We start from the raw sequence: 144179 nt of genomic DNA, 5'->3' as shown, positions 1-144179 counted from the left end.
CATTGCTATTTTAATGGGGCAAAAAATTCCAAGTTGGAAGTCTATTTTCTAATGAAAATGATTTTGATTTTGAGCAGTGAAACAGTCATGTCAGTTGGAAGATCAATCTACCATATTTTCCAAGCAGAAAGGACAGTTTTTCTTAAATATATCCCTTTTGGAATCAGTGGCAAAATTGATGTCTCCCTTTCTTGATTGGTAAGCCAGACTGGTATAGACAAAAGGGCTCCTGCACTGTATGCCTCTTCTCTTTTCCTTTAAATTCTGGGTCAAATTAAAACTTAAAAATGATAGTCAAGAAAATAATTACACACTGCTCATTGTTCTTGCCAGAGGGGGGATTGTAAGCAAACAAGGGAGAGCCCAGTGCTTTGAAGCTATAATAGGATTTCCCTTGTGTGTTTTTTCCTCTTTGTATAGTCATTAGTTGAGGTAAATCCCATTTCACTTAATAACTGCCTGGATTAAGGAAGTTTTTGAAGAGACTAATTTACATAAAATAAGCTGATTTGAATAACTGGTGCTAGTTTTGATACTGAAAACAAAACACAGACCTGCAATTTTATAAAACATTTTGGCTTGATTGGCATTGCCTCAGGTGTTTCTTCTTATATCAATGAGGTTAAAGTTTCCTTACTATGTTTATGCATCAGTGGAGAAGGCTGAAGAAAAATTTCCATACAAATAAATTCTTTGGCAACTAATTGCTAGGCACTTTGCCTAAAAGTCGGTACTGCCTAAAATTAGAGAAATATGAAACCAAAGCACAAATTAATTCTTCTGAAACTGAGGATTTAATGTTTACCTTTTTTAAATCCTAAAGAAGTGCTAACAATATTTAATGATAAAAATGGATACAAATTAAGAATTTCTTTATGTTTGAAAGTTAAATACTTTTTGTAATAATCAAATAAAATTCTACGAAAAGTGTTTCGCTCAATTTTGTGAAAAAACCAAGATGTAATAATAATGTATAGTTTATGTCTAGAGTTTCATATCATTTAGGCAGAGGTTTCTGAACTTCACCTGTAAACAGCACTTTTAGTGTCTGGTAACTTTTTCACTGCATCTTTAGGCCAAAAGACTAACTTAATAGACCTATTTATTGAGTATTTAGGCCCAAATAACTTAAGTATTTATATCCTAGCATCATAGAAGCCAGTTGGAAAAATAATACACATAGAATGGAAAGAAAAATAATATTTTCATTCTTAAATACCCATAGTTATTTACTATTAGTATGTGTATGATTATGACACTGCACAAATTCTCAAACCATGGAGTAAAATGGACCTACTGCTCTCATTTCTTGTTCTGCATTGATTTTTGTTTAGTTCTTGATTTTTATCACAACAATTGCTGAAAATGTTTCACAAAGATATGACATCATTGCAATGTATACATATACCAAATCATTATGTTGTACACCTAAAAATAATACAATGCTATATGTTACTTATATCTCAATAAAACTGGGAAAAAAATGACATCAAAAGGAATGTACATGTTGAAACTGAACTATCTCAGAGCTGTTTTTTTGTGTGGTGTCTGACAGATGTTCCTGTGCTTCCTTTGAAAATTAAAATATCCTGTGGCACCCTTATGAATTTGCTGCAGCTCCCTGGGTGGCTCTGTGAGTTTGAGAAGGGCAGCATTTAGGACAGTATATTTTAGAAAGTTTAATAATACATCTTAATAGTTTAACTACCTAAAGCTAAATTTCTTGTTAGTGTTCTCAGTTCTTGAACTGACCATTAGTCATTAACTGCTAAAGAAGGTATTGGCTATATTCATATACTCAATAAGTATCGATCTGTAATAATGGCTTATATCTATTTCAGGAATAACACAACGTTTTGCATGATAAATATCTGTTGGAAATATTGACTTATTTTAACTTTCCAGAAAAGCAGTATATAAGCAGCCTTCCAGTGGATCAGAGACCAGGATGGACCCAGTTGAAGAATGGAATAAATGACCAGATGAAAGAGGGATACCAGCACTCCCCATTTCCTAGACTATTTACCTGACTCAGTTGTCATAGCATTTCTGTCTTCTGCTTTGTTTGGAATTCCCATCCTTGTAATTGCTTCTTCACGAACACAGGAAACACAGGGCATGGGTTCAAGAGATTAGTGCTAAAATAAACTTATCATCTTGGGGAATAGTGGAGAAGCATACAGTGGATTTGGTGTTCTACCTGTATCGTTACCTGCACTCGAGTATCAGATTAACTGTCTATTACCTAGAGAAGAAGAGAGTTGTGAGGACTGGATGGAGGACAGGTAAAATTTAGAGTGCAGATTTGGAGTCAGAGTGGATCAAACATGAAACAGGCAGAAGGCAACATGAGGGCAAGAATAGGATCTAGGTTAGGGGAGGATGGAAGAGACTAGGATCTGCAGATCAAGTATGCCCATTCGAATGGGGGCAACTGGACTAGTAGGGGATAAGCTATTTCCAGTTGGTTACAAAACAATTCCATTGGATAGTCCTTAGATTCTTGACTCTTAGAACTAATAGTGTGCTAGATAGTCTCATACATAAATCTTTGTGCACATTTGTGATAGTTTCCTTAGGGCAAATTTATAGAAATGCTAGATCATAGAATATAAGTATGTTAAGACTTTTGGTACACTCTGTCAAAGTATTCCTCAGAAAGGTAATAACAATGAAAAGTCCACCATCAGTGTATGAGAATAGATACCAGAAATGGAAAGTTCCATTTCTTTTGGCAAGCTCCACCTAGGACAGTTATACCTGTACATAGCCATGAAGGGATTCTGCTTAAAAGGCCAGAAGTTGATTCACTGAGAAATACTAGATTTACAGTAAAAATTAAAAAAATAAGCAAGGTAGACTAAGAATGTTGATTAATGAATACTGCCAAGCATCTGTGAACACTCTACAGTGAGATTCTGGCTATAAATTCTAATTCCTTCTCAAGAATGGGAATACCAAGCCAGAGTGGTACTAAAGGAGTGGTCTCTCTTGGTTTTGGTCTGGATACTTTTACTTTGCTTAACACAACCTTTAAAAATGACCTCATTATTTTTACTCAAAAATCTCCCCTTCTTTCTAAATTTTCCTGTCTTTCCTAGAACTACCATCCCCACATTTCACCAAGCCAGACCTGGGAATAATATAAAAAAAATACCATTTTAAACCCCACCCAGATCCAGCAGGCAATTGGTTACCAGTTGTTATCATTCTATTCTCTGAATATCTTCCAAACATACCCCTATTCTAGTGCCCTCATTTACACCTTTGTCATTTCTTGTTTCCTAATGTTCTTGCTACCTTCAGCCTTATATTTCTCCAGTCTATCACACTGACACTAGAGTGGAACTTCTAAACGACATGTCAGATCATGTCAGGTTCCTGCTCAGGATTTTAGATAGATTCCTATTGCCTACAGAATAGAAACTAAAACTTCTGTTCAGTCTTATAGGGTCCTATTCACCATAAAGCCCATTGTTATGTCACATAGCTGGTGTTACCCATGTACTGGTCATGGTTTTCATCCTGAACCTCTTGCCTTCATCCATTTGAGGTGCCGCATCCTGACTTGGGCCTTATCCTTCACGCTTTTGGTGTATGATTTATCTTCCTAGGCACAGCTTCTCATTCACCTTCCCACCTCGTACTCAGCACTGTGTCTCTGGTTTTGACCTCTTGTATCCTGCCCTGCCTATTATTGAGAATCTCCTTTTCTCCTGGTTGCTACTGTGGAAAAAATATATCCAGAGTTCTACTAGGCTCAGTGCATCAGTTCAGAGCAAAACTCTGTCCAGAGGTGGCCCACAGCCTGGGGAGGGGCAAAACTTGCCAGAAGGGGTTCATCTGCTTGAGTTTCAGGATTGAGGATCTCTAGCACCAAAACTAAGGCCTGCCATGGTTCTTAGAGGCAAAATTCCATCTCAAAGTTCTGTGTCATTTGTGGTTTTTCCAAGAAAGCTATCATAGGAGTGCTGTAGAGAGAATGAAGCTTTTAACAGAATTCCTTCTACAGGTATAGAAAGAATGGTTTCTATTTGCTAAACTATTTGCAAATGAGAAATGGTTTACGATTTGAAAAAGCAGAAAAGCACTTTATCCTGACTGAATCTTCGTATACCAATAAATAATAAGGTGACAGCTGAATTAAGCTGGTTATCCTTATTTTAATGTTTTCCCTGCTGAAATGTAATTAGTTAATGAAAGGAAACAAAACCTTGCCCATATAAATAACATAGACACATATTTATCTTATTAAAATACTTCTTATTGTTTCTGGTTAAAGAAAATATACAAAATAAATTTATTTTAAGAAAATAAAAATTGACATTACTGTTATTTACCTAAATAATATGACTAAAATATTTATAATTTACCTATTGAGTCTAAATTGCTTTGCTGACAATTACTTTATGTTTGATTACCTTTTGCATGGAAATAATGGCTATTAAATTTATGTGCATGGAAGATGAATATACATATTAAAATAAAGCAGTGCTGAAAATGTATAAATAGGCATTACAAGAATCAAACTTGTATTTATATCTTTGTTACAGTTTTTTAGAATTATGGTATGTAACATTTTTAGGTTGGAAAGGCTTTTATTGGCCTTCAGTCATACAGTGTATGAATAGATGAGGATGAATTAATTGGGAAAGTATCTGAATCCCAGACAGAATCATAGTGCCGATTTTGTCAGGGAGACATGGGAGATCAGAAGGGGGTCTCAGAATGGAAAGAGAAGGCAATAGTCATGCAGATCCGAATCTCATACAGGCCATAAAGAGATGTTCTCAAATATTTGTTTTAAATGTATGATTTACATTTTCATTGAGTATTGAATAAATATTCACCAGATTAACACTTAATAAACCATCAAAGAGTAAGAGATTCCATTTTTTTCATGGAAAAAGAGAGAAAATATTTTAGGCAAATTGCCAAATGTTTAGGCAAATGTTGATTATGAAACACGTTGTGAACTTTTTCCAGATCGAAATAATTGCTTCTCACTAAGAAAAGCTTTCACTGACACCCCATCTTGAGTAGTAACAAACATATTGTAAAACCTATCCAACTGGTTATTAGTTTTTGGCTTTTAGGAGCGTTTTCAATAAGATAAAGAGATTGGAGTGAAGTGGAAGGGAGGCCTTCTGTTTCAGTGTTGAATTTTAATTTTCCGTTATTAATATAACAATTAGCAATTGATAATTATTCCAGATAAAAGCTGTGTTCGTAAATATTTAAAACAAGACAAGTGGGTGGGTTGGTTGGATAGCTTGGAGGGGATCTGGATCAATGAAACCAGAATTTAGTGGTTATATGGTTTGTGTTTCTTGTTAAATTCTGGAATGGTACTGGCATATAGAGCGGCATTAGATTAATTTCTTTTTTCACTCTCGTTTTTCATGCAATTTCCCACATTATACCCTTTGCTATAAAACGTGCCATGTTCAATTAAGGTATGCTAGTATGTTGAAGTATTTTTCAACAACTCTGTTGAAATCTCATGAATGAGGTCAGTTCACAGGGTCAAACTAATACATGCTAAATGCTTGTATGTAATTTTTTAGCTTGAGACAGGCTAAGCGGCATTTATTTGACGAACTCCCAAGAATAATTGGTTCTCCAACAACCTAGACAGAATAGGCTTTTTGAAAATAAAATGGTCCTCTTTCATTCCTTTCCTGTAGCTCATTTGAAGTAGCATCTTATAACAATCCTAATTTTAAAGTTACTTCTATTCACCCAAAGAAAGTAACTTGTTTCTTTTGATCCTTTTGGTTCCTGGGTCTTTAAATTGCTTAGAGCTATTCTCTCAAACTGTCACTGTTAATCATGAACATTTGTTTTGCCTTATGCTATTAGTAGGATCGAATTTACTCACTTCTTTGCATGATCCTGTTATACTGATACACTTAACATCTGCCATAAATGATTTATTAAGATTTAGTGAAAATTATATTTCAACATATTTAAGGAGCAAACTTCACTGAAAACACAAATGGTTTACTCACATGTCAGTACTCTTCAAGTCTTTCTAATTATAATTAAGATATAATTTCATTTCATTATTATTTTGGAGACCGAAGCTCTCACAATTTATCTTTTCCTTTAGGCAGCATTTCCCCCCTAAACACATTCAGAAAACTTTCATTTTATCCAGGTAAGCACAGGCTTTTGGTTGCAATTTCTTTTTCAGATCAAATACATGTTTCAGAGTATGGAAGATTTTATGATTTTCAAATTAATACAAAGGCCAAGGTTAAGAATTTAACCCAATAGATGGAACACACACACACACAAGGAATTTGATGCTCATTTGTTTGTTTTTATATTGCTCACACCAAAATTTATTTCATTCAAATGTGTAAAATCACTTGGGCCACTGAAGCTAATGTAGTAAGTCCAGGCTTTTATGTTAAAGCATTAGCTTAATAGATTAATATGTCTCCTCTGAATAAACAGCCCTCTTGAGACTGTTTCAGCCTGTGAGTTCAATAAATTTACCAACCACACAAAAGCATTAGGCTTAAATAGAGTTCTCCTCTCTTGGGACATCAGCCTCACCAAAACAAAATTAAACTTTTTAAGGGTCACCCATTGCATTTCCTTTCCCATGCTTCCCTTCCTTCCTTGTCCACACTCTTACTTGTTTTGGGAGACTTTGTGACTAAGGAGACAAGTGTAACCTCATTCTGAGTGACCTCATTCTTACAATAAGGGTAGACTTTATATATTTTTGTGGGTAAAATGGTTAAAAGGAACATCTTCAGAACCACTATGGGGAGGTGGGTAATGGGGAAATGCCTTTTCAGCTGAAATTGGGTCAGTTGACCTGAATCCATTAAGTACTCAGTAAATATTAACTAATATTATTATTCTTATTAAAATAAATTTGCAACAATTTTCCATTGCTAGGATATGGAGAGCACAAAACTGCCGTAGCAAGGCAGAACACAGACAACACAAGACAGAAGCACATAAATAGAAAGCAACCCTATTTCAGTGTTAATAAATGAAATATCACAGGTTTAGTCTGAATATTTCTTTTTAAAGAGCACACTAAATCAAACATTCATTAAAAAATCCTTCAATAAATGTTTGCTGCCCAAAGCATACTTTGAAAAATCATTAAAGAGAGACTGAGAATAATCTACAATAGTTTTTTTTTTTGTTTTTTTTTTTTTTTAAGCAGTGTTTCAATCTGGAGGTCCATGAGTGAAATTTTCTCCTCAATTTATTTTGCTTGACTGTCAGGATGGTTTTAAAAATGAGTTTGAAATGAAAATGAACTTATCAAAATGTGTGGGATGCTGTGAAAGCAATGCTTAGAGCAAAATTTATAGCAGTGAATACTTATATTAGAAAAGAAGAAAAATTTAAAATCATTAATCTAAGTTTTCACCTCAGGAAACTGGAAAAAGAAGAGCAAATTGAACCCAAAATAAGCAGAAAAAAAAAATAAAAAGAGTTAGAGCATAAATAAATTTGAAAATGAAAAAATCAATAGAGAAAATCAAACCAAAAGCTGATTCTTAGAAAAGATGAATAAAATTGATAAGCCTCTAGCCAGTCTATGAAAAAAAAGGACATGCATTACTAATACCAGAAATGAAAGAGGGGACATGACTACAGATCCCATGGAAATTAAAATGATAATAAAAAAGATAATAAAAAATACTATGAACAACTCTTTGCTCACAAATTTGATAATCTAGATTAAATGGACCAATTCCTTCCTTAAAAGACACAATCTGCTAAAACTTACACAAGAAGAAATAGATGATCTAAATAGGCCTACATCTATTAAATAAACAAATCAATAATTAATAACCTTCCAAAACAGAAAGCACCAGGCCCAGATGGGTTCACTGGCAAATTCTGCCAAACATTTAAGGAAGAAATTGTACCAATTCTCTATAATCTCTTTCAGAAGACAGAAGCAGAGGGACTACTTCCTAACTCATTATATGAAAGCAGAATAAGCAAACAAACAATCTGCAGAGCAGTATCTCTCATGAACACAGATGCAATAATCCTTAACAAAATATTAGCAACTGAATCTAACAATGTACGCTAAGAATTATACATGATGACAAATTGGGATTTATCCCATATATACAAGCCTGGTTCAATATTCAAAAATCAATGTAATCCATCACCTCAACAGACTAAAAACAAAAAATCACATGATCATATTAATAGGTGCAAGAAAAGCATTTGACAAAATCCAACACCCATTCATGACAAAAAACACTCTGTAAACTATGAGTAGGGAGGAACTTTCTCCACTTGGTAAAGACTATCTACAAAAACCTTCAGCTAACATCATATTTAGTGGTGAGAAACTCAAAGTTTTCCCACTAAGATCAGGTACAAGGTAAGGATGTCCCCTCTCACCACTCCTTTTCAACATCATACTGGAAGTCCTGGCTACAACAATAAAGCAAGAAAGGTATACAGATTGGGAAGGAAGACATTGTTCACAAGTGGTATGATTGTCTATGTAAAATATCCAAAAGAATTTGATATAAACCTAAAATTGATCTAAAAGAAAAAGTTTTCAAAAAGTAAGTACCTCCGTAATATAAATATAATCTATCTTCCATGATAAAAAAAATGAATTTGAACTACTTTACTCCGGTTTGTTACACACTCCACTACTCCCCAGTGTTTAGAAATTGGCAAGGTTTCTATCTTTATATACCTGTATGGGATTTGTAGCTGATTGAGTTATGCTCTCTGAGAATCAAGCATTTATATTAAGGGTACTTTTATCCTGTCACAGAGATGTATGGGAAAAGAATGATGCTAAGTACTAACAGAATGCTCTGCTAAATCAGGAAGAACTTTCCAGACCAAACCAAAGAGAGACCACTCCTTTAGCTATGGCTCAATATTTCTATTTTTGAGGAGGAACTAGAACTTGCTGCTCATTTTTCTCTGTGAAGCATCCACAGATGCTTAGAAGTATTCATAAATTAACATTATTAGTAAACTTACTTAATTCTTACTTTTTCATGTGAATCTAGTAGTTCTCAGTGAATCGATCTCTGGCCTTAAATAGGTGACAGAATCCCACTTGTCATTACTATGAACGCATATAACTGTCCTGAGTGGACCTTGCCTGAGGATTCCAGTGCCATTTCTGGTGTCCATTCTCACACTGATGGTAGACTTTCAATTGTTATTACCTTTCTGAGGAATCCTTTGGAAAGTGTATCAAAAATTAACATACTTTTATTCTAGAATCTAGCAATTGTCCTTCTAGGAATTTGTCATGTGGAAATTATATATCTTGTACATTAAAACATTTTTTTGAGGGTGTCTAGTACCCTATTAGTGAAGACTGAAAAGTCAGAAAAAATCTAAGTGTCCCCAAATGAGTATTTGTTAACTAAATTCTAGTTTGGTAATTTGGAATTCACTGCAGCCATTCAAAATCATTATTAGACTATTTAGTAATATGGAGAAAATATTTACAACTAAGTATTCTGTGAAAAAAGTACATCATAAAATAATGTGTATGTTATGGTCTCATTTATAAAAGGAAAAATAAAGCCACAGAATAAGTTTAGAAAAATGTCCCAAAATGTTAACAGTCGTTCTCTGGGTGGTAGGAGTATGGTTGATTTTTGTTTCTTCTATGTGCTTTTCTATGTTTTCTAAATTTTATTGTTTTGTAATGAGAGCAATGTTAAAAATAACTATTTTAAGAGGTATTCTAGTGCTCTGATGGTTAATTCTAGGAGAGTAGCACCCTTTGAAGACTCCTCAACTAGTCTAGTTTCTGGCTACGCTCCCTACCTGAGCCAGAGGTCTTGGGCATCAGATGTCTGGAGGGCCCTTTCAGTAACATGGCCTAATTCTCTGATTTTAAGATAATCATGATTTGTAGATCTCTTGTCATCTCAAGCAACTTTTCAATTGGAGAGGAATTGGGAGCTTTTCACTGTCAGAGCTAATGGTCCGTACCGGTACTGCCACCCTGTAGAGTAATTATGCTTTTAAGAGGAACATTCTCTGCTACCCTGTGATGGTTAAGCACGGGATTGTTCTCTTCATTTCAAGAGGAGTGGCTCTAATTTAATTCTTCTGAATGATATTGCAGGGAATGGATATTTGTTCTCAGAGGATCTTTTTATTTTATTTTATTTTTTTTAATAATTTTTTTAAATTTATTTATTTATTTTTGGCTGTGTTGGGTCTTCGTTTCTGTGCGAGGGCTTTCTCTAGTTGAGGCAAGCGGGGGCCACTCTTCATCGCGGTGCGCGGGCCTCTCACTATCGCGGCCTCTCTTGTTGCGGAGCATAGGTTCCAGATGCGCAGGCTCAGTAGTTGTGGCTCACGGGCCCAGTTGCTCCGCGGCATGTGGGATCCTCCCAGACCAGGGCTCGAACCCGTGTCCCCTGCATTGGCAGGCGGATTCTCAACCACTGCACCACCAGGGAAGCCCCCTCAGAGGATCTTTTTAATAGGATCATTGCCTTGAAGCAGTGTTCCCTTGGAAACTGCTTGATGTCTGTCTGTGTAGCAGGAGTATTAGATTTTTAGAAGTTGGGTGCATGTGTGTGTATGTGAATTCATATTGAAATGGCTAAAGATAAAATGAATAAAAGAAATGCATTAATATCCTAAAAATTCAAATTAAATTAAAACATATAACCATATTTTTCAGAATAGAGAGATAATGAAAAGAGGGAACATCCAATTATTGTAATTCTTTCAAATGTTTACATGGTGGGAAAAATTCATATCTAAAATACACAACTCCCAAATTCACACTAGTTTTTTTTTCTTTTTAATTAATTAATTAATTTATTTATTTATTTATGGCTGTGTTGGGTCTTCGTTTCTGTGCGAGGGCTTTCTCCAGTTGTGGCAAGCGGGGGGCCACTCTTCATCGCGATGCGCGGGCCTCTCACTATCGCGGCCTCTCTTGTTGCGGGGCACAGGCTCCAGACGCGCAGGCTCAGTAATTGTGGCTCACGGGCCCAGCCGCTCCGCGGCATGTGGGATCCTCCCAGACCAGGGCTCGAACCCATGTCCCCTGCATTGGCAGGCAGATTCTCAACCACTGTGCCACCAGGGAAGCCCTCACACTAGTTTTTAAATTCTTTCTTAGCCTCTATGCTCCGGGTTATATGAAGAAATTAATATATGTCACTGCAAAGTTGATTTCTTGGCTCATGAATTCTTGCATATATGGTGTTTTGGGGGTGTGGGAAGGTAAATTAATATAAAAACTATTAACATCTAGCACTTTTATGGATATTGTGAAAGAAGAATAAGAAAGCTTACATTCATTAGATGGCATAGACAGATTGCATCAGAGACACGAAACATCATTTCAGTTAATGTGTTCAGACCACAGTCTATAGGCGATAAATATACCTATTACATATTTGAGGGGATGTTGGGGAACATCTGCCTCATGGTCTTGAATGATCAGTGTGCATGCGTGTCAAGTGATGGGCAACGAGGCTTGAGAAGATAAGAAACCAATTCTAGAGTATTTTCAGGCTGCCAAAATCCCACTCTACTCTAAAGGGTTGTATCAAAATTGAATGGAAGAGTAGGGGGTCCATTGGTTATCTGAATTTTGAAAAATTGCCAGATTCCTGCTTAAAAACCATGCTGCTTAGCTTTATAAATTTGTGAGTGAAAATATCACAGAAGTTAAGTGGCATTACAAAAAATTGCCAAACTAGTTTTTGAGAAAACTGAGATTGATTACTTATCCAGTGGATGAAGTATCTTGATTTCTTAAATAAAAATTAAAAGGGAGGGATTTTATTTTTAAAAAATAAAAGCCTCAGTAGATTGAACAAATAGCTTCTCAAATCGCTTTACATTCTCTGCCCCATATCAACCCAATTCTTTACTTGTCACTTACCGATGGATTCAGTCCTCATGACTGCTGCTGACCCAACTGCATCGTATCTGCCCCTTTGGTAAAGAAATGAGTAACACTTGAGAAAATGGTCTCTATAATGTCAAGATTGCAGGGGTTACAGCATGTGGGAATGAACAAAAGGAGACAAATACAGATAGACTGTTGCTTCAAGAAGTTATAACTAAAGAAGAAAGAGTGATAGTGTTAGTTGGATACTAAAGAAAGGATAAAACCCTTTATGAGATATGGCAAAAAATAATCATGGATAAAGTGTTGTAGAAATCTTTCTACATGATATTGGTGCTGTATATGAAATTACCTTCAGGTTTTTGCCACAATAATGCTGCATAACAAAAAAATCCCAAAATCTAGTGGCTTTCAACAACAAGCATATATTTCTTTCTAATGGGCTTGTAGGTCAGATTTGACTTGTGGGCTCTGTTGGGCTTGGCTGAGCTTGGGTACTGTAGTGGAGCTGTTCTAGAGCTGTTCTTCTCTCAGAGATATAGGAAGCAAAGCTGAGAGTGAAGGTGAGGAGGTGCTAGAGTTTTGAGGTGAAAGTAGAGGTAACTGAGTGGAGTAGAGATATGTAGTCCATTCATTGGAGTCCATTCACTGGACGGCACCAACGGTCTCTTTGAGATCAGTGATCATGACTTAAGGTTACAGCAGATTGTTTTTCTCCAGCCACATTCAGCTTCATGGGTGCCAGGACAGAGCAGGTGGTGAGTTGGCTTTAAGTATGATTAGAGTTTTGCCAAGTGAGACCTATGAGGTAAGAAGACGACAGGAGAGTTGAGGTTTTATGCAAGAGAGAGATGATGGACTGTGGATTCTAAACTATCAGTACATAAGGAGAATATTAAATATATGAATAGGATGTGGGGAAAAAGTGATAGGTCCTTGTTGGGAATGGGATATTAGAGGAAAGAGCTGGAAGGACAAGAGGTGGTGGTGGGAGAGTGGGATGCTTGATGTTGAACTTATGGGGGAATTGCTGTTACTGGTAATGAGAAGGTGACTGGGTTAGGTGGGAGACAAAATCATTGGAGATGAGCTCAAATGGATTAGAAGGATCATCAGGGGAATATTGAAATCACCAAGAATAATGACAAGTAGAGTACTGGAATTGACAGTGAATTAGAAGCTTAATTTTTCAAGGAGTGGGGAAGGACCCAGGTCTGTGTATAATTGCAACAAGGAGGGGTAGTGGGTTGATACTCTGAGGAGTTGAAGGGTAGCCATAGCTTGGGGGGAGAACCAGGTCAAGTTGAGGATATTAGTGATGCAAGGGATTTTGCTGGTGATTGATTTTTGGATACAAGGGATTTTGCTGGTGATTGATTTTGGGTTCCAGGGGGATTTGGGGATGGGTTGGAGATAAGTTCATAAAAGGGTAAGTACACAGCTATCTAATAAGAAGAGCCCAGGGGTGAAGGCATTTCTAGGTAAGGAGAGGGGCTAGGCTTTTTGAGGTGATCAACAAATCAGGAATAAAGGGATGTCTGAGTCACAAGGCAGATAGATGATGAGAGTTGGTGTAATGAGGGATGATTTTTACTCATAGCACATTAATTTGGAGATCTTCCTCTTCATGTCAAGGATAGTGTAGAAGTGGAGGAAGAGTGGTTTTATCTGATGCTTATAGAGCTCCAGGGCATGGAATTAAGGTGAAGTGGTGTGTGTGGCTGAGATAGTATCTAATGTTAGAATCACCTGGCATAATCAGTTGACTAGGGCTTGGTTTTCAGGGTCTTTAGGTTTAGAACATGGGACTCTTTTTCTCTCATCATAATGAATTTTTTCCTGATTATGTTGTAAAACGCATGGCTCAGTAGCCAGGTGTTTGATAACTGAGTTTAAAAAAAAAACAACTAAAAGCAGGTATTGAGAGCATGCATACAAGACAGAGTTAAAGGACTAGTTTATCTAATTTAACTATCAATCTATCCATTTCTTTATTTACTGTGTGGGAAGATGGTTGGGTGTGACACTGTTTGAACTCAAATTTCATAGAGGATAGAAAATGTGCCCAAACTATTAATATGAAAAGAACAAATTAAGGCCATCTATCACCTTCCTTCTGTTTCTGTAATCTGGTGAGTTGTCCATCTTTATTTTTAAGATACTCTTCATGGGGTTTTTCATAAGATCCTGCAGAATAATAGGCTTGAAGCAGATTAATTTTACATACCTCATGGTGCAAAATCCTCTTTCCCCCAGTGGAAAGCTAGAAAAGATTGATGAGGTCATTTTGGCTGTTTCACAATAAAAATTCCCTTTATTTTGTTTAGCAATTGGGGCATAAATATACCTTATTTTTATAAGGTACGCTTTTACAGCTACTTTACTTTCACTGGGAAATTTTATGATAGAATTTAAACTTTTCACCAACTTTTATTTATGGTGTTAAAGTGTTACATTTGAGTACTTTGCTTAATTGGCTTCCAGAGAATGACGGACGGGCATGGCTTATATTAATCAGCTCTGAATCTCTGTGGCAAATTTTCTTTTACCTTCTTTATTAATTTTATGCTTAGGGGCTGTCAGGAAATAGTATAAATCCCTTCGGGAATCCCACATTTTAGAGAAACAAAGTGTGGAAAGATAATAAACCATAGCTCCTTGGCACTTGTGCCCCTCTATGTTGAGATTCTCGAATAATTATACCTCCACAGGTTGAGAGCACCACTCTACTGTATTTTAAAATGAAATACATTTCAGTTCATCAACAGCATCCTTTAGTTTGGAGTCTTGGGGTAGAGGTTGTAAATACCTCATTCATTTGTTCCTTTGCTTTTCCTGAGGGAAACCACATCACATTTTGATTTATTCTGGATATCAAATGGAGACAAAATGACCACTAGCAAGAGAATAGAACATAATTGTCTTAGTCCCTTTAGGCGGCTATAACAAAATCCTGCAGACTGGGTAGATTATAAACAACACAAATGTATTGCTTACAGTTCTGGAAACTGGAAGTTCAGTGTTAAGGTGCCAGTATCATCAGGCAAGGGCCCTCTTTTGGGTTGCAGACTTCTCATTGTACCTTCATGTGGTGGAAGGGGAGAGGTATCTCTCTGGGGTCACTTTTATAAGAGCATTAATTCCATTCATGAAGGCTCCTCCACCTTCATGACCTAAGCACCTCCCAAAGTTCCCACCTCCCAACACCACCACCATGGGCATTGGGATTTCAACATGGGAGGACACAAAAATTTAGATCACAGCAATAACAAACTGTGTTGTAATGGGCATAGGTTGTTTTGTGTAATTTTATTTTTCAGGTGAAAATATTAGTTCATTATAGTACATAACATAGTTTCTATTAAGTAGTAAAATTTTGTCATAGCTTTATTTGATATAAATTAGGTGCACACATATTTTTAGAACTAGCAAATTTTTCAAATTACCACTGAGAGCGCACACATATTTTTAGAACTAGCAAATTAAAATGTATCTTGTGTGGTAATTCACATAGTTTGTCTTTATATGCTTGATTAAGTGAATGAAGTTACCATCATAAAACCTATAGAATTTTCTAATTTAGTAATGTACATTGTGTTTTCAGTCAAAAGACAACATCTAGTTGAATAAGATAGAAGGGTCAAAGTGCATAGGAAGCTTATCAGTGAGATTATCTAGTTTTGCCTAAAGTTTGTGTATATGTGTGTGTGGTGCGTGTGTGTGTGTGTGTGTGTGTGTGTGTGTGTGTGTGTGAGAGAGAGAGAGAGAGAGAGAGAGAGATTGATTGATTGATTATGAGGAATTTGCTTGCGTATGCAATTATGTAGGCTATGTTTCATTATCTGCTATCTGTAAGTTGGACACCCAGGAAAGCAATAGTGTGATTCCAGTTGTCTGATTTTTGTCCTATTCAGGCCGTCAACCACTGCATCATGTGTACCCACACTGGGGAGGGCAATCCACTTTACTGAGTCCACCACCAATACAAATGCTAATATAATCCAGAAACACCCTCACAAACACACCCAGGAATAATTTTAATCTGGGTACCCTGTGACCCAGTCAAATTGACACATAAAATTAGCCATTATACTATGTAAATACTTTTGGGGTGATTTAAAATAAAATAATATCAAAAATTTTTATTACTTTATTTGTCATTTGTTTTCTAACTCTAAGTTGCTTAAATTGCTTCTCATCCACCATTGGAAATGACCACTGGATTATTTCAAATTGCCAAGAAGACTGTCCACATTAAAAAGTCACATTAAATAATGAAAAGTGATGTATTAGTTTCTTACTGTTGTAACAAATTACCACAAAACTTGGTGGCTTAGAATAACAGAGTTATTATAGTTTGCCCTTGACTCCACTCTCTCCTTTTTCATTCAAGATCTAATTTTGATTTCTTCTTCCTTCTTAATATGTTTCCTGAATTTTACTTCTTCCATGGACCTACTGAATATACAGTGACATAAGGAGCAATTCCCTCTGAGAGAAATCCAGAAACTAGGGGAGTGACTTCTTCATATTGGGTGACTGAGAAAATGCCCACATAGAAATGGGTAGGAAAAGCTGAGACACAGTCTTGCCATAAATCCCACCATTGGGACAGTGCCACACAATCAGGAGTGAATCCCTAACTCTCAGCTTCTCCCCAAGGAGTGAAGGGTTTGGAGCACACATCTAGCACCCCAGCTTTTAAGGCTGCCACCCAAAGAACAGACTGCCAAATCACCACCCAAAGAGCAGACTGCCAAATCACCTAGCTCTGAAAGTCAATGGGTCAAAGAAGAAATCAAAAGAGAAACCAAAAAATATCTTGAGACAAATGAAAATGAAAACATAACATATCAAAACTTACGGGATGCAGGAAAAACATTTCTAAAAGGAAAGTTTATAGGGATAAATGCCTACATAAAGAAAAAGAAAAATCTCAAATAAACAACTGAACTTTAATCCTCAAGAAACTTGAAAAAGAAGAGCAAACTAAGCCCAAAGTTAGTAGTAGGAAGGAAACAACAAATATCAGAGTTGAAATAAATGAAATAGAGACTAGAAAAAATCAATAAAGCTAAGAGCTGGTTCCTTTAAAAGATAAAATGAACAAACCTTTAGGTAGACTTACCAAGAAAAAAAGAGAGAAGCCTCAAATAAATAAAATTAGAAACAAAAGAGGAGACATCACATCTGATACCACACAAATACAAAGGATCATGAGAGACTACTATGAACAATTAATTATATGCTAACAAATTGGACAACCTAGAAGAAATGGATAAATTCTTAGAAATATACAACCTACTAATAACCATGAAGAAAAAGAAAATCTGAACAGACTAATTGCTAGTGAGGAGATTGAATAGTCTAGGACTAGATGTCTTTACCTGTGAATTCTACCAAACACTTAAAGAAGAATTAATATGCCTTTCTCAGACTCTTCCAAAAACTAAGAAGGGACACTTCTAAACTCATTTTACAAGGCCAGCATTACCCTGGTGCAAAAACCAGACAAGGACATTACAAGAAAAGAAAATTACAGACCAATATCCCTGATGAACATAAATACTCGAAAAAAAATTTGCAAACACAATTCAATAGTACATTAAAAGGATCATACACCATGACCAAATGAGCTGTATTCCTGGATTCAAGGATGGTTCAACATCCTCAAATCAATTAATGCAATACACCACATTAACAAAATTAAGTATAAAAATTATATGATCATCTCAGTAGATGCAGAAAAGGTTTTGACAAAATTCAATATTCATTTATGATAAAACTCTCAACAAAATGGGTATAGTGCTAGCATACCTTAACATATTAAAGGACGTATATAAGAAACCCATAGCAAACATCATACTCAATGATGGAAAGCTGAAAGCATTTCCTCTAAGATCAGGTACAAGACAAGAATGCCCACTCTTGCCACTTTTATTCAACATAGCACTGGAAGTCCTAGCCAGAGCAATTAGGCAAGAAAATGAAATAATAGGCGTCCAACTGAGAACAAAAGAAGTAAAATTTTCTGTGTTTGCAGATGACATAATATTATATATAGAAAACCTTAAAGATGCCAACAAAAACTATTAGAACTAATAAACAAATTCAGTAAATTTGCAAGATACAAAATCAACATATAAAAATCAGTTGCTTTTCTATATACTAACAATGAACTATAGGAAAGAGAAATTAAAAAAAACAATCCCATTTACAATAGAATCAAAAAGAATAAAATACTTAGGAATAAATTTAAGCAAGGGGATGAAAGATCTATTCACTAAAACTTATAATATACTGATAAAAGACATTGAAGAAGACACAAATAAATGAACAGACATTCCATGCTCATGGAATGGGAGAATTAATATTGTTAAAATGCCATACTACCCAAAGCAGTCTACAGACGCAATACAATCCCTATTAAAATTCCAATGGATAATCACTCTGAATGATTCTATATATATAATATTCTTGAAATAACAAAGTTATAGAGATGGAGAACAAAAGAAAAATACCAATGGCATTTTTCACAGAAATAGAAAAAACAACCCTAAAATTTATATGAAACCACAAAAGAGCCTGAATAGTCAAGCAATCTTGAGAAAGAAGACAAAGCTGGAGGCATCACACTTCCCACTCTCAAACTATATTACAAAGCTATTGTAATCAAGACAGTATGGTAGTGACATAAAAACAGATACACAGATCAATGAAACAGAATAGAGAACCCAGAATAAACCCACTCATATATAGTCAATTAATTTATGACAAAGGAGCCAAGAATATACCGTTGGTAAAGAATATTCTGTTCATTAAATGGTGTTGGGAAAACTGGATATCCACATGCAAATGAATGAAACTGGACCCCTATCTTACACCATACACAGAAATCAACTCAAAATGGATTAAAGGCTTGAATGTAAGACCTGTAACCATAAAACTCCTAGAAATAACGTAAGGTGTAATCTCCTGGATCTGGGTCTTGCAATGAGTTTTTGGATTTGACACCAAAAGCAAAGGCAGCAAAAGGAAAAATAAACAAGTAGGACTACATGCAACTAAAAACTTCTGTACAGCAAAGGAAACCATCAACAAAATGCAAAGGTAAGCAATGGAATGGGAAAAACATTTGCAAACCACATATACAATAAGTGGTTGGGGGAAAGTAGGGGACATCATGGTAGGATGAACTGGGAGATTGGGATTGACATATATACACTAATATGTATAAAATGGATAACTAATAAGAACCTGCTGTATAAAAAATAAATTAAATTAAATTAAATTTTAAAAAAACCAAAAAAAACAATATGGGGTTAATGTCCAAAATATACAAGGTACTCATACAACTCAATAGCAAAAAATCAAATAACCCAATTTAAAAAAAGGGCAAAGGACCTGAACAGATATTTTCCTAGAGAAGACATACAAATGGCAACAGGTAGATGAAAAGGTAGTCAACATCACTAATCATCAAGGAAATGCAAATCAAAACCATGAGATATCATCTCACATCTGTTAGGATGTCTACTATCAAAAAGATACAAATAACAAATGCTGATGAGGATGTGAAGAAAAGGAAATCCTGGATGGGGAACTGGTGTTGGTGGGAATGTAAACTGGTACAACCACTATGAAAAACAGTATGGAGGTTCTTCAAAAAATTTAAGATAGAATTACCATATGATCCAGCAATCCCACCTCTGGGTATACAGTTGACCCTTGAACAACATAGAGGTTGGTGGCACTGACCCTCTGCCCAGTTGAAAATCCAAGTATAACTTATAGTTGGTCCTTCTGTATCCATTATTCTGCATCCATGGATTCAATCAACTTTGGATCGTGTAGTACTGTGGTATTTACTATTGAGAAAAAATCCTTGTATAAGTGCACCCTAGCAATTCAGACCTGTGATGTTCAAGGGTCAATTGTATATCCAAAGGAAACAAAATCATTATCTTGAAGAGATATCTATACTCCCATGTTCATTGCAGCATTATTCACAATGACCAAGGTGCGGAAACAACGTGGCTGTCGATGAAAGAATGAATAAAGAATATGTAGTATAAATATAGAATGGAGTATTATTCAGCCTTAGAAGAAGGAAATCTTGCCAGTTGCAACAACATGGATGAATCTGGAGGGAATTATGCTAAGTGAAATAGCCAGATAGAGGAAGACATTATTTATATGTGGAATTTTTTTAAAAAAGAAAGTTTAACTCATAGAAACAAAGAGTAGAATGGCAGCTGTCAGGAGACAGGGATGAGGGAAAGAGAAAGAGGTTAGTAAAAGGGTATAAACTTTCAGTTAGAAGAGAAATAAGATCTGAGGATCTAATATATAATGGTGACTATAGTTGATAATACTGTATTGTATGATTGAAATTTGATAAGAGTGGAACTTAAGTGTTCTCACGAAAAAAAAAAGATAAATATGTGAGGTGATAGATTTAACTCATTAGTGGGGATCATTTTACAAGGTATATGTATCAAAGCATCATCATTATACACTTTAAATGTATTACAGTTTTGTCAATTATACCTCAATAAAGCAGAAAAAAAGTGAAAAAATGTATTGATAGTGGTGATGATTGTACCACTATCATTCAACTCTGAATATACTAAAAACCTCATTGTGCACTTTAAAAGGGTGAATTTTATGGCATGCAAATTATATTTCAAGTAAAAAATTTACATACAAAAATGAAAAAAATGTTGATATTTGCTATATATGAGGCGTTGTTGGTGCTGGTGATTCATTAGTGAATGGAGAAATAGAGAGTGGAACTTAATTCTAATGTGAACAATTCTGGTGGACTTCATAGTTCAAAGAAGGATCACCAGGGGGTGGGGGTGGGGCTGGGGGAGATGAAAGAGACCTGAGCAAAATTTTGGGTGGAGGAAAAGGAGCCGGCAGGGGGAGAATGGAGCTGAGAAAAGTGGTAAAAGGGTTTCTCTTGGGAGGAAATGATACTTTCTTTTCTGAAACAGGAAAGAAAGAAAGAAAGAAAAAGAAAAAGAAAGAAAGAAAGAAAGAAAAAGAAAGGAAGGAAGAAAGAAAAAGAAAGAAAGAAAGAAAGAAAGAAAGAAAGAAAGAAAGAAAGAAAGAAAGAAAGAAAGAAAGAAAGAGGGAGAGAAAGAAAGAGAAAGAGAGAAAGAGAGAGAGAAAGAGAGAAAGAAAGAAAGAGAAAGAAAGGAAGGAAGGAAGGAAGGGAAAAGAGAGAGAGGGAGGGAGGGAAGAAGGAAAGAAGGGAAAGAAAGGAAGGAAGAAAGAAAGAGGAAGGAAGGAAGGAAGGGTAGAAAAGGTAGGCTTAGATACTGCAAAATTTTGAGCTAGAAGTATAAGAATTCTGTGGCGTTTCTGTGTGGTGGTGTTATATCTGTAAAGAGGGATGGAATTTAATTCTTATATTGACTTTTTGTGCAGATAGGAGAAAATATGTTTTATAGTCACAGGACTTCAGCACACTTCACCCAGGACAATAGTCTTCTAGAATCTAGGCATTTGGCAGTCCTGGTCACAGGTGGGAATTTCTACCTCAGTAGCTGTCCTAGGACAAGTCTATCAGAGCAACTGACACACAATTTCCAGCCGGCTGTTTGGTCTTATTTTTAGGTTGTAAATTTTTCCAGAAACAAACTCTGCATTTTCAAGTGCCCTGTGTCCATGCTTTTCATAATAGCTTAATAAATATTTGATGCATGATGTTTGTTAACAGCTACTTCATTTCCAGAAGAAGAATGAATGTGAGTTGCCAGGGTATGTATTCTACCTAGTACTTCAGTTAGTAGGGGGATATGGCAGAGTATCCTATCTTTTATTTATGCTTATAGTTATACAATGCAACTTAGTGATTAAGTGAGGGATGTAAGTTGGAAGGGACTCTCCTGGGTGGAAATATCTTAAAAATCCACAAGAGGGAGGTATATTGCTATTGAAGTAGAGTGGTGCTAATGAAATACCAATTCCTAACTTTTCAGAGCAGAATATTTTACTGCATTTCCCCAGTTGAAATAAGAAAAGGATAGGCTTTCTCAAGTTTGACTTTTCAGTTTTCTTTTGGGATGGGAGATTAGATTTAGGAATGCTCAGTTATTTGCAGAGTCTTGGAATATGCATGATATGTCAAGGTTTAGGATGCATCAACAGCTTCAATGAGCACATCTAAAGGCTTTAAGGATTTTTGTTTGTTTTTGATCTGATTGTGACTCTTTCAAGGACGGATTGCAAAGCTGTCTTTTCTCTGCTTCCTCTTTTCATTTCTTTGGCAGTGGCAGTGGGGAGTCGGTGCTGGCTAGATTGGGTTTTGTATTCTTACTGGGAAGTGCCCTCGCTAATCTCACTGTCTCCTTTGGGCAAGATGTCTCAGCAGGACGAATCATCTTGGTTTTCAGTGGCCTTTACCTACTAAGAGGCAGAGATGAACTCTAAGTAACTATAGAAAAGGAACCTTTATTTTAAATAGCATATATTTGTACTTTGAAATTCATACTCCTTGCCTGACCTCCTCATGTTTATGTGGTCAGTAGGGCAGAAACCCTTTATAATTTCAAAAGAAATATTTGCAACATTATTACTAGATTACTTACAAGTTTTATTTGCTTTCTTTTTAGAAAAAAAATTTTTTTTCTCTTCCAATACGAAGAAATGATATGTACTAATGATACCTTTAGTGTTTGCCTTTCCTGAAGACTCCCTAATTCTTAAAACTATTTCTTCTTTGGTCTTCCCATTCCCTTTTATAGTGTCCTATTCTCGGTATTCTTTGAGTGATCATTTCCTTCTTCCCACATCATTGCAGTCCAGGGTGACCTCTGTGGTCAGCCTCTCTTAGGAAGGCTGTGTTGTGTAAAGGCTAAGAGCACAGGCTGGAGACAGTCTGTTCTGGGTTCATATCCCAGCTCCAGCACTGACTAGCTGTGTGTGACCTTGTGCAAGTTGCTTCAGTTATCTAAGCCTTAGTCTTACAAACCACAAAATGGGGATAATGATCTGATTTATGTGAGGATGAGATCAGTTAATATATGTAAAGGGCTTAGAACAGGGTCCGGCAAATAGGAAACACACTTTAAAGGTTGGCCATTACTATTGTTTTCATTATTAATCTCTTCCACCAGAGACTCTCCTTGCAGGAGCTCAGCTACACCATAAGTCTCATGTATTCCCTTTATATCTTTTCTGAGCTCTAGACACATTTCCTAGAGCTTTCTAGACATTTTCACATGGGCTGCCGACAGGGAACCTCAGACTCAACATATTTAGAACTGAACTTATTATCTATCAGTCTCCACTCCTGGTAACCTGCTTCTTTTTCTATTCCCTCTTTTAGCCAATGGCATCATTTCTTGTCTAGGAGCTGAAGCCAGGAAACAAAGAGTTATCCTTGCCTTCAATCCGTTACCTCCAACTCATTTGATTACCAAATTATGTCAATGCACCTATTCCAACTTTATCCACACTCAAGCCCTTTATTACTACAGGGACCTTGAACCCTCTCCTTGCCCTTACTTGTACCTCATTCTTTCCACTTTGTCCAGAACGATATTTTACAAATGAAAATCTGATCCCATACCTCCTCAGATTAAAAAGTTCTATATTTTTCATAGCTTTCAATGTTATATATAGTCTGACACACAAGATCCTTCATGATCTGGACCTTGCTTGCCTCACTGTGCTGACCTATTGCTTCTCTTTGCCACATAGAAAATGTTGTTCTCTTTCCTATTTATTTGCTGCTATTATCTTTCAGTGATACGAACAGTTATACACATGGGATAAAATAATGTTGGGCCATTGTGAATTGAGCTGAAGTAACCATTTCATCTCTTCTCCATGGTCTAGACATTGCTTCCATGTCTAAATGTCCTATGTAAGCAGGATTTAATCGAGGCACTTAGAGTGAATTTCTACGTGGATTTACTAAAGCATTGATTTCAGAATTTCAGTATTTTTTAAGTAGCACTAAGACTCATACCTCTGCCTCAATCATCTTAACGTGGGGCGAATGATTTCATGTGTGACCAGATGGCGCGCTCTTTACATGATGCTCTTTGTGTGGTGAAGAGTTTTGGAGTCAAAATCTGTGATTCCGGGTGGAGGCACTGTAGAAGCAGCCCTTTCCATATACCTTGAAAACTACTCAACCAGCGTGGGCTCCCGGGAACAGCTTGCTATTGTGGAGTTTACAAGATCTCTTCTTGTTATTCCTAATACTCTGGCAGTTAATGCTGCCCAAGACTCCACAGATCTGGTTGCAAAATTAAGAACTTTTCATCATGAGGCTCAGGTTAACCCAGAACACAAAAATCTAAAATGGATTGGTCTTGACCTGGTCAATGGTAAACCCCGAGACAACAAACAGGCAGGGATGTTTGAACCAACCATAGTTAAAGTTAAGAGTTTGAAATTTGCAACTGAAGCTGCAATTACCATTCTTCGAATTGATGATCTTATTAAATTACACCCAGAAAGCAAAGACGATAAGCATGGAGGTTATGAAGATGCTGTTCACTCTGGAGCCCTTGATGACTGATCTGATTTCTTTTATTTACAACAATCTTAGATGCAATTTTCTTGTACCTCGAGTATTACACATTAAAGTGCAAATGTGCAAATTAAGCTGTCAAAAAAACAAAAAGAAAAGAAAATGTTCTTATTTTGAGTTGGGGACACAAAGGAGGAAACCTCATTATACGTGCAGCAGAGAGGGATTAGTATCTAAATACCTGTTTTAGTAGTGATCCTAGCACATAGTAGGTACTAAATACATGTTAATATTTGTATGAATAAAATCTGGGCTCTATATCAATGAGAGTGCTTTGTTGCTCCCGGACTGTAAAACTGTCCTCAATGTGTTGATTGGAATCAGCATGTTGCACAGTATAATTAAAATGTGAGAAATGTTTCTTGCACATCAGTAATATAAACACTTTCAAATAATGTCTGAGGAAATGCAAGCTCAAATTTACAAATAGCCTTTTACATAAACAACACTCAGAGGTGCACTTTCCCCTTAATTCATGTATATAACTTCCATTAATGTTCCTTGCCTCGGTATTTAGCTTTTATTTTTATGTCTGTAGTATAAATCTGAGTCTTGACACTTTAATGGAAAGATCTTGGTTTGTGATGACATCATATCAAATGTAAAATAGAGATGGTTGCATTGTTTGGAAAACTTTCATCTGAGAATGTTTGTCTGTAATCCTGAAGAAAAATTATTTTAAGCCAGTGACACTCTGCTTCTCAAGGGAGCCTCTTCCAGTTCATAGGTTCTACATGCTACCTTCACCCCTCCAAACTATATCTCCGCATGATTTATTGTGGGCAGCTATAGAGAAAATGGCTTGATATGGCCCAGTCCCAGTTAAAAGGCAAAGGGCTCAGGCTGGAGAGAAATGCAATAACTCATTATGGCTTCTGTAGGAAGAGGCTGATATGTTGCAGGGATGGGGATGAGAAGGAACGGGTCATGGGAAGGGACCAGATGTAGCTCATTCTGTTGTTGTTATTATTATTACTATTATTATTATTAGTGTAGTGTTCGGCATATAGTCGGTATTCGAGAAACTACTCTGATGAGACTTTGTTCCACATCCTATAATGTAAACTTTTTCATACCAACTTCGGGGCAAGTTGGAGTTTTGAATGTACCCGAGTTTCCTGGGTTTTCTTATGTTGTTCTGAGATCCTGAAAAATTGGAGGTAGGCATAAATCTTTGATTCTCCTCACAATTCTCTTTTAGGCATTCCTGACAGAGGGAGTGGCCATTGGATCCTGCTTGTTATAAATGGAAGTCTGAAACCCAGCGGTCTCCCTGAGTTATCTTCACTCACTTCCCACCCCACCTACCCATAGTAGAGCAACTGCCCTGATGAATGATGTGTGGCTTTGACCTTCATGCTGAATTGTGACCATGACTTTTTATTCTAGTACTTTGTTCACTGGATCAGACAAAGGCTGAGAGTTTTTATCCCAGGGCAATACCACTTCTCCAAACGTGAATCTCAATGGCTACTTCAAGGATCGTAGAATACTGAGCTGGAATCTAGGTCATTGTCCTTTTATTAGGGAGGAAGAAACAGGCTCACAGACATGAAGTTCCTTGCTCAAGATGGGTTTAGTGACAGAGCGAGGCTGGCAGCTCAGTTACCTGATTTCCAGCACAGACGTTTCCTCCCTCACTCCATTCCCTGTTTCTCTCATTCTCTCTCTTTCTTCCATTCCTTCTTTCCTTCTCCCTTCTATTTTATTTCTATCATATGAGAACACTTTCACAGCATAGAAGACACAATAATTTGATATGTTACACAATTATTTGTTATAATTTTTATATCGTAAAAGTCCTAACAAGCAATTCTTAAATGACCACAAGGTATTATTCAAAGGCATAAAAAGATGGAGTTTACTTTTGGGGGGTTTTATTCACTGTTAACTTTCTCTAAATCAGAGAATTGAGTCCTGACTGTTTTGCTTTCAGACTGCTCAGCCACTGATGTTGGTTTTTCCTCCTTTGTGGCTCATTTTTTGTAGCTGATGCTCTTGTAAGGGCAACTCATTGTCCTGTTCTTAGCTCAGCCCGCTCTTTCGTGTCATTTAATATCACCGTGACACTTCTCTCGGTTGAAAATTATACATTAGCTGCAGTAATTATTTTTCTTTTTATTTTAAAAATATTTCAAGCATACAAGAGTTAATAACAGAAACCCGTATTTTCCACTATCCAGATTTAGTACATATTAACATTTTGCCATAACTTTTTCAGATAGTTTTAATGGAATATAACATTGCAGATACATTGGAAATCCCCTTAACCCCCAAATCTCCCCAGGGATAAGCATTGTTAATGTGTGCCCCCTTCTTTATATTATGTCTCCAAAAACAATGTGTTTTAAATAATTTACATAAATGGAATCATTGTGTATGTTCTTTTTTGCAACTTTCCTTTTTTACTCAAAACTACTTTCTTTAGATATATTCATACTGATACAGTAATTCATTTTCATTGATCCTGGTATGTATGATATTATTTTATGAAAAACATCATAATTTATCTATCTCTTCCACTATTGATAGACATTAAAGTTGCATTTAATTTTTTCTGTTATAAACAATGCTGCAGTGAACATCTTCATCTATATTTTTTAGTGGATTTATGTGAGAGACGCTGTAGGGTACCCACCTAAGAGTGAAATTTGTAACTTATATTTAATTTTGCTAAATGTGCTAATTATTCCCAAAAGTGGCTTTCCAGCTGACACTCTTCCCAGCAGTGCATGAGAGTTCACATTTCCCTATGTCCTCTGTTGCAGTAACTTGAGTACTGTTCACCAGTGACTTCCAGCTCTCTGCCTTCTAGGCATGTGGAGGCCTTGCACTCTCCCATTCCCTTTGAAGTTAGGCATAGCCATGAGATCATTTTAGACAATGAAATGTGAGCAGAGCCTTAAGGGCCAGTGAGGCATTCATCACATTGTCTGGACTTTGCCTCAGTGAACTTTAATGATCCCTATGGTGAATTCTTCATTGTATTGTGTTGCAGTGAGGATAACATGGAGTATAAAGCCTCCAGCTGACTGGACAGTAAACATTAACTATGAGTTATAAATAAATCATTGATGTTTTTTATCAGAGCTTGGAAAACTATCCTGTTGGCCAAATCTGACCCACTGCCTGTTTCCATAAAGCTTTATTGGAACACAGCCATGCCAGTTTTTGTATGTCTTTTCTAGGCAGAGTTGAGTAGTTGAGACAGAAACCAGGTGGTGTACAAAGTTGAAGATATTTACTATTTGGCCCTTTGTAGAAAAAGTTTGCTGACCCCCGTTTTAAGCCACTGATCTTTTGGGATTGTTTGTTACTGTCGTAGATCATAGCACATTTTGACTGATATGCTCACCACCATGTGGTATTATCTGACTATAAGCTTCTTACCAATCTAATAGGTGTCTTGAAATATTTTTTATCAGGTAAGTAAATAATTCCTTTTTAAAAAAAAATAAATTTATTTATTTATTTTTGGCTGCATTGGGTCTTCTTGCTGCATGTGGGCTTTCTCTAGTTGTGGCAAGAGGGGCTACTCTTTGTTGCGGTGCGCGGGCTTCTCCTTGCAGTGGCCTCTCTTCTTGCAGAGCACGGGCTCTAGGCACGCAGGCTTCAGTAGTTGTGGCATGAGGGCTCAGTAGTTGTGGCTTGCGGACTCTAGAATGCAGGCTCAGTAGTTGTGGTGAGCTTAGTTGCTCCACGGTATGTGGGATCTTCCCTGACAAGGGCTCGAACCCGTGTCCCCTGCATTGGCAGGAGGACTCCCAACCACTGAACCACCAGGGAAGTCCCAATAATTCCTTTTTGAAAGCCACAGACATATCTTGCTGACCCTAATCGCTCTTTATTTTTAAAGTTTTTAAAAATCAACTTTATTCAGGTATAATTACATACAATGAAATTCACCCATAAAATTCCATAATTTTTATTAAATGTACAGAGTGTGCAATCATCACTATAATCCAGTTTTAGAGCAATTTCATTATCCAAAAAAGTTCCCTTGGGCCCTTTTGCAGTCAATCCTCACTCCCATCCCTAGCCCCAGACAACCACTAATCTGCCTCCTGTCTGTATGAATTTTTCCTTTCTGGACATTTCATACTTTTGGAATCATGTAAGTCTAAATGGAATCATGTAATCTTTTGCATTTGTCTTCCTTCCCTTAGCATAATGTTTTTGAGATTCATCCTTGTTTTAGCACAAATCAATAGTTTGTTCCTCTTTATTACTGAATAGCATTCCATAGTACATGGAAATCCCACATTTTATTTATCCATCCACAGGCTGATGGAAATTTGTTTTGTTTCTACTTTGGCTATTATCAATGCTGCTATAAACACTTGCATACAAGTCTTTATATAGACATATGTTTTAAATGGGTAAATTTCTGGGAGTGGAACTGCTGCATAAGATGGTTAGGTTTATGTTTCACTCTTAAAAGAAACTGCCAAACTGTTTTCCAAAGTAACTGTACCATTTTACCTTTCCACCAGCAATGTAAGAGAGTTCCAGTTTTTCCACACCCTCACCAACATTTGATGTTGTCTGTCTTTTTGATTATTGCCATCTCGCGGGTGCACATTGTGGTTTTAATTTTCATTTCACTAGATACTAATGATGTTGAGCAATTTTTCATGTGATTATTAAACATTCACATATCTTGTTTATGAAATTATTCAAATATTTTGCCTATTTAAAAATTGGGTTGTGTTTTCTTCTTCTTATTTAATTGAAAGAGTTCTTTATATATATTCTGGATACAAGTCATTTGTTAGATATATGATTTCAAATAATTTCTCCTAGTCTGTGGTATGTCTCTTCATTTTCTTAACAATGTCTTTTGAAATGCAAAAGACTTTAATTTTGATTAAGTCCAGTTTATCATTTTTCTCTTTTATAGATTATGTTTTTGGTGTTGCTTCTAAGAACTCTTGGTCAACTGAAGGTCATGACAAATATCGTCTATGTTTTCTTTTAGAAATTGTAAAGTTTTAGCTTTTCCATTTAGATCTATGATCCATTTTGAGTTGATTTTTGTGTATGGTAACCCTAGTGGCTCTTACTTCATACCTTTTGGGGTGACTGGTGGAGGGGAAGGGAGTATCAGGGCTGAAAAACTGGTGCCTTGGAGTTTGGTTAAAAAAAAAAAAAAAAAAGGCACAGTCAGAAGCCAGAGAACCTATTTTCCAACTTTCCAAATATGAGAATATGAAACTTTTAAAGTATAAAAATATGTTCCTTCTGTGAAAAATACATTTGAAAACGTTATCAATGTTTATATTGCAAGCAAGTAATGAGAGCTTACTCCTCTTATGTGCATAAAGTTGTGGATGTTTGAAAAGAAACTAATTGAAGCTTATGCAACCTTATCTTTATCTTTCCTTCTGGTTTTACAGACTTCAAGAGAGTTGGGCAAATCCAGAGAGACTTAAGTTTTCTTCAAAGATTTCAGGACATAACTGAACTCAGCAAGGAACACTTTCATAATTCTTTCATAAAATGAGGGGAACACGGACGTCTTTGAGTAGGACCAACACGGCTCTCTGTAGAGATTTAGTTGTACACGTGGAGGGAGATAAGCTTATTTTTCTTTCTAGCTGCTGCAACTTGGGAGCAAATTGGGAAGTTACACTGCGCTTACTTAGCTGCAGAATTATGCAGCTATGAATCATTATTTCCCCCGAGGTCCCCCAACCTAAAGGGGCAGGCATCAGAGTAACAGTAACAGTAGCAACATCAAATAAGATCCTCCTAATCTCCACCCACCAGGAAAATGCTCTATCTCCCACTCCCCCCATGTTGCTTCCTTTTTGGGCAGAGTCCCGTGTGCTGGCCCCATCCTCTGTGTTATGGCTCTTGACTGTGTTCGATGTTCCTCTGCTAGCCAGGGCTGGTGGATTTCATGGTCAAGCACTGTCTTGCAGGCTCTTACACCCTCTCTCCACAGGCCTCTCTCCCAATCACCATATACCCACAGGCCTTGGAGTCAAACAGACTTGGTTTGAATCCTGGCTTTGCTAATGGCTCCATGACCATGGACAAATCATTTGCCCTCGTTGAGTTTCAGTTTCCTCTTCTGTAAATATGAGACAGTAACACCCAACTTTCAGGATTTCTATGTGGATTAGAGACAATAGGAAGCACCTAGCACGGTGCCTAGCTTGGTATAACACTTCTCAGCATCACTCATCTTATTGAGTATATACCATAAATGGTAACCCCCAAAAATCCAAAACAAAACAAAAAGACTAGTGGCAGTAGTACAAGTAGGTTTTCTCTTTCTTCCCCTTTTCCCTCTCCTCCTCTTCTTTCTTCCTCCCCCTCCCCCTTACCTGTGACAGATGAGATCAATGTTGCAGACGTTTTGATGAGCACCTATGTGCTCTGAGCCTGAGCCAGAGCCACAGTCATTGTCACAAAAAACCTCTCCTTGCTGGCTAGTCATTACTGTCACCATTTCTACCATCTCCCTGTGACCCTAGACAGGGGCTTTACCCATTGGAACTAGCAATGCCTTTCATTTCAGGGTAGCATGGGCTGAAATGTTGCTAGCGTTGTAAGGGATAAGCCTTTCAGAGCACAGTTTGGGAGCATCCGATGCATCAGCCTCTCAGCGCCTCATTCAAAATATACTCTGACTCCCTTAACATAGCCTCTTTGCTACTGCTGCAAACCCCAATTCAAGCCAACATCATGTCTCTCCTGGACAGGAGTCTTCTTACTGCTGTTTCTGCTACCGCTTTTGAACTCTATAATGTATACTACATTTTGCAGCCAGAGAGATCTTTTTTTAAAATTTATTTTAGTTTTTATTTTTGGCTGCATTGGGTCTTCATTGCTGCACATGGGATTTCTCTAGTTGTGGCAAACGGGGGCTACTCTTCGTTGTGGTGCGTGGTCTTATTGCGGTGGCTTGTCTTGTTGCGGAACACAGGCTCTAGGCATGCAGGCTTCAGTAGTTGTGGCATGTGGGCTCAGTAGTTGTGGCTCGCGGGCTCTAGAGAGCAGGCTCAGTAGTTGTGGTGCATAGGCTTAGTTGCTCTGCGGCATGTGGGATCCTCCCGGGCCAGGACTCGAACCTGTGTCCCCTGCGTTGGCAGGCGAATTCCCACTGCGCCACCAGGGAAGCCCAGCCAGAGAGATCTTAAAACATAAATCACTCCATGCATTATCCTACACAAAACCCTCTAATTGCTTCCCATTTCTCTTAGCATAAAATCCAAATACTGCATCATGCTTTTTCAAAGTCCTATATATATGGGCTCCACTAATGTTTCTGCCATCATCCACTACTTACATTTGCTGTGCTCTAGCCACACTGAATGTCTTTTTGTTCTTTAACCTAACCAAGTTAATACATTCCTCAGGATCTTTACACGTGCCATTTCCTTTGCCTAGAATCCTCTTACCCCATATACTCTCATGACTATCTTTTCTTCCTTCATTTAGATTAAGCTCAAATGCCATGTCTACAGGGAGGCCTTTCCTGAATACCTGTTCTAAAGTGGTGTCTCCACTCCCCTAGTGTTTTGCTATTGCACTATCAGTGTTTTAGTTATGCATTTATGTGTGTATTTATTTTTTATTTGTTTGGTGTCTGTCTCCCCCAACTAGTATGCTAGTTCCAAGAGAAAGAGACATTCCCTGTCTTGTTCACCCCTTTATCCTTAGTATATAGAGCACTGCCTAGCACAGAAAAGACTCAATAAATATCTGTTTGTTAAGCCAAATAAACAGATATCCATCCAGAAACTACTTCTCCCCTTCAGAAAGCACTTCTGACCACTTCCAACTGCTGAGATGTTTTGCTCCATAATTTCTCACACCTGCCTCTGAGGAACATCCCATCACCATCCCCTGGAGAGGAGTTCCTGGTGGCAAGGTGTCTGGCCTCTTGTTCTTTCAGGATTTGAGGTAGGATTCGAGCCTGGGTGCCTCCTGTCCATAGTCTGAGTTCTTGCAAATGGTGACAGTCTGGTGTTTGAAGAGTGTTGGTGTCAAAGACAGGTTTGAAGAGCTGTGGAAATCAGTTGGGTTAGTCAAGAACACATAGCTAAAACATGGAACAAAACTAGGCATTGGGATTTTGGCTGGTGGGAAGCAATGCTCAAGAAACCAGTAGTGTGGAGTGGCCCAGGGAGAGTGGTCTAGATGAATTCTAGATTTGGAGTATGGGTTCCTGAGGCCATTTCTTATGGAGGCAGAGCCTGTATTTAATGTGGCTGATCTAGGTTTGTTTAAGGAATTGTAATGCTGTTTATGGAGTTCAAGACTCCCTTGGGACCTGCCTCAGCCATGTTTTTCATGCTCCTTCTGCATCTTCCTCTCTGAGGAAGACTGCTATACTCCTTTCCACAGTTATACCTTTACATTTCTCTAAAGTATTCTCCCAATTTTCTGTCCCTACATTTCTCTAAAGTATTCTCCAAATTTTCTGTCCCTGGAACAATGGAGAAATGTGACATTTTATAATCAGATATTCAAGAGTAAGCCTTGGACTCAGTTTTCAGGCACACAGTCTTTTGGACTAAACATTGCTTGCTTGTGAGATATCTTTGACTGCCATCTATAGGACATAATTGTTTGTGGCAATACACAGAGATGTCCCTTAAGGAAATCCAGTACATATAAAGCTGAGCTTGCTGAACTCTAATATATACACTAGAGGTGATTATGTTACAGAACAATAAATAGTGGATGCCATTAATGATTCAAAATAATATTTAACTTAAAGCAATAGATCATCATACAAATTTATGACATAAAATAAAGAGCATGTATCCAAAAAGCCATCACCCCTCCTGAAGTAGAGTATTCATAGGCTTTTTTCAACCTCGCCATATATAGAGAGTGTAAATTTTGGTTGGAGTCATTGTTTGGCAAAGCCGTTGTTTGCTCAAGGCAGCCGTAGAGACATAAGTTTCCCTCAATTCTCACATAGAAAAGTATCACCCAGAAGTCACAACTCTCAAAAACTACCTCCTGTGTACCAGGCATTATCATTTGTGCTTGCAATAACCACGGTAGGTGCTATTTTTTCCTGTGTTTTACTGATGGGGAAATGGACAGAACAGCTGACTTCTTACAAATGTGGCTGAAGCTTCATAAATCAAGTCTTGCTTTTTGAATAATGGTCATACCTCTTATTTCAAATCAACAGCCCAGCAGGTTTTTAACTTCACCAACTTTCTAGGTGAGAAGGAAGCTGAACAATAATTTGTCTGTAAAAGTATGAGCAAGAAATGTTACCCTAGAGTTGTGTAGAAGTGGAAAGATGCAAGAACACTGATTTTTTTGTTGTTTTGTTTTTGACATTTTGGGAAAGTCTATAGACAATTTTGGTTGTGAAAGAAGTTGACTAAGAAGTGTAAATTTGCTCTGCTGTTCTGGCCTCAGAAACATGTTGTACTTCATTTTAACATCTCTCTCTGTCTCTCCTATTTTATAATGACTTTGTTTTCTTGATTATAGCATGGCTGGAATTCTCCAGGCATGACTATATTAGAATTAGATTAGTAGGAAAAAAAAGAAAAAACCAACCCACGAAGAAAAAAGACTAAAATAGAATATCATTAGTTATTGTCAATATTCTAATAGTTACTTATATCCATTCAGATGAAAATTCATATAGGATTTGAAGATGACTATGGATGAGAAAGATTGCTTTATAATGAAGGAAATATCCACTTAAACCTCCCAAACTTCCTAAATAATTGATAGAAATTTAACCATCTACTTTCCCTGAAGTAATAGCTTGAGAAAGTGTTTCAATAGATACATCTAATTTTATCTTACACAATTCTTTAAAAAATGTTGACGAATTCTGGAAACCTTCTGGAACCACTAGTGTTTATTATACTGATATGTCGTTAAAAATTTAGAGAAAAAATTGATCTCTTCCTTGGGGAATCCATATAATCTGAGGAGATAGAAATAGCAGGTGTTGGAAAAAGAGCGGGTAGTTTTAAGATTACTTATTTTTTATCTGCTGCCCATTAGAATTACCTGGGAAGTTAAAAAATCTCCATGTCAAGCCCACACCTCAGACCAGTTAAATCAGAACCTAAATTGATGGAAACCAAGGTCATTCCAATGTGCAGCCAAAGTTGAGAACCACTGCTTAGAGAGACTCTGTTAAACAGCCCACTGGAATTCTCCCTTCCTTGAATTCCTTCTGCATTTAACCTATTTTCACATGCCTTTGTATTTTTTGTTTTTCTAATTTGAAAAATATACTGCCTGTAGTCATGAGGTGTGTCTTAAATGAATTTTATGTATAATTAGTTAAACCACCTCTGATATACATAAATACTTTGGATAATTACTGGGCTTGTAGTCTATCATACTTAATAATGAACCACTCTTCTCCTTCTAGATTGCTTAAACATACTTCAAAGTTGTTAGGATACAATCCACATTCCTTATAATTTGGTAACCCTAACCTGTCATCTTTGGCACAGAGTATATGGGAGAATGTGAATCTGTGTGTGTGTGTGTGTGTAAACAAATATACATATAAATAGAATTCTGCTGAAATTCCAAAGCAGCATATTAAATAGTAGAGAGAAAATTGGTTTAATTATCTTGTATTACTGACAGCCACTTTTCACGATCTTATTTTTTTCCCGCTCAGTACAATCAGAGGCTTATGTTTTTATTAAAATTTATTAATATGCATCATCAGTATATCATTTAATTCCTAGGATAATCTTAGACGAGCTAGGCTGGTGATTTAACTATATGATAATATGCTATTATATCCCACATTTGAAAATGAAGATTATGACATTCATAGTTCATATGTGGACCAAATAAAACTGTAGACTTTTAATGAAAATATCTGTCTCTAGATTTCAGCTGAGCTAAAATGAGTTTAAATGGTGATGTGACCTACCTGTGTCTTGATTAGTGTAAAAGGAAAAGTTTGACAAACCTTTTTGGAAGAATTTCCCACTTTCACGTTTTGCTCTGAATACAAAATCAAGCTTTTAAGCGTATGACTACAAGGACATTTAAAAATCTTAACAATTAACCAGGGCATTGAGTGAGTAAATGCAGCTCAACCTAGTGGGTTTTTTTTCCCCTTTTGTTTTCTTTTTTTTAAAATAAATTTATTTTTGTCTGCGTTGGGTCTTCATTGCTGCACGCGGGTTTTCTCTAGTTGCAGAGAGCAGGGGCTACTCTTCGTTGCGGTGGCTTCTCTTGTTGAGGAGCACGGGCTCTAGGCGCACGGGCTTCAGTAGTTGTGGCTCACGGGCTCAGTAGTTGTGGCACACAGGCTTAGTTGCTCTGTGGTGTGTGGGATCTTCCCGGACCAGGGCTCGAACCCGTGTCCCTTGCATTGGCAGGCAGATTCTTAACCACTGAGCCACCAGGGAAGCCCTTCCCCTTTGTTTTCTTTTCTTTTCTTTTCTTTTTTTTTCTTCTTTACCATGATTCATGGTGAATCATAGTTGTTTAAAAAACTACAGGATTAACTATTTATGATTTGTATTATATAAGCTGGAGATATTAATCATTTTTCTGAGATGGGAACCCTAACAAAATATCCAATTAAGACTTTTCAAAATTAATTAACTGGAAGATTCTACTTTTTTTTTTCCTTGTAAACTTTTGTCTGGGAAGCTGGCACTGATTCTCATTCTTCTATCTACTGTGAGCTACTTAGTAGCTGTAAAATAATGTCAGAGCCTGCTTTTAAGGAAAACATCCTTTCAGAATGAAGGGGTTAAAAAACTTTGAATTGCTCACATGTGACTGTGACAAATCGCTTTAACCTTTAGCTGCTCTGTGTTACTTCTGACTCACTAAAGAATAGCCAAACCCAGGTTACTTTCAGAAAGGACTCCATTTTATTCCTGAAAGAAGTGATTATGTGTGAAATGCTTTTAAACTTAACAATTATGAATATTATCATCTGATGTCAGGCAGTACCTACTGCATCTGGATTCCCTTTATGATAAAGTTTGACATTTCATGCTAGAACTGAGTATATACCTTTTCTTAAAATCAAGTCTTCTCAGGAGGCACTTCCCTGGCTCATTCCAAGAGGAGGCACCTTGAGGAACATTGTGTTCTTTCCCATTTGTATACCTCATGCAACAGCACTCTTGTTGATCAGAGGTAATTTGACAAATGGAGTTTAAAAGAGGATTATTAAAACAGCTAGCAAAAATGCAGCACCAGAAGTTCTGGAAACCTACAGAAATGACTTCTTAAATGCATTATTTAGTAATTTATATTTGATATTTTAGATTCTGAGCAGCTCCTGAGTGAGAAGAGAATTGGAATAGAGATAGTATGTTGCCTAAGGTTTCGCTTAGCTAGATGCATCTAGATAGCCCCATTAGAGTCAATTCTAGGGGTTTCATGGCAATGAGGAACTCTGAGCAGTAGAGACACTGTATGCTAATAGTGATTGCATCGTCATCCTTTTCATGTGTTGAGGTCAGTTTAATTTAAAGATATAAGTGGGGTTTTTTTGTTTATTTTTGTTTTTGTTGTTGTTGTTGTTATTTGTCTGGATTATTCTGGTTGCAGTAAAGAAAGACCCTTCTCAATTGTGCTGAAGAAAGGAGACCCTCCTCTAAGAAGAGGAGTCACAAGTGGTCTGAGTTTCACTGGTGTGGTTGTTCTGGATTCAAGGCTGCCCATGAACCTTAGTGGCAGGAGCACATGCATTTTGCCTTTGTGCTCAACCATTTCTGGGACTCAGCTGCACTCTGAATGACTGCATCTTTCTGTCCCCTTGTCCAGTCAGCTGTGGAGCAGGGGGAATCAATGGCCTACTGTCCACTCAGCAGGGTCAACGGGTAAGAAATGGTTCCTTGATAATACGGATGAGATATTATCCCAAAATACATTGTTGCCAAAAATGTTATTGGGAGCAAAGGAGGAATGAATCCAGAGAAGAAGTGTTGTCGGGAGAAGATGTCAAATTCAGGTTTGCCTGTATTGAACAAGAGGTGACTGTAGATACCCAAGTGCATATACATAAAAGTGATTTGGTTGGTTGAATCTGAAGCTCAGGGCAGAGGGCAGAGCTCTAGAACTAGCCTTGGTTGTCATTAGCACATAGGTGAGAGTTCAAATCATTAGCTCAAATGAGGTTACCTGAAAAGAGCATATGGAGAGAAAGGCAGTATGCAGAAAAAATGAGGAGAGGAAAAAACCCTGTGGAACACTGACATTTAAGGAACAAGCAGAGGAGAAGCAAATATACTCATATGGGAGATAGTAACAGAATAAGGTTAAACCTAGGAGAGAATAATATGGAAACCAAAGATATACAATTTTAGAAAAGACTGAGTCTCTACTATTCTCAAATAGGACAGAAAGTACCAAAAAATAAGAATAGAAAATTGACAGATTTGACATGATGGAGATTATTGGTTGCCATTTCCAGAGCAGTTTTTGCAGAGTTGAGGCAAGTGTGTGGTGCATAGGAGGTGAAAATCAGCTTTTCGTGGTTGAGAGAAAACAGGAATGGGAAGCGAGGATGTAGAGGTCGTTGGAATAGAGTATTCTTCAGAAGCAGCCGAACAGGGAAAAATAAAGCGAGCACATAGTTAGAGGTAAGGCCTGGGCCAAGAAGACATACTTTTTCAATATAGAAGAAATTTGAACATGTTTATTAGCTAGGGGTAAGAGACTGGAGGTTGCAATAGGAGTAAAAGGTTGAAAAAATTATGGTGCTAATGAAGCTAGGGGAAAATAATATGGAAGAAGATTTCACCATGATAGGTAGTTGCCAGTAATAGACTGGCAATTCTGTGAGTTGGATACCAGTAAGTAACTATGAAAATATTTGTATATAAGGTATAGTGTCCAATTAACTCTTAAGTTGGTTTATTAAACCTCTGATATCTGTGCCAAGACTTTCTGTCTCAGATCTCTCATTATAGGTGAGAGATCATTTCTTTTTCTTTGCTTTTTTCTTGTTTATAATGGAGTTTGAACAACATCTTTGCTCTTAGTCCAGTGATGGCAGGAACAGTTAAAATCTCCCAATAATTCATTATGAACTATTTTAAAGCTACTTTTAACCATTTGGCTCTGCCTAATATTTTAGTGAAATTCAAAATATAGTGTCATTGACTGACATGTTTTTTCTCCATTTCCTTTCCAACTTACTCCCAGGAAAAAATATTAATAAAAAAAAATTCTAACATTTCCCTCAGCAAAAACGTTTAATAAAATACTGTCCAACTCTTCCCAACTCCAACCAGGTGATTGAAGTGGCCTATGCAACTGGAAAATTCAAGAAAAAGTTTTTGTGATCAGGAGCTTTCTGCCATTTAAAGAATTGTAACCATTTCCTCATGGTATTGGTGATTCCAGACTTGCCTTTCTGCTGCCAATGGAGCTCAGTCACTAATGTCAGCAGGGAAAGAAAACAGAGACAGGGACTCAGACAGACATAGCATGGGACATTTATACAGAATGAATTAAGGAAGTGTAACTATGTGCCATCTGCCACAAAATAATTTACAGTCGCAACACAAATTCCTGATATTGCACCTTGAATTCCTTGATATGTGAAGTCAGATATAACAGTTAATTATTTTTTGAAGTGTTTGTCATTAACAGCCCCACTCAGCTATTCATGTTGTGATCAAAGCTCTAAGGATTTCTGTAGGCTTGTAGCAGCCAACATCCCTTTCTGTTCAAGCAGAGAAAAAGAACTCTGTAGCTCAACCTGACACCCTGGTAAGACCCGGAATGTTTCTCATCTACTTAATTTGGTGCCTCTGACTTGAAAAATTGATGACAAATAACATATGCATTGCTACCACCGGGAAACTTTATAGAGTTCCTCTTTTTTAATACATGGACTACTGAAAATTAAAATTTTAAACTGGGGAAAGATAAAAACCTAAAGTAATATTTGAGAGGGAGCAAAAACTGCTGAGAGTAGGAGAGGCAAATAATAAAGCCATGAAATTATTCTGCAATGTTCTGAAGAGGAAGAGGGATTAAAAATAGATTCTTGAATCAAACAAACAGATTGGAATCAGGCAGTGAGGTTTGAGTCTCGGTTTGGGCACTTACTAGCCCTGTGATGCTGGACGAATTATACGGGTCTATAAGCCCCAGTTTACTCAACTGTAAATGGATTGCTGTGAGTTTTAAATGAAAGGTGAAGTGATAAGCATGATGCCTGGCACATGGGAGATGCTTAATAAATGTCAGTCATCGTAATTAAAAAGGGATACCTAAGGGATGTATGAAATGGAAAATGGGTCTGATGAATATACCCAGAGTGGTTTGTTAGAAACAGGTGGAGAACTGTGGCTAGACTGAAGGGACCGCAGGTGCGCTCTGAGTGGGGGAAGCTAATCACTGGCAACGTTAGTGAGGAGCGAGCGTTCTCACTTCTCTTTAACCTGTTTAGTTTAGTTCAAGGACTAAGGACAGTGGCTACATGGAAAATTAAAAAATATACATACTTCTAGGTGCCCAACATCCTTCTCCCTCCCCAACTTAAATGTAATTGAATAGGGCTGGGGTAGGATCCTGAAATCTGTACATTCAAAGTGATCCTCAGTGGGTCTGATTACTTAGTCCAGGAACCACTGGGTTAGGAAATGAGGCTTAGAAGGATAAGATAGTTTAGAAAATCTCTATATGGCAATGATTTTTAAAAATATTTGGGGGGCTTTGAAGCCCTCTGAAAATCTGACATAAAGATGCTTTAAAAATGCAGCCCATACCAACTCATAAAATTTTGGATACATTTCAAAGTGTTCACTTACCTCTGAAGCTCAGCCACACCAGGCTAAAGAAAACCCACTGTAAGTAATTAGTTATAGAAACAGAACTCTGTGGCACAGATAACAACTAGTCAAATAAAAGAATTCCTTCCACTGGTTCCTAGTGGGCTGTGATAGAGAGAGCTGGCTTTTCATCAAAAACTTGTGTCCTTCCTATTATAGTGTAAAACTGTTGCTGGGAAACGACTACATCTCTCCCAGCCTTCCTCACATCTAGGTGTGGCCATGCCAATGGCCTTGCCAATGAAATATGAGCAGAGGTGACATGTGTCACTTGCAGGAAAAGAGGGTCAAGAATGAGGCACACCCTTTTCATCTCTTCTTTTTCTCACCTGCTGGCTGGATGAACACCCCTGGGGTGACCTTGGATACCACATGTTGACAATAGAAGAGCAGTAAATTGGATGGAGGCTGGGTCTTGAAACACCGCTCAGAGGAGTGCTGGCAGCTGATTAGGAACATCCATTTTTTTCCCTACATGCAAGGAGAGATAAATTTATGTGTTCAGCCACTGAGATTTCAGGCTTTCTTGTTTTTAGAGGTGCTAGTGTTATTTTAACTAACCACTGTCAGTTTTTGGAACTATGTATAGGGTTGAGCCCCAGAGCACTACTTGGGAAATAAGCAGCAAGTGTATAGTCTTCTGGCACAGGTCAAGAGGTTCGATTTCCTCTGTTGTGGGCAGTGAATTTCATAGATGATGTACTAGGAAGCAAAGCAATGAATGAAGCTGATTTTGCTCTCGAAGGCAGTGGTAGAACTGATCAGTTACTTTTTTCCCTGACCCCTCTCTCCTCTAGTACAAGCCATGTTTTCAGCTCAGTGTTTCATCCTGGCAGGATGATTAATACCAACCTCAGGCCTAATGTGTGTGTGTGTGGGGGGGGAGGGCAGCATACTCTCTGCACTTTAGCTTTCCCATTTAGAAAATGACGATCCTCTTTCTTCCTATTTCCTAGGTATATGTTTTGAGGGTTGAAAGAAAGGTTCAATGCCACTGTAGCAGAGACTGCGAGATGTTCCCCCAAGTCCCTCTTCTCCTTTTCTTTATGAACAAACAGCTGGACTCAATTCCTAGCCTCTCTCGCATTCAGTGTAGCTATGTGACTGAGTTCTAGCTCAAAGTGATATATGCCACATTTTTCTGGCTTTGAAAAATCATCCAAGTGTGATCTTCCTTCCTATTTTCCCTTTTTGGCTGGCTGGGAGGGAGATGACCATGATGGCCTTGGAAGCTACAACTGAAGATGGCAAAGCTTCTTTCACTTTGTTGCCCTAAATGACTGTGAGGGCAACCCCATTGATCTGATCAGCTGCCCAGCAAGAAATAAAGTCCTATTGAGTTTGAAGCAAAATACGTTTTGGCAACTAGTATTACTCTAACCAATATAGCTATTAACTAAACTTTGGACCATACGCTCCTCCTAAACTAAACATCCTTACAAAGTTTATAAATAAATAAACATAAATATTTATGTATATATATTTGCAGTATATATTATACACATAAGATCTTTACATACACACACATACACATCTATATGTAAAAGGAAATTACTGATGATGTTTTAATTGGAATGATGAATATAATGCTAAGAACAATGGATACATACTCTGGGGATCTGATTTGAGGTGCAAGATATTTGACACTGGGGCGAGCCCTTACTTAACTTGGATAGGACTCCATTAATTAATGGAAAGTAAAGGGATGGCTTTGAATCAGAAGTGACTTTCATATTTTTCTTTTCTTTTTTTAGCAGTGACTTGTGCCCAAATTATAATTTGGCAGAAATTAACTTCAGAATTGCTTTTTTTGTAATGAGGGTGGTGGGTGAAGGTCTGAATCCCATCAGATTAAGGAATTCTCTGCAGAAGCTTCCTAGAGGCCCTGGGACCACTCAGAGCAGAATCTGGAACATCTTCAATTAGATGAACTTTTAAAGTTTCTTTTGGATATAACATCCTCTTGGGAAAACACAAGTTTTTCCATTTTTTGTTCCTGTGTTTAGTTGACAAATAACACTAAATTCTGCTTCCACTTTCTGTTTTGATTAATAGTAACCTAACTAGACTTAACCGATGGGAATCCAATGATATTTTATCTTCTTTTCCAAGAGATCTGCATTTGAAAACATCAAGTTCCCAGGAGTCTGACCAAATTGCAGTCTAGGATCTGTGTCAAGCACACTTGTAATTACTTTTGTGGAAGAATCTTTGATATCTGCTTTGAATGATAGAACTACTGTTACTGTCCCTTAGAGGTTTGAGTTGAATTTTATTCTTAACTCTGCGTGTGTGCATTTGTGCTCTGTAAGTACATGTGTATGTGTGTGTGTAAAATGACTAATGTCTAAAGAAATGGTCAATAACACATTTAATGAGGGTCTTCTTTCAGCTCTATGATGAAATCTATTTATTTGTTAGCTTATTGTTTTAAGCCTATCTTAAAGTATTATTAAACAAAAATGTTGACTGGTTTTTATCAGTGAGCATCCCAGCAGGAAACAGATGGGTTATTTAAAGGGAGTAATAAATAAAGGCAGGTATGTGGAGCAAGACATGGCCCAATAACTACCTGAGAGCCAGTAACAGTGGGGTGTCATCACTCTCTGTAGGCCTGAGGAACCAAAAGGAGGAAGTAGTTACCAGAACCTAGAGATAGAAAGGCATCTGGAGAAGGCTGCCTGAAAGGAGCTGTGACCTGTGATTGAGGGATATTGCTAACCCACAGCTACCCAGCAGGAAGGGAATAGGGAGAGAAGTAACCCAATTTCTCTCTGCTCCTTCTCTTCCATCTGCAGGGAATTCTGAGTAACCAACCTCAAATGGAAGCCAGAGGGCAAAGGAGTCTATTTACATAATCCATGCCTGTCAGGCTATGGGGTCTAGAATAGTGAGGAGAAAGGTAGAGACTTGATTTGGAAGGGTAAATACAATATCCAGCCCACTGACCATGAGTCTTTGTTGTGAAATTCAAGAGTATTTGTAAATATTAGAGTAATTAGTGCTCATGGTTAAAGAACTAATCATTTATTTAGGGTGATCTATCTTATATAAGAGTATTCTTATAAAAAATAAAAATATAAAGACTATAAAAATATAAAGACTCTGGTTCTCTGTCCAATATGATAGCAAGCAGCCCCATGTGGCTATTTAAATTAAGTTTAGTTGAAATTAAATAAAGTTATAATTTCGGTTCCTCAGTTACACTAGCTTCATTTCATGTGGCTGGCGGCTACTGTACTGGACAGTACAGACAGAGGGCATTTCCACTACTGCTGAAAGTTTGGTTGGATAGCACTGCTCTAGTTAATTCATTCCTCATTGCCCAGTTTCTTTCCTTTGTTCCAACTAAAAATGAAAGTGAAATGACTTTTGGAATTATTCATTTTTCCTAAACTCCTAGACCCCTATAGTAGTATTACTGTCAGATAATAAAATGTCTTACTCTGAGTGAGTTAGAGTTATTTGGGTGCAAAAAAAAAAAAAAAAAAAAAAAAAAATTCAGCTCTGGCCAGCTCAAGGGAAAAAAGAATATATTGAAAAGATCTAGTGGAGTTCCAGAAGGGGAATAGAAGGTGAAGGGAGACTGAAGAACCAAGAAAGCAGAAAATCCAGGAGTTAAGGAAACATGAACTTCTAGACTCTCATTAGATGCTGAATGGAAGCTGAGCCTCTTCTTTTCTTGTTGCTCACAGAGAGGGTCCAATGTATTACCAGATGCCTGTACCTTGACTAGGGGAAAATATGGTACCTTGATATATGGGTCCATTAAGGCTACACACAGTGAAAAGTGTCATTCTCCAAAGGAAATCTGGTTTTCTAGTACCAAGAAAAGGTGGCATGGATGGAAATACTCTCAACCCCCAAAGTTGTTCAAACAGTCCAACCTTTGGCTACTTAATATCCACATATGTCTTTCCTATATATAATGCAAACATTCTCAACAGGGATGATATTCCTCCCAAGGGGGTAAAATTTGTTTTTTGGTGGAAGAAATGTTAGATATTTATGGTAGGCTGAATAACAGTTCCCCAAAGATGTGCACATCCTGGTCCCCAGAACACGTGACTGTTACCTTACATGGTAAAAGAGACTTTGCGGATATGACTAAGTTAAGGATTTTGAGGTGGGGAGATTATCTTGCGTTATCTGAGTGGGCCCGGTGTAATCACAGAGTCCTTATAAGAGGGAAGCAAGAGGATCAGAGTCAGCAGTAGGAGATGTGATGACAGAAGCAAGAGATTTGAAGATATGATGCTGCTGGTTTTGAAGATGGAGGTAGGAGGCCATGAGCCAAGGAATGCAGGCAGCCTTTAGAATCTGGAAAAGACAAGGAAATGGCTTCTCCCCTAGAGTCTTCAGAACAAATGCAGGCCTGCTAACATCTTGACTTTAGTCCAGTGAAACTGATTTCAGTTGACTTCCAGAACTGTAAGAGAAAAAGGTTGTACTATAAGCTGTTAAGTTGTGGTAGTTTATGCATGAATAGGAAACAAATACAATACTTCAATAGTTTGTGGTTCTCCATAGCTCAACCCCACGTAACAAAGTCTTATTCCTTACTATTTAATTTTTCTCATTAAGGAGAATTTAAATTTAATTTTTCTCTTTGGGAGAGGTAATAATAAAAGGTTGAGAAACTCTGATAATAGAGTTTCAAGAATCCTCCTACCTTTACATTATTTGCAGCCTAAACTATATTCATTCCTTTCCCAAAGGAACATAGCCTATAGTTGTGGTCAGCTCCTGTGTCTCACTCCATGTATGAGACCTCTGGATGATGTTTTATTACTTGTGGTTTTCCTATGATCAATCCATGCTGATATTACACACTGTGGACAAAATGGCATGGCTAATCATCATCACTAAACTCCATTTACAATATTGTAAATGTAGGAAGCCACTAGGAAAGCGAAAGGAAATGATTAAAAGAAAAATGACTTAGCAATGAAAGGGATATGAGTGAGGGTAAAAATTTTTATTTCTTACATTTATTATTTCTTCTGTACTACCCATTCTAGTTCCTTTTGCCATGGGTTGTTTGCCCAGTGATATGCTCCAAACATTCATTCTTTAAATATCTGAAACCCTGGTGATCCTTCATTAATTTTTTAAAACAGCTTTATCAAGGTATAATTGAAATATAAAAAATAAATACACATGTTTAATGCATATGAGCTTGGACATATGCACACACCCTTGAAACTATCACCACAATCAAGGTAATAAACATATCCAGCATGACTCCAAAAGGTTCCTTCTGTCTCTATTTTATGTGGTAAGAGAGCGTAACGTGAGATCTACTCTCTGAATAAATTTTTAAGTGCACAATACCCTGTTGTTAACCATAGGTATTAGGTTGTACAGTAGATCTCTAGAAACGTATTCATCTCGCATAACTGAAACTTTATGCCCGTTGAACAACTTCCCATTTCTTCTTCACCTCATCCCCTGGCAACCACCATTCTGTTCTCTGCTGCCACAAGTTTGACTACTTTAAATACCTCTTATAAGTGGGATCATACAGTATTTGTCCTTCTAAAACTGGCTTATTTCACTTAGCATAATGTTCTCCAAGTTCATCTATACCATTGCAAACGATAGGATTTCCTTCTTTTTAAAGGTTGAATAATATTCCACTGTATGTATATATTATCTTTTCTTTATCCATTCATTTGTCTATGGACATTTGGTTTGTTTCTATATTTTGGTTACTGTGAATAATGCTGCATTGAACATGGGGGTGAAGATATCTCTTCAAAATACTAATTTTAATTTACCCAGAAGTGGGATTGCTGGATCATATAGTAGTTCAATCTTTAATTTTTTCAGGAACATCCACATTGTTTTCCATAGTGGCTACACCATGTTACTTTCCCCACAACAGAGTACAGGTGTCCTAATTTCTCCACATCCCCTGTAACATTTATCTTTTTTTTTTTTTTTTTGATAATTGCCATCCTAACAGGTATGAGGTTTTTTGTTTTTTGTTTTTTTTCAGGTATGAGGTTTTATTGTGATTTTTGACTTGCATTTCCCTGATCATTAGTGATGTTGAGCACCTTTTCTATACTTAGTGACCATTTAAGTGTCTTCTTTGGAAAAATGTCTATTCAAGTCCTTTGCCCATTTATTAAATCAAGTTCTTAGTTTTTATCACTAACCATGGTTATAAAAGAACGTGTCCCAGGGAATTACCTGGGTTCCAGGTGTTATCCTTGAATGCATTTAATAGTAGTAGACACTTCAGGATCTTGGTCAACACTGTAACACCCGCTTTTGCCTATTTTCCCAGTGGCATGAGGATCCCTGCATGGTCAAGTAGCAGTCTTAGTTTCCATTGCAGTGAATTGTTGTTGGATGCCTGTTGTAGAAATTCCTTCCTTGTATAGCAATTTGCTCTTTTGTGTGGTGAAAGCCTCTAAACTACTCAGATATGTGGGGCTAGGAACAAAACACATTGTGGATGGGTCATTATGTGTGATTGGGAGAAAGCTTTTTGAAGAGTTTGACTTTTAAAAGGCAATGACATTTTTAGGAACTGGGGTGAGATGATCAGCTTTGCATTTAGAAAGTAGGACTGTATTTAATTTGCTGTATGAATTATTCTCTGTTTAGTTAGTTGATGATCAGTATACCTCAAAATAAGATTTGCATTTACTCTGCCAGTCCCCTGGAGCTGATACCAATCTGGAACCACCATAAGTTAAAATTTTCTCCTGAGGATTTTTTTCAGATCACTGAGATAGAGTGAACTCAGATTGCAAACGTGGTTTAGGAATGGCTTATGGTTGTGAATTACTAGGGTAAATACATATTTTTTCCCTTCCAAGAGGGCTTAGTTGGCACAGATGAGTTTCTTTTCTGCTCCATTCTGTGCAGTGGGGTTTATGTCTCACTCACCCTTACACGGTGGGTGCAGCAGGGACCACTTATCAAATAACCCACCTTGAGGAGCCCTGGGCTTTATGTTACATCCTCTATTTCCTGAGCTGGTGCCAAGTAGAAGCTCAAGGTTTCACAACTTCAATAAAAATCTTCAGGTCAAAAGTCAGCCTTGGCTCTCTTTTATTTCCTAGAGCTCCTGGTTACTGTTGAGGCTTGACATCTTTATACTTTTTTGTTCTCTCAGTGATGCCTTTAAAAAATAATTAAAACATTTTATCTGAAATGTTATCTTATTCAAACAGTTTGTTCAGGGTATCTAGTCTGCCATACTGTCAAATGTAGAAGTCCTTCTACCTTTATTTCAAAGGTAAAGAAACATAGATTCAGAGTTGCCATGACTTTCCTAAGATCATACAGCTCTTTTGAACAACCACATATGCACTGTTAGATACTAATTTTAAGACAAGACCAAAATCAGTCTTTCTGACAATGCCTGGAACCTTGTTTTTACCTCTGTACTTAAAAGATCAATGTCTTAATCAAAGCCGATTTGACTATACAACATAGAACCTATTAAAAATATGCTAAACCAGGGACTTCCCTGGTGGTGCAGTGGTTAAGACTCTGTGCTCCCAATGTAGGGGGCCCGGGTTTGATCCCTGGTCAGGGAACTAGATCCCACATGCATGCCGCAAGTAAGAGTTTGCATGCCACAACTACGGAGCTGGTGAGCTACAACTAAGGAGCTCATGAGCTTCAACTAAGGAGCTCACCTGCTGCAACTAAGGAGCACACGTGCCACAACTAAGAAGCCGGCAAGCCACAACTAAGGAGCACTCCTGCCGCAACTAAGACCCGACACAAGCAAATAAATAGATAAATTAATTTTAAAAAATATGCTAAACCCAAAGGAACATTTGGGTGGTCTTAGAGAACCCAAAGTTAGGGTGTACAGTGTGACCTCAGGAGAGGTTGGCATCGGATGTGAAAAATGATCCAAATTCAAGGCAGTCATTCTCTCTGTCTCTCCCACCTACAGGGTTTCCTGTCTCTACAATTCTCTTGCACCCACTTCATTCTCTCACTTTTTCTGTTGACTGACTTTTTGTACTTCATTAGCATAAGGTGAAAAATAACCATTCTCATCCCTTTTAGGTTATCTCACAAGTAAAATATTCAACAGAGACTGACTGGGGTCTCCCAGTTCTAACTTCAAAATGATGATCAGAATGAGATGATGTAAGTGGTTCAGCTTGGATGTTTTCTTCCAATTAGCTCTGGCCAGAGTGTCATCTTGGGGTATGACAGCAGACTTTATGAGACTGGGGTATGGACATATTATTTAAAGAGAGAGAATAAGGAGGAAATGATTAAAAAGAATATATATCCATCTCTAGTACCACTAGGAAAACAAAGAAACAAATAAATTTTTTACTGTGGAATTTTGGGGCATGCCAATAACTTGGGTGCCTAAAATAACGGGATGGATTGTTTCCCGTTTTTCCAATAAAAATAAGACAAAAAATCTTTGTCTTCATACCTACGCTTTGTTCATGTAATATGCTTGTTAGAGTGACATTTATTTCCTTTCCAAGATCAGTCCGAAAGTCACTAAACATGGTTTAATGCTTTGTTCCAGCCAGTGCGTGCCAAACATAGGACGCAAAAGAATGACCTTTTTGAGCCTGACTCCTTGTAGAGATGGTTGCCAAGAAGTAGTCAGCTTACAGGTAGATTTAATGAATGGGACAATCCATCATGAATAGGACAAGACCTACTTGAAATTGCTACTGATTGTGAGCCTATCTCAGATGCTTTATTTACCTAAGAATCCATAGAATCAGTTCTTTTCTTGGTTTATTTTATTTATTGCAGTCATTCCCAGATGTGAAATACAGAGTCTTTTGAATACTGGGTAGAGAAAAAGAAGATAATTGCAAATAGTTTGTGTGTGTGTGTATGTGTTTGTGTAGGAGGGGGAATTATTTTAAACAATTAAGGGAAATATCTTCTAAGCATTAGAAAACTAGATTCTCAGGAGATGTTTTGAGAATATATATTTTCAAAAAAATTTTTTAATTTAAATTTATTTTTTTTACAGCAGGTACTTATTAGTCATCAGTTTTATACACATCAGTGTATACATGTCAATCCCAATCTCCCAATTCATCACACCCCCACCCCCACCCCCCACCGCTTTCCCCTCTTGGTGTCCATACGTTTGCTCTCTACATCTGTGTCTCAATTTCTGCCTTGCAAACCAGTTCATCTGTACCATTTTTCTAGGTTCCACATATATGCATTAATATACGACATTTGTTTTTCTCTTTCTGACTTACTTCACTCTGTATGACAGTCTCTAGGTCCATCCACGTCTCTACAAATGACCCAATTTTGTTCCTTTTTATGTCTGAGTAATATTCCATTGTATATATGTACCACATCTTCTTTATCCATTCGTCTGTCGATGAGCATTTAGGTTGCTTCCATGACCTGTCTATTGTAAATAGTGCTGCAGTGAACATTGGGGTGCATGTGTCTTTTTGAATTATGGTCTTCTCTGGGTATATATGCCCAGTAGTGGGATTGCTGGATCATATGGTAATTCTATTTTTAGTTTTTTAAGGAACCTCCATACTGTTCTCCATAGTGGCTGTATCAATTTACATTCCCACCAACAGTACAAGAGGGTTCCCTTTTCTCCACACCCTCTCCAGCATTTGCTGTTTGTAGATTTTCTGATGATGCCCATTCTAACTGGTGTGAGGTGATGCCTCATTGTAGTTTTGACTTGCATTTCTCTAATAATTAGTGATGTTGAGCAGCTTTTCATGTGCTTTTTGGCCATCTGTATGTCTTCTTTGGAGAAATGTCTATTTAGGTCTTCTGCCCATTTTTGGATTGGGTTGTTTGTTTTTTTAATATTGACCTGCATGACCTGTTTATATATTTTGGAGATTAATCCTTTGTCCATTGATTCATTTGCAAATATTTTCTCCCATTCTGAGGGTTGCCTTTTCATCTTGTTTATGGTTTCCTTTGCTGTGCAAAAGCTTTTAAATTTCATTAGGTCCCAATTGTTTATTTTAGTTTTTATTTCCATTACTCTAGGAGGTGGATCAAAAAAGATCTTGCTGTGATGTATGTCAAAGAGTGTTCTTCCTATGTTTTCCTCTAAGAGTTTTATAGTGTCTGGTCTTACATTTAGGTCTCGAACCATTTGGAGTTTATTTTTCTATATGGTGTTAGGGAGTGTTCTAATTTCATTCTTTTACATGTAGCTGTCCAGTTTTCCCAGCACCACTTATTGAAGAGACTGTCTTTTCTCCATTGTATATCCTTGCCTCCTTTGTCATAGATTAGTTGACCATAGGTGTGTGGGTTTATCTCTGGGCTTTCTGTCTTGTTCCATTGATCTATGTTTCTGTTTTTGTGCCAGTACCATATTGTCGTGATTACTGTAGCTTTATGGTATACTCTGAAGTCAAGGAGTCTGATTCCTCCAGCTCCGTTTTTTTCCCTCAAGACTGCTTTGGCTATTCGGGGTTTTTTGTGTCTCCATACAAATTTTAAGATTTTTTGTTCTAGTTCCATAAAAAATGCCATTGGTAATTTGATAGGGATTGCATTGAATCTGTAGTATTCTTTGCTTTGGGTAGTATAGTCATTTTCACAATATTGATTCTTCCAATCCAAGAACATGGTATATCTGTCCATCTGTTGGTATCATCTTTAATTTCTTTCATCAGTCTTATAGTTTTCTGCATACAGGTCTTTTGTCTCCCTAGGTAGGTTTATTCCTAGGTATTTTATTCTTTTTCTTGCAATGGTAAATGGGAGTGTTTCCTTAATTTCTCTTCCAGATTTTTCATCATTAGTGTATAGGAATGCAGGAGATGTCTGTGCATTAATTTTGTATCCTGAAACTTTACCAAATTCCTTGATTAGCTCTAGTAGTTTTCTGGTGGCATCTTTAGGATTCTCTGTGTATAGTATCATGTCATCTGCAAACAGTGACACTTCTACTTCTTCTTTTCCAATTTGTGTTCCTTTTATTTCTTTTTCTTCTCTGATTGCCATGGCTAGGACTTCCAAAACTATGTTGAATAATAGTGGTGAGAGTGGACATCCTTGTCTTGTTGCTGATCTTAGAAGAAATGCTTTCAGTTTTTCACCATTGAGAATGATGTTTCTTGTGGGTTTGGCGTATATGGCCTTTATTATGTTGAGGTAGGTTCCCTCTATGCCCACTTTCTGGAGAGTTTTTATCATAAATGGGTGTTGAATTTTGTCAAAAGCTTTTTCTGCATCTATTGAGATGATCATATGCTTTTATTCTTCAGTTTGTTAATATGGTGTATCACATTGATTGATTTGCATATATTGAAGAATCCTTGCATCCCTGGGATAAATCCCACTTGGTCATGGTGTATGATCCTTTTAATGTGTTGTTGGATTCTGTTTGCTAGTATTTTGTTGAGGATTTTTGCATCTATATTCATCAGTGATATTGGTCTGTAATTTTCTTTTTTTGTAGTATCTTTGTCTGGTTTTGGTATCAGAGTGATGGTGGCCTCATAGAATGAGTTTGGGAGTGTTCCTTCCTCTGCAGTTTTTTGGAAGAGTTTGAGAAGGATGGGTGTTAGCTCTTCTCTAAATGTTTGATAGAATTCACCTGTGAAGCCATCTGGTCCTGGACTTTTGTTTGTTGGAAGATTTTTAATCACAGTTTCAATTTAATTGCTTGTGATTGGTCTGTTCATATTTTCTGTTTCTTCCTGGTTCAGTCTTGGAAGGTTATCCCTTTCTAAAATTTTGTCCATTTCTTCCAGGTTGTCCATTTTATTGGCATAGAGTTGCTTGCAGTAGTCTCTTAGGATGCTTTGTATTTCTGCGGTGTCTGTTGTAACTTCTCCTTTTTCATTTCTAATTTTATTGATTTGAGTCCTCTCCCTCTTTTTCTTGATGAGTCTGGCTAATGGCTTATCAATTTTGCTTATCTTCTCAAAGAACCAGCTTTTAGTTTTATTGATCTTTGCTATTGTTTTCTTTGTTTCTATTTCATTTCTTTCTGCTCTGATCTTTATGATTTCTTTCCTTTTGCTAACTTTGGGTTTTGTTTGTTCTTTCTCTAGTTCCTTTAGGTGTAAGGTTAGATTGTTTATTTGAGATTTTTCTTGTTTCTTGAGGTAGGCTTGTATAGCTATAAACATCCATCTTTGAACTGCTTTTGCTGCATCCCATAGGTTTTGGACCATCGTGTTTTCATTGTCATTTGTCTGTAGGTATTTTTTGATTTCCTCTTTGATCTCTTCAGTGATCTCTTGATTATTTAGTAACATATTGTTTAGCCTCCATGTGTTTGTGTTTTTTACATTTTTTTCCCTGTAATTCTTTTCTAATCTCATAGCATTGTGGTCAGAAAAGATGCTTGATATGATTTCAATTTTCTTAAATGTACTGAGGCTTGATTTGTGACCCAAGATATGATCTATCCTGGAGTATGTTCTGTGCACACTTGAGAAGAAAGTGTAATCTGCTGTTTTTGGATGGAATGTCCTATAAATATCAATTAAATCTATCTGGTCTATTGTGTCATTTAAAGCTTCTGTTTCCTTATTTATTTTCATTTTGGATGATCTGTCCATTGGTGTAAGTGAGGTGTTAAAGTCCCCCACTATTATTGTGTTACTGTTGATTTCCTCTTTTATAGCTGTTAGCAGTTGCCTTATGTATTGAGGTGCTCCTATGTTGGGTGCATGTATATTTATAATTGTTATATCTTCTTCTTGGATTGATCCCTTGAGCATTATGTAGTGTCCTTCCTTGTGTCTTGTAACATTCTTTATTTTAAAGTCTATTTTATTTGATATGAATATTTCTACTCCAGCTTTCTTTTGATTTCCATTTGCATGGAATATCTTTTTCCATCCCCTCACTTTCAGTCTGTATGTGTCCCTAGGTCTGAAGTGGGTCTCTTATAGACAGCATATAGATGGGTCTTGTTTTTGTATCCATTCAGCAAGCCTGTGTCTTTTAGTTGGAGCATTTAATCCATTTACGTTTAAGGTAATTATCGATATGTATGTTCCTATGACCATTTTCTTAATTGTTGTGGGTTTGTTTTTGTAGGTCCTTTTCTTCTCTTGTGTTTCCCACTTAGAGAAGTTCCTTTAGCATTTGTTGTAGAGCTGGTTTTTTGGTGCTGAATTCTCTTAGCTTTTGCTTGTCTGTAAAGCTTTTGATTTCTCCATTGAATCTGAATGAGATCCTTGCCTGGTAGAGTAATGTTAGTTGTAGGTTCTTCCCTTTCATCACTTTAAGTATATCATGCCACTCCCTTCTGGCTTGTAGAGTTTCTGCTGAGAAATCAGCTGTTAACCTTATGGGAGTTCCCTTGTGTGTTATTTGTTGTTTTTCCCTTGCTGCTTTCAATAATTTTTCTTTGTCTTTAATTTTTGCCAGTTTGATTACTTTGTGTCTCAGCGTGTTTCTCCTTGGGTTTATCCTGTATGAGACTCTCTGTGCTTCCTGGACTTGGGTGACTATTTCATTTCCCCTGTTAGGGAAATTTTCGACTATAATCTCTTCAAATATTTTGTTGGGTCCTTTCTCTCTCTCTTCTCATTCTGGGACCCCTATGATGCAAATGTTGTTGCGCTTAATGTTGTCCTAGAGGTCTCTTAGGCTGTCTTCATTTCTTTTCATCCTTTTTACTTTATTCTGTTCTGCGCAGTGAATTCTACCATTCTGTGTTCCAGGTCACTTATCCGTTCTTCTGCCTCAGTTATTCTGCTATTGATTCCTTCTAGTGTAGTTTTCATTTCAGTTATTGTATTGTTCATCTCTGTTTGTTTGTTCTTTAATTCTTCTAGGTCTTTGTTAAACATTTCTTGCATCTTCTCAATCTTTGCCTCCATTCCTTTTCCAAGATCCTGGATCATCTTCACTATCATTATTCTGAATTCTTTTTCTGGAAGGTTGCCTATCTCCACTTCATTTAGTTGTTTTTCTGGGGTTTTATCTTGTTCCTTTATCTGGTGCATAGCCCTCTGCCTTTTCATCTTGTCTGTCTTTCTGTGAATGTTGTTTTTGTTCCACAGGCTGCAGAATTGTAGTTCTTCTTGCTTCTGCTGTCTGCCCTCTGGAGAGAATATACATTTTTAATGTAAATGCAATGTAATGTAAAGAACACAAAAATAAGTTGTAAATTTAGAAGCTATTTTGAAAGTCTAAGGTCAATAATACCTCTATACAAGGTTGGAGACGGGAGAAGAAAACCTGGGATGTATCACTTTCTTTCTGTTTCCGAAGGCAATGGTAACAGCATTGTAGAGAATTGGAAAAGAAATAAATGATACAATTTAAATTTGATGCAGTTTTTGTTGGGAAGATACTCTATCTACCCACTAATAGTGCCCAAGCTTCCAGTAGTTGCTGATTTTGTATTTGTCAATCAAATCAATTGTGGATTTTCTAGTCCTTGAACCTTGTTGTGATGACCATCAAAATATACAATAAACCTATTTTGAATTGCTACAGATGAGGTTTTTTGTATAACTTTTTTCGGTTGTTTATGTGGTGTTATGTAATATAACTCTGGTAAAATAAGCTTAGGATAGTTTACATCCTGGGAAATAGCTCTGATTTTCAGGATTTCCCCCCCAGATATCATTTTGGGAGATAATCAACAAGTGTCTTTTTGAGAGCTTACAAACTCTCATAAAGAAATGTGATAGAAATGTACTACATTTCTAAGAAGTCAGGGACTGTATTATTCACCAACGTAGATACCACTCTTAACTAATGCAGCCCCTGGCACAATAGTTGTGCTTAATTACTATTTGCTGGATGAGTGGACAAGGTACATGTTCTATTGGTTCCAAAGGGAATAAATGACATGATATACTGTCTTAGACTTTTCATTTTATTTTGCAGGCTCTAATCAGGTGAATAAAATAAAAATAAGTGTGATATCAAATTGAATTGTAATTCAGGCTTGGAAATCTAGGAGTTTCTGGGTCATAAAATGATGGTTAAGGTTGAATCTACATAATCTACGTTAACTGCTAGTTTGTCCCTGAAAACTTGTCCCGCTCATTGACATTAAAGGGAGAAAGAATTATGAACTGCAGCCTTCCTGTACACATAATTTATCTCTTTTCATATGGCATTTGCCTTGAATAGTGATGAGTATATTAAAAATATCATAAATAATGTCATAGAAGGCTGTTTTATTTTGGAATTTTAAAATCGAAAACTTAGGGAAGAAAGGATGCAATAGTGTAATGAATTCGGCTATGTAACAACATTTTTTAGTAAAATGAAAATAAAATTTTAATTATGAGGGAGACCTCTACATATTTTCTCATATAACTAGAACTGGAGAAAATGTCAGTTGATAATTTGGGATATCTTGCTCTTGATAGTCTGCTAGGTTAAATTGCTAAAGTGTAGGAATAATGTCCTATTCTTCTTTGAATTCCTAAGGCCTAACATAAAGTCTGGCCTCCTTCCCTCAAAAAGGGAAGTGGAGCTGATAATAGTAAATGCTATGCTAATCAGATAATCCTGTGAACTTGGCTGAGAACCCACCCATTAGGACCTTTGTGGACAGCTTATGAGTGAAAGCATCAGACTTCTTCAGAAATCACCTCAGACTTCCTCCTTTTCACTAATGAGATGTTACAGTGCATTGTTGCTTTAAAAACTTTTTGGGCCATTTGAACAGCAAGAATGTCACCAAAATTATCATATAAAAATTCTATTTTCTACAGGGGCAAAAGGACAAAGCATTAAAGACTGAGGCTTAAATTTCAGTTTTGAGTTGAATGTATCTTGAAACATGAGGCAATATCTCTTTGTCTGACTAAGGTAATATGTAAGATGAAATACCTTTCATAGAATCTGGCTTGAAAAGTATAAGCCAATGACAGGCAATCAGTTCTTTTTCAACAAGAGATAAAAACATAGTTAAAAGCCTTAATGTTGATGAGAAGTGGGCTTGCTGGTGCTTTAGGGGACAGAATGGGCTGTTCGTAGGAAAAGAGCTTTCAGTTTTCAGGGAAATTTTAAGTACAATAAGATGTCACCAAAACAAAGTATTATGGAGCGTTAAATCTCTGGTTAGATCAATAGGCTCAAATATTATTTCTCCCTGGCTCCTCTTTACTGTCCCTACAGATTAAGTGATACTCAGTTTTATAATTACTCACTTCTCTCTTGTACATGTGCCATTGACCTCTGTATCCAGTTTTGACCTTTCCAACCACCTTGCGATTCATAGATACACATTCCTGGTGGACATCTTCACTTGGATGTCACACATAGCCTGAAATTAATATCACAGTCTTCTTCCTTTTTCCCAGTGCTACCCAGCAATGGCGCCTCTTCAAGTGTTAATGATATCACCATTCATCCAGTTGCTCAAGACGGAAAACTGGGAGTTACCCTGGACAGGGCTGCTGTTTGAGGTGCTTTTGTGAAAATCAGAAAGTGTTGACATTCCTCTGTGTATATATAGACTCTACTTGATAAGCAAAGCTCAGGTGGGATTCCATTTCCCATTTCGCCCCTCAGTTCAGAACATGGCATGCATAAACATATGCCACAATCTTCATTCTAGATTATTCTACTTTTTAAATTTTAAAAAAATTTTATTATTTTATTTTTGGCTGCATTGGGTCGTCGTTGCTGTGTGTGGGCCCTCTCTAGTGTGCAGCGAGCAGGGGCTACTCCTCATGGTGGTGCGCGCGGTTCTCACTGCGGTGGCTTCTCTTGTTGCGGAGCACGAGCTCTAGGCGCGTGGACCTCAGCAGCTGTGGCACGCGGGCTCACTAGTTGTGGCTTGCAGGCTCTAGAGCGCAGGCTCAGTAGTTGTGGCACACAGGCCTATTTGCTCTGCGGCACGTGGGATCTTCCAGGACCAGGGATTGAACCCATGTCCCCTGCACTGGCAGGCGGACTCCCAACCACTGCACCACCAGGGAAGTCCCTCTTTTACCTCTTAACCTACATATCTGATTAATTTTCAACACCTAAATATCCTGTGATCTAGAGCTCCTTTTTCTTTTCTGCTTCATTGTCTATTAAACTAAATATTTAATACAGAAAACTGTATGTTATGCATGTATGTGTACTATAATAATATAGAGAACACCAGTGAACCTACCACCTTCCCAAGAACCAGAACATTATTGGTATTTTGCCCTGTGCTTTTTGATTCTTACTTATCACTTAAACTTCTTTTATTTTATTGGAGTATAGTTGCTTTACAATGTTGTGTTAGTTTCTGCTTTACAGCAAAGTAAATTAGTTATATGTATACATATATCCACTCTTTTTTAGATTTCCTTCCCATTTAGGTCACCACAGATCACTGAGTAGAGTTCCCTGTGCTATATCGTAGGTTCTCATTAGTTATCTATTTTACAATACATAGTAGTGTATATGTGTCAATCCCAATCTCCCAGTTCATCCCACACCCCCTCTTCCCCCCTTGGTAACCATAAGTTTGTTCTCTACATCTGTGGCTCTATTTCTGCTTTGCCAATAAGGTCATCTCTACCATTTTTCTAGATTCCACATATAAGCGTTATTATATGATATTTGTTTTTCTCTTTTTGACTTACTTTACTCTGTATGACAATCTCTGGGTCCATCCATGTCTCTGAAAATGGCATTATTTCGTTCCTTTTTATGGTTGAGTAATATTCCATTGTATATATGCACCACATCTTCTTTATCCATTCCTCTGTCGATGGACATTTAGGTTGCTTCCATGTACTGGCTATTGTAAATACGGCTGCAATGAACATCAGGGTGCATGCATCCTTTCAAATTATAGTTTTCTCTGGATATATGCCTAGGAGTGGGATTGCTGGGTCATATGGTAGCTCTATTTTTAGTTTTTTAAGGAACCTCCATACTGTTCTCCATAGTCACTGTACCAATTTACATTCCCACCAACAGTGTAGGAGGGTCCCCTTTTCTCCACACCCTCTCCAGCATTTATTATTTGTAGATTTTTTTTTTTTTTCACACACACACACTGTATTTTATTTTTACAAGAGATAAATAGACTGACACCAAGCATTGTACATGGATGACCACAACAAAAGCAACAATGATTGCAATTACCAAACATGAAACACACTCATACTATGTCATAATATTGACATTCAGTCCAGTAATCCTCCACTGTAACAGCTCCTTTACTTTGCAGTGAAAATTGATTTGTATATTCTTTGCCTCTGAGTCCTTGTGGGATTTTTTTTTTTTAATTCAGACAGAAAGTCACAAAAATTATACTCATCCTCATCAGTTCACTCAGTCCCATGTAATTCATTTTTTTTTTCATCTTGATATTTTGTTAGCACTTTTATGAGTTCATCAGTTTTTCATTAGAGTTCTGAAAATGCTTATTCATTCAGTTCAGCAGTACAGTCAGTTACCAGAAACCTGTACTTGTCAGAGTCTTTTCCATGAATTTCTTGAAGATGAAACCCTTTTATAGGAACATATTTGCAAAATCATCAGAGTACACCCAGAACTGTCTGTAAATGACAAAAGATTTAAAAATGACCATGGTTAAAGATTTGATGAAAGTTCATAATAATGCAGTTGACAAGAAAATTAGTTATTTCTGAGATATACATTTTAAAGTAATAACTAGGATTATTACTTATAACATTATACCAGAACATATAAGATTTTTAGAAATTTCATGTAATGTCTGAAACATTTATATTAACATATTTCCATACATATTTCCATACAAATACAAGATTTTTAGAAATTTCATGTAATGTCTGAAACATTTATATTAACATATTTCCATACATATTTCCATACAAATACAAATATAAGATTTTTAGAAATTTCATGTAATGTCTGAAACATTTATATTAACATATTTCCATACAAATAACCCAATGTATTTGTAGATTTTTTGATGATGGTCATTCTGACTGGTATGAGATGATACCTTATTGTAGTTTTGATTTGCATTTCTCTAATGATTAGTGATGTTGAGCATCTTTTCATGTGTTTGCAAGATCTTTTTCAATCCACCACCCAGATTAATGAAAATAAAAACAAAAATAAGCAAATGGGACCTAATTAAACTTAAAAACTTTTGCATAGCAAAGGAAACCATAAACAAAATGAAAAGACAACCCTCAGAATGGAAGAAAATATTTGCAAATGAAGCAACTGACAAGGGATTAATCTCCAAAATATACAAACAGCCCATGTAGCTCAATATCAAAAAAACAAACAACCCAATCAAAAAATGGGAAGAAGACCTAAATAGACATTTCTCCAAAGAAGACATACAGATGGCCAACAAACACTTAAACTATTGCTAAAGCCGCCTAGTTAGATTTCACCTCCCCAGTATGCCCAGATCCATCCATGTACCACACCACCACACATTTAACTTTTTCACTCCCCTGCTTAAAACTCTTCTATAGATTTCCATTCCTTAGAGAAGAACCTCTAAATTGCTCAGCATGGCAGAGAAAGATGTTCAGGTTCTATCCCCTGTGGGGCAAAAGCCCCATCTTTTGCCATTTCATAGTTTAGGCAGAACTAAGGTGGTTCCTCAAATAGCTCATTCCACTGTTTGCTCTGCATGAAGCACTGCTTCCCTCTGCTTTGTCCAGGCAATCCTTTCCAATTGTATTGAAGTTATCTCTCTGAGTCTGTCTCCATTCCTAGACAATATGTTGAAGACAACATATATATCTCATTTATTTTTTATTTCTAATCCAGTTTCTGGGTCATTGCAGGTTTTCAAATATTTGAATCAAAATGATTAAGAAGGAAGTTTATCTTAATATTTTTTTGCGTGACACCAAACCTTTATTCTAAATTTTTGTTTTCAGTTCAACTGGTCATCTAGACATTTGTTATGGATGCCTTTCAATGTACATTTTATAATTCTTTGCCATCATATAAACATAGCCTCTGAATTACCTTAGGGAAATTTCTTAATGTGAATTAGGGACTCTGACAGTTAAGAGTCAGACAGTAGTGTTGATTTTTCCCTCCACTCCAACATAGTTAAATGAGTGAACCCAGAGGATTTGCTTGGTATCATGTAAACGTAGCTTACATGACTGTTGTCCCAGGGCAATCTTGGGTGAGGTTTTAGAAGTTTCCTTAGCAGCCATGTATCTTCCCTTTTGTTTCCTTCTTTGATCTCTGGCACACCCCTCTTCCCATTCCTGATTCCTACCCTGCTGTTCAGGGTCAGCTGAGGCTCCCAGAGCAATTTCATTTGTTACAGTTTTCTCTCCACACTCTCTGTCTTCAAGCCTGCTCTTCTTCCAGGGCCACCGTTTTTAACTGGCTGTCAGGAGGGAGGCAATCTCATTAAATTAATTCAATTAGTATATGAATAACTGTTACTTAACTTCATCTGTGGACTTTCTCAAGTATCTTTACCTTAAGGTAAAGAAGCTTGAATGATGCATTGTATTAAGTGGGTAGTGAGTGCATGTTTGTATTTTTCTAATCATACCAAACAATGCACGTGCCTATTCCTTTTCCCACAAATCAGCCTTGCTTGGATGTAAAAATACTCAAATTGATCCTTTCATAAAAGAAAGCTTTTACATATTATTTAGCGGCAAAGTCAAACAGATGTACAGAGCATTTCAAAATCAACTTGGGTGATTATTATCTGTGGATGTCAGCCATAAGAGCAAAATTTTAGCCTCTTTAGGCATTGTTAAACTTACTAGAAACAGGCTTAGTTTTTGACCTCCCTTTCCATTTCTACAACAATCTCATACTGTGAGAAAGCTTGGTTAGTAATGTAGTTTCTCCTTTCTTCAGTCCTAATGCGTACCATGGTGGTAAGGGATGTTTGTACTTTAGTACATTTTCCAAAGTGACAAAAATTTGTCGGGAATATACTATTTTCAGGGCAGTGTGCAATGAATAAGATGTGATTCCTGTCTTCACAGAGCTCATTAGAGGTTCTCATGCCCAGATAGAAGGCAGGATGTGATAAAAGTTGTACAGGAGGTACAAATAGCCTCCCTAAGTTTACAGGAGGAGATTAATTCTGTTTGGCAAAGACGGAAAATATTTTGCAAACAGATGGCATCTGAAGAATGGCTGTAATCTCAAAATGTAGAGATACTGGACAAGGGTGTTCCAGATAAAGGGAGGAGTATGAGCCAAAATACAAAGGTAGGAAGGCGGGAGGAGGTGGAAGGGTTTGAGTGGCAGAGAGTTAGGGACCTTGTCTACTACTTTAGGTTTTGACTGAGAAGCACTCGGCACATGGCAACTCCTTTGTTATCCTTGGAAAAATAATTCAAGCTTGCTCTTTTTGCTACAGAACATATTTACAGTTCAGTTGTTCATCTTCAATTGGTTTGATTTTAGGGGAAATAAAAACTCCTTTCTTATTGACTAATAGGAAAATTTAGGAAATTGTTTCACATTTTGATATTTAAATACTATGTTTTAAAACCTCATGTTGTCCAATGAGTTTTAAATTTTCTATAGTTCTAGATTGTATCAGACCCTGCTAATGAATTTTAACAAGTAATTATTGAGTATCAACTATATTCCAGATGGCATTTTTGGTGCTGTAAATGAGACAAAGTCTTTGCTCTAATGGAGCTTACATTCTACTCAGGGAGACAGACATTAAACAAGTAAACAAATAGGACTTCCCTGGTGGTCCAGTGGTTAAGACTCCACGCTTCCACTGCAGCAGGTGTGGGTTCGGTCCCTGGTCAGGGAAAGTTCCCACATGCTGTGCGGCGGAAAAACAAAACAGAACAAAACAAGCCCCCCCCCCCAAATAAGTAAAAAAACAAACAAGAAACCTCATAGAGTGATATATTCTCAGAGCTTTTGCTGTGACAACAGAGCAAAGAGCAGTAAATTCTCAGTGGCTTAAAAAAACCCATTTATTTCTCAGATCAGGGGTCAACTGCAGTGACTCTGTTTCCTGCTATGAGTGGGTTCTGGTCTGTCCATGTGTCTTTCATTCTAGGACCCAAGTTGAAGGGGCAGTGGCTGCCTCAGACAAGCTCTGCTCATCATGGGAAAAGGGTCTTAGGAGCATAAGCAGGCTGGTGAGACTTATCATACCTCCTAATGCTCACTGTCACTTCCGACCACATTTCAGTGGCCAAAGCAAGTCTCAGGTCAATGGACTGGGGAAGTACACATCTCTCACAGAGGATACTGTGGGAAAGAGTGACTATTTGCTGAAAATAATCCAATCTACCTCAACAGATAAACAAATAAAGTGAATATGAGTAAGATCTTAGAAAGTAATGTGTATCATAAAGAAAATAAAATCAGGTAATGGGTTATGTTATCTGTGGATACAGCAAGACACTCTTAGATAAAGTGGCCAGAGAAGAGATGACTTTAGATGAAATCTAAATGATGAGCAAGAGCAAGTCATAGAAAGAGTTGGAGAAAAGGGAATCCAGGCATAGGCAATAATAGGTGCAAAGGCCCTGGGGTGTAAATGAGCTTGGCTTGCTCAAAGGTGAAAAGATGGGCAATATAGCTGAGGCGTGGTGACTAATGGTGAGTAGACAGGAGTTTGGCATGGTAGACAGGAGTCAGATCAGACAGGAACTTGTAGCTCAGGTGGGAGTTTGGGGTTCATGCTTAGTGCAATGGGAGAATATTAGACTTTCAAGGCAGAATAGTGACAATCTAATCTATATTTAAAACAATCTCTCTTGCTGCTGTGTGGATTAAGGATTATGGGAGTGAGGGTGGGCAAGGGTGGAAGCAGGCAGATGAATTAGGGGACTTTTGGGGAAGCCCAGGAGAGAGACAGCGGTAATTGGCAATAGGGTAATGGAAAAGAAAGGGGGAGAAATGTAAAACGGAACATATTTTGGAAGTATAATTGAAATAGGGTTCATTAACCTTTCTGTTAAAAGAGACCGTGTGCTTTGAATAGTCCAAGCAAACACACATTGTGGTGGAGGGGAAAGAGCTTGGGACTTGGGGTCAGAAGATCGTTCTTTATCCAGGCTTTGCTTCTTAGGACGTTGACTGAGGGCAACTTCTTAACTATTCTGAACCTTAGTGTCCATAATTCCAATAAACAAATAAACAAATGAATGGCTGAATGATTGAATAACTAAATAGATAGGGAATGACACCAAAGTTGTAATTTTTCAGAAGATTAAATGTGAAAGAAATTCATATAAAATACAAATAGTCTGCATGGGGAAGGCTTAAATTTCTTAAGTATGGTCATTTGTTGGCATTCTCAAAAAAATGTTCAAAATATAGGCAGCCCCATAAGTTGTGTATTCTGGAAGATGATATAGTGGTGGTGGTACTAGTTATAAATTCACCTGCACTCTTACATAAAATGTTAATGTTGTTTCTCCCAATCTCCAAGTGAGTGTGATCACTGGGAAATGCAGGAACTGCCGAAGCTAGAAGTTTTTCTAGGCATGGATTTATGATATACATTCCTGGGAGTCACTCTCTCATGGGCTGACCTATATGCTGCTGCCAGGGATAAGGGATAGTGCACCATAAGCCTTATCAGTTAATAGAGCAGTTTTGCTTGTAATGGAGTGATTAAGCCATTTTTTGGCGAAAACACCTTAACATCGAATTGAGCTGTCAGGGATTTGCTGGTAATGTGGCAATTTTTCAGACAAGGTCCTTGTATTTTCTGATAACATCACTGTGTTATATCTAATTAATACTACTGTTATTTGAGTGGTATTTCTGAGATGTGAACTTCGACTACTTCAGAAGTCCAGGATTGGGGAGAGAGGTGACATTTTCTCAAGTATCTGTGTTTGTTTTTCTCTGTTTTTTCCTCCTTTCCTAAACTGGTCTTCATAGCCCTACTACTGCTGCTCTTTATGATAAAAAGCACAAGCAATACCCCCATGTAAACTTAAAACTATTTCCAGTTGGTGCTTTTAATAAAGAATCAGCTAATTATAGTTATCTATACACCTTTGCAGCTTAGAGGGTGTACAGTTAACTGAATAACCTTAACATAAATATATGTGTTAGTCAAGCTCCAGAACAACAACAAAAAAATGTAAGGCAGTTGGTTCACAGGCCCACTCACAGAGGATGAGCAGTTTTAAGGAAATAAATGAGGGATGTTGAAGCACCCAGAAAATAGCCATTCGAGGCCCTAGGCTTGAAGAAAAATAGTATTATTTGAGCCTAGTGAGAGTAGGAGCTTTGGAGAAGGGATCAATTAATATTAATTGTAGTCCTGTAGGAACGTAACTGGAAGAAATATAGTCCAAAGCATAGAGTATAAGGGGAAAAAAATTGTGACTTCTCTTTCCTCCCAACCTCTGGTTTCCTTCTGATGATGCCCACTGGCCAAGCCCTACTTAAGCTTGGCCACAAAGAAGCTCAGGTGCCCTGGACCATTGGACCAGTGACAGAGCAGGGAGACGAAGAGCTAAGAACAAATTTGTGGGACTAAATGAACAATAACCACATCATTTCTAATTCTCAGCTGTACTACTGTATCCTGAAATGTGCTCCAGTTATCTGAGGGGGTTTAAAAATTTTTCTAAACAATGATTAAAGTCATCTTGTAGGGTCATGTCAAAAAGGCTAAAAATAGCATTGCAACTCTAAGTCTGGAAATCTCTGGGTCATGAAGAATAGTCCATGCATGCAGTTTTGGCTGTGCTGCTGGGTATGATGAAGAGGGGGTTGGGACTTGGGGGCTCTGGCTACACCACCAAATAAGCAACTCTCCGTGACTCTTCCTCATGTAATATTAGGAAGATTCTTTATTGTTCTAACCTGTGAAGATCATTGTAATCACTACTGAATCACAGATAACTTCTGTAATATATACTTAGGAAAGGCAAATCCACAGCCAAAAATTTATGTAATAATGAAAGGCATGTATATGTGATTTTAGTTTTATCATTGCTTGGGATTATCCATACTATCACAGCAAGGTTAGTTGGAAGTTGACATAAACACAGGTGTCTTTTTTACAAACAGTCTACTATAGCTTTGTAATATGAAATTAAATGCAAATATTTGGAACGAATGAAAATCTGAAGCATGAGAGATTGCTGGAATTCCAATACTGCAGAGATGGCTGTATTTTTATGCTTCGCTTATAACACATGCTTGCAAATAAGCTCCGCGGAAGGTCAAAGATACCAACGGTAAAGCCATTGGCTGTTTTCCATGTGGTCTATACTCTCAAACCAGATTTGAGTCTTGTCTCTTGCTTTTCATGGGGCAAGGATTTCTTTTCCTCCTAGATAGCACTTCTCCTCTTTATTTGTTCCTTTCCATATTCAGCTTCCTTCTTCCTCTTTCAAATTCTATGTTTTTGTCTTATTCTCATGCTTTTTTCCTAAAAGCAGCCAGTTTGGCATACAGTAGAGGTTGAGAGGTTCTTAGGAGCTGTCAAAGTACAGTGGAAGAAAGCAAGGGGAATCAAAGTGTTTGCTGATACCGAAAGTTATGGGAGTTGCCTATTAAGAGAGAAGTTGGCTTTAAGGTATAAAGAGGCATGTCTGGTATGTCTCTCTGTTCTCAGAATTATAGGGAATAAAGTATATATTTATTAATCATTAAAAGTCAGGCTTAGATGACCTTCTTTCTACTCCCCCCAAACCACTTCTCCTCCTGTAGCATCTCAATAGGTGGCACCCAAATGCATAATATAGAATTGTAGGAGCCATTCTCCCTAAATCATCACACCCAATCGACCATGACATCTGGCAGAATTCTGTTGATTGCATTTCCCAAATATCTCCTGATGTATTGTTCATTCATAGTCTTGTTCATTCACTCAACAAGTATTTAAGCATCAAGCACTGTGCTAGATTCTGGATCCAGAGATGAATAAGTCCTCATGGTCTTGACCTCACAGTGCTGATAATGTAGTGTGAAAGAAAGATAAATACATACACAAGTGCACATTTACAACTTGCTATATCATAAGGTGTTATGTTAGAGAATAAGGGAGGGAGGATCTAATTTAAAAAGGGTAATTAGTTGAGACCTCCCTGAGAAGGTGATATTCAAGAGGAGGCATGGAAAGTGAGAAAGATCCAGTCATTCAAGAATTGGTGTATAGGAGGGTGGCTAAGGTGGTGGTAGAGAGCTGTGTGAAGGTTATGAAGAGAGAAAAAACATAATTTGAAGAATTGACTAGAGATCAATGGTTAAAGATGAAGTGCTATAGGTTGAATGTTTGTGTTCCACAGAATTCATATGTTGAAATCCTAACCCCCAATGTACTGGTATTTGGAAGTGAGGTTTTGGGGAGATGATTAGTTCTCATGAATGGGATTAGTGCCCTTATAGAAGAAACCTCAGAGAGCTCCCTTGCTGCTTCTGCCCTGTGAGGACACAGTGAAAAGATGACAATCTGTGAACCAGGAAGTGGGGTCTCACTAGACTTAAATCTGCCAGCACCTTGGTTTTTAAACTTCCCATCCTCCAGAACTGTGAGAAATAAATTTCTGTTGTTTATAAGCCATCCAGTCTAGGAGTTCTGTTATAGCAGCCTGAATGGACTACAACAGAAAGGCTCAGGGAGTAGTAGACCCAGGCAGGATTAGGAGTTAGCCTTTTATTTTCATTGCAGTGGGAAGTCGTTGAAAATTGGGGAGTGACATGATCAGCTTCACATTTCAAAAAGATACTTCTGGTTATTTGGTAGAGAGTAGATTTGAAGGCATCAAGAGCGAGGGCAGAGAAATCCAGTTCAGAGCTAACACACTGTCAGGGTGAGAGATGACAGTGACTTGTAGTAATTTTGGAAGCAGTAAAGAAGGAACTAAGTAGCTTTGATATGGTAGACTCTGTGCTGTGCCACCTAGATGCCCCCTTCAGGACTGAGGCACTCATTCTCCCAGTGCTAGGAGTGTTAGCCACTAACAGCTTAGAGCTTAGTCCATCTCCAGGACTTGTCCTTTGCCCAACAGAAGTGCCTCATTCAAGATCATGCCTCTGGGTTAGCCCACACATCCTGTAACTGGTCAGTGAAGGGGGGGTGGGCAGAATAAGGTCCTTGCTTTAAATTGGGACAACTCTGAAAGGCCATTCTAGCTTCAGAGTTTTCTGTGGAATTATCTGAAACCTCTGATGTGGCTGCATTTCAGTTCAACCTTTCCTTTTGCCCATTCTGCTTCCCTATTCTCCTCCAAATTTGTCCTGAGTCATCCCCAGTTGACTTCTTGCATGCAGATCCTCTCTGAGTCTATTTCCAACCTGAACCAAGAAAATCAGAGGTAAATTTTGAAGGCAGAATTAGTGAGATTTATGAACAGAGCAGAGAGGAGTGAATATGGGGGCAAAATAAGAAAAGAATAGAAGAATCTGTTATATCTCCAAGGTTTCTGACCTCCATGTCTAGGAGAATGTGCCTCTTATTGAGCTTGGAAAGACCGAAGATCATTAGCAGGGTTTTGAATATGTTTTGCTTTAGAAGACTCCACGACTTGCCTGCTCAGGCAGGAAATGTCAAGTATGTAGTTAATACATGAGTTGTTTCCTTCCTCAGATCACCACTGCAACCTCCCTTATCCTGGCCATCCTCTCTCACCTGGAGTTCTGTAGTAGCTCCTAACTTGGCTTCCAAGTTATAATCATGTTCCTCTTAAATCCTTTTTACATTCCTTGTTTCAAGAAATATTATAAAACTTAATAATTTAAGTTTCATACGTAAAATGCTTTCATGATTTTCCATTGTCCTGATGTAAAGTCAAGATTCCTTAATCCAGTTTGTAAGATCTGCCACCTGGACCTGTTCCAGATTGTCAGCCTCATCTCTTTTCCCTACCCTCTTTCATATGTATCACTATGAATTTTTTTATGCCTTAATACACTATGTTTTGTCTTATCTCAGGAACTTTGCACATGTGCTCAAACAGTGTGCACTGGTAGAATGTCCTCTGACTGAGACATTCGTATCACTCCCCACTCTCCTTTCAAAGGGCTAACTCCTAATCATTTTTTGGCTTAAATGTTAGCTCCTCAGGGAGGACTCTGTCCTAGAAGACCCCCTGTGACATATTTTCAGAGATCACTATACTGTGCTAATCATAATCCTCATTCTACATTTGTAGAAAGTAATTTATTTCTACATTCAGGGAAAGAAAAGTCTGGCTAAACACATACAATTCTATTTAATTTTTCCATAGAGCCCTGTCCCTTCTCTTGCTCTCCTTTTATCATGAAATAAAAAAGGACTCAAAACTACTGACAACCCCCTAACCTTGGGGTGTAGGTTTCTATTAAAATTGGCTTCTAGGTCAGATAAAACTTAATGAACTTGTCTTTTTACAACTCACTGATCTCTCCTCCAATATCCCACCCTGGCCACAGACATGGTAGAACCAGGAATCCTAATAGCAGATTCTCCTCCTTGCCCAACTAAGGCAGCCTAGGAGGAAGGGGAGTTTCCAGCGTGTGTTTTCTTTGATCTTCTTTGCTCAACTTTGCATGAATACCTCATCCTGCCTACAAGTTTCTCAAAGCTGTCCCTACTTATGTTTTTAAGGCACACCACTTCTTCTGTATAAGGCTCTCTAAGTTATAATGCACTACATCAACTTATTCTTTACCATTAATTAGAAGTTTCTTCATCAGAGGCAACCCTGATCTGACATTTAATCTCTGAAATGCTGAGAGGGTGAAGATGAGGGCAGAGCATCAGTGATTCTGGCTATTGTGGTTTGCACTTGAGCCTGGATTTCAACCTCAGTTCCTTTATGAATTTATTAAAGGTCTCCAGGGCTCTCTCTAGAGGAAACAGATGAGTGACTAAGGGCTTAACATTCACAGTGTTGACTTCAAGCATTGAAAATGCCATGGCTGCATATTGCAATATGGAAACTTGCTCTTGATATCCACCTCCTGGATGGCTGCATTCATTAGAGACATAGTGGACAGAGATCATATCTAGACCCTGTTTCCCAAACACTAGGGTCCAATCAGAATGGGTTTTGTAGATGCTAGACAGCAAGGTAGCCTTTGATATATTCATTCAATGGTGATTTCTGGCTGGCAGCCACCAAATACTCCACTTCACAGGTGATTTTCTGAAGGCTCTCCTTTTGAGATCTGGAGGGCAATATCATCTTGGACTTCTTTGGCTGAGAGGTAGACAGATTAGCCATCCATTCTTGAGTTGAACACATTGATTGCCTGGTCACAAGCAAAGTGGCCAGCCTGGTTAGCCAGATCCACACACAAAGACTTTTTTCTTGACCTCAGATCTCATCCACAGTGATGGATTCTTATAGACTGTGGCCTGCTTAGTGCCTCTTCCTCAAAGGTGACATTGTCAGGAAGCTTGTAGCAAAAGTCTATAAAACTATCAGAAGTTCTTGTCATTAGGGTGCAAAGCATGGAAGAAAATGGACAGAGACATTAAATGGCCAATCTGTAGAATTCACTGGGTTCTCAGGGAACACTCAGGTCAACGGCAACCTGCCCAGATTTTCTTCCCCTGTCCAGGCGAGATCCTGTGGGCAGGGACAACGTCTGAGTTATCACTGCTGTATTAGCAGGGTGTCTGCCTAAAGAAGTCAATAAAAGTTCATGCCACCAATGGATGTCTGACCTGAAGACTTCAATTGGAAGCATTGTCATTAGTGCTTCATTTGGGTCTGCTTTTGAGATTGGGCAATTTGTCTTATCTGTTCTTTCTTGCTCCCTTGAAGTCCTGCCCTTTCTACTCAGCTCTCTGCACCATTAGGGAGTGTCTTGTTCTGGATACCTGTGGCCATGGTGCTTGCTCCCTTTGGGGTCTAGACTGAAGCCTTTGGGAGTGCTGTCCACTCTCTTTCACTACACATTGTTATAGCTGTTGTGTCTGTCAGCTTGGGCTGCCACAACAAAATGCCATCGACTAGGTAGCTTAAACAGCAGCATTTTTTCCCCCTCAGAGTTCTGAAGGCTGGGAAGTCCAAGATCAAGGTTCTGGCAGGATTCAATTTCTGGCAAGCACTCTCTTTCAGGCTTGCAGACTTCTTGCTGTATTCTCACACAGCAGAAAGAGAGAGAGAGAGAGAGAGTGAGAAAGCAAGAGAGAGAGAGAAGAGGTATCCATCTTCTTTTCATAAGGTCCCACCCTTATGACCTCATTTAACCTTAATTGCCCCCTGAAGATTTTATGTCCAGATACATTACATTGGGAGTTAGGGCCTCAACATATGAAATTTGAAGGGACACAATTCAGTCCATAGTAGCTATTTTAAATATTCTACCTTCTGCAAAGATAATCAGCCACATGAAGGCAAGGATACTACCTTTGTATTTGGCAGTATCTTGCAGGGTCCTGACAGACAGTGAGAGCAAAGGAAACCTTGAATCCCTGAAAAGACTGGACATTTCTAGTTGACTAACTGAATTTTCCTTGGGGGAAAATCCTTTACCACTTTAGGTCTAAATTTTTCCATCAGAAAAATGAGAGGTTGAATTCTGATCACTAAGATTTGACCTGAAACTTAGAATCTATAATTTTCCTTGCCTGAGGGAAATCAGTTTAGCTTGCTTAGTAGAGCTTTTTATGCCCTTCTAAGGACTTTATCATTACTCAGCAAGGATCTACTAAATGATGTTTAAGGGGCTGTTTGGGATGCCAAAGAAGAGTTTAGTAAAAGGCATTTAACATCTCACTTCCTACATCTTCCTCGTTTTTGCCTAAGAAGTTCATAGAGAATGCCAGCTCTCTTTGTTTTAGATACTGCTACTAAAGTAACATAATACTATTAATTTTCATCTATTACTGAGTAATGTGAAATTTCTAATCCAGCTATGCTGATAACCATATTTGAAAAGTCACTTTTATTCTTCACATATGTAGAATGTCAGATATGTTTCTCTCCAATAGTTTTTTTTATGGATATTTTCAATATAAATTTCCACTGTGTGTCTTATCATGAGTTTTGTGCTTTTAGGCATTCCTGACTGTTGTAGTTACTTTATTTGGATGATGGTTTTACATGTCGCTATAACTTCTACTCTGAATGGTCTCTGAGTAGGTGAGTCCAAGACACACAGATTCAATATGACCTTCTCTCTCCATCTTTGGATTTAGCATGATCCTATACCTGACAATTAATATGAAAGTGAAATCCTCTTCCAAATTTGATTAGCTGGCTATTATTTTTGGAGAAGTAGAACTTGTTCTGTTTATTCCCCCCCCCCACCCATTAATGACATGATTTTGATAATGAGGACATAACTTCCATCTTCCCAAATCTTGTGCAGTAGACTGGAAACATATAGTAAACCCTAGTACTAGTAATAGAATCTCATTCCCCTCATCTGCTATCTTATATAGAGAGGCACTGGGATGAATAGGATGACTTCTAAAATGACCTGTGAAATCTCTGCTATTCTATGGCTCAAGATAAAGCAAAAAAGGTATATATACAGATTTATTACACTTTTTCTTTTCAAGGTACTACCCTATATTTATGCATTTATTATGGATCCCTTCATGCATCTCTGTTTTTTTTTTTCAGTGACTGCTCAATACTTGATTTTGAAATTATTCTCCTTTCCTTTCCCTACTTCAAAAAATCTCCATTTTGTACATGGAAGTCTTTTTTTTTAAAGGCTATTTCTTTGGTTATCTTAATGATTACATCTGTATATAAATTGTCTCAAGATGAACATTCTGGATCATGTCCTAATAGGAACAGGTTCTTTTCTTCTTGCAAATAGGAACTATAAAAGTTTATGTACTTTTGGATTTATAAAGCAAATTTTCTAACACACTATTACAGTTCAACAGCAGTTATATAGGTATGGAATATGAGGACTATGCTGGGAAGAAGCCAGATGCTATTTAAGAACAGATAGGAAGGATGTAAATAAAACAGAATTAGCAGTGGGATGAGTTTTCCATGTACACCATGAGTGAGCAACAGTGGAACCCAAGAATATTCCTATCACTCAGGTGGTGGTGCTTCTTTGGGTTGAAAAATGCGTTCTGTTGTACGGGCTTCGTTAGCATCACAGTCTTGAGCTCCTGTCATAACACCTACATGAGGCTGAGTACTGCTGTGGGCCTCAGCAACCGCCGTGCATGCATCACTGATCAGAGGCAAGCTTTCATTGCCTTTGAATTCCTACTCATCAGTTCAGCTTGGGAAGGGAGGCATTGTGCACAGAGACAAAGAGAGAAAACAGTGTTTGGAGGAAATGCTGGATCAAAAGTCCTGTCATCCTTTGTCTTCACGGAGCATGAATGACAAGGGCTGGCTCACCGTGGGGCTACCTGAATTTCCCCATCCATGAGTAAGCTGGCATGCTGTCCCAGAGATAAATTGTGCTTCTTCTGCAGAGCCTGACCTATCACTCTGTGCCGTCAGCGATAACACCAATTAGTGTCAATTTTAATGATGGCTCTTGAGACCCAAAGGGGACCTGTATTTTGGCTACTGAAATATGAGTTTGGTTTTCTATTCAAATGATAAGAGAAATGAACATTCTTCTTGAGTCTGCAGATGTGGGTGGAGAATGAGTGAGTTAGCCATTTGACTACCATAAACAGTATTTTTGTCCAAGCATGGTTAATACTTATTCTTTGGGGTAGTGTTATGGGCTTGTAGACTTCTGTGGTCTGTATTTGCATATGAGATAAGAATGACCCCAAGTGCATCCCCTTGCTTTTTGGTGCAAACGATGGCATACACCTTGAATAGGTTTCCAGGAGTGGTACTGGATTGTGCTGAGCAGTTAACTCCTTTTAGACAGATCACTTGCATTTCCAAATTATCTAGACAGAGTCTACATGCAGTCTGTAGCCATTTGAAAGAGGCTTTGCATTTGTGTGCCTCCTTTGAAACTTGATTCTAAATTACATTTAGCTGATGTGTTCTTAATATGGTCTAATCTCTTTGATGAGGAGGTCCTTGCCCTGGACACGTTTCTTTCATGTCTTCCTTCCTTTAATTATCCTTCTGTTTAGGGAAGGAACCGAACTGCCCATGTGGAAAGAAATGGAGAGCATTATCTCTATCGAGCACAAATTTCATGTCAAGGATGATAATCCAGGAGCACAGAAATGGTTACAATTACAGCCTAACACAGAAAAACACTTTTCAGAGCAGAGATTCAATACTGGGGATGAGAACTAGTTCAAGCAATGAAATAAGTCTACCCTTGCAAGTCAAGTTGACATAGAAAACCGACTAGGCATTAAAAAACCCATGAGTTTTTCTTCTAGCATAAAAAAGAATTTAAGGTTGTTATTTTCTGGGGGAAGAGGAGCTACCACTTTTTTATCTGCCAAATTCAGGACGATCATTACCACACATTTCTCTCTCTTTACGGTAATATCATATACTACCGACAGCACGGTCTGCTCTTTCATTGTAGAAACAGAATAGATGGTTGTTTAAAGATTGAGTCCGTTCAGACTTAAAAAGGAGTCAGGTAACATATCCATTTTATCATATGATGTATTAGTCTCCCTTTCCGAACATTGTGGCAGATTCTAAAAGGGCTTATTGGGCTGTCTTGGTATGACAGGCTTCCTCTATTTTACTGCTGTCATTGGTGAGTGTGACATGCTTCTCAGGAATTCTGAGTTCTGAGGAGTGTAATTTGGGTCTTAGGATGGAATTTTAAGTCTCGAACTAAGAAACTTTAAGAAATCTACCCTACCAAAGTTTTCTTTAAATATAAAAATGAAGTTAAGCAATTTGAAGCAAATACCAAAAGCTATGTTGAGGAACCACATACCATTACAGGGAAAAATGGAAAGAATATAATGAATGCTCATTTTCAAGTTAACTTAAAAATAATCTGAGATGATTTCATATGTTTGTTTTATATGTATATTTTTATAAGTTTATATATATAAAACATATATACATATTATTCACAGTTGTGTTTTAAATAATATCTATATAACTCTGGTAATAGTACCATTTAGTTCTTATAGGAGTTAGGAGTTAACTCACATAAGACTCCCATTTAAGTCACATAGGAACCAACAGTATCTATTGGCATCTACTGACATCTAGGAGAACTCTCATGTATGTCAGGGAGAGATGAGGGAGGATTTGTGGGGAGGTAGGGCAGGAAGGAGTGAGAATGATAATGAAGAGGATAGACTGGTATCAACTTCTCGCCTGGTTCCAGGGACTAAAATTTTGAGCTCCCAGAGAGGGGCTGAAGAAGAAGCTGAGAGAACTGTTAGATTTTATGAGGTTCTGGGTACAGGCAGAATTGTTTTGGATTTGAGTATTAAAGAGTGGCATGGTGCTGAGTGAAGAAGACCACCAATATTCTGATACTTTGAGGAGCTGAAGCAGACAACTCCCTGAGCCTCTGAGAGCCTTTGTAGGCAGCACCCAGGGCCAGACCTTGGCATGTACTTGCTGCTGCTACAGAGCACTGGTGAGGCTTCTTGGAGTAGTTCCGGCAGCACACATGAACAAGTGGGGTAGCTCAGGTCAGGAAGACTCTCTGGGTGCAAGAAGATGGCCGTGGCAGGCAGACTGCTGTTGGGAGCAGCTGAGACCTCCTCTTTGGGTTCTCCCAGCAATGAGCAGAGCAGTCAAACCACTGTGTGGGGTGAAAATCATACCATCCAAACTTTGCACACACAAAGGAAATGTGACCTTGTTTTGCGGTCAGAAGCTGATGATAAGCAAGTCCTTATTTTGTGGTTAGAGGCTATATTGGGACGAAATGAAATAATGTACGTGAAATGCTGGTTTTGGCTTCACATTCAAGATGGCTAATTGAGCACATGTATTAATCTCCTTTTCCTTTCAAGACTCAAATAAAATGTTAAAGACTAAGAAACAGAGTTTACTTAGTGCTGAAGAGGGGAGCAACAGCTGAGAGGATATTTCACTCCTTCTCTGGAGGATGAAGTAGATAGGAGCATGCTGGTGCAGCCAGCAGAGTCGGGGTAGAGGCCAGAAGAAGTCAGGCGGAACCCCTCAAAAGACCCCAGGCCTTAGTGGGCTGGTATAGAGGGTGGGAATGGGAAAGTATGCAAATAATAAGCATAAGGGAATGAAAGCTGTGCCCACTGGAACAAAAATACTTTGGTTTCCCAGTTCCCTTTCTTTTGCCCTTTCCTGTTCTCTGGCAGGCAGACTGTGGACGACTCAATATTTAACCCTTGACAAGAAAATCCAGAAGATTCTTTTCCACAGAAATTAAACAAACTGCCTGGGAAGAATTTGGGCTGCTATTCTGGCATTCGGGTTCTCTTCCTATTACAGCCTGGTTCCTTACACTTTACCCTAAAGTGAAGTCTATGGGATGACAAGTCCTCTCTACTACAGAGCTCCTGGTCAAATTTCCTATTCAGAAGAGACCTAGTAAGGGAAAAAAGACATATATATATATATAACATATATATATATAACAGCAGGAAAACATCTCAGAAGAAAAAGATCTAATTCAGAGGACAAAATATAGCTTAAAACAAATACAAACAATAAATTCCAAACTTCCAATTAGTATATTCAGAAAGAATAAGATAAGATAATAAGAGATAAGATAATAAGAATAAGAATAAGATATAAGGACTGATAAAACCAGGTCACACACGAACCTCTGTAAGAAAGCCACAGTTCAAATATGAAGCAAATAAACAAATTGGCAGGTTTTGAGAAATCCATTTGACCTGGGTACTAGGGCAACAAATACTGAATTCTGGCACATTTCTTGGCTTTCAGTAAATGATGTGTAGTCATAATAACGTAAGTTCTGTTGTGGATTTTCAATTTCAATAATCAATTTACAGACAAAGCAAACAGAATAAAATGTAAATATTATCGACCTTAACAATATAAAGGTAAAGATATAGCTAACAGATGAGAAAAGGTGCCAATATCTTTATCCCACAGATTCCAGAAATATTACCAACAACTTTGTGAAAAAAAGACACCCACCGACCCTCCGCTGCAGAAACCAGCTGACTGCTGCTTCCTCCTGGGCTGCTAAGCCTGGCCGCCCCTAAGCGCCCCTCTCCAGCCGCCAGGCCCACCGAGGAGTCCTTGCCCCCCACTCCCCTCCTCGCCCCCCAGTCACCTCCTCCTTTGACCCTCGCGTACTGGCAGCCCGCGGCCCAGGCCTGGGCAGCGGGAGCAGGAGGAGCGGCGTGCTGAGCCGCATCAGCCTCTAGGACCCCAGGACTCCCAACTTGGGTGGCAAAGCCACGGAGCCGACTGCTGATGCCAACGCCAACCCAAGGGCCTCGAGGGCGACAGCAAGAGCTCAGCCGCCAAGGCCAAGGAGGCCCCATGTGCCTGCAAGTCGGACCTGGAACAGCCTGAATTTCGGAGGTCCAGTGCGAAAGGGGGCGAGGCCAAGTTCACAGACAGATGGACGAATTACAACCGGAACTACCCGAGGCCGCTGCGGTCCCCGCCGCCGCCACGGGCGACCCGCCACCAGAGGGCGCCCCGCCCCAGCCCGGGGTGCACAACCTCCCCATGCCGGCTCTCTTCTGAAACAGGCGCCCAAGACCCGCGCCGGAAGCGCATTTGCTGGAAACAGACCGGCCCGCGAAGGTGAGCAAGACGCTGGGTCCCTGAACGATGCTTTTAAAGGCTTTGATTCCATTGCCTACCCCTTTTGCCAGTAGCGTTAAGCCGGAGTCGAGGGCTTCCTGCACCCCACCCTTCCCAGGGCAATATTTAAGGGAAGCACCCAGAGTTGGAAACTTGGGGGGAGGGGCATTGGGTATTTTTTCTTTTCTTTTTTCTTATTCTCTTTTCTTTTCTCTCTCTCTCTCTCTCCTTTTTTTTTTTTTTTTAAGTAGTACTTTCTTTGAAACATATAAATTGTATATAACCATCTTCACTTCTGTTCTGCTGCGGGGCTCCTGGGCTCCTGCCTGAGAAAACCTACTTGTGCATGTGAAAAGCTGTGAGTCCCCTGGGCCTCAGCCCCAGCTGGCACTCCGCCTGAACGGGTCTGATTTTCAGAGACTCCCTAAAGCCTGGGGTCGCAGTCTGGTGGCTGGGGGTCTGGTGGGTTTTCTGGGCAAAGCATGTGCCCTCCTTCTCCTCCTCCTCTGCTGCATCCTCCCCCAGGAAAAAGGGAACAGCAAGCTTCTAGAAGGCACCGAACGCTGCTCACCCCATGTTGCATGAGCAAGATGAAATGGAGCCAAGATGGCGGGCAAGACCCGCACGGAAGCAGGTCCAGGCATTTCTGGAACCCTGTCTCCTCTGCAGTGCGTGGGCCGTGATGGCCCCGCTTCAGGGGCCAGTGGAAGTGAAAAAATATCAAAGAAAGAAAGAAAAGGAAAAGAGCCTGGGATGGGAGAAATGGAGTCCTTTCCCACTGCTTGTCTCGTCTGCATTCACACATGGGCCTTCCTGCCATCCTTCTTCCAGAGTTCATCCTTAAACCCGCACCCTCCAGCCTGCATCAGAAGACTCCAGGGTGAGAGATGGACCTGGAGGTGGCAGGGCTGGTGTGGGGCAGCGCCCCCCCAAGAGCTGCCTCCAGGAAACAGTATTAACGCCTGTCCTGTCCTGGCGTGTCATGGCCGCCCGTGCCTTTCTCCCCTCATGCCGGTGTCTGTCCTGGTCCTCAGAAGCCAGAGCGCCCCGTGTGCCAGCCCCGGCCCCTCTGGGGACAACTAAGGATGGGTGGTGTGGCCGCTCCACCAGGCTCCTGACGGTGGGAACCCTGGGTGTGGTTCTAGGCAGTGTTTCTGCTTTTTCTGCATCTCTTTGCACCATATCTTTAGGGCCCGTGGTTTTGGTGTGTTTGGTGTTCTGTCAAGCTGACAGGTGCATGGGTTCAGAGGTGTGTACGGTGTTGAATTTGTGGATATTTCTGGGAAAGAGGCCTGAGGAAAGGGTGGGAGACTAGTTGGGGCTGCTGGGCCCTCTCCAGGAGAGGGACTGGTGTTCCTGGTGTGAGTGGGGAGCTTGGAACTGGGAAGGGGGCAGAGATACCTGCAGTGGACTCCCCCGGGGCGTGGCTGAGGTCCAGTGCTGTCCACAGAGCCCCAGAGGAAGCCCACCCTGTGGCTGTGGCCTGGGGAGACAAGCCCAAGGGGAGTGGACGAGGCCTGTGAGGCCGGGGGTCCTTCCCACCTGTGTGTCGGTACTTGTCGGCTGTCTCCTGCCTTTTCCTCCTCATCCCACCGCCTCAGCCACCTCGCTAAGGCCCCTGACTCTTCCTTGCTATTTATGAGGAAACCTGGTATGCCAGCCACAGGGTTCCCCCATCCAACTCCTTGGGGTGGCAGGTGAACGAGGCTCCTATACCAAACCCCCTTCCCCCAGAAAAGAAATAGTCATCGAGTTTGTGACCAGAAGCAAGGGCGGGAGGGGCAGCCCCTCAAGGTCAGTGTGCCATGATCAGGTTGGTTTGGTTTGTCTTTGGGTCTTTTTTGGTTTTTTTTTTTTTTTTAACAATGAATAGTGAGATTTTTCTTCAGCCCCGAGTGTTGGCCTTGAAGCAGAGGGTTGTAGCCCTTGGTGTTTGTAAGATAAGAAAGAATACACACTGTGGCTATGGTTGGGTTTTTTTCCCCTCCTTTGGGAATTTTCTTTTGTAAAAGCAAAACTCAATACCTTTTAAAAACAGAAATCTGTGGATGAAGCTGGAACCAGCCTCTTGGAATCTTCAGCCTAAGCACCTCACGGGACTATGAATTCACCTGAGGTTTTCATTTGCTATCAGGCTGAGGTTTTAAAGAAAAATTGTTCTCTAACCAGGATTGTAACAAAAGTGTAAATACTATTTCACAGTTGAAAGTTGATGGTGCAGGTATCTATAGAATGCACTGTATTTTTACAGTGACTGTCACATGACCCTATTCCCCCCCTTTCTGTATTCCATATCTGTCTTCCAGAAATGTCACCTGCCCTTTCTCCTGTGGTCTCTTAATCCAATAATTGTATTACTGCCATCAAAGGATGCAGTTATTTTTAAGAAAAAAAGAAATATTATACATACTAATTATTTAAGATTACATAGGTGTCCAGTAGAAATGTATAGTAAAGTTATAGTAAAAATTGATAATAACTATGAAAAATTAGGAGAGGCTAGAGAGAAGAAATAGAAATAGTATTAATAAGCTGTCTTTATATTTCATACCAGAGAGTCAGATGTGACAGATCAAGAGATTTTAATGTAAGCATATTTTTAAATATTAAAGAACTAAACTACTAGAAGAGCTACAACAAAAAAGTTAAAAGTGATCACTTCTTCAAAGCTAGAGTTCAGATTGGAAAAGGTGGGTTGGGGGATATTACTTTTCATTTAAAACACCTATTATAGAATTTTATTTTATTTTATTTTAATTTTTTTTAAGGAATTCCTTTATTTTTATTATTTATTTATTTATTTATTTTTAGCTGTGTTGGGTCTTCGTTTCTGTGCAAGGGCTTTCTCTAGTTGCGGCAAGCGGGGGCCACTCTTCATTGCGGTGCACTGGCCTCTCACTATCGCGGCCTCTCACTATCGCGACCTCTCTTGTTGCGGAGCACAGGCTCCAGACGCGCAGGCTCAGTAATTGTGGCTCACGGGCCCAGTTGCCCCGCGGCATGTGGGATCTTCCCAGACCAGGGCTCGAACCCGTGTCCCCTGCATTGGCAGGCAGACTCTCAACCACTGTGCCACCAGGGAAGCCCTAGAATTTTATTTTTTTAACAAGTGCATATATTACTTTATTATATTTTTAGGAAATACAATATCCAGAATCTAGGATATGCTTAATAAATATTCCTTTCCACATACATATTCTTTATAGAAGTCTCTGAGCAAGCAGTTTTTCTAAGTTACTCCTTAGATTGACTCCCCTGACTTCTGAGTTTTAGTTCTGTGACTATAAAATTTTAATGTGAATTTAATCTCCTAAGGGATCCTATTAAAATGCAGATTCTGATTCAATAGAGCTGAGGTGGGGACTAAGAATTTCTGCATTTCTAACAAGCTCCCAGGTGACACGGACGCTGCTGGTCTGTGACCCACAGTTTGAATAGGAAGAATATCCCTGGATATGTCCCCACCCCCCATTTATGAGTTATATCTTCCTGCTTCTTTGCATGTATGGTGACTTTTTTTGGGGGGGGGGGTGAGAATTTCCTTTAATTTCCAATTAAGTAAATACTGATTGATATCGAGGCTCATAGGTCTGGATGGTTAACTCAAATTCCTTAGCAAATCCCAGTGGATGCTGATTCAGGTCGGGAAATTCCTTAGCCAAGGCTCTAAGTTCTGCTCAGGTCCAGGTTGTGTAAGTAAGCACCGAGGACAGTTCACCTCTCCCTGTAATAGGTTTCTTCTTAAAGGGAGCTATAATACTTCTGATTTCTTTTTATCTTCCTTTGCTGGGGAAGAGGGAGCAGCAGGAGGCAGAAGGGTTGGAAGAGAAAAAGAACGTCTGGGTGTATGGTGACTTCTGATTGGATGCCAGACATGGTGAATGTTACCTTGTTGCATGCTATATATTTTCATGTTCTTATAAATATTCTTGAACTTTGTTCTGGGATGCAGCTAAGTTACTTGGAAATAGTTTGATCCTTTTGAGGTGTTGGTCGATCCAGAGAAGTCTTAAGTCTGGGGATAATTTTACCCCACTACTGAGGCAATACTCTTCTGAGTTCTCCATCACTTTTTCACTCTGGCTATTGGGAACACAAATGATTCCTTGCCCTGTGTGAGCTCCGGGGGGTTCTTTTCTCTGCCTTTGGTAGTTTCTTCATACATGTGCTCTGATCAGTACTCAGTTGATGACAGGAAGAGAATTCTCTCCACATCTCTGGAGTTCTTTCTCTGTCCAACTCCCTCCTATCTTGTCCTCTGCCTTGCAAATTCTAATTGCCTAGGTTTCTCAACTCTATCTCTTTAACTTAGAGAGACCGATGGGCTCTTCCTGCGTTCTTCTCTTGCAGACTGGAAATTCATGCAGGCACTTTGTTTCCCCTCTCTCAGAGATCACTGTTGTACACTGACTGATGTCCAAACGTCTTAACAGCATTGTTTTCATATATTTTTCTTAGGTTATAGTTATTTTGGTCATGATGATAAATTTGGCTCTCTCTCTTGGCCACATGCAGAAGTCCCTGGATATTAGTTTCTATCCCAATTGGCTTTGCTTATTTAGCTTAGTGTCAAGAACTATGAAGAGTCTGAGATTTTACCCTGCTTGCAAAATAACAAGTTAGTCGGCCACAGTTTTAAAATGCTAGCAGAAGACACGAGACTCCGGGATCAGAGACAAAGGATTTATTATTCAAGGCACAGCAAGAAGCTTGAGCTTCCTGTTCTTATTGGTTCCACTTGTCCCCTAAATCCTGTGGAGTGATGTGGAAGGATCTAGATAAACAGTGTGCACAGAGTGGGTCTGTGTCATAGCTGAGGAATCCTGAGTCTCAGTATTATAAAGAAGATGCTAGCCAATTTGTCAAAATTTGTTCCAGAGGGAGAGATTTTAAAACTTATTCTCATCACTAAAGACATGTTCTCTGCCGAGAGGGAGACACTATCTTTTTCTTCCAAGATTGTTTGCTATACAATCATTCTTGGAAATATAGTCAGATAAAAGTTGTCACAACACATGTTGAAACTGTGGAGAATAGCTCCTGAACATTGAGCTTTGCTAAGTGACTTGGCTGAGTGCTTTTGGTACTGTGGTTATCTCTATTATTTTTTATTAGGTATTGAATGATGCAGAATACCTATGAAGGATGACTTAAATAAGGGCCAGAGTAGTTTGGCAATGAATAGCTCTTAGGACACACACATTGATTATTTAGCATGTATTCAATTTCAACAAATTGGATTCTTTCTAAGCATTAGCACAAAAATTACTCACTTTTTCAAGGAAAATTACCAAGCAAGGTAGGTTTCGGCATTTTTAGAGTTGATATCTGATCTCAACTTTAAGGTGGGCACATATTCACAATGTACATTCAATGCCAACTTGTTGAACTTCTTCAATAAGGTATAATAATATTGTTGAGCATGTAAAAGGATCATTTCCAATTTAAATTTTATATGTCTCATCATCAAGCTGGTTATTTGCCAAACTGGACAGGTGAAGCTGTGAGAGATAAGTCTGCTAGGTGCAGTGAGGATCTTTTTCTTTCTTTGGAGAATTTCTTGGTTTTTTTTTTTTTTTTTTTTTTTTTTTAAACCACATCGATCATTATTATTTATAAAGTCATTATTACATGCCAGGCACCGATCTAATCACTTTTTTTTTTTTTAAGAAATTCACGTTCTTTTATTTATTTATTTATTTATTTATGGCTGTGTTGGGTCTTCGTTTTTTCTGTGCGAGGACTTTCTCTAGTTGCGGCAAGTGGGGACCACTCTTCATCGCGGTGCGCGGGCCTCTCACCATCGCGGCCTCTCTTGTTGCGGAGCACAGGCTCCAGATGCACAGGCTCAGTAATTGTGGCTCACGGGCCCAGTTGCTCCGTGGCATGTGGGATCTTCCCAGACCAGGGCTCGAACCCGTGTCCCCTGCATTGGCAGGCAGATTCTCAACCACTGCGCCACCAGGGAAGCCCCGAATTTCTTGGTTTTTGATAATACTTTTCATGTGATGCTGTCTGAAGGATTCTAATTATGAGAAACAGTAGATATGGCACAATTAGACTTGATTAAAGAAACAGAGCTGATAATACTGACTTTTAAAAAAAAATTATTTTATTTATTTATTTTTGGCTGTGTTGGGTCTTCGTTGCTGCGCGGGCTTTCTCTAGTTGTGGTGAGGGGGCTACTCTTCACTGTGGTGCACAGACTTCTCATTGTGGTGACTTCTCTTGTTGTGGAGCACGGGCTCTAGGTGCGCGGGCCTCAGTAGTTGTGGCACGTGGGCTCAGTAGTTATGGCTCACGGGCTCTAGAGCACAGGCTCAGTAGTTGTGGCACACGGGCTTAGTTGCTCCGCGGTATGTGAGATCTTCCTGGACCAGGGATAGAACCAGTGTCACCTGCATTGGCAGGCAGATTCTTAACCACTGCACCACCAGGGACGTCCCTATATTGACTTTATTATTTGGTAAAATCCCATAGGAAACTAGAACTATTAGGCAAAACTATCTTGACAATGTCACGAGCAAGTCAATAGAAGCCACTCAAAGGCTTAGTTGGCTTATTTAACAATTTAAACACATTGCATTCTCTAAGGAGGCAGGTTTTATCACATATTCAAGGCAAGCTCATGAAAGAGGTAGAGACATTGTGCTCATTGTATGGCTTCATGTTAGAGCAGAATGAGAAAGGCTAATATTTATAAATGACTTCAAGGTTAAGTTTGTGTCTGTCTGACTTGTAAATGGATCTAAAGCTTTTTGTGGGTGGCATTAGAGAAATCTATAACTCCAGACCAGCAGGAGCTCTTGCCTTAGTTTATGTGGACACAAGGAGATGCTTCAGGAAGCCTGTGAGTCTGTGTACAATTTTTTGTGAATGGATGTGTTGCATTTTAGGGGGCAGGGATTCAGTAACTTTCATCAGATTCTTGAAGGATCAGTGAAGATTAAGAACAACCTTTCAACGCCCAGATTAACCAAGGAATAACTCAGAGACATTTAGCTGGGTATTTTTATATTCTCAAAGTTATCTGGAATGAAAATTGTACACTCAAATGTTAGGAAGAGTTAGTAGAATGAGTCAAGAGATAAAGGAAAAATCAGGATTAAAAGAGAGAGAGGGGTGAGGGTAATTTAAAACAACAACAACGACTATGGTTAATCTGAGAACAAAAAATCTTGAGTGTACATTTTTTCGGTAAAATAATTATCTGACAAGTAGTACAGAAGTCAGGCTGGAGGGTTTTTTTTGTTGTTGTTTTGTTTTTGTTTTTGAGACGGCCAACTAGGGTACTGAAGAAAACAATTTTAGTTGCTGATAAATTCTCCTTGAGAGTTCTTGTAAGGTATACACATGACATGTTTCTTTCTTCACATGCCATCCACCAGTGCCTTCACCATAGTTAAGCTAGTTCAGCCTCATTTCCCTCAGAATTTGTCGCTGGTCCAGTTGAAAAAAACCCCAAGAGAAGATCACATGGCAGAAAAACCACACAAAATATTTCCTGAGTGATGAGCCCTGATCTCTAATAGCCAAACTCTTAAATTAGTTCTATTTTTATGCTTCTTCCAGTACGCAGCCACTTTATTACTTCAAAATTATGGACAAAGTTTTTGACACACATTTGAAACTCTGTTAGCTTAGAAATAACTGAATTATCATTTCCTCAAACTGTATGTTTTATGAGAAGCATAATTCAAGAGCACATGTTTTATTATTAGTCACTATGCAAAGCAATTTCATATTACTAGGAAAATTGCCAAGGATGATTAAAGTCTATTTAATAATTAATTGACCTATCAGAATCCTTTTTTCTCAGCATTCAGCAGCTATATATTGGCCTAATTATGGCCAGGAAATTGATCTCAGACTATCATTATTTCTTTACTCAGTTTTAAAACATTGCTGTCAAAACCCAATTAGAGAGAGGAGAGATGTAAAACTATATGGAATTCTATTTTTAATTAGTGTTATCCTGGCTTATACCTTAGGACTCCTTTCTAATATCCTGCTTCAGGATCTTAGGACATATTGTTCTGCCCGCTAGAATGTTCTTTCCCTAGATATTCACATTCAGGGATTTGCTCCAAAATTTTCTCCTTGAAGATGCTTTCTCTAATTACACTGAAAAGTATTAGTCTATATTATCTAAAATTTAGTTATCTAAAATGTTACCTACATTTTTCTCTTCTCCATGCTGCTTTATTTTTCTTCAGAGCGCTTGCCCATTGTATTCCAGATATATTTTTATTTATATCCTTTACTAGAATGGAAGGAAGCTTAGTGAAGGCAGCTTCACTATTGAATCTCTTGCTTCTAGAATAGTGCCCAGAACACCGAAGTTCCTATTTGTTGAAAGCATGAACATGTGGACTTTTATCTAAATATTTTGGAATAGTTTCTTTAGATGGATTGTATAGTTGTCCTTCAACTATACCAAAAATAATGGTAGCTTCTTTGACTATGTTAAATACGGAGTATATTGCCTTGTTCTAGGAGAAGTTTCTAAGAAGTTCGATTTTATGCTTAGCAATTATTAGAAAGAACAGCTGAACATCAATAGCATAATCTTAGTTTTCATATTTACCACAAATGTATAAAATATAATCGGTCACTTTTTAACTTATTCAGTAGTTTAAAATTTCATCTTTTGGTGTTTAAATGGTCTTTTTTTTTTTTTCTATTATCTTGTATGGAGATGTGGTATCCTGACCTGTCACTAGTATGGAAGATTAAAGATCAAAGATCTAACTTATCCATTTATCATTTTATCCCACATAATTCCAAAATCAAGGTAAGATCCATACAAAGAGTAGCTGAAATAATAAAGAAGAAATTAGGATTCATACAAAATGTGAGGGAAAGGATGGTGTGAGTGGCTAAAAGTCAAAGTTGCTGCCATTGTCCATTATTCATATTCTTTGATTCCAGAAACTCAACAGCTAAAGTTAGGATTCAAGAATTTTAATCAACTCAATTCAGGTGCTAAAAAGTCATATTCCACTTGCATCTTTCAGGTAGTCTGTTTCACTTTTATTCTTAAATATTACATTTTACATTCCATGATAATCTTTAAATTACTTCAGGACTTATTTGAAATGCATACGGCACAGAATCAATTAAAAAAAAAGCCATGATCTTCATTTTCAGAAGAGCTGTATATGTAACTCTATTGTATCTTTTAGTATTCATGGTGATAAAGTGTAGACTAACTTATGTTCATCTCAATGTAGAAAATGAACCAATATCCATACAATATAGAGTCAAAATCATTTTACAGCTATTTTTAATCTAAAAATCTCAATTTTGAACAGAGATTTTTTTATCATCAACCTTTATCCTTCTTTTTGATGAAATGGGATAAAAGCTGAAAAAAGATAATTGAAAAAAACAGTTAAAAATGACTTAGTTATACTGATCCAAATGGTCTTAGCCTGCTATCAAGGTTTGCTGCTGAAATTTTTTCTATTACCTGTCATCAAGAAGTGGAGAAGTATGGTCCCTATAAATTATGTTGCAGAGCTATTGCAGTAGAAAAATGGCAGCCATTATTTTATCAAATTACTTTTTATCTACAAGACTGCTCTCCTTGCTGCCATGGTATTGTAAATTAGGTGGCAATGTTTGAAAAAGAGAGTTGTTACTTAGTTTCTAATCTCTACTGCTATCGGTGACAGAATAACTTTGTCTTTTAAGGAAATCCTGTAAGACCCCACTGAGTACTTTGTGGTCTGGGCTACTGTACTTGTTTGGTGCTAATACATTCTCATGATAAAAATAAATTTAAAGGAATATTTTATTTCATTAGTATTATGGGGCTATGAGTTAGCCAAGAGGTATTATGAACTTGAAGAACGGTTAATTTAACATATAGTACTTAAATCTCTTGATATTCCAACTTCCAACTGCAATTTCTTCATTGAGCTAAAATTGTAACCTCCGGCATAGGCTTCTATATGTTGCAGTGTTTTTCATAAATGTTATTTGGCTATGGTTTGGCAGAAAAGGAAAAAGCAAACCCTAATACATGTTTGGCAGAAAAAGAAAAAGCAAACCCTAATACATGTTTAGGGTTGTTGTTTGGCAGAAAAAGAAAAAGCAAACCCTAATACATGTTTAGGGTCTATGACATCTTAGGTGTTTTATATTGACCAATGCTTATGATTCTGTACCTTATAGATATCTGGTAACTATAGGTATTATTACATTTATTTTATTTTATTTTTATTTATTTATTTATTTTTAATTAATTAATTAATTAATTTTTGGCTGCGTTGGGTCTTCGTTGCTGTGCCCAGGCTTTCTCCAGTTGCGGTGCGTGGGGGCTACTCTGCGTTGCGGTGCGCGGGCTTCTCATTGCGGTGGCTTCTCTTGTTGCAGAGCACAGGCTCTAGGCGCGCAGGCTTCAGTAGTTGTGGCATGCGGACTCAGTAGTTGTGGCTCGTGGGCTCTATAGCACAGGCTCAGTAGTTGTGGTGCACGGGCTTAGTTGCTCTGCGGCATGTGGGATCTTCCCGGACCAGGGCTTGAACCCATGTCCCTTGCACGGGCAGGCGGATTCTTAACTGCTGCGCCACCAGGGAAGCCCTACATTTATTTTATAGATAAACTTTCGCCAAATCATATAACTTCAAGAAAGAAGAGTCAAGACTGGTCAGAATCTAAAGCTATGTTTTTGTACTACATCATATTATTCACACACATTTTTTATATTGGGAACTATGAGAAAGGCAAGGATAATTATACCTATTTAGTACGAGGAGAAGAGGATTGAACATGTCTTTAAGAAGGTGTAATGTTTAGGAGGCAAGATGATGTGTGGAAATAGTCCGGAAACTGAAGTTTTGGAACTCAAATCCTTGATTTAGGCACTAAATAACTATATGGGTGAACGAATAATTTAACTAAAAAAAGATCCCATTTCCTTCTATGTAAAATGAAGGAGTTGGTTTCAATATTTTAAGTTCTCTTCTATGCCTTACTTACTTTGATTCTGTGATGTTGAAAGATTACTGCCTTAACTATCTCGATTTTAGGTGAAGAGAGAAGATGCCTTAGAATGAATTTATGAAAGGCACAAAGGGAATTCTTGTTTACTTAAAGGAAAGGTTATAATCAGAGGCCATGGAAACACCATCTTTAGGATTTTTAAGAATTTGAAGGACCACTTTATTGGAGTGCCTTGAGAATGAAAAAAAAATCACTCATTAACAAATACACTTTTGAGTCCTTTCTGTGTGCAAAACACTATGGAAATGTATAAGATATAACTACTACCTTCAAGGAGACTTTGATCTAGTGGGGGAGATAGATGTGTAAACACTAACAGAATATAGTATTTGTACACTACTGTATAATAGGATCTAATCTTACTGAAGTAGTCAAAGAAATGATTTAGAAACCCAACAGTGATTCAGAAGAGCTCTCTCTCTACTTAATATTGCTTCAACCACATGAAAAGCATTACATAACCTAAAGCAATACTTTAAATACTTCTTTTGTCACTCATCCATTTTCCTCACATAATCCCAACTCTGTGCCTCTTTCTTCTCAAAGTTTTGCCAAATTACACCCCTGCACATCTTGTGTCTTTCTCTCTTCTTTCTCCCCATTCTCTCTTATGTACTGATTTTGAAAGACAAAATCCAGAGGAACCAATCTGGCAGGAGAAAACCCATCTCTGAAAGCAGAGAAGGAAAAGACCAAGCCAGCAAGTGGAGAACATGCCTACAAGGGTCTCTGATAGTTACAGCTTGGTTTTTCTAGCTTGCTTTCCTCCCCTTCCCTTCCCTTTCTCTTTGGTACAGAACTTCTTCCTGTGGAAAATGTGTGTCGGGTAGTTTGTGGGGCTAACACCATCACCAACTAGCCACAGAGATAAACGGGCTCCAGGATTGGCCATCAGACTCCCTTGTTCCCCTGACCAAAATGAATGGTTCAGGGACATGCACATGTCCAAAACTGTGTCAGTCAGATGCCCTCCAGGGGATTGGTTGTAGACTCTTTTCTTCCTTTGTGTATCACAAGCTGTAAAGATCATAGTGTGGAATTGCCAGCATTTGTTTCCCCTCCTTTCCTTGGTTGGATTCAATAGGCTGCCCGAAGAATGAAGCTGACTAAGGAGGAGGGCAGAACTGGAAAATGGGAAGAAAAATAAACCACTGGCAGCCTGAGCCTCTAGGTCTAACAGTGTCTGAGGCTGATGCACCCCTGAATTTTCCAGTTACATGAACTAATATGTCCCATCATTTTTTCTTTTCACTTAATTTAAGTTGATTTTTTCCCTCTTGAAATGAAAAGAGCTCTGTATAATGTACATCTATAGCAGTATTTGTGGGAATAGTCACATTAGCAATCGTCCAGTCATACTTCCTGTGGGTTAGTCCTTATAGGGGGTAACAAAATATTAGTCCAGAGCACCTAAATATTTTCATATCTCAAGTTCCCATCCTACTTGCTTAGTTAGTAGGGCTCTGTTTACAGTTCAGTGTCTCCTCTCCCTTTTCCTATGTTGAGATTGTATATAATACCTCTCAGTTTCCTCTGTAGGTGCTATGAAGTAAACCCCACCTTAGTTCATTGCAGTACCTTCTTCAAGACCTTGGGACTAGGGGATGGTTAACTTCTCAAAGAGCAAACTGGCATTCTTGGTATTTAATCGCCTCTCCTCATGACCAGTATTTTAACTCTGGAGATGAAAAAGGAACATGGGAAAGCCCTCTTTGACACAATAAAGCAAGAAACAAAAGCTTCCTTTGGAATATATTCCAATCACACTGGATTTGCAATCCTCTGGGAGAGAATGATGGGGTAACTATATCCTTCCCACTTATGACCTGCTCTAATTTACTAGAACCAAATTAAGAAGCTGCATCTTAACCAAGGTCCCCTGGCTTACTCTAGAGGGATCCCTGACCATGATTAGAGGAACCAGCTTATCTCTACCTGCTGAGATCTCATCTGTTAGGATTCGTCTTCAAGGGAAGGAGATACACCTTCTTTACTTCCAGCTTCCAAGACCACTCAAATGGTGACTTGGCTGAGCTTCATTAGTCTGGCTATCCAAAAATTAGCTAACTGTCTCCTCAGTTCTCATTAGATTCAGTATTCAGAGTTAATGAATGTTTTTAACTTGAGTTTCCAGAAGATCTGTGATGCCATTTGTGTGAAATAGAAAATACAAGAGATAGTGTAACTTGTTTTGGGGGCTGAGACAGGGATAATTTTATCTTGGGGCAAGTGGAGTGTGAGTTATCAGATAGGTGTGCATGTGGGAATGCCTTGCCAGGGGCTGGGAATGCTGGTCTGAAATTCAGTAGAGAGGCTATAAATTGCAGTGAAGAGAGTGAGGGAGACACTGCTGAGGGAGGAAATGATTATAAGAGAAGGAGAGCGTCAGATGAGCATCATTGTGACGCCAGCCAGTGATCCTCAGACCAGGGTACTAAGAGACTTTCCACGGGGTATACTGGTGGTTCATTTTACAGGAACCATCTTCCAGAGAATTACCTTCATGTGTGCTGTTTTCTAAAGCTGATTTACCTGAGCAGTTATCTGAGGTAGATATTCCCTTTGCCACCTGCCCTTCCACAAAACCTCTTTGCCCATGTTGCAGAAGAAAAGCCTACCTTCACCCATTAGGAATCTTATTATGAGACTTGACCTTGGGACTTCAAAGCCTGCAGAGCAGCAGGCAGAGGGACTGTTCAATGATTCCTCTAATCGAGACATGATAAATTTCTTCTTCTCATTAAGATGTATAGACCCAATAAAGTTTTCCTTTTTGTATTTATAATTTTACTTTCTCTATATAAACTTTCTATATTTGTATTCACCTTTTAAATTTATATATGTTATTATATAGATTATTTTTGTTAATTTTATATCAGTACTAATTTTAATGAATTATTCATTCAAAGAAAATGTATAGCCTTGTGTTAATAGAATATTAAAAATAAATTCCTATATTTTGTTGCAGAGGACTATAATAAGGAGATAATGAACAGCTTTCAAGTATAAAAATATATATAAAGATCACATGCTGTGGAGACACAGGAAGAGAAATACAGATTTGAGGAGAAAAAGAAACAGAATTCCCAGGACCTACAGACAAAAATATTTGTACTACTTGAACGTTATTGATGCAAGCGATTGGTATGTCTTTGACATTAATGTGAGCAGTGTCCCAGTGACAAATGTCTTACGGGAAGCTAAGTGTTTAGATTCTTAGACTCCAACTGGCTTCTTAGAATCTAATTTAGAGCCTTAATTTATAAATTTATTCTTTTGTAGCTCCTTTAGGGCTCCCCTTGGGAAAAACTCAGGGGCCTCAATGGTCATCTTGTTCAATCACTTTAGATCCTGAATAATCTTTACAGTCCTCTGAAGAAGTTATTCATCTTTCCTTCTGTTTCTTCATTTGTCCTTTCCTTCACCTCCTTCCTTCTTTGCATGAACACAGTTATAAAATGAAATTTTTTATACTAAGGATTTATGATAAGTGCTGGGGATATTACTGGTGAAGAAAATGACAAGTTCCTGACCTCTCTGAGCCTATAGTCTAGTGGGAAATACAGCCAATGAAATAAGCATTTCTGTAAAGTTCAAGGGCTGTAACCAAGGAAGCACAGGATATTATGGTAAGAACAGATAAGAAACATGTTACTTTATCAGTGAATGTTTCTAAGAATGTGTCATTTAAGTTCACTCACTATTTTGTCATTTTGTTCTTTCTTGCCCAGCCCTGTTCTATTGAGGATCAAGACAGATAAAGTTGCAGGGTTCATAGAACTTACATTCTATTGAAAAGGTAGAGACAGAGAAAACAGACAGTAGAGGAAATGAATAGGATACGTTTCAGATAATGATGAATGCTATGTAGAAAAGCAGGGTGATTCATTCATTCGTTATATTAAAATTTAATGAGTGCCTAGTATTTTCTTGGCACTGCTCTAAGTGCTGAGCATACAGAGAATAAGACAAGACATTGTCTCTTCTCATGGAGTTTACATTTATTTGTATTAGGGGAGAGAAATAATACTCAAGCAAAAATGTGTAGTAGGAGGTCAGATAGTGATAAGGATTATAAACTGAAATGATAAAAGAGAAAGGGAAAGTGTGTGGAGAGGTCTATTTTTTTTTTAACATCTTTATTGGAGTATAATTGCTTTACAATGGTGTGTTAGTTTCTCTGTATAACAAAGTGAATCAGCTATACATATACATATATCCCCATATCTCCTCCCCCTTGCGTCTCCCTCCCACCCTCCCTATCCCACCCCTCTAGGTGGTCACAAAGCACTGAGCTGATTTCCCTGTGCTATGCGGCTGCTTCCTGCTAGCTATCTATTTTACATTTGGTAGTATATGTAAGTCCATGCCACTCTCTCACTTCGTCCCAGCTTACCCTTCCCCCTCCCCGTGTCCTCAAGTCCATTCTCTACATCTGTGTCTTTATTCCTGTCCTGCCCCTATGTTCTTCAGAACCATTTTTTTTTTAAGATTCTGTATATATGTGTTAGCATACGGTATTTATTTTTCTGTTTCTGACTTACTTCACTCTGTATGACAGTCTCTAGGTCCATCCACCTCACTACAAATAACTCAGTTTCTTTTCTTTTTATGGCTGAGTGAGAGGTCTATTTTTGATCGATGCTGGTGAGGGAAATATCCTAAGGCAGTGAGAATTGAGCAGAATTCTGAATGAAGTGAGGGACCAACTCATGTAAATATCTGGGAAAATTTTGTTCCAGGTAGAGGAAGCTGCAAGTGAAAAGATTGTGAGGCCAAGAGCATGCAAAATATGTTCAAGGAACAACAAGGAGTCTGGCATGGCTGGAGCAGAGAGAAGCACTGATAGAGAGCAGCTGAGGACGGAGGGAGCCAGAGGTCAGGCCATGAAGCTTTGCAGATCATGGTGAGGAGGATTTTGTTCTAAATGTGATCAGAAGCCACTGGAGGACTTGAGCAGGGAGTGAGGTGGTCTGGTTTATGTTTTAAAAAGATCGCTGTGATTTTGTTCCTTTTGTTAGTTTATATGAGCTTGAGCGTGACTTTAGCTTGGTTCATCTGAGAATGATATTTGAGCTGGATACCAAAGCTGTGATCTGAAGGACAAGAAGAACTTACCCAGACATTGAGGAGAAGTCATCGTTCTGTATGTAAAGACACTAATGAGAGCTGAAGTCTGAAGGTGAGTGAAGCACGTCCTGTTCAAGGATCTGGGAAATGTTCATTTGGGCTGAAGTCCAGAGTACAAAGGCAGGACTGTGAAAGAGGAGGCTGAAAATGTATAGTGGTGAGGGAGGAGTTTTGATTTTATCCTAAAGATAATGGACTGTTTTGAAGACTTTTAGGTAGGGGAATATCAGAGCAGTTCTGTATTTTGAATGGTTTTCTTAGGCTGTTGGAGAGGAACTGGAGATGGGAGATCAGGTAGGAGGAAGGTGCAGAAGTAACTCAGGTGAAGCGATGGATTATGGTCAGACTTTGTGTGAACATTTCTTGGAGCCGCTATTAATTTTGGAAAACTGTGATTGTTGAATAGGTCTTGCCTATACAGAGTCAATCCACCATCTTGGAACATCCACCAATTTATCTTAGATTTTTCTCTTGTCACACAGGACAAATTTAATTCTGTTTCTACATGGCAGTCCTTCATATTTTTGAAGGCAGCCATTAGTGTCTCCTTTTTCCATATTTCTTTCCATCATGTGGGAGTTTTTTCTTGTGCGTGAATGTCCCAAATTTCTTCAACTCGTGAGAGTTGAGTGTGCCCCACGTGACACAGCTTTTTGTTCCTTCTCAATATTCTGTTCATTTTTATCTTGATCAATTCTTGTTGGTTAGTGGCCCTCTCAGGGTGTGCTACCCTACTTTTACCAGCATAGTAAAGGGGGCAATTATTTCTTCCCTTTTTATGATCATTATATTTTACAAATAATAACTGTTCTCAAAAATAATAAAATAATAAGTTCTCAGAAACTTTTCTAGCGCTTGTACAATATTACTGAGCTTCTCAGTCAACTAAAGTCCTCATTTTCTTTTCAATTATGTTACCATTAAACTTGAGTCTGGCTGTGCGATAAATAGATGCAGGGCACCAGGGTGGACACGGTGTCCAAAAGGTGGCTTTTATACAATAATCAGATGAGAGAAGGTGGAGGCTTTATCTAGGGTATTAACAATAGAAATGGAGAAAAAGTGGTTGAATTCTATATACATTTTGAAGGAAAATCCAGTCCATATTTTGTATCCCCTGGAAACTGTAAGTAATCAATGGCATGAAGTGTCTGTCTTTGCTGTATTGTCTTGGGTGACTGGCTCATATTCAGTCCCTATCACATGGTTCAAGTCGAAACCTTTAATTTTGTGCATATTTTACATGCACTATTATACATGAATACAATTGTCAGAATAATTGACTCCTGTGATAGGCTGCAAGTATGTAACTTTAAAATACCAGGCATATGCTTTAGATTTTATTTCGTTTCACCTTTGTTTTATTGATCTAAAGTATGTCATATTATGAGACTATTACTGTCAACTTCAAGTTTCATTAAATCACTCATATTATAATAGAAGACACTGAGGGGCTGGCTGTGCTTTGTGTCTTTTATAGGATTCATAGGAAATGTCATTACGATTATGTCTTTTTGCTAAATGGGATTTGTAAGAACTGCTTCACATTTATAGAGAAGATGACAGCCCCCTCCCATCTGAGACTTAACCTCTCAGCTCCATTCAAAGTGCCTGTGAATCCTGGCACTTTTGCTCCACAGATACTCATTTCTTTAATGCACTGTGATCTCGGATTTTGGTGTTCTATCTGCAAGTCCTGGTGAGACAATGTCAGCTTGTCTTGTGCCAATTCATCTACACATTGAATGACAGCTTTGCTGTCTCTGAATGGTAGCATGATGAGAGGTCATTCTACCTGGCTGTGCTGCCAACTGAAATGCTTAGTGTGTTTTCAAATTTGGGGTTATTAGAGCCAAAGAAACTTTATAAATTACCTTGTCTGTTCTCTTACCTTATAAATGTGGAAAATGAGAGTAGAATAGCTAAGAAGAAAATGTTCTTTCTTTTTTTCTCTTTTTAACCATTATTACAGACAAGGAGATGTACCTTAAAAAAGCCATTATCTGGGGTTGAAGAGTGAATACTTTAACAAGAAATCTTGTCAAAATATGATAGCAGTCATTCTGGGGTCAAGGTCATGGTGTCCGAAATATGGCATGTGAAATTATCTTCAGAGCAACAGCCTGAGGAGCAGCTAAGGGATGTGTCCCTTGTAGGTGGATACGTCTCCATCTTAACCTGAACAACACTCATATTAAAGAGAGAAGAAAGCAGTTCCTTGTTTCTTCTTGGAGGGCAAATCATTTTAGCTACTCAGAATTATTTTTAAAGGGCTATCCTATTAATAACAGTCAATAAAACTCTGGGGGATAAAAGCAAGATTAGTAACCAGTTAATGCAAGGGGAAGATAGTGTGTAACAACATCTTTCTCCAGTGGGATACTGACACTTAAACTCATATCATGCCTTAAAGCAGTTCATACATGCCTTCTTTTTAGTCACCAGCTGAGCACTGGTTTTATTTTCTCAGATATTTCTAAGCTGTGAGAGGTTGCTGCCTAAAAGGATATCTAGGGGCTGTTCTTAGGATGAGGTGAAAATTGATTCTGAGAGGGAAAACAATAGATATTCTCTATAATAGGGTGAGTGGGTTGGGCAGAGAGATTCTCTGAGGGCTCCTTTATGATTGAACCAAAGCTTATCTACAGACCAAGTTTGCTTTCCAAACCAAGATATTATAGAAAGAGAGGTGGAGCGAAACAACAAATTTTTTCAGTATCTGGGGCTTCAATTCCTGGCTTTTTATTTCTTAAAACCCACATTTCTTGGTCAAGGTTTAAATCTCTTTCTAGGGACTTCCCTGGTGGTCCAGTGGTAAAGAATCCGCCTTCCAATGCAGGGGACGCGGGTTCAATCCCTGGTTGGGGAACTAAGATCCCACATGCCATTAGGCAACTAAGCCCACGTGCCACAACTACTGAGCTCGCGCTCCTCAAGGAGAGAGCCCGCATGCCGCAAACTACAGAGCCCATGCGCCACAACTACAGAGCCCACCCACCTTGGAGCCTGCGCGCCACAACCAGAGAGAGAAAACCCGCACGCCACAACTAGAGAGAAGCCTGCACACCACAATGAAGAGCCCGCACCGCAACAAAAGATCCCGCGTGCCGCAACTAAGACCTGACGCAGCCAGAAAGAAAAAGAAAGAAAGAAAGAAAATAAATAAAACAATCTCTGTCTGGAATAGTCCTTTTCACATTTCTACCTGCATACTGTCCCTGCAGTGTGGACCTCTTGCTGCATGCTTCATGGTGCATGTACAGACTTGCTTAACTTCTAGACAAAGAGAGAGGCTCAGAGAGAGACACTGAAGTGGACGTCTGAGACAGTTTTCACCATTTGTCCTTGAACCTTGTGGACAGTGTTGTATATTCCCGTGGGAGCGTGTGTTTTTGGGGAATATTGCCTACAAGATGGTGTATCACTATACCGTGTACATGGGAGAACATCTTAGAAGAAAATAAAATTCTCTGCTCTTCATGATGATCAGGCTTAAGGGAGAGTGTGAGGGTGTGAGTAGGAGAGAGATGGAATGAAGAGGGATAATAGGAAACAGGGAGACCAAATAGTTCAGTGCTTCCCAAAGTGTGATTAAATGGGTCACCAGAATTTGAAGCATCTGCAAAGGATGAAGTAATTTGTTAATAATGAAGATTCCAGGGCTTCCCTGGTGGCGCAGTGGTTAAGAATCTGCCCGCCAATGCAGGGGACATGGGTTCGAACCCTGGTCTAGGAAGATCCCACATGCCACAGAGCAGCTAAGCCCGTTCGTCACAACTACTGAGCCCACATGCCACAGCTACTGAGCCTGCGTACCACAACTACTGAGCACATGCACCTAGAGCCCGTGCTTCACAACAAGAGAAGCCACCGCAATGAGAAGCCCACACACCACAATTAAGAGTAGCCCCCGTGCAGCAATGAAGACCCAACACAGCCAAAAATAATAAATAAATAAAATAAATAAATTTATTTAAAAAAAAGAAGATTCCGGGCAACCAAACAGTATTTCTGTGTAAGGGGCATAAAAATCTGCATTTTTTTAACATGCATATCAAGTGGTCCTTATATAAAAAAGTTTTAGAATCATTGAGTTTGGAAGTTAATATAATTGTGAAGGTGAGAGTTGAGGCCATAGATCAAGAGAGGATAAAAGAAATATTTGGTTGGTAAAATATACAGAACTTGATAATTGTGTGGCAGCGTGAAGAGAGGTGGATCTAGGATGATTCTCACAGGTGTTTGGTTACCTGGTAGATGATTGTATCGTTACTCTGATTAACTGGAACTTAGAAAAAAGGACTAGGTTTGAGAAGGTGGATGAGAAAATTTGGGCTTTGATTATGAGTTTAAAGTGTTTATGAGGCAACTTAAAAATTTTTTTGCAGTAGAGATAACCATGTAGACCTGTAGTTTGGTGGAGCAATCTGGGTTAGAAAGATAGATTTAGTGGTTATCAGAATACAAGAGGAAGTTGAATCTATTGGCATGACTGAGATTTCCCAAAGAGAAAATGTATCAGGAGAGAAAGTCTGGGGTGGAGTCAAGACCCAGGGACCATTGCTAACTAGGATCATGTGACCAGGAAGCTGGCTGTTGAATTCCTTTCTTCAGAGATAGAAGACTTCTCACAGGTTGATAAAGCTCATTACATGATCTTAAAAGAGGAATAGTGAAGAGGAGTGAAGGTAGAGAGATAGAGAAATGGTGAAGGGAAGGGTGGGGGGCGGTTCTGGGGTATGGACACAGGTGATGAGCATGCAGGAGAGGAAAGATAACCAGAAGGGTGCTAGATAATATTTCTACCTGTGGAGTTAGAGAGACAACACCTTTGTACACCAAGATATTTACACGTTTTTCAAGACCCTATATGGAATTGTGCCAAAGTATTTTGTGTATACAATAAGTAGAGTTCAAAAGAGGACCAGAATGTGCTGAGAAGTGGCAGTGGAAAGATCATTGAATGCAGTGGGGCATGAATCAATTAGGTTAATTTATGTGAAGCACCCTGAAAACTGCAAAGTATAATATAAAACTATGAGGTGGTATAGCCAGGGCAATGATCTAGAAGTTTCCAAAGTCTTTTAATAAACTTGCTGCATCAGGATCTTCTGAGGTGCTTTTGAAATTTTGGATGCCTGGGCCCTACAGTCAATTTACTAGATCAGGCTCCCTGATACTGAGCCCAGGGGATCTCTTTTGTCTTTTTTTACAGCTCTCATTTCTGATATATACTTTAGTATTATACACCTACTTGATTATTGATATTATAGTTCAACTTAGATGACAATAAACATGTATGTGAATGGTAAAAAATTTAAAAGATCACAATGAATGAATAAATCTCATGAATGAAATTAACAAATAGTGAACAATTGGTTGGAAAATCATAGAAGTTGTTTAATTTCAGAATTTTAATTTGAAGGCAATGAAATACCACTAAATTATTTTGAGCAAGTAGTGATACTGTGAATTTTAAGAGAATTATTGGTTTCTGTAAATAACATTTACTAATAAACTTCCAGTGGCTCAGAATTATTCTACTCATGTATTTGAAAATATACTTAGAATAACAAGGGAATTCCTTGGCGGTCCAGTGGTTAGGACTCTGTGCTTCCACTGCAGGGGGCACAGGTTCAATTCCTGGTTGGGGAACTAAGATCCAGCATGCCATGTGGCGCAGCCAAAAAAAAATAAAAATAAACAGAATAACAAGACTTTAAATGAAGTTTAGCCCAAGTTTTGTTAAAAATGAAACATCTAATCTATAATCCTCTAAGCATTATGTTTGTCTGATATTGAGAAATCTGACATTCTTATTTTAATGTACATGGCTATATTTATATGAATAAGAAATTTAAGTGGAAAATCATTAGGCTTTGCTGTATTATTGATTTCTAGTTTCTCTAGTGAATTAAAAGTTACTGATTTTTAAACTCAGAAATAAAACCTCATATATCAGTGTTTTTTATACTAAAAAATGATTATCTTTAGTTTTGCCTTTCAGACTAATGAATTCCTTGTAGTTTGGTAAAAGAATTAAAAATCATAATTTGGTGAATTAAAAATAGTGTATTTTTTCATTTCTCTTGGGCATATAGAGTGACTTATTTTATGATTTGCTAAAGTTGTAGACGTTTTCTGATCTTTTCTAAAGCAAAAATTGTGTGCCACCTTTGCAAACTTTTCCTTATATTTGGAGCTGTCTAAAGCTACTTTTAAGAACTATATAATTCTGATCAAGAATTCTGTTTCTCCCTGAAAAACTTCCTTCTATATCTGATTTGGATGACATGATGGTGATTATCTTTGTTCCTACTTAGATATGTTGAAATTGCCTCAAGGCTTTGAAGTTCTGAGATTTAAAGAAAAGATGAAATACAAATATGTATGTGCTATTTTCATATGGAAATAATATTCTGAATGAGAAGTAACTTCTTTGTTGGCATACACTGGGTCTTACAGAATAAATTAAAAAGCACTTGGAGGACAGGCTCCATGCTTTTTCTTATAACTTCACTAAGATACATTATTAAATTAGTAGAGACCAAAACTTCTAGGATTTTAAAGAGTAATTGATATTTTCATTAAATTTTAGCACTTAAAAATTTGAGGATTTTGTTTATTTCTGTGTTTGAAGTGTGTATATTTCATTCTTGAGTTCCAGTGTTCTTTTTAATAAGTAGCTTTATATTTTATTATTTTTGATTATTATTTCTGATTATTAAAGTTATAAATTTTCATAGTAAAAAAAATCAAGTAATATAGAAAGGTAGAGTGAAAATTACTTAAAACCTCTCCACTCAGACTGAACCACTATTTAACCTTTTAGTATATATCCTTTCATACTTTTTCCTGTCTGTATGAATCTCTTTGGGTGTAACTCAATCTGTATAGCTCAGACCATTCTGTGGGTGTCTTTGGTGGGCATGCTTTTCTCCACTCTGTCTGTAAGGGGTTCCCTACCTGTCTTTTATTTTAGCTTCTGGCCCCTCATCTTTTCTCTATCACACACATTCTCACTGTCTTTCACATTCTCTGTATGTGGATTCATACATATGAAGTGTGTGAGTGAGTCTCTATATGTGGGTAAATGTGAGTATGTGTATATATATGTCAAAATAGGACCATTAGATACATGCTGCCTTGTAATTAAAAAAAAAAAACTTTTCTATAACAATAAATATAGATACAAAGCTCCATTTTTGATGACTGAATGGTATTCTAGAATGTAGTGTGGGCTAGATTTAATTTATTTATCCAATCCTTTCGAACAATTTCTTTTGGACATTTAGGTTGTTTCCAAATTTTTTTTGTTACCATATTTAGTCCTTTTAGTGCACATTTTTACATATTTGTACAATCATTTCTTAGTAACTGAAATGTTACTATTAACTGTTACTAATAACCCTATTGTAAATATCTTTAATTAGATGTTCTAAGTTATGTAAACTTAGAAATTCACTATTAGGCTAAGCTCAATACAGTTTTTATAAGATTTCTTGGGAAAGGTCAGTTTTCTTTAAATAATAAAATATTACAAGATATTGCTAGCAGCTATTGGTGGGTTGTGGCTTTATATTGTTGTTGGACATTTCTAACTGTATTTTCTGATGGGTGTGTCCTGAGCTCTCTTCTCCATGACTGACAGGAAGAGTGTTTTGAGAAAACCAGTTAAGGTTATAGCTGTTGTTTGTGATGCAAAGAGCAGAATCAAGCTACACATTCACAGACTAGGAATGAAAATCACCTCCCTGCCCTAACCACTTGGATCAATTGTATTCTTTTCTCAACAATAGCAGGCCCTCCTTTTGAGTTTTGCCTCCCTGTTCTTTAGTTCTTTGTCTAAATAAACTCTAAGCTGCTTGAGACATGAGCTTTGTTTTCACTGTGTTGTTTTGTAAAATGCCATATGCACATATGACATTTTGTAGATAATAAAACAGCAATGATTATAGGCTGTTGGTAGTCCTCTGCTGATATCTCTGCTGGTAACAATACACTAAGATATCACTTGACATTCTATTGAGTTAACAGAAACTGTTGTGTTGATTTTTACTGCTGTTAAGAGCAGGGAGAATATTGATTTTAATCAGAAAGAGCAGGGAGAAATTGCTTTGACATGTGTTTTTTACTTGATCTTTGAGAATGTCATGAAAAAATAAAAAGAGTAAATAGTAATCTATGTGAGGTTCTTTCAAAAGAGCTGAAAGGTTGTTTGAAAATAGTGACCCAAGGATAGAGATTTAGTTTCAGAAATGAAATGTTTCATCAGCCATCTCAGAGTAATCTCTTACATGACAAAATGAAGCCTTTCTTTGGAATATTAAATAATTGCATTTTTAGTCACACTGCAATTGAAATATAAAGAAACATGGCTTAATTTGTTAACCAATTTAATATTTATATAGTTATTCAACAAATATACAATGATCACCTACACTAAGGTTGTTGTTGTCCTAGGTCCTGGGGTCACACTGGAGAGCAAAGCAAAGTCCTTGCCTTAATGGAGTTTGTTTTCTAGAAGAGGAATAGATAACAATTAAAAATGATGTAGTATGTCAAGTGGTAATAAGTACTATGGAGAAAAAAGCAGAGCAGGATGGGGAGTGTGCATGGTAGTAGCCATTTTACGTATTGCAGTTGGGGAAGGGAAGCCACCCTGGAGACCTAAAGAAGGGGTGAATGAGCCATATCCGCGCTTGTTGAAAGAATGTTTCAGGCAGAAGGAAGAGCAAGGGCAAGTGTCCTGCGGCCAGAGTGTGCTCCAGAGACAGCAAGGAGGCCTATATGGCCAGGAGATTAGCAGATACGAGCAAGGAAGTGGGAAGATGTTGGTCTTACAGGGCCTTGGGGGCCATTATATGCCTTTGGGTTTTACTCTGAGTGGGATGGAAGTCAATAAAAAGTCATAAAAACAAAAGTGACCTGATCTTATTTTCTTGTGAAGGGATTAGTCTGGATGCTATAAGAATAACTGTCAAGGTGCCGAAATGGAGAAACACTGTAGTAATAAGCTAGTTCGTATCCAGGCAATGGCGATGATGGTTTGGATCAGCGTGAGAGCAATAGAGGATGTGGAAAGTGATTCGATTTTTGCCATGTTTTAGAGACAGGGGTGACAGAATATCCTGATGTATTGGATGTTGGGTATGAAATAAAGCAAGTAAAGATGTTTTCAAGGTTTTTGGCCTGAGCAACTCAGAAGGGTAAGGCTGCAGAAAAGAGAGTTTGGTAGGGAACTCGGCAGTTTGTTTTGGGATAAATCCAGTTTGGACATTAGAGATTAGTATTTAGTTCCAAGAAAAAGGTCATAGCTGGACATGTAGATTTGGGAGTTGTCAACATGAAATTGGTATTTAATACCATTAAAGACAGGAAACTGGAAGAGATCATTTAGGGAGTAATTTAGATAGAGAAGTTCTGAGAGCTGAGGCCTGGGGTGTTTCCAGAGTTAGAGGTTGGAGGAATCCAAGGTGAAGGCTGAGGAGGAGTGAGATAGTGAGGTACAGGGAACCTAAAGAGTGGTCTTTCAGGGGCCAAGTGAAGTAACTGCTTCAGGGAGGAGGGAGGGGCGAGTGGAGTCAAAAGCCATTGATAGGTCTTTTAAATAAGGACAGAAGTTGGCAACTGGGCGTCATTGTTGACCATCTTGTGAGTTGTTCAGAAGAATAGAAAAGGCTTTCTGGAGAGGGTTCAAAAGAGAATAAGAAGATAAAAAACAGAAGCAACAGTATGGGTAACTATTGAGGAATTTGCTATGAACAGGAGAATGGTACTGTTGTCCCAGCCATGTTGAACGGATGGCCAGACAGCATATGTGCCAGGCTTGATGGAGCAGTGTTTGTTGGGGGAGAACTCCTAGGGGCAGGACCAGTACCAGGACATGAACCCGCACTGCCCATTGCATTTAGGGCAGTACACAGATATCTAGCAGGGCTGAGTGTCAGACTCCAGGAGAGGAACTTTGACGTTAGGCTGTAGGGCTTTTTTTTTTTTTTAACATGGATTTAATTAATAAATTAATTGATTTATTTTTGGCTGTGTTGGGTCTTCATTTCTGTGCGAGGGCTTTCTCTAGTTGTGGCAAGCGGGGGCCACTCTTCATGGCGGCGCACGGGCCTCTCACTATCGCGGCCTCTCTTGTTGCAGAGCACAGGCTCCAGACACACAGGCTCAGTAGTTGTGGCTCATGGGCCTAGTTGCTCCACGGCATGTGGGATCTTCCCAGACCAGGGCTCGAACCCATGTCCCCTGCATTAGCAGGCAGATTCTCAACCACTGCGCCACCAGGGAAGCTCCAGGCTGTAGGGCTTTAAAGCTGTACCAGCTCCTCTCTTGATGTGAGTAGGGCTGCCGTGATATTTTCATTTCCGCCCAGTTCCTTCAACCCCTGCCTCAACTGCTCACAGGGCTGAGGTTCAAGTTTCTGGTTGACCAGGATTGAATATAATAAGTACTAGCTCCCCAGTTTCCATAGGAGGACAGCGAATTCTTTTCTGGGAGCCCAGCCTAAAGGAGATTTAGTCCTGATAAGGTAAGCCTGACCTCTCAGTAACAAGAGAAGTATGAGAGGGGTATGCAATGGTTTTTCTTTACTTCTCCCTTGTTCCCTTCTCTCGCTTCCCCTCTCCTCCTTCCTTCCCTCATTCCCTTCCTTCCTTCTTTCCTTCCTTTTCTTTGATGTGCAATATTATAGATTTTTATAATCTGGTAGAGAGGAAAAACCATTGAGAATGTAAGGGAAATAGTCATTGGAGTGATTGCTGTTGAGAAGATAAGAGGATGATAAGAGTGGAGGGCTTGGCCCTGTGAGAGGAATGGATACACATCCATATTAGAGAGAAGCCAGCATTGATAAGCACAGATGTGCTTGTGCTGTGGTCAGAGCTTGTGGGCATTCTTTTAGGATTGTTTCTAATTGCTCAGTGAAAGGTGAATTTGCACTGAGAGCAAGGAGAGAGACGCAAGTGTTGGAGAGATTATAGCAGTGTGTGATTAAAAACCTTATTTTCCCAATGAAAACAAATTTTATTAGCTATGTGCTCTAAAAAAAGAAACTACTTTCCCTCTCTTACTGAGGATTGAATTTTGTGTATTTTTGGTGGACAGTCTTGGTTAAATCTGTTTAGCTTTTGGTTAAATGTTTATTTCTACGGGCCACCTTTCATACAAAAAAAAAATCTCATTTTTTATGGTGTTCTGTGATTTGAGTCATGTTAGATGATTCTGTAAACATAACACAGAAATAAGCAAAATGTACTTGGGCTTCTATGGCATGTGTGCAGAAGAATCTGTACTTATTAAGCATACAAATATGTTTAAAATTCACTAACCTTTGTGTGGCTCACTGCAAGCAAAAGCATGACATTTGAAATTGTGTCTTCACTGCCTTCTCAGGGCATGGGATGATTGACACATCCTAACCTACTTAATAACTGTGAGACAGAGCCAGTTATTCACGTGAGTTTTTTCCTCCCGCATTTGGAGCTTTAGATAATTGGATTAAATTACAGCAAAATAAGTCAGGCCTGCTATACTTGCACTCTCTCAACTGGCAGGAGACTGACTATTCTGGCAAAATGAATACATTTTATATATGTCTTTATTTTGTATGACTCTTGAAAAAGCAAGCAAAATTCTCCTATTTTAAAATAAGTAAAATAACAGGTAATGTCTCCGTAATCCTTAATCTCAAGTTTAATATGGAGGTCAAGCTAAGGTTGCACTAAATGATGCTATAGACCCTTCCAACTATAAAATTTTATGATCTCAAAATAGTTTTAGCAAGTGAGCCATTTGTGGCCAAGTTATTAACTAGATGATGCCATATACTAATTTTCCAACATATCTCTGGTTGTTTCCTCTGATACAGCATTTCCTTAGTTCCTTTTGAGATGATCCTGCCATTTTACTTCAATTTGTTGAGGTAGCTCAAAGTGAATTGGGGGACATATTTCAAACCTCATATGTTTCTAAATGGCAGGAGTCTGGAGGCAAAATTTTCCTTAAACTTGTTAAAAATGCAGATTTCCAGGACTTTGAAACTGGGCTTGGAAATCTGCACTTTAGTAAGCACTCAAGTAGCTCTGAGGTGGGTAGCTAATGAAACACACTTTGGAACACAGCCCTGGTTAACATGTAGAATTGAAAATATGGTCCTTGAATCTGTAACATAATCTAACATATATAGTTCTATACATCCATCCTTGAAATCTATCTTGAATCCAGAAAACTGTCATGTTGGAAATTAAGAACCCCATTGAATTACACTGTTAAATTTCCTTTCTTTCTCCCTCCCTCCTTCCCTTTATTCCCTCCCTCCTTTTTTTTTTTTCTCTTTCTCTCTCTCTCTCTCTTTCCTTTTTTTTTTTTTTTTTCCTGGCAGTTTTTTAAAATATCTGAATCTTATATATGTATTGTATAGTCAGGGGAAAGCCTTGTCCATTATTTTGTGTTTAAAAAATTATTTTATCATTTAAAAAAATTATAAGCTCCACAAAGGTAAAGAATTATAACAAATGCTTATTTTAGAAACCCTTAATATTTTCCACTGTAATTGGTAATATTAGAATTGCAACCAGTATTTTATTTATTTATTTATTTATTTTTGGCTGTGTTGGGTCTTTTGTTGCTGTGCGCGGGCTTTCTCTAGCTGCGGTGAGCGGGGGCCACTCTTTGCTGTGGTGTGAGGGCCTCTCACTGCGGTGGCCTCTCCTGTTGCAGAGCACAGGCTCCAGGCGCGCGGGCTTCAGCAGCCGTGGCATGCGGGCTCAGTAGTTGTGGCTCGAAGGCTCTAGAGTGCAGGCTCAGTAGTTGTGGAGCACGGGCCTAGTTGCTCCGCGGCATGTGGGATCCCCCCGGACCAGGGATTGAACCCGTGTCCCCTGCATTGGCAGGCGGACTCTTAACCACTGCGCCACCAGGGAAGTCCCTGCAACCAGTATTTTAATGAGCTTTCTGCTGTTCCTTTGCTTGAAGTGTATTTCTCATTTTCTTCCTGGGGTGAAATCCTAGTAGTTCTTTGAGATTTAATTAAAACCTTGCTTTCTTTGGAAGTGTCCCCTGATCACCATCCTTTAGCCTCCCCATCCCCCAAATTAATTGCTTTTTCATTTGAGTTTTCATAACAGTTTGATCATGCTACTTACCAATTTGTGATCTCCTTAAGCAGGGTGAGTATATGTCTTAAATTTCTTAGGTCAATTTTCCTGCCATAAATATTAAAAGAGCCCCCTTTCACTCTCTGAAGTGTCCCTGTTTGGGTAATAGATGAGATGTCCATCCTATAGTGAAGAACTTTTCATCTCTAGTACTTCGCCTGTTATCTGGTACATGGAGGTTATTCAATCAGAGTTTGTCAATGAGTTTGAATTGAATTAATCATTTAATGGCTGGAAGGACTGTTAGAGGCTTGGCAGAAGCCTTTAGGTATTTTATAGGTATTATTATTTGTATCTATTATTTATAGGTATTAATGTTCAAAGACAGCCAAAGTAGGATCCCCTGAAGCCATTAGTTACTCAGAAGAAGGTAGAGGTAACCTGGACCAAGCTTTTGAGGAATTGGCTGAACCCTAGTTCAGTGGTTTCTAAATGCTGATCCAGAGGAATGTCCACAGGACAGTAAATACCCTTGAAGATCCTCTATTGTTTCATGGCAAAAAAGAGAAAAAATAAGGTCCAGGTAGTGAGTTAAAACTAAATGTATTTATTGGATTGATCTTTCTTTTTAAATTTTTATTGGTGTATAGTTGATTTACAATGTTGTGTTAGTTTCAGGTGTACAGCAAAGTGAATCAGTTATACATATACATATAACCACTTTTTAAAGATTCTTTTCCCATATAGGACATTACAGAATATTGAGTAGAGTTCCCTGTGCTATACAGTAGGTCTTTATTAGTTATCTGTTTTATATATAGTAGTGTGTATATGTCAATCCCAATCTCCCAATTTATCTCTCTCCCCCACCCCCCTTACCCCCTGGTAACCATATGTTTGTTTTCTACATCTGTGACTCTGCTTCTGTTTTGTAAGTTCATTTGTACCCTTTTTTTAGATTCCACATATAAGCAGTATCATATATTTGTCTTTCTGTGTCTGACTTACTTCACTCAGTATGACAATCTCCAGGTCCATCCATGTTGTTGCAAATGGCATTATTTTGTTCTTTTTTATGGCTGAGTAATATTCCATTGTATATATGTACCACCTCTTCTTTATCCATTCCTCTGTTGATGAACATTTAGGTTGCTTCCATGTCCTGGTTATTGTAAATAGTGCTGCAATGAACAATGGGGTGCGTGTATCTTTTCAAATTATGGTTTTCTCCAGGTATATGCCTAGGAGTGGGATTGCTGCATCATATGATAGTTCCATTATTAGTTTTTTAAGGAACCTTCATACTGTTCTCCACAGTGACTGTATCAATTTACATTCCCACCAACAGTGTAGGAGGGTTCCCGTTCTTCCACACTCTCTCCAGCATTTATTGATTGATCTTTATTTTAAGATTATATCTAGCGTTAGGCTATTGTTTGTACCTTAGAATTTTCTTTCTTTTCTGAATTGACGGTAATTGAAAAGAACTTTCCTTATCAAAATAAGAAGGTGGCATGCCCCAAGTCTGGCAAACATTGACTAAGAAAACAGGCTGTGGATGGACGGTGCTATCTGGACTCACAAGGTAAGAATGGTCAAAGGGCTCAAACCTATGAGTTGTAGAAAGACCCATCACCTTTCCCTATCCATTCTGGAAAATGAGACGAACAGCGTCTTTTTTGTTCACTACTTTATCCCTAGGACGTATACAGCCTAGTACACAGTTAGTATTCAATAATTTCTTATTTAAATAAATTCAGAAGTTCCATGAATAAATCATGTGCTGAAAACATCTGAAGTGACCCAACCTGGTGAACGGTTGAGTTAGTTGTGCACTGCTGGTTATCCAGCCCTTTCCATGACTAGGAATCAGTAACTCCATCAGTTATTGCTCCTTGCCCTTTACGCGGTTAAAGTTTTAGCTAAGGATTCAGTGTTTTTTTTTGTGCGGATTATTATAATGGTTTCTTTTTTTTCGTTGTTAAAATACACATAAGTTACCATCTTAACCATTTTTAAGTGTACAGTTCATTGGCATCCAATATATTTACACTGTTGTGCTACCATCACTACCATCCATCCACAGAACACTTTTCATCTTGCAAGACTGAAACTCAGTACCCACTAGACAATAACTTATCCATTTCCTCCTTTCCCAGCCCTGGTGACTGTCATTCTACTTTCTGTCTCTGTGAATTTGACTACTCTATGTACTTGATAAAAGTGGAATCACACAGCATTTGTTCTTTGTGTCTGATGTATTTCACTTAGTGTAATGTTCTCAAGGTTCATCCATATTGTAGCATGTTTCAGAAGTTCCTTTCTTTTTAAGGCTGAATAGTATATATATATATATATATCACATTTTGTTTATCCATTCATCTGTCGATAGATACTTTAATTGCTTCCACCTTTTGGTTATCACAAGTAATGCTGCTATGAACATGACTTTACAAATATCTCATTGAGTACCTACTTTCTCTTCTTTTGGGTATACACCCCAAAGTAGAATTACTGGATTATATGGTAATTTTATTTGTAAAATTTTGAGGAATTACCACACAATTTTCCATAGCAGCTGCACCATTTTACATTCCTACCAATAGTGCCAAAGGGTTACAATTTCTCCACATGCTTGCTAATAATTATTATTTTCTGGATTTTTGGTAGTAGCCATCATATGGGTATGATATCATGGCCTCTGTCTCCAGGATTTTTCTCTAGTGTTTTTTATTTACCTGTAAATCTGACCATGTCAAACATATTGATGACTCTCAATTTCTTTTTTTTAAATTCTAAGGTTCTTAACATGCTAACCACTCAGGTCTAATTTCTATCCACCCTATAATCTAGTCATAATGACATATTTACTCTTCTCTATACTTACTGTTTGCTTTCAAGTCCCTATGACTTTGTGCTAGTGATTTCTTCAGCATGGAGTGCTTTAATTCCATGGTTCCCAAATTTCATTTCTTTTGTTTGTGCCCTTTCCTTCATTAACTTCCCACCTCTACTATTAGTTTCCTATGATTTTTTTCTTTGCATACATATTAAACAGTTCACTGTTTAAAATTTAGCCTCATTCTAAACAACAAAAAAAATCCATGAAGTAATGGGTTTAATAAGTTGATCATATTAATTCTTCACACATCTTAATAAATACATTACCATTAAATTTTTTAAAGGCCTATCTACGTATCACTAAAAATTCATTTGAACACCACCAGTGATGTATATACCACACTTTGTGAAAGACTTTGCTAACCCACCTTCCCAAGTCTATCTGCTCAGCTCCAACTCATCCTTAGGATAAGTTTATGCATTAGTGTAAGTCATGTAGGGAGTCGTGGTGCTGGCTCTGGAGTTAGATGAGTGGGTCCAAATCCTGACCTGCCACTCACTAATTGTGTGACCTTGGCCATGCTATTTAACCTCTTTTGTAAAAAGGGGATAATAATAGTTCCTACCTGAAAACTTGTGAGGTGTTATTAGGATAATGCATGCAGGACTCAATGTTTTCTAACTAGTCTAGCTCTCCTTTTGTGCTCCATATCATGAAAAGATGATCAACATTTGCTTCAGTACACTCATTCAAAGTTATCCCATTATGAAATCGATGAAAACAAAGGTAAAGTGGAATCCATGCAGGGTATGCTTTCATGATTATTCTAATGCAAGTTAAGGAATTGCAATCATTTAACCTTAACTTTTCTGGGTCCCTAAATTATAATATTTTAGAGCCAAATGGGATGCCAAATTGACACTGAGGGTGTTTTTTCTGCTGGTTTCAGTCAACATCTGCGGGATTAGTTAATGTAACTCAAAGTGGAACAGAGGCAGAGGGGTGTGAAGCCAGTTTTCAACAGCTGCCTCTTCCTCTGCAGTCCCAGTGGTGTCAAAGAAAACCACATAAGACCGACCATTTATTTCAGTTTCCAGTATTAGAGAAGACAGTAACAGTTGTAGAAATTGGTTCCATCTCTCAGCTGTGTTCCTTTCTAAGTCTCTTATGTCGAGGTGAGATTTTTCTCTGTTATATTCTCTAGTTCCTGAAGCAGCCCTTTGCACTTGGAACTGTCCATTTCTTTACTCCTTTGTCCTCAAAATGCACGTTTTTCATTTACCCTTTCTGTGAAAATCCCTAGCGAACAGAAACCCAAGGAAGAGGAGAAAAAAAAAGGAAGGTATAGGAGGAAAAAAGGGGAAAAAAACCTAAAAGATGCTTGAAAGCCTGTACCTCTGAAACTGACATTTAACCAAAGACCTGGCTTTCTTATTATATGCAAATGGCTCTGTCTGTATTTCTTAGATAGTAAGTCCCTGGTATTGTACCAAGTACCGTGTGAGCATTCTATAAGCAGTGAGACCATATTTTCATCTTCAAATCTAAGGATTCTCTTTGCAATGTAAGAGATACTCAATAAGAATAATGCCAATTTTTTTTTCTACCAGATCTATTTCAGTCACAATCATGAAATAAAAAAAAGAGATTTACTAAGTAGTTATTATTTCCATATCAATAAAAGAAAGATGGGCATACTTTTCTTTTGAAATCATTCTTTTTTTTTCTTAAGTTATTAAAAATATAAAGATTTTCTTTACTAGCTGCTTAACATATTTATGTATCCAAGACCTTCATCTTACAACTTTATGGACTTCTAGCATTTAACCCATGTGAACCTGACATTTAAGATGGAGCAGGTGGTATGGCAGTGATACTTGAAACTTCAGGGATGGTTACTATTTTTCAGATATCTACTTTCAAGTTCTTATGATCCCTTCAGAGACATTAGACCTTTTAACCTTAATAAAATATTTTATATTTAAAAAAATAATTAAGCTGTTTGTCAATAATGCTCATTGAGTGGAAGATCATATCATTTGGCAGAAAATATGAATAATGGATTATACAAGCATGTTTACTGAAGAACTTAAATTATATTTCTAAAGTTTACAAGTTTAGTTTGGTAAATGAGTTCTTAGTGCTCTTAGCTAAAATTAATTAATTCTGGCAGAAAAAAAAAAAGATTTCTTAAATACAGAAAGAGTCAGATCACAGTCCTTTTTGTACTGACTGATTTCTCCACAATTTCTCCCAAAAGTTGTGGTGTGTCAAAAGAAACTTTGTTTTTATGTTGTCATTGCAAAATGTAGTAACAATTGTTATTTAAAACAATGAACCTCTCTTGAGCAGCAGCAGAGATTTAATTACATGTTTCCATGAGAACCATAATCCAATTTTATAAAATAAAATTAAATAAAACCAATAAGTTGGGACTTCTCTGGTGGTCCAGTGGTTAGGACTCGGCATTTTCACTGCCATAGCCCCGGGTTCAATCCCTGGTCAGGGAATTAACTAAGATCCCGCGAGCCATGCAGTGATGTGGCCAAAAAAAAAAAAAAAGCAAATAAGTTGACTTCTAGAGTAGCTGCAAAAGAACACATCTTCAGCAAAGAATATGTGAATGATGTGATGGGATGTGGGGTACCTTGGGGAATGCAGACTGCCAAAGATTTCTGATTATTGACTTGAATTAAAAAGATTAAAATATAATGTATATATAATTTTTATGGGGAGAAAGGAGTTGCTTTAAATATGATTTTATTCCTTGCTGGCATGTTTCTTCCTCTTTTAAATAATAAATGTGCTGATCTGAATCCCTTATTGTAACACTGGCTTACTGTACAGAGAACTGCAAACTTAGGTTGGGAGGAGTGTGGTTATTCCGAGACACACTCAGGGTCCAGGTCAGTTTTTAACCCAACTCTGGATAAGACCAGGATGTGGGCTGCATGGCAGCTAAGGTTGTTCTAATAGCAGATATAGGCTGTAGCTGAAATTTGGCTGTAGCAGAGCTATAAAAACTTTCTGAGTGTGTATCTGTAAGATTGACAGAGATTATAGATTAGTAGCTACCAACAGTGGCTGAGGAAGAAAGAAATAATCAAACCCGTGGTTAGTGACACAAGGAGTCCTGGGTTAGTGGGCCAGAGAATGGCTCAATTCAGAAGCATTTCATGGTCTTAGATGACTCAGAGTAATTGATTGGGGTCTCCAACTTAATGGCAGAACATTGCTGTACTTAGCAGGTATTTCCCCACAAACATGCAACAAACATCAATATTCCAGGACAATAGAGTTTATTTCAAGTGGATGTCAAAACCAAGTTATACTCTCTTGGGAGGAAAGGCAGGAGAGCAGCTACAAAAGAAATGTTAAGTCACAGCACTTCACAGAACAGAGTGCTAAAGAAACCTTGGACAGTTCACTGTTTCAGTCCTGAGAATTGGTTTGGCCCAAACTTTTTAAATATCATAGAACATTGCAAATATTAATTGTTCAATGTGAAAAATTATTTTCACATTATGCAATGTTTATAAAAGCTAGTGGCTTTAAAATCAGCTATAAATCTAATCTTCCTACCCCTCCAGATATACAGTGGGGAAAAGAAAGTATCAGCTCCATGATATTTTCTGGTGTGATGAGTGATCTGACTGGTGATGATGAGTTATTTTAGATTATCAACTGATTGGTCTTTCCACAAGGAAACCATAAGGGCCACCAATTATATTTCAGCTTTTTCTTCTAAGTCATTTTGTAAGATTAGATTTCTCACAGCTGAAATGACAGAATTAATGAGACTGTATAATAATGTTTTGATATAATAAATGATGCCAAATGGAATTTCTGTCATCCAGTCCAGTAGATCTGAGGCTGAACATTATTCTCTAGTGAAAACTTGGAAAGTACAAATAAAGTCATAATGAAGTACCTTGCTCAGAAGTAATAAAACCTCGGCTAAAATTTACCTTCCACCCCAGAGTCAATAATATGTTAACTGAGTTGGACTATGAAGCAAAACAAAACTGAGTTCTCTCCTGGCTTGGTTACCTGTTTCAGAAGAGCAGCAGGGAAATTAATTGTATTGAGTAACATCCATAGAACTACTATTGCATGGAATGTACAATAGCGGACCCAAAGAGGAATAAGGCATAGTACCTTTGTCAAATGATTTACCATCTTTTGGGAAAGAAAAAAACTAAATACAAATGACTGTTAATAAGGAGGAACTTGATAGATCAAATCTTTTAGAAAAAGACTGGGAGACCTAGAGGTCATTACAATGGTAGAAAGAAGGACATGAAAGAAAATACACTGTTTTCTAAAGATTCAGTGGTTGCTATTCCTTATAAATTATTTACTAAATATATAATGTTGGTGTGGAAACTCTGTAGGTTCCTTGCATCTACCCTTTCTCTTCAATCCACCCCGAAGTATAGGGATGATCATTTAATTGGTTAAGTTTCAGAGATTAATTGGGCAATATTTGCTAGTAGGCAGGGGTGTTACACATTAATAAAATACATACATAGACCTGTCCTGCATTTTCTCCTTCGTGCCTAATACAATTAGAGGCCTCTCCTCCTCCTAATACAATTAAAGTGATGAACTCATCCAGGCTATACTGTCAGAGAAATCCTTACCACATATCATCATATATTCCCTTTTTTCCTTCTGTTTTTGCCAAAGAGCTTTGTTCAGATCTGTAGAGGTAACTCTGCATTCCCATTACTTCTCTGCTCTGACTTTCCAGCCAGGTATGGGCTTAAAGCTTTGGCCATAATCTATCCAGGTGAACTTGGAATTAACCTTGGGATCAAATTCCTTTTGTTCTGTCTATTCCAGCATTTTGGAATGTGTGTTGGATATGGCTTTCTGTATACTGCTCTATACTGCAGTGATAAGATCCTATAGTTGGGTCTGGGGATGGTGGGTAAACAGATAGTGTACCTTTTTTAATAGCTGGTATGGTTTTCTCTGGTTGAGTGGGCATATAGGTATGGAGACTTATGTTTGGAAATAATGTACCTCATAGCAATATAGAGTTTCTGTGTTGGGAGATGGGAGATACATCTAATGTGGGTACCTCAAAATGTAAATAGAGAGCTGTGCTGAGCTAGATGCACTTTGCTAGGCTGTGCAATTTCAAGGGCTGTTATGAAGTTTTTAAAGCATAAAATACTATACAATTGTATGTTATTAAGATATTAATATTACTTAAGAACTTCAAATGGCTTAACAAAGCAATGTGGTATAGTAGGAAAATCAGGCCTTTAGTTGCATATAAAATTTACTGATTGAGTAACTTTAACCTCAGTTCCCTAACCATCAGTTCATTCTGTGAAATGGGAGTAATCAAGTTTACTCCCCAGAGCTATTGTGAAATTTAAATTCAATACAGCACATTAAGCACCTACTGTAGTCCTTGATACACTGTGGGACATCAGCAAATTGTTGTTATTGGTAGAAATTTCTTGGCACTTTGTAGGTTTCTAATAAATATTAGTTCTCCTAAAACTTTTAATCATTTTGTGGATAGTTATATGCCTAGAGCTGGTAACAAATATGCTATATCAGCAGTAAAAACATTTCATCTTAATTTTATTATGATACTTATTGGAAATATTAGTGAGGTTTTGATTGTATAAAGGTGGTTATATAGCATTATTATGCCAAAAGTACTCAGGAATGATCAAATTCTGCGCTAAGTTAGAGCTGACCCTCCCTGTGGTGCTGAGAAAGATATACACACAAGGAACATAACCATGGAAGCAAAGAACACTTTATTACTGGCTGAAATTGTGCCTGAAATTCCAACAGAGTTCTTATGACCTGGACCTTTTCCTTGCCTCCTAGTCCAGACTTGAGGGCTTACTATGCTCCTACAGGGAAAGGTAAAACATGGAAAAAAGAATGTACTAGAATGAAGAAGTGACCACATTTATGGGCCACTTCATTTATTCATTCATTTAAATACTGTGACCCTGTTCACTGGTAAATATGGCTAACCTATGTCCTGGAGTCAGATTAACATTCTTCTTCTTTAAGGGAGTTTATTACTCTTCGGAATTCAGTTAATTTAGTTGCCTGGAGGCTTTGTTCTCTGGTGGCTCACAAAATGTTACAATTTTGTATATTGTCCAGCTTTTTCTTCTGTGGAAACAGAATTCAATGACTGAAATTTTTGGTATTTAGATAATAAGTAAATAAGTAGAAACATATGGAAACTTTGGGTGTTGAACTCCAAAACCCACTTTCCCTCCATTATAGCACATTGAATTATTAAGCTCTTTAAAAGACCCAGGATAGTGTTAGTAAGTTATATTTATATAGGGTTTTTCCAGCTAAGAACACTTCAGTTTTTGCACTTAATAGCTAATTGGATCTTTGTAGTCTTGTTATTTACACATTATTAATTAAGGTCCTTAGTTTATAGGTGAGAAAAATCACAATTTAATAACTTAAGCTGGTAAGTAATAAGACTCAAACCTGCTTCCAAGCACACAGAGCTTTCCACAATTCCATATCAGCATGGATATTTAATATGGATATAGCCATATGGATTCTTTAAATGTTGAGTTTACTCCCTAAATGATAAAAAATGAATTAGTGAGAAGTTTAGTACCTGAAAAGGGAAACTGATTAGTGACAAATGGCACTTAATCCAAAGTTCATTAACTCTTGAGCCTCTTTTAGCCATTGATATCATTCCTTTCTTTAGGTGAAAGTCAAATGGATGATGAGCTTTGAAATGGTGCTCTTATTTTAGAAAAAAAAAGGATAGAAGATTTTGCCGTTCTTGTAATGAGCTAAAACTGCTTCAGAAATAATGTCAACATATCTTTCCCAGCATTTTTCTATCAGTGGGAGACCATTATTAGAGTACAAATTAGTATTTTATTAATATTATCATTTACACATGCCATTTTTAATAACCCATGTACAATTATACTGGAAAACAAAAAAAGGCATACAAAATTCAGCGTAAAGACAAGGCAAACATTACTTGTGAAAGTATAGATATTTTAGACACTAAGATTTATAGGATTTAAAGTTGTGGCAAGTGGATGGTTCCCTCATATCAAACACATGGAATGGCACAAATGTGAATGAATAGGATGTTCTTCCTAGTATATCTTTTAAGTGAAATACATTCTATTCCTAAAAATTGGTCTAAAGTCACATGAAAAGAAATGGTAAAGTATTGAATTTATAACATGGGAAAATTCTACCCCAAATACCTTTATGTTTTAATAGGTTTCAGGTCCAGATCCTAGAAATAATTAAGAACTAGAAACATGTAGTAAGATTTGAAGAAAATCACCAACCACACAAGCCCTATTTGTCTCAAAATATATTCTAGAGTGCCTAAATTCTTGCTATTGAAATAGGTTTATAGGTTTAGTGTATTTCTTCTAGATGGAACCTGGAAGTTTCACCTTTTATCTGGTGGAGGAAAAAAAAAAGTCAAGTTAGCCAGTACTCAGCTTGCAGAAAGGATTGCAATGAAAGAATGGATTGTGGTCAGATGAGTTTGTATAGGAGACAGATCAGAAAGGGTGTAGAGCTCATGACATTCCTCAGAGAGAGTGATGGCAATAAACATGAAGACACTGGGCATATGAGAGAAGAGAATGGTAGTGGAGTAAAGATTTCAACTCTCTGATAGTTTCACTCAGAGACTTGATAGAGAATGTACTTGCTCATATGGGTAGTGTCTAGTCCTTGTCAACACCAAATCAGAGAGTGCACGCTATTTACCAAATATCCACCATGTATGAGGCACTGCTTTGGGAACAATGGGATATAAAAATAAGAATGCTTTCTCCTTTATGGAGTCTCTGATCTATTTGGAGATACAGATATGGAGATACAGAAAAGCAGAGAGGCAATAGAAAAGATAAATATCCACAGAAAGAACTGAGCATGCACATTGAGTTTTATAGCAAAGTGCGATTTACAATTCCTAGAATGAGATAATTGGGACCAAATTCCAGTGAGGAAGTAGGATTTGAAATGGTTCCTGAAGACTGAGAAAGGTTTGGATGAGTGGAATGCAGGGGCCGTCTTTCAAAGGGAGTTAATCAGAAGAAGCACAATACGAGAGAAGGAGATAAATTTGTCTGGAGCAGATGATTCTCAGTGGGGAAAGATGGAAGATTAGTGAGGAGTTTTGGGACAGGAATGCATTGTGGGGTCTACTGCTTATGCCCCTCTTACTCTATTCCTTAAATGTTAATGCTGCCTTCGTCTCCAACCTGAAACCCACTTTCATTCACTTTGCATAATCTCCCTAGGGACTCACATCCTGTCCTAAGACTTCAGTTACGAAGAATATGTGTTGAAAATTTTCAAGCTTATATCTCTAGCCGTTGTGTTTCTATGTTGCTGGACTCCAAGCTAGTATATCTAATTGCTTATCAGACTTCTCTACTTACATATCTCCCAACTGTTAGAGAGACTAATGGATTCCAACCTGATTTTCCTAACCTCACTCAACCCTCTCTCCAAACTCCTTCTCCTCCTATAATCTTATCTTCTCTACTTATTACTCGAATGACTTTGCACAAGTTGCTTAAGCTTTTTGTACCTTGCTAGCTACAGGTGAAAAAATAGGGATAAAGTTATTGTTATTTTCAGAAGTTTCTGGGAGGACAAAAACAGCCAAAATATGTAAAACTGTAAGAACAGTGTTTAGCACATAATAAAGCCCCTACAAATATATATATATATTCAGTTATCTAAGCCAGTATGTTTCATTACTTTTCTCCCAGTATTTAATTGGTCACAAAGTGCCATCAAATATATGCTTCTCCATTTCCTTCTCTCAGTCCTCTCTGACATGGCCTTAGTCCAGATGTACATTACTTCTCAACTGTATTGTTGAGATAATTGTACTAAACTAATAAGTGCTCTTCCTATCTCCAATTTCAATTCTCTCCCCTCTAATTTCCAAAATGCCACTATTGTCACCTTTTGAAACCGCACTGAACAAAGATGCTTCAAGAAAAGTGAATTGAATTCATGAGACCCAAATTCCCTTGAATCACCCCAGGCTCTACATGATCTGGCCCCTGATTGCCTCTTTGGCTGTCTATTCCACCATTTTCTGAACAACTCCAGATGCTTCAGACATATCATATATTCCTTGTTCTTCACATTTTTACAGGTGAAATTTTTTTAAAGTCCATTCTTTAATCCCTTTTCTTCTCTTATCCAATCTTCCCTTCTTTTTCATGACCAGGTGATATACTTTGTCTTCCTAAATATGGTTCTTCCCAACCCAGTCTGGGTTGGGTGATGCATCAAGAAAACAAACAGACAGCATATGTAAAGTAGGTAATTTGAGGAGGGTTTAATATAGGGATTATTTACAAAAGTGTAGATATGATTAAGGGAAACCCACAAAAGATAGTGCAGGATCCCAGGACTAGCAACAGCTGGGGGTCATTATAACTGCTAGGCCTGACAGGGCAAGAGGAGGTAGTGGTATACCCCAGAACGGACCACCTAACAGGAGATGTAGTCTGTTGTACAACCTGCAGCTACCTCTCAAGGAGGAATTGGGAGATAAACACCTGTCCTTAGTGTTCGTGTGCCCTCTGTCCTGCTTTCAGTGTCTCTCATTGTCTGAACCCAACTTGAAGCCAGAAGGTAAGGCTGTTGAAAGAGCCATAAGGTCTGCCTCCTGGCAGCATCACAGAGAAAGGGTGGAAAGGAGATCTGCAAGGACAATTGAAAACCATTCAGCAGAGGTGCTCCCTTCTGCAGTACCTAGTCTCCAGAACATACCTTTATTATAAAACTTAACACACTGTATTGAATACATATCCACTTTTGTCATAAATTGAGAAGTTTTTGATCATACAGACTACCTTTATATTTTCTTAGCATTTAGCCAGGGACCCAGGTGCTTTAACATGTGCTTGGATGAATGAATGAATGAGTGAATGTCAATGTCACAGCAAGGTCTGTGCCCTATAAAACAGGGGAATCATAACTGTTTGAAGCTGTTTATCTACTTCACTTTCTAGAACTCTAGATTTGGGCTGTAATTCAGGTTTTTCTGTTAAGACATGATGCCTATTTTTCTTTTGTGTGATATGTAAATGAATGCTAGTGTGCACATGTGCTGTTTACTTCATAATTTTTAAAAATGATGGTGGGTCAGACAAATACCAGACAATTCACAAGCTTGAGACAAATATGAGAAAACAATTTCTCTAAGAAAATGATCTCCATGTAGTCATTTATTCACTTGATTTAACCCCATGCTGCTATTAGTTATGCAGGGAAATAGCATTTTAATGACTCTTCAGAAAATGTTCACCACAGGAAGAAATACTGTATGACTGGAATAGGCTAAGAGGATATTTATCTCTCTGTGCATTTTGTAGGTCTTAATACTATCACACCTATGTGCTCCAAGAAAGATATTATAGTAGAACAGCTGCTAACAAAGGTGTTTATAACTCAAATGGAAATTAGGACTTCAGAAAGAGCAAAGTCCTTTTGATCTGGTCTAAATATAAAATAGAAATTACATGATCTACTCCTTATGTTAATCACCATGACTACGATTGTAATTAAAGATAATTTAGAAAATAATATAAGGAGTTAATGTAATTCTGTCTCTTGGCTTTTTTAAATGAAGCACTCTCATTGAAAAAGTAGTGTTAGCTTGTTGTGATAATTATGATCACCCCAACTTCTTTTGTAACAAGAAAATCAAGTTTTTAAGAGTTTGAAGGAGGGGCTTCCCTGGTGGCGCAGTGGTTAAGAATCCGCCTGCCAATGCAGGGGACACGGGTTTGAGCCCTGGACTGGGAAAATACCACGTGCCGCGGAGCAACGAAGCCCGTGTGCCACAACTACTGAGCCTGCGCTCTAGAGCCCGGGCGCCTAGAGCAGAAGCCCACACACCGCAATGAAGAGTAGCCGCCACTCACCACAACTAGAGAAAGCCCGTGCGCAGCAACGAAGACCCGATGCAGCCAAAAATAAATAAATAAAACAAATAAATGAAAAAAAAAAAAAGAGTTTGAAGGAGACATAATCTTCCCCCCCCCCATTTTTTTAACAGATGAGGAAACTGATCTTCAAAGAGGTTATAACTTATGGAAATCACTTTGTATTTAGATGCAGAGATAGAACCCTTGTTTGTGGATTTCCAAACCTAAATTTCTTATACCACATCATGCTGTCTCCCTAATGCTAGGCACTAATGGAGTAAGACATCATCTAAAATTAGGCAGTCAACCCCCCATGGCATTTGATGTGGGGGGCTGTGACTCCTGGAGAGTCAAGGACCTTATTACAGAGCACAGGGATTCATTAACATGAGCTTTCATACAGAATATGGAAGCCCAGATCCATTTATAAACTACAGTACTAGAAAATCTCTCTGCTAAGGAGATTTTGTGGGCGAATGGTTGTAAGATGCCCTCACTAATTATTTCCTTTCATCAATGGCTTATCAAAGGAAAGCCGAAGTGGTGTCTGTGTTGTTCTGGGAAAAATAGTTTTACTTATTTTCTATTTTCATAAACAAGGAGAACCATTTTTTTTCCTAAAGTATTTTTTATAATGGTAACTTTTTATGGGAATTCCACTTCTTCTCTTTTGTTGATCACACCGAATCTTACCTCCCTGTGTTTACATGGCTCAGATTTACTGTTAATTTTTTTGCCCTGTTCCTAGCTTCCTCCGTAACATTTGTATTAGCTTGAAAGCTGAATAAAAGGAAAAATGAGCTAAGAAACAACTGTTCACTTGATTAAATGGAACCCATTTATTCTCATATCATGGATGAGAACTTATCACCTAAAATCTCATCACCATTTGTTTCCATCTCCTCTATGTTTCTGGTTGCAAGTGAGAATGTTTAAGGCTTGGAGCTATTTTTTGATGTTAATCCTTAAAAAACCAGTACTAATCTTTGTCATTTATGACAGGTCCTGACATTAGGACTGCTGAGTGCCAATTTGGAGAAAATAGATATATTGTTATCTGAGCCATTTCCCCCATCTGGCAAGCATCAGGGATCCCTGCTGAAATAAGAAAGGGGTTCACTTGCAGCATAGGAAGTGTTACCTCTAACCCTAAATTTTACCGTAAGATTCAGAGTAAGATTATCTGACTCCATCCTGAACCTCACTTGGCCCTTCCTCCCCAAACTTGCTCTTCCAGCAGTTTCCCCCACTTCACTAGCACTGAAAATATGGCCCCAGTTTGGGTGATGGAAGTGACTAAAGATGAAATACAGAGACCTGAACTAAACACCTAGAAGCTCATCTCAGGGTCTCTCAAGAGTACAGTTAGTTATGCAAGATGGGAAAAGAATTTACAAGTCAGCCAGGCCATCCACCTACCTTGAGGCGGTGGCTACACCTAAAATCTCGTTGATGTGAGAACTTATCTGCTTAAGGCATTTAGAAAACATATTCTAGAGTAGATATCATGACTTGCTTGTAAACAGATGCATGGAAGGTTGAACATGAATTTGAGATATGTATATATTAAAAGAAAGACAAAAGAGTTGAAGCCTATTCCAAGAGTGGGGTGATGTAAGTGTCTCTTAGAGGGAAGCTTTGTGCTCTGTGTGAAGGGGAACCTTCAGCTGCCTTCAGAACTTCCTTCTCTCTAAGGTATTCTGTGAAATAATTGGGAACAGAGAGGGGCTCAGCTTCAGTAACATTTGAATCAGTGTTTGGAGAGTTTTCAGAGTTAGCCTTAGATGCCTGTAATGGGTGAAAGTAAACCACTTGTCATAAATCACACCAGTTTATTAGTAGTAGCTGGGATAAATCCTGCAGTAAGTGAAGAGAGACTTAATGAGAGAGTGCTTTATTCCTAAAGCATTTGAGAGAGAGACAGAGAGAGCTGTAAATAAAAGGCCTGGTGAGAAGTAGAGGAGGGAGGGCACTGGAGAGGTGCCCTGCTCTGAAACAGCAAGTATCTGCCACTAAACACCTTGCTTTGGGGACCTAGATTGCTGGGCATTGCAAAAATAGTGGGTTGTGTGTCTGAAGAGATTATAAAAAAATGACTGCCTGAAAAAGGCTAACTATTGTTTTTTTAAAAGTATTTATCCTGGGCTCCTAACATCAGCAAGCTGAGCTTCTTCCTCTGAAAATATTGGGAGACTGGCAAGAGACTAAGCGGAAAATCAGGATATAAAATGAGAGTTCTGTTACCCTTAAGAGGGTAAGGGTAACAGAGTCGACCCACATCGACTCTTCCTAGGAGCTAGTGTTATTTCCTGGCTCTCTCGTATCTTCAGAATTTTCCTCTTCACTGGCCTTAACCAGCTTGTCCTGTATAAAAATGTCCACATACTGAGAATTATTACAGCTTTCCTGGATCTTGAGTCCCTCTGTTGCTCAATATTGTCCCATTCTTTGTCCCCAAATTTGAAAGAAAACTCAATACTCACTTCTTCAGTCTTCCTCAACTTGCAGGGGATTCTTATTCCCATCCATCACTCTACAGAAGCTAGCTTCTCAAAGGTTACTGACAACCTCCTACCTGCCCTATCTAATGGCTTCTTTTCAGCTGTTATCCTCTAGGACTTCTGTGGCATTTACCATGACAAAGCATCCTTTGGCTTCTGAATCACTACATTTTCGCTTTTTCCTCTTGATTTTTTTTTTTTTTTTTACTGTTTTTTTTTTTATCAGTCTCCTTTTAGGTTTCTTTTCCTTTCAGGAGCTTGTAAATATTGTTTTTTCAAAAGAACAGGATAAGTTCTTGGTTTTTTACTTTTCTCATCCTCTTATTTATTGCCATGGCCTCAACTATGCTGATTTCCACAAACCTATATCTCCAGCCCAGACCTCGTCTGAGCTGCCAATTATTGCCTTCATCTAGTTGGCCCTAATGCCTCTCAAACGTCACATAACTAACTACTATTCTCTGGTAAACTTTCTCCCCTCTTCTGCACTTTCACCCTCTTAATAGAATTACTTTGAAGTCATCCTCCTGGAAACTTTGCCATCTTTGACTCCTATTTCTCACAGCCCCAGGAGCCAATCAATAAGTCTAGCTTATAGTATGTCAGAACTAACTTTGAGATTTCTTTCTTCTTCCTCCATTTACTCTGCCATTCCCCTCATTTGACTTTCCTCATTTCTCAACTAGTTTAGTTAGATAGCCTCCTAATAATATCTTGTCTTCAACCATCTCAGTACCTCTCCACACTTCTCCCAAATTTTCTCTGATATCTTTCTCTTATCATGTCTGTTTTCTTCTTAAAACAACAAATGACTCCTCATTGCCAAAAACATTACATAAATTAGTATGGTTTTAAGGCCTTCTGTTTTTTGGTTTTTTTTTGCCATCTGTTTCATGGCAATCCAAGTGTGTTAAGGGTTTGGATGCGCTCCTTGGACCATAAATGGAAGGAACGCTGATTGTGCCTGATTCTGTTTCTTAGAGATTGTTTTATGCAAACCCCAGGCCACAGTAGAACAAAAGAGCTCCTTTGAATAGCATTCCAGAGAGGAGCTATGTGCATGCATGAGTGAATGTGTATAGTCAAGTGCTAAGGAGATGCCATCCTGGAAAGTTAAGTCCCCATTAAGAGGTGAGTATGAAGTAAAGAAAATAAATTTGGAAAGAGGGAATAACGTAGGGGCGTAACTGAGGTAGTTTGTTTATTATTAAAAAAATCTTTTTTTGACAAGAAAAGCAAAGGCAACAAAAGCAAAAATAAACAAATGGGACTATATCAAACCAAAAACTTTTGCACAGTAAGGGAAACCATCAACAAAATTAAAAAGCAGCCTATAGAATGAGAGAAAATATTTGCAAATCATGTATCTGATAAGAGATTAATAAAAAAATATATAAAGACAACTCAGTAGCAGAAAACAAACAAACAAACGATAGCCTGATGGGCAGTTCACTGATGTTCCACAGAAAATGTAGCCTTACTTGAATAAAATTTAATTCCCTCTCTTTTTCACTCCCTCCACCTATCTTTGCTCCTCCTACATTTTCAAGCTTGGTGGATGGCATCGCGACTTAGCCTTCTAAGCCAGAAATGTGGGGATTATCCCAGATTTTTCCATTCCCCTGTATTCCGCATCCAACTGGTCGGCAAGTCTTATTCAGTTTCCTTAGTATTTCTAAACTGGTCACATTTTCCTACTCTATTCCCACTGCCTTTGTTTAGACCCACATCATTTCTTGTCTTGAAAACTGTAGCAGCCTCAGTTATCAGTCATCCTGGTAGCTATTTCCTTGCCTACATATTATGTAGTGGTCCCTCCTTCCCTCCTTTCCTCCTTTGTATACAAAACATATAAGGAATGAAATCAAAATTCTCCTTCTGAAAACCTTTCAGTCGTTGAATCAGCTCTGTACTCATTGCTTTGATTTTGCTCTGTGAGGCTGTTTGGACTGTGCTTCAAGGGAAGGTTAGGGCATCCCAACTCTGAATGGAATCTGGAAGAGAGTAAGGGTTCCAAGAGCTTGTTCTGCCATTTTCCTAAAGCGACAAAACCCACCAGCCCACCCATGGAGAGATTAGACTGCATGTTAGTCTTAAAAACGCTCCCCAAGCTGTGCACTTCCTCTCTTGATCTGCATTTTACTGCTCTTCTTGTACTTCTTAGAGAAGCTAGTTCTAATAGGACTGATGGCCAACCTGTTTGGGAGCGGTGAAGCATCAGGAAAACTTTCAGAAGAACTCTTGCCACTGTCAGTTTTATTATTTTCTTGTTTTCCTTCTTAAGTTTTCTTGTTGTTAGGTAGGAGGAAGTAAGCTTAATAGTTTTCAACATTTGCAAAATGACTGAGTTTCTTGATTGCTAAAAATGGCTAATCTGCTAATTTGTGAGATTCTCCGTCCAAGCTGTATAGATCCTGAGTCTGATTAGCCAACTTTGATTAAATTAGGTGGAATTGAGTTTCCCCACAGAATCCAGTGAACTTTGCTTCCCACACAGTCTTCCACGACTTTAGCAGGTCTCATAGAGCCCCTGAGTCATTCTCTACGGGGAGTGATATTTCTAAAATTCCAATTAAATATTATCACTTTCTTTCTTAAAATCCTTCGAAGGTAACTGATTACCTTTAGTGTAAAATTTATGTTGAATGATTTGCTTTTTAGGTAATGTGCCATGATCTCCCCCGCTTATTTTCTACCTTCCATTCCTTCCACCTAAGTTCTGCCCTCTCTCCACCACCCTGCATTTCTTCATCTATTTCTGCCCTATTAAAAAACTTAGTTACCAGGGGATAAGAGGGGCAGGGATAAATTGGGAGATTGGGATTGACATATACACACTACTAAAGTAGATAACTAATAAGGACCTACTGTATAGCACAGGGAACTCTGCTCAATACTCTGTAATGACCTATATAGGAATAGGATCTAAAAAAGAATGGATATATGTATATGTATAACTGATTCACTTTGCTGTACACCTGAAACCAACACAACATTGTAAATCAACTATACTCCAATAGAAATTAAAAAAAAAAAAAAAAGTCGGCACCAATGCTATCTGGTCAGGGAAGACTTTTCTCATTATTATTACTTCCTGCCCCCCTTCCTGCCCAATCTGGGTTAGGTAACATCTCCCCTTCTCACAGGCCACTCTCATAAAAAGAACCCAGTGGTTACCTTTGCCCTAGCATTGATGTGCTCCCTGATCTCACGATCCACCAGACTGGAGAAGTCCCAAGGTCAAAAGTTCTGACTTATTTGACTTTGCTCACCTAGGTCTAATACAGTGCCTGGGGCTTAGCAGGTATTTAATGTATCTTTGTTGACTGAAATTAAGAACGAAGTACAGCTCAATGGGAATGTTGCTTTTAATGAAATCGCTTTCTCAACCATTCTTCCACGAGTAGCCCAGAACTTTTTAGTTTGTGACACAACCTGTGGAGAAGTCCTTGGGAGTTTAAGTTGGCCTAAATATTTCATGTATTATATACTTTTGAGGAGAGAAATTGTCCATTTAAGCCATGGTGTCTAAAAGGCACCTATGAAGAAAGGATCCTTAACCTGACTGTAAGTTCTCAATAAATGTTTTCAGAGACCCTGATCTGGATTAGCTCTTTAGAGAAGAGAGGAACAATTTATAGGGAACTTGGAGCTGAAGCACCTTGGTTCACTAGGGTAGGGCTGGATCAAGACCAAACTTTTGCCCATCATTTTGTATAAGCAGACATTTTTGTATGTTACCAGAATAGACACTAAACAAGATTTGATTCATTAAATTGTCCTCTTTGAAATGATGGAATTGACTCTAAAACATTTCTGTTCAGGTCCATGTGGAGTATCAACACAGGAATATGAAGGATGGAGAGCAGTACCCTCCCTCTCTCAAAATGCTGTCTTATTCTCATTTTGTCAACCTTGACTATTAAATGAAAGCTCGTCCTTTCAGTGGCAGTAAACTATCTTTCCATCTTTCATGTTGACCCCGAATGCCAGATTTATTTTCCTATTTTGAGAATGTCTTAAAATGGTAGTGGGCCCAAAGTTCTCTTGGTGAGTATAGAGTAGTGATGAGCTGAATCTGCCACTAGGTGTCATTGCATTTTCACACAAATGGCTTTAAAGATCTTTTCAGTAAAAGCTAGCTTCAAATCTCAGAGTTTTGTTCTTTTACGTGGTATCTATGGAGTAAGTAATAAAGCTATCATTCATTTTAACACATTTGCCCTGTTTAGATTTTGGAATTTATTTTGCCTTTTCCAGGCTGTTGCATTGTGAACTGGTGCTTACATTGCGTGAATGGTACTTTTCATAATGCAATACTGATCTTGTCTTCACTTAAGAAGATGTGAAAACTATTCAGAAGCACAAAACAATATATATTTAATAGCCTTTCCATTACAGAAAGCTAATAAAAATCCCAACATGAATAGATTTTGCTTGGGAAATTGCATTTCCATTTCTCTTGGGAAAAATGGGTACTTTATTTTTTATGTTCCTTTGTAAATGACTACTAAATTGCATAACTTCTGTGCATTCTAGAGTTGTACAGCAGTTTTATCAATTTTTTTGTAAAAGTGCTACTAAATTATTGTTATCAATTATACTTTCCAGTATGAACTCTTGATATTGTGCTAGTCATACTTCACCAAAGGGCTGTACGTGCATCTGTGTAAAAGAACAAACAACAAAAAAAAACCCCCCAAAAAACAAAAACAAAGTAAGATTGAATGTAAGACAAGGTAATTAGTGAAGCTTAGCAATCTCACACTTGCATATTTTATAATCTCTGATCACAGCAGGAAAAGTAGTTATCCAGTTGCATATCTAAATAATAGGCTTTCAAAATCTCAAGCCAAATTTGGTGCTATTATAAATTGATGTATGTTCTTTGTTTATGTTTTTTGAAAAGATTATTAATAATTGGAACTTCTTGTAAAGGACTGATGCCTAGAACTAGAAATCTCATTTTCTATCCAGTGCATATATTCCACCTTTCTGCCCATTTCTCTAGTAGAAACTAGAAAATTTCAGATTTAAATATGGAAAAGATCTTCCTTCCTACCATTGACCTATCAGATCTGTCCCATTTATACACCATTGTCAGAGTAGAGGATTTTTTTATTTTATTTTTTTCTGGAACAGCCAATTCATCCTGCTGGTAAAACCTCTATAATACACGGACCAAAGCAAGATGAGGATTATCATGTGTGGATATGGCTCAATAATTCTTCACAACCACTAGTGAAGTTGAATAAACTTCCACTGGGTAAACCCTGCCTAAGCCTATCCTGGAAACTCGTTGCCCTCTGAGGCTGCTTCTGTGATGCTGAAATGAGTAGTACTTCCTCCCTACTGTTGCCAGGTCAGGAGAGGCACTGGAGTTGTTCACTGCTGAGGGAGAAGTATTTAAGGATGAAAATTTTCACCCATAATAAGAGACGAATGGTTGACAGATAAAGGTTTACAAATGAGCAAAGATGATTAAGATTATACTGACAGGGTGATACCGTGTCACTGTCAGCTTAGTGTCACTGGTGCTAAGAACAGAGAGGGGGCTAGATTAACATTTACTGAGTTGAATTATAAAAAGGAATTTTAAAAACACATGGAAGTTTCTTTACTATTCTATGAGGTCTGTGTTCCTGTAGATACAAAATTATGCTGTCTTTTGAATAAAAAATATCATACAATGATATACATACCCTGATGTATAGTCAGGGTGATATGCTTGGGTGTGTGTCTCCCAGGGTAGTTGAATTTTGGTGATGGTTTGTTGGTCATACTCTCATCTTGTCTATCTTGGTCACTTGCATTTATCGCAAAACGGTGATTGGGGGATACATTCTACTTTGTGTGACAGAGAAAGGACCTCAGAAAGAGAAAAGGACCTTACACTTGCAAGGAAGTTCACTCTGATTAAAGAGGCAAGTACTGGCCTAGAAACAGACTAAAGTTGAGTTACCTACCACGTAGAAATGAAAACTATAGCTTTTGCTTCTTTAACACATTTCTCTAACCACCATGGTTGTTGGTCACCTCTTGGATATATAAAGGCTAGAGTTCTATGAGGTCATTACAATCATATGACACCTATTGTAGTTACATGTAGTTGCCCTGACATTTACTGTCATTATGGGGAATCTACTGTCTACTTCTGTACCTCTGCTCTAGATTGGAGACTTCAAAAAATTGATTGTTGTCTCATTCAGACATGACTGTATCTTAGATCTGACTCTGAAAAATCAAATACAAAGGGTTCAAATGTATTTAAAAATATTAAGTTATAAAGGGAGAGACTTCTGTCTTGTAAATCCAAAGACAGCATCACAGGTACTTTTCCAGATATCCATATATGAGATGTTCTGAAGGTAGGTTTCATTTAGACCAGTAGGCAGCCCTTGGGGAGTGGTCCATCATACCCATTCACTTCTAACCAGAACAGCTCTGATACATCTGTTTTTTTTACATATAAAAGCAAAGAGTGTAACTGGGCTCAGGGGCAGACTTGTTCATAGAAACCTGGCTTCTTCCATTACAACTCGGGAGATCTTCACAATTTACTTAACCTCCCTATTACAAACTTTCTTCATCTGGTGCAAACTGGGGATAATATTACCAATATCTGGGTGCTGCTGTGAGGTTTAAATAAATTGACACATATATTTATATCAGCACCTGCCACATAGTAATATTCAGTATTAGTTATTGCTATTTTTACTGTTCTTATATTAGATTTCTGCCTACTAATCCCTTTGAAAAATGGGACAATTTTCTTCCACCAAGAAGTTTTGAAACCTACTAATCCAGACTATTACTATATGAAAATTCTCTTTTCTCCACTCGAAGCATTTTGCCTAGTATATTGAAATGGGCTCCACAGATCAGAGCAATGAAGCGCTCAGGTCAGTGCTGGGTAAACCCTGATGAATTGTTCTTTGATGAGTTGTCATTTTCTATTCTTAAAGAGTGCGTTAAGAATTTATAACAATGTTCTAGTTGCATTACCATTTGGACAGTGTGTTTATGCTAATTTATACTGCCAATCCTAATTACCAGTGGTTAAATTCATTAAAAAATAATTTTTTTCCAGACTTTTTTCTGATTCACCTTGCTTCTTAGACTATCTCAATATCCTTTTGGTTCACTTGCCACAAGTATCAAATGATTTATTCACCAAGCAGTGTAAATCAGAGGTGCTTTTCCTTATTTACCAGTCAGTTACTGAGTGCTTCTGGATGCCTCAGGGGTATCCCAACATTTTTCCATAAAACCTTAGAGGTCACCTAGTCCAACAGGTCACATATTATAGAGTTATTTTCGTATGCTCAGTGACAGGTGGTTCTCTGTCTGTTACATGGAGGCTAGATTCTTGCCTGGGAATAGCTTATACTGTAGTTGCTGACACATAACATAGAACTAAGAGTAAAGTTACAAAGTTTTCACATTTTTCAATCTGGTAAGTCAAGCACACAAATATTACTTACTTGTCCAAGTCACAAACTAAGTAATAGTAGGGTTGAAAACAGAATTCAGATGCCCAGCTCCTAAAATAAAACTTTATCAAGAACACTACTTTGCTCAGAGCCATTTCTCCTTGTGAAAAGTGCTGTGAATAGTGATTCAGTATTTAGTTACATAATAAAACTAAACTTGGTTTAATGAAAAGATTGCTTGTTTTTGTGGTCAGAAGTCATGGACAAGAGACCAGGTTTTGTCATTGAACAGTTGTGTGAACACAGAAACCTCAATCAGCTTCAATTTTCTTCATGTATAAACTCAGGATTATAATGCTTGCCCTGTCCAATTCATAAGCTAGCTAATCAAATGAAATTATTCTTGGGTAACTCTTACTTTGCTCAGACTCTTTTGTAGGAGGCAAGATTTCTAAATTTAGGAATATCTTCTTCCTTAGCTTATCTTCTCCCAACCATGTGGAACTACTTACATCCTGGAGAAGAACAACATTCTTCACCTCACACATCTTGCAAGACCTCAGTATAGGCTGTTGAAAGAGACAAAATAACCTTATGTAGCAGGTGTGAATCTCCATCCACAAATTCAGTCTTTCAATAGATGCCTCTGGTAGAAAGTGCTATTTCCAAATATTTCTCCAATATTTATTCTCCTTTTCTCTCAGAGATGCAACCCTGCACATTTTAGTTCATGGATTCTCAGAATAAAGGTCATATCTCCTTGACTACAGAATGTGTCCCTGTGACTACATTCTGGTGAATGGAACATAAACACAAGTGGTGTGTGAAACTTCTGGGAAGGAGTGTCCTTTCCTCTCAGTTTTCCCTTTCTTGCTGTCTGTCGTATGGATGTCTATACATTTTAACTTAATCATCCCAACAACACTTGAAACATATACTGTTAGTATTCTCACTCTGCTGGTGAGGAATCTGAGGCACAGAGGGGTCAGGAACCTTATCCAAAGTCATATAATCCTGATAGAGCCAGGTTTCCCACTCACAAAGTTTGGCTCTTGAGATTACGTGTGTAACTGCTGCCTCTCCTCTGAGGGAAACGGAATTATACTGTTTCAAATCTTTTCCTGCTGGGCTGGAGGGAAATGTGACTGTAGCCATCTTTGAGTGTCCCCTCCCCAAGCTTCATATACACTACCAAAGTTTCAGATAGACCTTAGTGGTCACTCATCATCTTTCTACCATGGGTATAACTGAAACGCCCATTATTAAGAGAGTAAATTTTTTAAAATGTTAGCTAGAACATAGGTGGCTCTACATACTTTCAGCCCAAAAAAGGAGAGAAGCCTCGAATACAGTTGTCAGACCCAAAAGAATTAACATTTAAGGAGTGATGAAACTGTACCTATCCTGCTCCCAGTTGCCCTGAGGTTGAGCCTTTATCTTACAATAATTTTATAATGAAAAAAAAAACAACCTCCTTTTTCTTCTCCATTCAAGAAAATAGTAAGAGCTCCTGCTCCTTTGTCTAGAGAAGTTTGTGGGAGGACTTTATGGGTTCTGTTTTCAAAGCTGAAGTCCATTGGGATTTGAGGTGAGAGAAACTTCTTCCAGGTTAAAGGAGATTGTTACAGACTGTTGAAGAGTAGAGTTGGATCAGTGAACAAAACTAGAGGTTGGATCCAAAACTAGAGGTTGATCACTGTTGGATCAGTGAACGAAGCTAGAGGTTTATATTGTTTTACAATTTCATTTTGGGGGGAAGGTCAGGTCTGATAGTTTCATGCTGCAAATAATATATAAAATGATGAGGGAAATACTTTTTTAACTGTAAAAGGACTAAATTTATCTTTGAAGTCTAAAAGCTGTTGGGCAAAGAACATGGGTGATGTTCAGTGATAATCAACCAAGCAACTGAGAATTCACATGGGCCTGCCTGAACTTCCCATCCACCCGCACTGAAAACCCAGTTGTACTTCCTCACCTGTCAACTTGGCTGGGGACAGTGGTAGTCTGTTGTATGGATACTCTTTCTGTCCCTTACTATTGGCCTGAAGATTTGGACTGCTTGGAGAATGAAAGAAAGTGGAACCAGAGAAGTACCTCTCCTGCCAGCATGCCTTACTCTTTCAATTAGGTGGCTCTGCCTTTCCCATGCAATTCTTGGATCATGGGGCTCTGGTCAATCCAGAAGACCCACATAGGATCCAGTTTCCTTGAAGTTTTGTGTGACCATGGATTATAGTACCACTCCCAGTCCAAAGGCTCATAATTCAGCCTGGGGCCATCTTTTTCTTTTCAAACCTCATTCCTCCCACAGTGCTAAGCTTATGAAAAGAAAGAACAGATTGCCCTGCCATGAACTTCTCCTGAAGCAACCAAACATGGAGCCTTTAAAAGCAAAGGAAGAGAAAGGGAATGTAAGGCAAACTATAAATTATATCCTGAAATTATACTGCTCCACACATATCACACATGCACATATTTTATCTGAAGACTAAGAAGAAACAACTGAGAATCCAGCAAAACAGTCAGTCTTCCAAATGTTCACCTGCCTCATGACCATTGAAGGCTTGGCTGGTGAGTCTTTCTGTCCTCAGTTGCCCATCAGAAGCCTTTGCCATGGGGGTCACTTCCAGTCTGTCAGCATTCGTAGTCTCAGCTTCTCCTTCTTGCCAAGAAATCTGCATTTAGTTTCCTCTGGGATCCCTGAGCTTAGCCCACCTTCATTGTATTCTTTGTTTCCTGAATTCCAGGAGGCCCACTGCTGGCAAATAACTCACCTTTCTCATCTCGGGCCAGGGGACAGAGATGTCCTTTCCGTTGTTTTCCTCAGGCATTACTATTTCTCTTTCTTTTCTCTCTACAATGTCTGGCATCACTTGCCAACCTGCATTCCAAATTCCCTTACATAAAACTCGACTCACAAAGCATTTTATGAAGCATGTAGTGCTCTATAAGTGAGCAGTTTTTTTTCCCTGTATTAAAACAGTTATATTTACTAAAATTTTATTTTCTTAAACGGTTGTACTCAAGAAAATCAGTTTTAAATGGAGGAGGATAAAACAAGCAAATGATTTTGGATCTTTTCAAAACTTTTAGAAATTGATGTCCCTTGTTCTTTTTCTATTTTTTATGTTGGAGCTACCTGTAACAAATAGGGTCCAGGGTATGTTGTATGAATGTATTCTTGGCTCTAGTCCCATCAAAAGACTCAGAAAAATCTTTCCATCAGATATTCCAGAAAACTGCCACAACTGGCCATCCAACCAACAGTTGCCAACTGGTTGTCCAACTGGCACCAGCTCATACGAGATTGAGCGTGAAATGCTTTAACACTAATACCTCTGAGCTGCAGAAACAATGCGTCTGTACTGTGGGGAGACCTGCTTTTAGCTGTAATTCCAATCACCAATTTATGTTTTCCTCCAAAAAGAATGAGCAGGGTCAAATCCTCCCATTATCACAAGGCAACTGGAAAATGCAGAGCAGACTCAAGTGGCCAAGCTGTGTGGTAGAGGTGGATCATGCACATGTAATCATGGGGCAATGAGGATGGCAGGAATCTTAAGAACTGTCATGTACGTGACATTTCCTAACAGAGAGCCTGACATAGTAGATGCCCAAAATATCTTAGCTGAATATGAAAATGAAGGATATTAGAGGGAGTGCATGTACTCTGGTTGACAGTTATAAGACTCAGACCTTGAGGTGAATTCTAAGTAATTATTGATTAGAGATTGAGATTTCCCATTAGTGATAATCTGGATTTTGGTGTCTGATTATCCCTACCCCTTAAAACTCCTTAAGGTAAAGTCCAAGTCCTATTGCCCTTAAGGTAAAGTCCAAACTCCTCAGTAAGCCACGTGTCGTGATTTTGGTCCTGTCTTTCTTTTCAGGTTTATTTTGAGATGTACTCTCCATTTCTCAACCATCCCCACATAAATTCTGTACATTAGCCATATCCAGCAACTTGCTTGTTGAATAGGTACATTATACGACATCCATACGGTGGAATACTACTCAGCAACAAAAAAGAATATTACTGATGCACACAGCTCAAAAATTTTATGTTGCTACCCAGGCACAAGAATACATATTGATAATTCCATTAATAAGAAATTCAAGAACAGGTGAAACCAATCCATGGTGATAAAAATTAGAACAGAGATTGACTATGGTTGTGTTCTGCCTGCTGATCAGGTCAGATCATTGCTTTTTACCGGGGTGGGTCCCTTGGCTTGTTGGGCTTGCTGCCCACCCTGTGGTTTTGTTTGTGCTGTCTTTCCTGGTCAGATAGATATCTTCACCAAGGGCAATCACAGCATTTCCTATGTCTCCTGGCTATTGAGGCAGGTAAAATATGGAGAGCCTGGGAGTTCTCCATATATAATTTTGCCTATAATAAAAACATATGTCCATGGCTTTTATAATAAGGTACTGGAATTTTCCTCTTGAGTTGTATCCTGTTTACGGAGTAAACATGTTTACTTCCTAGATACTAACCTGGAATTGTGCCTCTGTTACTCCTTTTCAGATAAACTTTTCCTTGACCACTGAAGGTCATGAAACTTTAATACTGTGCTCAGATATGGTAGTTGACAGCCCCGACCAGCCTCAGTAAAGGAAAAATCTCTTTCCTAGGGACTAATGTCTCATCATTCTTATTGTCATCAGACAAGAATAGTCAAATTTCCAGGGGTATTGTTGGCAAGCTACATCATCACTATCCTTTCTTAAGTCAGCTGGAGGGATCAGTGTGTTGAGGATGGACTTTCCTAGTATCAGCTCAGAATACTTGCTGTAAAGAAGCAAAGATAAAAATAAGGTTATTATACCCTACATCTGACAAAAATTGAGGTTTGCCATTTAATTAACACATGTATGTTGTCAGCACTATTGTTAAATCATCAAGATTATGCTAACTTTTCTTTTTTTTTTAATTATTAGCACCTTTAATTATTTATTTATTTTTTGGCTGTGTTGGGTCTTTGTTTCTGTGCGAGGGCTTTCTCTAGTTGTGGCAAGCGGGAGCCACTCTTCATCGCGGTGCGTGGGCCCCTCACTATCGCGGCCTCTCTTGTTGCGGAGCACACGCTCCAGATGCGCAGGCTCAGTAGTTGTGGCTCACGGGCCTAGTTGCTCCGCGGCATGTGGGATCTTCCCAGACCAGGGCTCGAACCCGTGTCCCCTGCATTGGCAGGCAGATTCTCAACCACTGCGCCACCAAATAGAATGAAGAGAGGGAACACGTTTTTTTTTTTCTCTTTTTTCTTTTTGGCCACGCCACTCAACTTGTGGGATTTCAGTTCCCTGACCAGGGATCAAACCTGGGCCCTCGGCAGTGAGAGCTCAGAGTCCTAACCACTGGACTGCCAGGGGATTCTCCTGAACACATTTTTCTTGAGGTTAATAACTGACACTAGTAATCTGGCACAGAGCTTGTTAAAAATAAAGGGAGCAACGATATAGAAAGGAAAATAATGTGCAAAAAGGTTAGAGAATGGAAGTTACAGAGAACTGCTGTGTAATGGGTAGGGGAAACAGAAAGCAAGGGGTCACATGACATGTTGACTAGAGAAAGAAAGGCAGCTCTTGGGAAGAAGACATAGTATTAGTTCACTAGGAGGAGAGGAGGATAAGGAGCAGCCTTGGGAAGAACAAGAGAAAGAAGGCAAGAAGCTGGCTGTCTCCGTATACTGGAGATGCACATATACAGTAGTCTGGAAAGGAGGGAGGTGGACTGTGTAAAATGATTGAACCCATTCCTTTAAGGTAAGCCTTCACATGCCTCTGTAATAATTAACAGGACACTTCAGACGAACTGCCTACTTGAATTTGCAGCACAGCAAGGAATAGGCCTCCTTCAGGCACCTTTGTGGAAGAAGAGCTTCTTGCCTGGCCTGTCCATCCCCTGATCCAGCATCGCAGCTGCTCCAGACACTTGGATCACGAGGTAAAAATATCTACTTAGGTATTCTTATGTTGTTCTATAAAAACAACATTAAGTATAACTAGGGGAGGAGCTGAACCCACATAGATGACCTGTATTTAATTAATATAAAACTACTTAATAAACTTAAACATTATATTTTATATGTACATGTGGAAAACTCCACTATGATGCACAGTATTGCTCCAGTATTAATGGCAACTAAAGAAATGGATGCTAAGGGGATGTGCTCTTCTGGATCTATTCTGGGCCTTCTTTCTTTGAAATCTTTGTGTATGCGATGATCCTCTTTTGTGTTCCACAAGGTTCTTCATAATGTGTTTTCCCTGCTTGAATCAGGATTGCTTGACTGATGGCTGAAAATTCTCAGTGGTTTTACTTGCAATTTGTAAAACTCACACTTTGAGTGCAGGTTTCGTTACCAGCTCTTTCTGTTCTTAATTTGCTGCTTTACATGTTTAACTGAGGGATCTCTTGACAATAGCAACAATCATTGGAAACACTAATCTATTCTATACACATTATATATGTGTGAACAATTTAGTCTTCACAAAAACTCCATGAAGCAGGGGCTAGTGCTATCTCTGTTGTATTGTTGGGAGACGTGGGCACAGAGATGGGGAGTAATTTGTTCAAGGTCTTCGTACTGGCAATTGGCAGAGGGGTTTGAGCTTGGGCAGCATGAATCCAGAACTGGTGCCCTTAACTACTACCATTTACTGTCTCTCAAAAAGCTTCCTTCTTCCTCCTATGCAACTTGGCTATTAACATTATCTGGAATGTTTTCTCTGTCTTCTATCTAGCAATCAGAAGAATTATATAGATCATTCTCTATTTTGATGGAAGGCTTAACCTCCAGTCAGACCGATATATGATAAAGTTAACTCTACTATGCAGAAGTCTATTTTTTTCCTTTTTTCATGTTATCAAATGTTTCCATAGTGTGGATTAACTTTGGAATTTAATAAATATATTTTTATTCCCATCTATATATGCTAGCATTTAATCATCAATATTTTTTGCTTTAATATATTGGTAATCCAAAAGAACAGGCCAGGATATAGCTAAAACTTGGTGTAGAATATTAGGGTGGAGGATGAAAAGTTGGAGTGGGCACATCTGGATGTGCTTCCTGAGCAGCTAGGAGAGCAAAGATGATGGTACCTTGATGTAGATGTTTAAAGTGGGAGAGAGAGTTCATAAATGGGTAGGGAGTAAAGTGAAGCTAAGCCTGGCCACTATCTCATGAGGAATAAAGGTATGATAGGAGGGAAGGGCTAGTGAAGTGAATTTTGAGTCTGACCTTGAAAGAACTAATGGATTTGGACTGATAGCACGATACAGGGTGGGTGAGAGTATGAGCAAAGTTTGGAGGTAAAAATGACCAAGAAGCAGGAAATCTGCATCAGTTCCCTTCATTTTTCGCCAGATGAAGCAATCTCTATTATGGTTATTGCTTTTTGGCTTCTCAGATAATTTTAACTTATTTTTAGAAATATTATCACAGCTTTATCTTTATTGTGACTGGATGTGAGCAGATTCAAAGCAATTGGAATTGTTTGGAAATAGTAGAGTTTGTGTAAAGCAGACACAGCAGTCAGAGGTGGACTGCTTTAGATCATAAGCAAAAGCCAAAACACTTTTTGCACAAATGACAAAAAGAAGAAACAAATAAAAATCCCTATAAGAATAAATGTTATCTATGTATCTGTTAAATACAGTATCATTTAGCTTATTAGATTGCTTCAAATGCCTATTTTCTATAAAATTATGAACTTGTAAGCTAATGCTATTTATTTTTAGTCATTAGTTCACCCTTCTCTGTGAGAGGTAAGAGCCTCATAAAGCATTAGAGTTACAAGGACCTGAGAGATAATTGAATTCAAGTCTTGCATTTGCAAATGACAAAGCAGAGACTTAAAGAAATAAAATGATCTTCCCAAGGTCATGTAATTAGTTAGCATTGAAGCTGAAGCTAGAATTCTGATCTCCTGACACTTAGGTCATGAAGTGCTTGTTTTCCTAATATTCTCCAAGGTGGCCTTTATGGCAACACTTGGAAGTCAACCCCTTAAGTGTCTGGTACTAATTATATAATACGTTACACACAAACAGAATGTTGCATTATAAATCATAAGAAGACCTTATTAAACTAAATAAAATATAAACAGAATTGAATTTTTGTTATATGACACACTAGGGAGATTGACATTAGAGGCAAGGATAAAGAATTATGGGATTATTTTAGGGATTCTTGAGTTTAAATTTAAAAAAAAGGAACTTGATATCGTAGTAAGCCATGGTAGGTTCTTCACCCGTGAGTAATGTGGTCAATGTGGTGTTCTAGGAAGATTATTATGTCAGTTATATGGATATTGGCAAAAAGTCAGATTGAAACCAAGAGAAGGAGAATGATAGCAGAGGCTTCTGAGGTGATCCAGAACTGACATGAATGTGTACCTTTCAGTGACAGTGGCAGCTCTGACCACTTTTCATTTAGTATCTGCGTCCTTTCAGGCTGCTATAACATGATACCATAGACTGAGTGGGTTAGACAGTAAACATTTATTTCTCACAGTTCTGGAGACTAGAAGTCCAAGATTAAGGCATTAGCAGATACTGTGTCTGTTGAGAGCCCGCTTCCTAGTTCATAAACAGTCATCTTCTTGCTGTCTTCCCATGGCAGAAAGGGAAAGGGAGCTCTCTGGGGTCTCTCTTATAAGGGCACTAATCCCCGTCATGAGGGCTCTGACCTCATAACCTCATCATCTCCCAAAGGCTCCACCTCCAAATACCATTACATGGGAGGTTAGGTTTCAACATATGAATTGTGAAGGGACACAAACATTGTCTATGGCAATTAGTGACTGAATAACATCAATAATGAGGAAAGACAAAAAATTATTTATCATGGTTGCTAACCAAGGCTTTGAAATCGATGGAAATTTAAAAAATGCAGCTACCCAAGCCTCAAACTTTGTGACTCTGATTTTGTCCTCAAACTTTGGATCCTTGCTCTATAGGTGATAGTGTATATGAAAGGATAAATGAGAGTGTTTTAGGGGGGCAATAGACAAAACTGACTCTTTAAAAAGCAAATGTAGAGATTCTTAGATTTATAAAAGCAAGTTTATTCTTCTTCCTTGAAAAGTTGTTTAATTAGTTAAATAAGTAAAGACCACTACTAATTAATGATGAGGGTATGTATTTCCTCTAGATAACTAAGGTTAGACTCAACGCCCCCCTGACTTCCTAATATAAGCATTTAGAAATAAGTAAATGTTACAGGCACAAGGATTATTCACTTTCAAGTATGCTTGTATTTTTATTTTACTTTTTTTCTTCTCCTCATTTTTCATTCTCTTTCCCAAGTCCTTTTGTACTGTCTAGTTTCTCTTTTAATACATACCACTCTCTCCTTACTCAGGCTCCTCTCTACAGATGGAGTCCTTTGGGAGGAAGGATGGAAAGGGAAATTAATGGTTCCAAACCTCCTACCTGAGTGAGAAGACAAAGTAATCATGATTGTTTGTCTTTAGAGAAACAGTGTGGTAGGATTTATTTGAAAGCACAGAATCCTGCCTCTATCTGCCTTGTTCTCCTGCTCTACTTCAGATATTCTGATCTGAAAATCCTGCTATAAAAATTGAAAAATTCATTTAGAGTTTTTAGATTAAAAAAAAATCTTCGATCTTTTAAAGAGTGCCACTCACTGTTTTGCATTCCAGTGTTGTATGTATCTTAACCTCGACCCTGTAAACTCCAAAAGCACAGGCTGAAGATTCACAAATTCATGTCTCCATCTTGGACTCCTCTGAACCTAGATGTGTATAGCCAACTGCCTACTCAGCACCACCACTTGTATGTGTAGCAGGCATCTCGTTTTTAATGTATTCATAACTGAGCTTGTTGTTTTTCCCTCCAAACCTGTCTCCCCCACCCAGCCTTTCCCATTTTAATTACTTACAACTCCATTCTTATGGTTTCTTGGGAAACACAACAACAACAACAACAAGACCCTTGGAGTCATTCTCAACTGGTTTCTTTCACTCAATTCTCACATCTAATTTTGTCAGCAAATCCCATTCACCGTCTCTTCAAAATATATCTTGGCTTCCAACTATGATGGACTGGATTGGAGCTAACCAATCCTCTCCCTGAGAGCAACTAGAAAATCTGGATGAAATACAGAAAAACATCTGCTTGAAGGCTTTGTATGGTTTCCAAGGCAGCCAGAATTTGAAGAGTCGTAATCCTAGAATAAAGAGAATGGCAGAGAAGTGATATTTACCTTCAAAGCCACGTTCGCCCATGAGGCAGTGCTGGCCAGGAATTAGAGAAGCTGAGCAGAGAGCAGCTATCAGAAATCTGGTGGTGCTGGGAGATAAAAACTGGAGTACAAGGTCTGCCAGGTGAATGGGCCCAGACTCTCAGCTGAGAGCTCTAAATGACAACATGCAAGAAATAAGAGGAAACCAGAAATAGATAAGCTTGAGGAAGATTGAAACCTTTATCCCAATCAGCTTAAGCCCTAATTGGGTCAATGTTTCTGCTCCTATTCAAAACTGCCTTCTAGAAACTTGAGAAAAGCCCTTTGGAGGAAGAATCACCCTTTCAGTCCCTCTACAATTTTTCTGTCCAATGTCCTGATTTATTACTAGACAGGACCTTGGGAAAGAGTAGAGAATAAAAGTACTCACAGGTGATTCAGATATTGGAATTTAAAATAACTCTAAAAATTATGTTCAAGAAAAATTGATGACAAAATGGGGAGTTTCACTGGAAAGCTGACATCTATAATAAAGAATAAGTGGAAATTCAAGAACTGAAAATCATCCTTTCCTGATGGTGATAATTTTTTAAATGTCTTCTCTATTTTTCTTGATAAATCAGAAGTTTTTCAATTTTATTGGTTATCTCAAAGAACAAATTTTAGGTTTTATTCATTCTTTCTAGAGAAATGGATTTGTTTCCACTGGGCAGCTATAGATAATCTAGTAAACCACTCTAGGATTCAGTTTTCACATCTTGAAAATGCAGGTTTTAGCTTAAATGAGTATTTATTGAACTTGAATAAATTGAGCTTCAGTATAATGTTGATTTTTGAGTTGTGAAGAGAACACTTAGGTGGAAATGTGCCATACACAGGTGGAACTTCAAAGCTGAGCTTAGGAGAGAAGTCCAAGCTAGACGGTGGGTCATCAGCCAAGAGGGGGCAGTTGTAGCTAAGAGGGTGCATAGGATCACCAAAAAAGAAAAGGAAGAGACAGAAGAGGGAACACGAAAGGGATAGGAATACAGATCCCCGAACCTGTGCATTTTGAATCGGCTTTCTTTATCAATTCCAGAGCTTGCTCACCAGCCAAGCTACTAACAAACAAAACAAACAGCCCCCACCCCCTGCAAAACAGAACAACTTATGTTTTACTAAACAATTTTCTCCTTTTTAAAATCTTTTCCAACAGAAGGTATATGTAGATGTATGAATGTATGTATGAATGAATGACATACTTCAAAAATGTGGGGTTCTTGAAGGATGTTAAAGAAAAAAAGAATGGTTTCTAAAGATACAGTGAAAAGCTAGGATTATGCAGTCTGATTCTCTGGGATCAATTAATATAAAAACAAAGGTACTGGAATGGCCTGAATTGTAGATGACTCTAAGGGGCGTGGTGACACCAGGGCATTGGAAGATTTCCATGGAGCTGTGATTTTAAAGCAGGTGTTGGGTTCCTTGGAAAATAAATCAAAACATCTATTAAAGGTATAACAACTGTAATATTTTCAGGTCTTCTGTTTTAGTCATTCACATCTATGTCTTGCCTAAGATTGAGTGCTTTTAATTTCTTGAGCATATCGACCATAAATACTATGTGAACCTGATGACATGTTAGTCAATGGCCTATAATTTCAAATTGAAAACTGGGCTGATCTAGCATGCTGTGTAACAAATTTTCATCTCCCTGGTATTATCAAAATCCTGACATGCTTTTAATAAATTGTTAAAATTAACTATGACACTTGCTTTAGTATACACATTGCCTTATAATTTACAATGTATTTGCCATGCTGAAAGATTGATTTTAGATAGGTCTAGCCTGTCTGACTGGGGAAAAAAATGTCATTCTGTTTTATGGAATAAAACAAGATTCCACAAGACACATTCAGTTAAAATGAAGCAAAAACTGCAGTGTCTGAGAATGGTAATGCCTTGTGTTATCTGGATTTATTGATCAAAGTAAAATCAGTGTTCCATTTCAAATCTGCCTGCAGCAGCATGCTCTTTTCAACAGCCCCAGTTTTTTGAAAAGCTTTCCACTGTACTCCCTGTGACCCCTACCTACCTCTTTTGAGCATAAAAAAATATTGCAGAATTGCATGCTAACTGGAAGATTATTGAGTTGCTTTCTATAAAGTTAAGATAGAAAGCGAGCCAATGAATTAAAAACTCGTAGGTAGAGGAGCTTTTGACAGGTGCTTTCTTAGCATCTGAAATTACAAGAATTTTCTATTGAACTCAACTGGTTAGATTTGAATAAAACCTAATCTTACATCAAAAATTATAGCCTGAGAGACTACGGAAAAATACTCTCTCATATAGACTCTTAAAACGTTTTCTTTTGTGAGGAATTATGTACATAGGTTATTGATTTTTAAACTCAACTAAATAAGAAAGAACAATGTATTGCTGCAAACTACCCCAAAACTTAATGGCTAAAACAAAAGCTATTTTATTTCATCTAAAAACTGTATGGGTCTAGAATTCAGGCAGAGTTTGGCTGGGTGATTTTTCTGCTGCTCATGATGTTGTTGGAGATAACTTAGTGGTACTCAGATGGCAGATGAACTGGCCTGCAGGTTCCCAGATGTCTTCTCTTGGTATCCTGGTATGGATGGTTGGAAAACTGGACTCCCTGGGTCTCCACCTTTTAATGGGAGTAGCTGCAAAGAGTTTGCAACAGTCTTTAATACAGCAAGCACTGTGTCAGTTTGGGTCCTTTAAGAAGCCAAGATGGGATTAGATATGCAAGAGATTTATTGAGAGGAAACATCTGTGAAGTAAGGTACCTCCATGGCCACCATATTTACCTAGGTTAGCAATGCATAAATAAAACTAGGAAGATGAAGTATGGTTAATAAGATGAGTAATCAGGCTTATATGAATAAGTAAACACCAATATCTGATTCATTTCATAAAGAGTGAATGATCAGAGAAGAACCATTGTCTGCTGGCTTTGAGGGAGTCTGAGGAGTCATGCTTGCTCCGTCCCTGAACAAAGAGAGTGCAGCTGTAGTCTGGTTGCAAGCACTCAGGTCTTTGTCCAGGTTCATCTTCTGTACCGTTTCTGATTTATTGTATAAATAAAAATTTAAAAATATTTTTTTCTTTCAATGGCTGATTGGTCTGGGCAGGGGCTGGGTGTTGGCTGGGGGCTCTGTTGGGATGCTTAGGGAATAGCGTGGTCAGTCTTCTATGGAAATGTAAGAAAAATAATACTGAATGTGAGCCTGAATATCATGCTATGAGTCATTATGGAAAATCACTAGGTCCAGAACAATTCTATTTGACTTACAAATTATTTATGCCCAGAAGAAACATGGAAATAAAGTTTCTGGGAGCTGGAATGTTAATTTTCTGCTTTGGCTCTTCAGCTGGAACTGTCCAAATGACTTACAGGATTGAAGTTCCTTTTACATTTCTTCTTGAACTTCAATGAAAGGAGGTTGGCAGTGATTAAAATGGATTATCCTCTGATGTCACAAGTAGCAACAGACCCTTCTGCCTAAGGTCACAATGGGGAGAGATTGAGAATATTTCTTTGGTCCTTGTCCTGGAATGGAAAGTGGTTTCTGTCAGTTCTTGAGAGCAGGAGTTAGGTTTTGATGTGTGTGATGATCATCTGGGCAGCTTATTGTTAAAACAGATGTCAGAGCTATAGCCGTGGAGATTCTGGCTCAATATGTCTGGGATAGGGCCCAAGGCTTCCCTATGTATTTTTAAGAAGCTTCAGTGGTAAGTTTGGTGCACACTGAAGTTAGAGAACAATTGCTGTTAAAGCTAGGTAAGAGAAAGGAAGCAGTTGTCAGGTTAATACCCAATATCTGGTTAATCCACAATCCCATTATTATATACTAACTATGAGCATATATATTTTCAAGTTGTTCCTTTCAATAAATACCTCGTGAACATTTACTTTGTATTGGGATTTATTCTAGGAGATGGGGACACACAAAAAGGATAAGACACCATCATTTCCTCGGACAGCTCAGTTTGGTGGACAGAATAGGTAATATACATTACAGTGACAAATGTGTTATAAATAGAAAAATATCTGTACAGTGAAGGTACATAGAAGGAAATGATATATTCTGGGGCCATAAATGAAGGCTTTACTGGGGAAGTGATATACAAACTGGATTTTGAAGAATGTATTGGTATGTGCTAAATGGATGAGGGCAGAAAAAATAGTCTAGAAAGAAGTACTAGTTTATACATAGGCACAAGTTATACTACTTGAGTAACTGCAAGTAGTTTAAGTGGAACATAATATATAAGGGAAAGAAATGTAAGGGATGTCTGGAGAGGTAGGTAGGAAACAGATTATAAAAGGTCTTATATTCCATACTAAATATCTTAGTTTTTTTTTTTTTTTTACTGCTA

At 38.1% G+C, this 144179-nt stretch overlaps 1 long non-coding RNA gene, 1 other non-coding gene and 1 pseudogene across 2 annotated transcripts; all 3 read left to right on the top strand.

Annotated features, from left to right (window-relative positions):
- The first annotated feature begins 19428 nt into the window (after positions 1 to 19428).
- On the top strand, positions 19429 to 24401 carry LOC118901183 (annotated as a pseudogene).
- On the top strand, positions 23587 to 23716 carry LOC118901368. Its single transcript, XR_005021345.1, has one exon. It is a non-coding gene; the product is annotated as a small nucleolar RNA SNORA20 (small nucleolar RNA).
- A 66180-nt stretch (positions 24402 to 90581) lies between the features above and the next one.
- On the top strand, positions 90582 to 135514 carry LOC118901087. The gene is made up of 4 exons (XR_005021289.1): positions 90582 to 90753; positions 92352 to 92515; positions 92631 to 92791; positions 135374 to 135514. It is a non-coding gene; the product is annotated as an uncharacterized LOC118901087 (long non-coding RNA).
- The last annotated feature ends 8665 nt before the right edge of the window (positions 135515 to 144179 follow it).

The sequence above is a fragment of the Balaenoptera musculus genome, chromosome 9 (assembly GCF_009873245.2).
Source record: "Balaenoptera musculus isolate JJ_BM4_2016_0621 chromosome 9, mBalMus1.pri.v3, whole genome shotgun sequence".
NCBI classification, from domain to species: domain Eukaryota; kingdom Metazoa; phylum Chordata; class Mammalia; order Artiodactyla; family Balaenopteridae; genus Balaenoptera; species Balaenoptera musculus.
The sequence above is the reverse complement of the archived record's forward strand: the minus strand, read 5'-3'. Positions and strand labels throughout refer to the sequence as shown.